Below are 144,179 nucleotides of genomic sequence, written 5' to 3'. Positions count from 1 at the left end.
ACTCCCTGAGTTTAATCACCCACTGCACATTTTAAACACGCTGTAAAAAAAACAGGATCTTTAAGAACAAAATTGAACTTCAGCAATTCATTTCCTCTCTGCCTAACTTGCTCTTCTATCAGAGAGTCCTTACACGTTGACTCTCCTATGTTAATTACAAGATAGCTGACTCCTCTCTCACAATGTCTATACCAGAACTGATGTAGCCTTTATTTTATATTCCTATGGTAAAATGCATTACACAAATTAAATTAAAGTGAATTACCATTTACTGACATTAATATGTCAGAACTTTTTAACCATTTTGACTAGGTTATCATTCATATAACTTTTGCTGTAATCTTTCATGCATTGACTAGTACATCAACTTGCCCTTGCCCATTCATTATTCAAAGATGGCACATCCTTTACAAGCCAGGTGAACACACCTATGAAGCACTTCCTACTAAATTAATGGTGCCCATACACCTTGCGTGAACTTTCCTCGCGGATCTTAGCAAAACGGATGCACCAGAACAGACTTCAAATTAGTAAGTCCACCAGGTTTTCCTAACTCCTGCCTCACTTGCCCACACCGACCCGAGGTCCTTGAGATTTAAACGTGAAGCTAGGACTAGGTCCTATGATACATGCTGTATCAAAACTTAAACCTATTGACGTTCTCATTGTTGTATTTACAACCAGTGCTCAATAGACTAAGCCTTAAAAGACACAGGGTTTAATGTTTTAGTAATCCCATCATACTTGACCTCAATCTTCGTATTAAAACAAACATCTGTATTGATTCTCGATAATGAGCTACCGGAGGGCACCTACTTGTTAACAAAACCCCCATTTGAGTTGCTGTCTGTCTTTGCATGCTTTGATTGATGTAAATACATGGATATGCTTTTGCTTATGTTTTAGATTTGTGGTATTCATAGTACGGCCCTCGGGCTGCAAGCCGCTCCTCAGACTTTCCTTGGTGGCCTGCAAACCTTGCAGGTAATGTACCCATGGCCCCCCAGAGAGAGAGGGAAAGTGGAGAGAGATAGAGAGAGAGAGTGAGAGTGAGAGAGAGAGAGGAGAGAGTAAAGAGAGAGAAAGACTGACTGACTGACTGACTGAAAGACAGAGTGACTGAGAGAGAGATTGACTGACTGAGAGATTGACTGACAGAGAGAGAGAGACTAACAGAGAGAGACTGACTAACAGAGAGAGAGACAGACTGACTGACAGAGAGAGAGACTGTCTGACTGACAGAGAAACTGACTGACAGAGAGAGACTGACTGACAGGGAGAGAAAGGCTGACAGACAGGGAGAGAGACTGACTGACAGAGAGAGAGACTGACTGAGAGAGACTGGCTGACTGAAAGAGACTGACTGACAGAGACAGAGAGAAAGTGTCTGAGGGAGAGAGACTGACTGACTGACTGAGGGAGAGAGAGATTGACTGACTGATAAAGAGAGTGAGAGACGTACTGAGAGAGAGAGAGAGAGAGAGAGAGATGGACGGAGAGAGAGACTGACAGAGACTGACTGACTGAGAGAGAGAGTGACTGACTGGCTAAGAGAGAGAGACTGGCTAAGAGAGAGAGAGACTGACAGATATAGAGAGACTGGCAGAGAGAGAGCGATACTAACAGAGAGACTGACTGACTGAGACTGACTGGCTGAGACTGACTGACTGAGAGAGAGACTGACTGAAAGAGACTGATTGAGAAAGAGACAGATTGACTGACTAACAGAGAGAGAGAGAGACTGACTGACTGACTGACAGAGAGACTGGCTGACAGAGAAACTGACTGACAGAGAGAGAGAGAGACTGACAGAGAGATACTGAATAAGAGAGAGACTGAGTGACAGACAGAGAGCGAGAGAGAGACTGCATGACTGAGGGAGAGAGAGAGAGAGAGAGACTGAGTGACTGAGAGAGAGAGAGAGACTGTGATGGAATTGGGGTCAAAGTGTGAATGAAGCTATGCAATGCCTCTTAAGATTGCTATTTTCTGCTAATTAAAATGTTTTATCAAAATGTGCTCTTTGTAGTTACATCTGCTTTTGAAATACAGCATGGTTGCATTGTCTAATGTTTTGAAACAGGTTTGATTTTTTTTTATTCTAGGCCTGCTCCCACTGCCCCCGCCCCTACTGACCCAACCACTACCAGTGCAGCCCTCAGCCACAAACCACACTGTAATTTTGGCCCCCAACAGAAAGTTTCTAAGTACCCATGTTCTAGGTTGTCATTGTTAAACAATTTTTGTGCTACAAGAAATGTCTACCCTTTTGCTGGAATGGTAAGAATTGGAGGTATTCCTATGAAAGATAAATACTGCTAATGAAAACACTTCAGTTCACATATTTGGCTAATAGCACCAACTGGCTTTTCTTAACACCTTCACCGTGGGGGTAATTCCACCACGGTGCAGGGAGGAAGTGGCCGCGTGTGGTGCCGTGGCGCTTATGACAAGCCCAGCTCACCACACAGTCAGTAGCTGCCTCGTTGCTCCTGCTGCCGCTGTCTCCCTGCTGCTGCCGCCGTCTTCCGCTCCTTCATTCCCACCGATGCGTCCCTGCGGCCCCGCCCCCCTTATGGAGGCTGCGCAGCGGCTGCGCACAACGCGCCGCAAGCATGCCATTGGCGCGCCAAAGGCAAGCCTGTCTGCGCCAGTCCACGCCTGGACGGCGCCCGGAGCCAGAACCCCTGGACCCCTCGAACTCCACAACACCAAAATTCGCTACGACGCCAGCACCCTCTACGCACTCAATGCTGACCGAAACCACACCTGCTTCCAAGCCACACCAAAACAGACTCATGGACCTTTCACCTCCCACACCTGCAGCTTCACCTGCGACAGAACCACCAAACCTCCAAGGACCGGACACAACCACCTCCGCTGCATACTCCCCAACATCCACTCCACACGCAAACACGCCTTCGAGCTCTGGGATCTGCCAACACCTCTGCCCCAGATGTGCCCTTCCTGACCGAGACCTGGTGGAATGCTTCCTTGGCGCCCGACATCGCCATAGCCATCCCGGACGGCTACAAGATCACCAGCAGGGATCGCACCAACGGAATCGGAGGAGGAATAGCCATCATCCACAAGTCCAGCCTCAAGGTTGCCACCCACGCAGACAACACCCTCAACACCGCCAAACACCTGCACTTCTGGATCCACACCGACCCCACCACCACCCTCGGAGAAACACTAATCTACAGACCATCCGCACCCTGAGCACAATTCAGAGACTCCATCGCCGACCTCGCCAGCACCCACGCACTCGCCTCCATGGACTACATCCTCCTCGGGGACGTGAATTTCCACCTCGAGAACAACAACAACACCAACTCCGCCACCCTGATCGACAACCTCGCCAACCTCAGCTTCAGACAACTCGTCACTGCACCCACCCACGCCGCTGGCCTAAGACTGGACCCCATTTTCTCCACAGGTACCCACGTCCCCTTCGACCATACCACCGAACTCCACTGGACTGAAAACCACTGCATCCATTTCACCTACAACAAGCCAACCACGCACCACCGCACCCAACAGCTGCCTTGCCGCTGCTGGAGCAAAGTCACGGAAGACCAGCTGATCACCACCCTCGCCCAGAACCCACCCACCGACCCCCATCAACCCAGACGCCGCAGTCCGCAACCTCAGACAGAGGATCGGCGACTGCGCCAACACCCTCGCCCCACTCAAGAAACCCTCTAAAAACCACCTCAGCAAGAGAGCCACCTGGTTCACCGACGAGCTGCAGACCTCCTAACGCGCCTGCCGGAAACTGGAGAAGATATGGCTCCACGAACACACTCCGGACAACCACGCAGCCCACAAGGACGCCACTCGCAGACATCACCACCTCATCAGAATAGCCAATACCGACTAGATAACAACGCACGCGACAGCAAAGAGCTCTTCAGCATCTTAAAGGAACTCTCCAACCCCAGCGCCAAAGCCAACGACATACCGCACTCACAAGAACTGTGCAACTCACTAGCCATCTTCTTATTTATTTATTTATTTATTTTCTTATATACCGCAGGATTCAATCCCCAAGGGGATATCTCTGCACTTGCGCCTGGGTGCAGATGCTAGACTGATAGTAGAGATGTAGAGCTACCAGTGAACTATGAGGTCAAATAAAGATAGGTTTTAAGGCCTTTCCTAAAGGATTGAAAATTTTAATTAGTTTTTAAGGCAAGTGGAAGTGAATTCCAGAGAATGGGGCCTTTGTAGGAAAGGGCACGTCCTCCCTGTCTCACTCTCTTAATCCTGGGGACCTGAAGCAGTTGCTGATTGCTAGAACGGAGAGAGCGTCCAGGACTATATGGGATGAACTTATCTGTTAAGTATTTGGGGCCTATACCAAAAAGGCATTTGTGGATCTTTCACCGTAAGATCGCTGACATCCATGACAGCTTCAACACCATGACCACCCTGACTACGCCAGACACCACCCCCCTGTGAACACCACCAGCCCCAACCGCCTGACCTCCTGGACCAACGTCAATGACGACGGGACACTCAAGGTCATAAACTCCATCCACTCAGGATCTCCGTCAGACCCGTGCCCACACCCCATATTCAACGAAGCTGACGCTGCCATCGCACCCCAACTACAGAAGGTCATCAACATCTCCTCCGAAACAGAGACATTACCGGAAATCTGGAAACACGCAGAAATCAACACCCTCCTCAAGAAGCCCAAGGCGGACACCAAGGACCTCAAAAACCTCCGGCCTATCTCCCTGCTCTCGTTCCCAGCAAAGGTCATTGAGAAAATCGTCAACATGCAACTGGCCCGCCACCTGAAGACAACAACATTTTGTACATGTCCCAGTCCGGGTTTAGACGAAACCACAGCACAGAGACAGCCCTCATCACCGCCACAGACGACATCAGGTACCAACTTGACAATGGCGAAACATCAGCCCTCATCCTCCTGTACCCGTCAGCCGCCTCAACACGATCTGCCATCGCACTCTAAAGACACTCCTCCTAGAAGCCGGAATCCAAGAGAAGGCCCTTGACAGGACCACGCCCTTCTTCTCCGGCAGAACCCAGAGCGTCCGCCTCCCGCCCTTCCAATTCAAAGCCACCGACATCATCTGCGGCATCCCCCAGGGCTCATCCCTCAGCCCTACGCTGTTCACCATCTACATGGCCCCCCTCGCACAAGTGGCCCGCCAACACGACCTCTACATCATCTCCTACGCCAACACCCAGCTCATCCTCTCCCTCACCAAGGACCCGCACACCGCCAAAACCAACCTCTACGAGGGAATGAAGGCCGTCGCCGACTGGATGAGGAACAGCCGTCTGAAGCTAAACTCGGACAAGACGGAGGTACTCATCCTCGGACCCACCCCCTCAGCCGGGGACAACTCCTTGTGGCCAACCACATTGGAAACAGCACCGACCATGCAAGCAACCTAGGATTCATCCTTGACTCCTCCCTCTCCATGTCTAACCAGGTCAATGCCGTCTCCTCCTCCTGCTACAACACCCTCTGCATGCTCCACCGGCTCTACAAGTGGATGCCGACCGAAACAAGAAGGACTGTGACACAGGCCCTCTTCAGCAGCAGACTGGACTACAGCAACGCACTCTATGCAGGAATCCCAGCCAAACACCTACGACGACTACAACGCATCCAAAACGCCTCCACCCGACTGATTGTCAATGCCCCCACCACAGCCACATCACCCCCCACTTGAGAGACCTACACTGGCTCCCCATCGACAAGAGGATCACCTTCAAGCTCCTCACCCATGCACACAAAGCACTCCACAACGCCGGACAAGTCTACCTGAACAGCAGACTCAACTTCTACACCCCGACCCGCCAGCTCCGCTCCGCCAGCCTCATCCTCGCCGATGTCCCCTGCATCCAACAAACAACCTCCGGCATCAGATCTTTCTCCTACCTTGCCGCCAAGACCTGGAACACCATCCCTACCCACCTACAGCAGACCCAAGACCTACTTGCCTTCAGAAGACTCCTCAAGACCTGGCTCTTCAAGCAGTAGCGGCACCACCTCCCCTCAGAGCCTTGAGTCCCACACAGATAAGTACCGTGCTTTACAAGTACTCTGATCGATTGATTGATTGAACCTTTTCACTCAGTCACTCGTGCACACCCAGTGAGATACGCAAGAAATTCACAAAGAGGTGTTTCAATATTTAGTGAACCAATGTGATTCTTATCTAAAATATATGCACTACAATGATTAATAGACAGATACAAATAAAAATGATTAGCAAAATAAGAACAGTGAAAAGGATAAACAATTCCACCACTGTGCTAAAACAGTGTATATATGCTGGAAGCACTGAGTATAGTGTACTCATACTTTGACTTCCTAACCTAGTTGCCAAGCTGGGTTGAGACTTCGACAAACAGCAACCTCGCAGTGACAGCACAGTGCTCATCTTCTTAACCCAAAAGTGCTCTTGCTTATATAGTAAAACAGATCCATGCTACCATGTTGAGACCTCAGCCAGGCAATCATTGTTTATTCTCTTATGATCGCTACATCACATCCTGGACAATAAACAAACAACAACATTTACGCAATGAACTCTATCTCTTTTTCTGAATGTTCAAGGTGTCTTGACAGTGTTTCGATGAAGTGGAAATGTAAGCAGATGTGGTTTCTAAGAACCATATTCTGCACAGTCACACAAGAAAATGTGTGTCAAAAGTCAACATGTGGTAAAGAAGTCACCCTAAGAAATTTGTGTATGTAAAATGGCAATGTTTCTCCCCAGGCCTAACTTTGCCACATGGCATGGTTTTGTGAGTATGTGGGTGGGTGTGTGAGTGGCTGTATGGGTGTTTGACTAGGTGTGTGACTGGGTATGTGGGTCAGCGAATGGGTATGTGAGTGGTTTAGTGGGTGTCTAAGTAAGTGTGTGAGTTGCTGTATGGGTATGTGAGTGGGTGTGTTCTTGGATGCAAGGTCCATGAATGGTTGTGTGGGTCTGTGAGTAGGTGTGTGAGTGGTTTTGTGTTTATGTGAGTGGTTGTATGGGTGTGTGAGAGGGTTTGTGAGTAGCTGTATGGGTGTGTATGTTGGTATGTGAATGGCTGTGAGTGTGTATGAGATGGTTTATGAGTGGATGTATGGATGTGTAAGTTTGCATAAGAGTTGTTGAGTGGGAGTATGAGTGAGTATAGGAGTGATTCTGTGAGTGGGTTTATCTGTTTTTATAAGGACCTTTTATAAGGACCTCTTGATACATAGAACCATTGCAAATTTACATGGGGGCATGCCGAGCTCCACAGAAGTCTGTCCTGAACCCTATATTCAGTTTCATGTCAAGTTTTGGCCCTCAGGACTGAGTCTTAATTACAGAAAATGGCAGATGCAACGTTACTGTCAGGTTGTGGCTAGCCAATGACAGTACTGAATAAATGTAAATGTGGGATTCTCGTCAAGCGCACTGTTACTCTACCCGAGTGTCCTGGCGCTGTAGACCGCTGGGGAACCCGTCCTGGTTTTCCCTGTGAGATGGTCCCTTTCTGGGTATCTCCAGGGTGAAACCAGGCATCCCCGGCGTCTGTGGGGGGCCGTTGTAGAGATGAGGCAAGCTTAATGCCCAGAGTTACCGAGTGTGTTCCCTGGTTAGAGTAGGCACTGAGGCGAGAATTATCGAGTCCGTTGACCCCTGGTTCACGACCCTGCCACGTCGGGATTTGAACCCTGGTCCCGGGCTCTTCTCCGCTTACAGGTCTGCTGCCTCTAACCAGTGAGCCACAAACCACCATAGATCTGCGTCCTTAGATATACATAAATCTTTTTTCTTAAATATCTTCAAAATTACTTAACCAATTTACACCAAATTGAAAAAAAAATCTTTCACAACCATGACTTAGCTTTCTTCCAAATTTGGTGTCATTCTATCCCTCGGTTTGGGCTGTAGTCATGTCTAAAATACCTAGAGGAAATTGCATGGAGAAAGCACATTTTGGGACTCTCCCTTTTTCTTGGCCCCGCTTAATGAATCACCCTGAAGCATTCAAAACAGCAGATGAAGTGAGTGGAAAGCTAGTCTAAATATTTTGTGACAATTTGTCAAAGGCTCCAAAGGTATTGGTAAAAAAAAACACTATGGAAACTAGGTCCTAACTACAGAGTGGTGGTGGCTATTCTGTATTTATGGTTAGGGTGACCAGAAATAAGGAGTTTTGTCCCCATTTTGATGAATGAGCATGACCTCTTCCCCTTTTTACATTTAGAGAGCACTAAACGTTTCAATGTGTTTCGTGCAAGGAAAAATGAGGATCCCAAAACAGGCTTTTTTTAATGCATTTTCCATAGACTTTGTATTTTGCATAGCACAAAAAGAGTCCGCAGGATTTTTATCAACTTTGGCAGTACATATTAGGGGTTAGTGTTTATTCTTTTGGGTAGTGCCAGCAAACAAATGAAATGAAAGTCAAAGTACTCGGGGGCATATTTACATGTTCTGGCGCATCTCTGCAAATCAGCTGGGATGCGCCAGAACAGATGCGTCATGCAATCCCCTCCTTCGCCACCACAGATGCGCCGCATTTACAATGCAGCGCACCATGGTGCAAGGAAGGAAAGATGCGTGACACATCTTGTGGCGTATGGGTGGCGCATTGCTGGAGTCGCGTCGCAAGTGCGACACAACCGCTGGAATGCACAGGGGCCACCCATACTCAACGTGGTGTGTCACTCCTTACACCTGCTTCAAGCAGGCGTAAGGATTTGACGCAGCAGCGTCGTAAAACTGACTCAGTGAAATCTTATAGATTTCAATGCGTCAGTTTTATGGGGCTTTTCTGCGAGGGAACGACCACCCTGCGACAGAACGCCCACATGAAACCTGACGCAGGTTTCATGTGGCGCAGGGCTTTACAATGTGACGCATCTGCCTAGATGCGTGACGTTGTAAATAGGTCGCAACGCGGCGCATTGTTTATGCTGCCGCTGCGTCACAAAAGTGAAGCAACAGCAGCGTAAAAGTATCGCAAGGGGTTTGTAAATCTGCCCCAAGGTATACTTTTAGCTGTATCTGTGGCCGAGGTGGTACATTCTAGCTACGCAGCAATCACAAGGGATAATATTATTAGCTATAGAGGACTTCTGAAAACCCTTATGACAGCCATGTTTTTATATGACAGCCTTTTTACTGTGTTTTGGAATACATATTAAATGTTGGTGTTAATAAATTGTTTAGACTCCTATTTGTAATTGTACTGAAGGTGCTGTCAAAACATTTGTAAATGTATTACAGTGTATTGAAAAATGTACAGACTACCACAGTAAGGCTGCATGGGTCTCTAAAGAGTAAATCATACTTATCGATATGTGTCCATGCTCCAGCTAGGTTGGCTCTTAATACAGCCTTTTATTATAACTCATTATTTAGAATTAGGATATGTAGTAGTAGGAGATGGTGCATGATAATAATGAGGATGTCATTGAAAGTTGTAGTGTAATGGACACTATCAGCACTATAAAAGTAACTGGTTCAAAAAAACATAGGGCCTCATATATGAGGTTTTGCTATAGGGAAGCACAGCTGGCCTTCCTGCTGCGCTTCCCTACGGCAAAAGAAAAGGGAAGGAATGGGCCGAATCTATAAGATTTGGCGCATTCCTGTCCTTTTCCCCTGCGCCGGCACACAAAGGGCTGCCTGCGCCAACGCAGGCACCTTTGCACAATGGTGCAAGGGTGCCTGCGTTGTGGGGATATTATTATTATTTATTATTATTATTTATTTATTATTATTTATTATTATTATTATTATTATTATTTATTAATATTTATTTAATTTGTATAGCGCTACAGCTACCCACCAAGGGGTTTCCCGGCGCTAGTAGTTCAGAAATGCGTATTTTGCCAGTCAATATCAGATGTTAAAAAGCCACGTTTTTAATGCTTTCCTAAACTTCACATGGCTGACTTCCGAACGTAAGGAATGAGGCATCTTGTTCCAGAGGGATGGGCCTAAGAAGGCAAAGGATCTTCCCCCCATCCGTGATAATTTGATTTTGGGAATAATGAAATTGTTAGCGGTTGCTGATCTAAGGACTCTCGAAGGTAAGTAAGGATGCACAAGGTTCCGCAGATATTTAGGAGCAGTTCCAGTTGAAATTTTGTGCATAAAGCATAAGGATTTGAACCTAATCCTATTTTCAAATTTCAACCAATGGAGGTCACGGATGTATTTAGTAGTGGGGCAGGATATAGGGATTTTGAAAAGAAGTCTCGCCGCTGCATTTTGTACTAATTGCAGCCTTCTGATTGTAGCTTTCTTTGCCCCTATGTACAGCACATTACTATAATCTAGCCTTGAAGTAATCAAGGCATTGATGACAGTTTTTTTGGTGCCATCAGGGAGCATCCAGCAGATCTTCTTTAGCCATTTTAAGACTGCAAAACATGTAGCAGAAGTCTTAACCGCTTGCTGGTGCATATCTAAAGATTCGTCAATGATGACTCCCAAGTTACGTGCCTGTGAAACAGGTATAGGAAGAGGGCCCATTTCAGATGGCCAGTGTTGTGGTCCCCAGGCCTCTCTATTTTTTCCAAGAATAATTAGCTCCGTTTTCTCGCCGTTAAGCTTAAGAAAATTATCCTGCATCCATCCAGCGATCTTACCTAACCCTAATTTTAGCATGGAAGGATGGTTACTTTCGGCTGAAGAAAGAGAGAAAAGGAGCTGTGAGTCGTCAGCATATGAAAACATATTCAAACCTGTCTCCTCAACTAATCTCGCAAGAGGACTCATATACAAATTAAAAAGCAGTGGACTTAAAATTGAGCCCTGTGGTACTCCATGTTTAAGTAGTAAAGTCTCAGAGCAGGCAGACTGAGAAAAAACTTGAAACGTGATGATTATTTTTGTACAGGAAGGGAAACCTTTCTGTACAAAAAAAATCACAAGTGGCTTTTCCTCTTTCTATGTGTGTTGCGGAATGCAGCACACAGAGAAAAAGGAAAAACAAGGAGAAATAAAGATATTTCTCCCTGTTTCGCATCCCTTACGCCTCCCCTGCCTCAGATTTACGATTTCTCGTAAATCTGGGGCAATGTTAAAAGGCCATGGATGTTGCTGAGAACGCCGCCAGCAACACTTATTGCACACCCTTTTAACGTGGAACACTGCGTTAAAAGGTCCGATATTTATCAGGCAGCATTAAGCCAAAAAATTGGCTTTGTGCTGCCTGATAAATATCACTCAGGCTTCTGCACCACAGAACGTCACAAAAAGTGATGTTCCGATGGCGCAAGGGGCCTCATAAATGAGGCCCATAACGTTCTGGTGATACATGGAGGACATGTGATCTTTTAGGTATTCAGACACTGTTTTGATGAAGTGTCTGCATGTTGTTTAATACTTTTGCAGCAGTGTTTTACAGAGTACTTGCACTGTATCCTTTGGCAAGTATTAAACTACATAAAAATGGGTGTGAATAAACTCATTAAAGATGGAAAAAATGCTTTCTTCTCAATTTCTATTTTCACACCTGTCTGGAGACCGATAATGGGCATTACCGAATCGGTATTTACGGATTCGATAAATACCGATTCTTGCAAGGGTGCAGGGGGTGTCACTTTGACAACCTCTAGCACCCCAAATACTGACATGTGTGCCATGTGGCACACAGACATGCCTTAAGGGCATGTCTGTCTGTCACATGGCATAGGTGTGCATGCACACGTGCATGCACACCTGGATTCGGTATTTTACCACCCAATTGGATTGGGTGGTAAAATACCGAATCTGAAAGGCCTTTGGGACTCAGAAGAGTCCCACCTACATCTAGAAGTTACCGAATCGGTATTTTACCGATTCGGTATTTTACCGAATCGGTAAATTTACTGATTCAGTAAATTTACCAATTCGGTAAAATTGGCCCCCTACATCCCAAAAACCCATTTACCAGTCGGTAACGGCCGAAATCGGCCGTTACCAGCCGGTAAATGGCCACCTACATCTGGCCCTAAGTGATTAGATGTAGGATATTATTCCACCTTAAACCTCTATTCCCCATCCATGTGATTTCAACATTCAGTAGACAATAATTATAACCTATTCCTCCTCTTTTAGCATATTCACTTGCCCAACAATTATAATTGTGTCCAATAATGCACACACAAAGCGTTTTCTTTTACCACAACCAAATACCAGAAGCAGTAAGTCAATGTAGTACAGTGAATGTTTTTACGTATTAGCCTACATCAATGCCAAATGATCTTATGTGTGACATACTATACTTGTAAAAGAAGCATGCTGATTGTTTTAATGTAACATTGGACTACTAACATAGCCCAAACAGTACAACAGAAGCTCAATCATTCCTAATAATACTAGGCTGTTAACTTTTAATATACATACAGATATTTCACTAGAAATACATGTCATATGAACATATTAACCAATAGAGTATAGTATTACAAATGTACAATACAAATTATCTGAGAGATAGTTTGTGGTTTGTTCAAAATTACCCTACAAGTCAAACTAACTTAGTCACATGAGAACAATATCCAAATATGTGGTTTGTTAAAACATCATTTGGATGTAACACTAATACTCATTGCTTGATATTCAGTTGGCTATCGGCATGCACCAATAGTACTAGGCTGCTCTTTCAGCTGTATGTGAACAGAAGATTACAGATACAGTTATTTGTTTCTAAGTGTTCTATTGTTAGGGGACTAACACCACAATGTATTTGCATCTTAGGGGGAAATAGAAGAAGCTAGTATTATATGTATTATTGAAGAAAGGTTACATCTACATTTTGGGCCTGATTAGGATGTCGGTTGGTAAGCGTCCGACCACTCATCGGAGGCTTACCGACCAACATCCTTGGTTTGAAGTCCGGCCGTCATATTACGATAATGGCGGTCAGAATCTAAACCACATGGTCAATCTGACTGGCTTCCGAAGAACTCAAGGAGCCCCTTAGCAAATCGGAACTGCCATATATTCCCTTATGGATGGCGTTTCAGCCATCAGGATTATGATTATGATGTTGGTTTCATACAGGTTTCCATGTCAGGCTTTCTGACATGGAAAGCCTGTTAAAAAGTGACTTTGGGGGCCCTTACCCTGGACATCTTCTCTCCACGGCCCATGGTTGTGGGTGCCCCCCCTGTAAATCCCTGCACTGTATCGCAGGCACCATGATGTGGCTGCCACACAGTGCAGGATTTTACAGTAACTCCCATGTCTATATGTGTGCTTGTGCTGCAGACGTTTTTTGTGCACTGCACAAGCTCCAATTGGTAATGGGAGTGTGCAACCATACCATGTGCAGTTGCATCGTAATTGTGGTTTTGTCCTGCCAACCCGAGGTCGGTCGGTCGGTTCCAAAACCACAGTGATGTCCGACCAACATCATATCTGGCCCTAAATGTTTACATGGTACTTAATTTTAATTGTTAGTAATAGTATTGTTTCTTTTGTCCCTTATTGTTGTTTCAGGTACACTCAAACTAACAACAAATCCTTCCAAGCATTACCATAACAAATTAAAATGAAACATGTTCCAAAGGTATAAGAGAAATGTCAACCCCACCTTCAAAAGGACAAACTGGACAATATAAATAAGAAGAACAGTAAGAATAATATTAAATGTTGCAAAGTAAAATATAAATTTCCTCTTGGAACATTATTGTGGATGTAGAAATGATCCCAAACAATGCTAAAGAACTTACATTAAAAAACAATTAGGTTAAATCCAATGAGGGAGACTAGTAGGAATATATTCTCTAACCAGTATAAAAACATAGTACTGGGAAATTTACTATGATTCCTTCGTTTAAACGCCATAATGCTAAACTGAAACATAAACTATATGTTCAGTTAATTGTGGAGACAGCCTTTGATGTAAAAAACAAATGATCTATTTCAGCAATGAATTGCATGAAAACACTAAGCCACTTGATTTAACGTTCACAATATGTACGTTAGTAAAACGAAATTGAATCTCTTTAAATTCTCAAAAATATTTGGAGGTTGGTGGTGACATACATCCAGTAGTGACTATACTTTCATAAAGAAAATTACCATACATATACAAATTGACTTCTAGCTGTTAACAGTAAACAATAATGCTTTGAAGTTATTCATGGGTCAGTTGACCTATAGAAAAAGTGACCAACGTCTTGAAGCACTCACAAAGGGATGTTCTTGAAAAAATTGAATTTGTACCTCCATATGCACATTTGCAACACATTCTGTAAAATAATGCAGAACTTTATTACCACTTTTAAGAAAAGACATTTACAAGCTAAAATTAAAACTTTGCAAACATATGGTAACTGCCCATTTCACATCTTTACAGATATGCCAGAGTATAGTTTAGGATGCCTCGAAAATTATGTGTATAATTCCACTTTCATTACATTAAAATGTTATCTATACATCATTTGATTATCCAAAAACATGTAAAAACTCAATGTTTTGGGGAAGACCATTCAACTTAATTTGAGGTAATTAACAATGCTTGTTTACACGAAGAAGGTCATATTGCTTTCAAGCTATATTGAATCAAAATACATTGGCAGTGAGGATCACGTCTGCATGGATATATTAGACACAGTAACTACAGTGCATGATACTATTATGGACTTAAAACCATTTAATTAGTATATTTTGCTATTTCATTTAACCATTGCAGAAATTCCAAATAAAGTCTGCGTTTGCTGCAGTAGCACACATGTGGAAAACAAATAACAGAGTAGCTTGCAGAAAACATGTTATGTATCCTATTGTGGAAAACAGATTTGATGTCTGTTCTGATCAAATGGTATGTTAGTATAGCCATGGAAATCGTGACCATAACTGTATGCCTTCAAGATCAATCTGGAATAATTTGTAAATGTACCCCTTGCCTCTTGAATTTAAAAATTTGAATTTATATGAAAGTATCTTAATGCAAAACTTACATCCTTTTGAAACTATTGGAATGCCACCAAAATTAGGAAATGTTCAAGCATAAGAGTTAGGGGTCCATTAGGATGACGGGCGGACATCTTACCGGTGAAAGGGACCTCCCGCCATAAGGGCAAGGGACCCGTGACTAGCATTAGGATGCGCCCGCCACAGTGGCAGGCGCATCCAGCATTCCTACCATTGTGGCGGGCGGTACACTCAGCACCGCCCGCCACAATGGCAGGAAGGCATACTGTGCATGAAACTGCTGGGGGGTACCATAGGTACCCCCCATGTGCACCCCCACCCCCCCAGAGTCCATGGGGTCCCGCATCGGGCCCCCAAAGCAGACTACGCATGCCTTTCCGTGGCGGCAATGCCGCCATGGAAAGGCATCTGAAAAAGCCCATTGTAATTTGGCTGGCAGTATCTGATAGACACCGCCACCATATGATCCCATTTCCGCCCCGGTCGCAAGTTGAAAAGCGGTGGACGGTCTTTCCGTCCGTCACAGACCCCCCAGCCATACTAATATGGCAGGGGGTCATTCTGGCTTGGATGGCCAGTGGATCGCCCCTGCCAGGCAGGCGGTAGCCACCGCTGGCCTGGTGGGGGCGATCCACCCGCCATCCTAATGGGGGACTTAGTGTTTGCACTAAAATAAAAGGCTTTTTTTGCACCATTACATTTTAAGAAAAATGATGTCACTATGGAAGCCCATTAGAAGAACCTTTAGTTGTGTTAGTTAAATGAGTTCCTACCAAAGAATACAAAAATTGGAAATAATTGATAAGCATTTTAACAAAACTTGAAGATGCTATTTCATACTTATTACAAAATAACATACTCTATGAAAACTTTGCAGTGAAGGATTTCCTTGGCAGCAATAATCTACTACTTTTAGAGAACACAAAATTAGGGTGGTATTTACAGATAAATAAACAGCAGTCTGAAGAAAGATATGAGCACAACAGTATACACCCATTGCATTTTAAAGAATTAATGGGTCTGCTCAAAATCTTTTGCCATCCATTTATACAGTATAAAACACTTTTCTACATACCAAAAAGCATCACAGTTGTAAATCAACAAACGTTGGCTTGTGACCTCGTGAGAGCTAGTTTAGGCCAGAGTGTATGTGTCCAGATATTCAGCATGAGGAGTGCGTTATCAATCCGGGTGGCGTGCCTGCTGCGTCCTGATTGGTTGAGTGTGCCTACCTACATATGGTATCTAGCTTGTGGTATTTCTGCGGAATGTGAGCCAATGATCTCAGACTTGTTTGTGGTACAGTTATTTGTGGAATAGATAAGGCTTTTCCCTAGGTACATGTATGTCTTTGGTTTATGTAGGGCCCCACCTGTGACCTGTTACTCAATAGGCATGGGTCGTAAGACATACATAACCACTTATCTCTGACTCAGGGTTGTTGGAGAGGTCACGTTGGGTAAATCCGACAGCAATGAGGTGTGTTTATCGGAACACCTAAAAATAATATGGTTGCTACTGGTATTGTTTTTATAAACATTATTATCATTGCACATATAGTTGTAATTTTGTACATTGATATAATTTGTACTTATATATAAAGAAAACACTGGTGCACCTTTTACCCATATCTCTATTAGTACATTATATATCCACAAACCGTGAAGGGGTTTTTAGAAATGCTCTCTTTATTGTTGCTTCATACGTGTGTACCAACACATTTCAACCACTCAGAGGTGGACTTCTTCAGGGTAAAATTGTTTGAAATATGTTTGTCAACCAAAGGTGAAGGTTCTAGGTACAGCTGGGGTTTGCATAACTAGTTAGCATGGAGGTGTCTAATTTGTTATCAGAATTAACCAGACAAATTGCTCCGCCAACTAAGAAAGGTTATGCACCACCACCCACAGAATCGAGACAGAGCTATCAATCTGTGAATACTTTCCATTGTCAGGCCGGGTGAGTTTCCAGAGAAGATTTCTAATAACCCCTTCACAGTCTGTGGATATATCTTGTACTAATAGATACATTGTTAAGTGGTGCACCACAGTTTTCTTTATATACCTGTTTTTCCCAATCTGGATTCGCACTCCTGGGGCAGAGGGTGCCTATAAGGAGTGCACAAATTTCAGATTAGATACTCAAACTGATGGACTTTCTTTGAGGAGATAAAAGTGAGGATGCAGCAAATCGTTTTGGTCCACTGCCCGTATTTCTTTATATATTTATACTCGTATTAAAGAGATTATATGTGCTCTGGTATGAATGCATGCTGACATTGTTCTTATTTGTGAGAATATTATTATCGTATAAACATGGATCACGGAATACATTGGAATCATCATTGCTAATATTGGTGCTGACACATTGACATTGCATTGACGGACATCATGTGGTGGTATTAATTCGCATTACATTTACTGATAGTGCCATTGTCAGGCCTGCACATATCATGACATTAATTGACATCATATTCACTGATTCCGACATTCTTTACTCTAGTTGCTTCATCAACTATTCGAACCTCTTCGTATGTTATGACAGTTATGTTATTTGAGAGTATGAGCGTGTGTGTAGTGTCAGTTGCTTTCTCCCTCACTCAGTGCATACTACCCCATTTGGGTACTGCCATTTTTTATAGCAAAAAACTCCTACTTGCAGAGAACCACATACCCAAGGTTGGACTGGCTATAGCGGGCACTGGGTCTTTCCCCGGTGGGCCGCTAGGGTGGGGGCTGGTTTTGGGCCCCATTGGGGGCCATTTTCGTTGCTGGGGGTCCGCAATATCGGCCCTCTGTAACAAAATTGTCCGAAACCAGCCGTCGCAAACTGCTCAGCGGCACTCCCCCTCACCCCAGCGGGGACCTGCTGAGCAGTTTGCCAGGGCAGGTTTCTGTTCTCAGTCTGGCCCTTTACATAACAGAAGTACAGCAATGAAAATCGGTGCGAACAACATAAATAGTTTGGATACCGATAAGGGCATTCATGAAAAAATATTATGTTTCCAGTCCTGCTCTGGGGTACCTCCCTCTTTCTTCATATTGCTTTGTTGACAATGCAGTTCTTGGATAGCATGGGATAATGACCCATTGTCCAGGTCATTCCCATGGATAAAAGTACAACAGGAAGCACCGATCTTTGCACACACCCAACAATCAAGAGAGGTCATGAAGTCCAACACATACCAATATTGCATCACCATTTGGAGGCTGGATCTTGATTCCTCTTTGATAGCCTTAAGGCTAAGCTCAGAACTGTTTATGAATTTCATCATCTCCCATCTGGTTATTTGTAACCAGCAGGCATCTGCTTTTGTTTTCATGGTGAAAAAGGGTATTGGTCTCATGCAGTTACTGTGAATTCATCTGGAATGTTATTGCACTGAACCCACCCAAAATACTCAACACTTCTTTTCCTTTGAGCTTGATGCAACAGAGTTGTTTTCTTCTGTTACAGATGTTAGAACAACTGAGCCAGACTTTCTCCGAGGTTAGCCAGGGTTGGACTGCATGAACATCTGACAAAATATTGACAGACAAAAAATCGAAATATTGAAATCAAAAATATCGAAGTCCAATCTACATACAGGTAAGTACAAAAATATTGGAAAAAATATACTGTTGTTAAAAATATCTTTTTTTAAATGTTTTGATAATAATGTAAAATTAAGTAAACCATACTTATAATTTATCTAAATATAGTTAGAAATATTAAAACATATTTAAAAATAATAACATACATATAAAGTTAAAATTAATTAAACATATACATGTGAATTAATATATATACTTACTCCACATATTGCAACATTAGGGAAAGCATTGGATAGCGTCAGGGTATAAATTACAATTCCCACTCCGGAGAATGCAACAGTAGGGAAAGTGCAGGATAGCTTAGGGGTAAAAATTACTATTCCCAATCCAGTGAGTGCAACAGTAGGGAAAGCGTTGGATAGAGGAGGGGTAAAAATCACTATTATCACTCCAGAGAAAGCAACAGGAGAAAAAAGCATTGGATAGTGGAGTGGTGAAAATTACTATTCCCACTCCAGTGAGTGCAACAGTAGGAAAAGCTTTGGATAGCAGAGGGGTAAAAATTACTATTCCCACTCCAGTGAGTGCAACAGTAGGGAAAGCGTTGGATAGCGTAGGGGTAAAAATTACTATTCCCACTCCAGTGAGTGCAACAGTTGGGAAAGAGTTGGATAGTGGAGGGGTAACAATTACTATTCCCACTCCAATAAGTTCAAAAGTAGGGAAAGTCTTGGATAACGTAGAGGTAAAAATTACTATTCCCACTCCAGTGAGAGCAACAGTAGGGAAAGCGTTGCATAGCGGAGGCGTAAAAATTACTATTCCAAACCCATTGAGTACAACAGTAGGGAAAATGTAGGATAGCATAGGGGTTACATTAACATACTTCTAAATTAAACATTTTTTAAAAATAAATAACATAATAATAATTATTTAACAAAAAAGTATTAATAAATGCCTATTAAATTAAATCAATATTTATTTAAATAACATTAAATTAATTCCCACCCTATTCCACTATCCACACAACACGCTACACATAAAAAAGAACACAATTAATTTAATTATTAATAATTAATTAACAAAAATCTGTTACCAATTAAAAATTAACTAACAGTAAATTAATTAACAATAACAATAAATATAAATTTATTATAATTAATAGAATTACGAATTAAAAATTAATAATTAATTACCAATAAATACAAACAAAATAAAATCATATTATTTAATTAATTATAATTACATTACTTTCCACCCTATTCCCCTATAAACCCACAGCCTGCTCTGATACTAAAACGCAATATTTACTTTAAAAAAATTACTATTTTCTAAACATTTAATACATATATTTAAAAATAATGAAAAGACAAAAAAATTTTAAACATACATATAAAATACATACTAACATACATAACACACAAAAAAATCGATATTGTTTACAACTATATTTTTGCTGTTGATATTATTTACTTCTAGATTACCTTCTTTTATATACAAAAATGGATATTACTTACCTTGAAGTTGATATTATGGTCAACGATATTCTTGACTTTAATATTCTGTCCCTACAATATTAAAAACTCAATATTAGTGTAGGTGAATATTTAACCCCTTCGCTGCGGCCACGATTTTACCGCTGTGCGGTAAACAAAAGAACAGGGCGGGGCCGTGACGAACCCCAGCCGTCATCAGCACACGCCCACTGCGGGGCGTGACGGCTGGGGTTCGTCACCAGCATGGGAGGGGGTAAAATTCGATATTTTGACTGCGCATCGGAGTGCATATGGTTACGAGGCAGCATAGGCCACACCAGCCAGAGACGAGCTAAATGTAGGCAAGTTCCCCAGATTGCAAATACAAATCCATCAACGTAGATATGCCCCTTTGCAGATCAGGTATTTGCATTATTGTACCACACTTATCGTTGCTGCCCAATGTTGTGATTCAAAGAGTACAATGTAAGTTTTCATACAATCAGGGGTTGTCCCTTTCTCTCCAACCATGTGTACCTATCAATCTTGCTATCTTAGATTCATTGCCACTGGGTGTCTATGCTGGCATTGGACCCCCTCCCATGGGACTCATTTTCCCCGCGTGATTGAGATGAGCGGCCCTGCACTTGAATTTCCTGCCCAAGGTCCATTAAGCATTAATGAAGGATTCCCCAATGATGTTAAGTGCCAGCACTGGGACCATATACGGAAGTGGGAGCAGACGTGTTTGTGCACTGGTGTGATGATCTTGCTACTATTTTCTATGAAGTTTGTGGGCAATGTGTGTCCTCCACTATAGTGACCTTCCTGCACATTCCGTGTACCTCAGATTGAATATCAATCGGTTCTGTGAAAAGATAGTGAAGTAGGGTTGGTCTTATGCCTGGTGATGTTGAGTTCTACTCAGTTGGGTTCGATTTTTGCCTTGATGCCTATTTTGTTTTATTTTGTTGTATCTGTTGAGTTTTATATAGCACAAACTTGACCCAAGGGCATAAGAGCGCTTCACAGCCTTCTTGGTGAGCCTGGAGGCACAAGATCCACATACTCCTGCTGTTTGAACTTTTGGATGGCAGCGGCCCACAACGCGGTATCACTGTGGTACTCTGCAGCTGTGAAATGCCCTGTCTTTCTCCGGACATGGACGATGCCTGAAGCCCCAGCCCTTGCCTGGCTGGTGTACCCCGCCCTTCACCCTCCCTGACAGAATGCAAGAGATATGCCACCCCTTACAGAAAGTTAGAAAATGAGGATAGGTGGTAGACCCACAGAAGCCATAGTAGGAGACCTGGCCTCGCTCCTCCCTCAATACGGTGAGGGTGATCTCTAGGGCCCCTCCCCGGCGGGACATGATTCTCATAACTGCAGAACTTTCCACCAGGCCTGGACGACCACAAAGACTGCGGGCTGTGTCATGCTTCCGCCAACCATACCTGCTGATTGGGGGTGCAGCTCCTGATGCAGCAGACGCCCCCTCCACTGTTTGCTTTTCTGGCCCCAAAGAGGGCTGCCAACATTCTCTGTGCACCACTGAGTGTCGGGCATAGCACAAACAGGGTGCAACAGGGCTGGCCAAAGCCTGAGGACCCCACAGGCAGGTACAGAAGGAGAGGTGAGCCCCAGGGGACGAGCCCCCCACCCAGCATCCACAGTGCGCCCCATGGCCCCGGAAAGTCCAGAGAGAGCCTTGGAACTATAGGCACTCCCCTACCATCCAGATGGCCAATGAGGCCTTCCACATCACCCTGCAGGCACAGCAGCCCTTTCCAGGACAGACATGGGGTTGCCCTCCTACTGGCATCCCTCACTGCCATCCAACAGCAAGTACAGGACAGTTTGCCTGAGGAGGGGTAGGGGAGAACCCGGCACTGCGGGGGCTGCACAAAGTATGTTCAGCCCTGATCCAGGACAGGCACCCCCGCTCACTACAGATGCCTGAAAGCAGCATAGGCAGGAGCATTTTGCCACAAAAGGGTCTGACAACATGGATCTCAGCTAGCTGTGTCACTGACACATCGAGGAGACCTTGTGCAGATGTTTTGCGTCCCCCCCAAATTGAACAAAATTTAACTGAACTGTGAACCGGGTGCCTAGGACAAGAGGAATAGCTATCACCCCAAACTTCTTGTCAGCCGACACCCCAGTGCTGGGCTAGGCTACAAGGGGCCTCAGTGCACCCACCACCTTTGGATGATGATCCTGAATCTCTGCCCCCCTGCTCTCCTTCCCAATGGACCAAGCCTTACTGATGTCATGGCCCGAGGACCGACTACACAGGCCTCACCATTACCAAGTAGGAACACAGTGGGTTATATATGCTGCATCCTCTAGCACCGGCATTACCAAGTAGGAACACAGTGGGTTATATATGCTGCATCCTCTAACACCGGCCACTACAGGGCACCGCAGTGGTGATCACCCTGACCACAGTCACCACTGACCTGCCATCAGAGCATTTTATCCCTGGATTTGCGGGTGCCTGCTGTGCCACAGTGCTATCGTAGTGCCTCATATTGGGATTGAAGCCAGATGTCCTTCATCGAACATGGAAGCAAGTCCTCCAGGCAACCCTGTTTTGCGGAAGCATCCAAACATCTGCAAAAGATGTCCACAAAAGGAACCAACCCTACCACTAGCGGCCCCTCCCAGACTACGCCACCCTCCACGCAAGGTGATACCATGGACTGCATACTGTTGGAAATCTCAGCTGTTATCAGGTGGCTAGAAGGGATGAACACTAACATCTCATCATTGGCCGCAGAAGTGAAATTGATCAGAGCAGACATCGCTGTATTCCATGCGAGGACGAAGGGACTGGACCAAAGGCTGAAAGCAGTGGAGGGCCGTCTTGCGTCCATGTCAGACAAAGATCAAAAACTTCTCTTCCGCTGCAGCAAATTGATTGACCTGTAAGATCGCATCAGAAAAGATAATGTCCAATTCTTCAGCTTTCCTGAAAAGATTATGACCCAAATGCCAGAGAGTTCCTCAAAGCCTGCTTCCCGGAACTGGCTGGTATCTCCTTTGAACCAAAACTGGAGATACAACATGCTCCTCGCATCGGACCTCCATGCAAGTACCCTACTGCACCCTCCATCGCCTCATCACCTGCTTACTGGGACATCAGGTGGCAAAGCAGCTGCTGGCAGCACCGTGTATCAAAGTCCCATTTATGTATGAATGCCATGACATGCGCATAGCAGAAGACCTCTCCAGGGAGACCAACCATCGTCACAAGGCATTCCTCTCTCTAAGACCTCAACTCCGGCAAATGAACATTAAGTACGGTCTCTTTGAGCCTGTTCACTTCCTAATTACTAGAGATGGCGATTCCAAGGACATTTACAACCCGGAGGACTTGTGCTCATTCTTATCCACATAGGATTACAGGACATGGACACCCTGCTTCTGGCTGAGCCCAACCTGATCCCCCTCCAATGACATTTGGCGACAGGAGGCGATCCACCAGTGGATCACGGAATCCCGGCAGAGGCATTGAGAGATCCATCTACAATCATGAAGAAAATGCCTCGGCTCTACAAACAGTCACCATCTTCATACAGGAACACAACAGGGACAACTCACACTCCCCCTTAAAGCCCGTCTGAAACGCAGACTGAGAGCAGAGGGGTTCTGACCAGGCTACCCATACTAAAGACAGTGCAGGATGTGGAAGCCCCTCCTGAATGCAGGAAAGCCTCCAAACATTGGACAGCTGAGTATTATTTGCTGGGCTCACCTGTTTGTTTGAATTGATATGTAGACTGTATATGTTTAATACAGCTGCAGTTTTGTTGTTTGTATGATGCTTGCTTCATGTAGCTGCTGTTTTGTTGTTTTTATGATTCTTGCTTCATGTTATATACCTGGTGCCTTCATTTCATCTTATTTTTATATCTGTTTATTCTGATTTTATTAGATAAATACACACAACCCCTTCCACCTAGAGCCAAGGATTCCAGTTGGTACGTCTCTGCACCACACTGAGTCACTCTCATGGGCTCCCCCACCCCATGCTGCTACCCCCTGCCCACCTGACACTACTACTTTCATATTACATCATAGGAACTGCCCAGCCCCACCAAGTTACCCCATCTCGGTGCGACACTCCAGCCAGGCTGGATGTGCGGAAAAAGCTTGGAAAACCCATGCTGCATAACAGCTAACCTACACTCCCACTTGACCACTTCCCTCTTCCCTCTTTCCAGGTTATTACCCCTCACACAGTAGCACTGCATCCCTTGATCCCCTACTTTTCAGCCTCCGACTCCACCACCATTGTTGCAGGTGACTCTCTTGTACCGCACCACTCCTGCTACGGGCCAGGTGCTCTCCTGGACCCTACTCCCTCCCCCCTCCTCCCATTCCCCCTCCCCTTCCCCACTGCACCCTCCCCACCTGTCCCCCTGTTCACTGCCTGTTCCCCACCTCTCATCCCAATCTTCTATTGTCCTCCACACTTCCCCCTCCTCTCCCATACCCACCTTGCTGACTTCAAACATAAAGCAGGCAGACCTCCCCCTCCCCTCCGACACTTGCTATCTCCACTAAGTAGGACCCTCTATTCATCCCAGTGAGAAACCCTTCTCACTCCCCGCACCACCTTCTCTCCTAGCAGGGTTGCCACTGAACCTCTCCAGGCTATAACCTGGAATGTACATGGACTATCACACTATATTAAGTGACAAAAATACTTTCTTACCTACATTATAGGCAAGTGGATGTGGAACTGTTGCAAGAAATGCACCTTGACGCATTAAATTCTGATAAGCAATGCAGTGACTGGCTCGGAAAGGTGATTCATAGTAGCGTAAAAGATAGGAACACCTCAGGCACGGGGCCCACCCGCTAATGTGGCGTAGCAAACTAGCAATCCTCCTCTGCAAATCTCTACCGGCTACAGTGACAAATACTTGGATGGACCCGGATGGGGTAAGGCATTTGCCAAACTGTGACTGGGAGACAACTACATCTGCAAAGGCTACATCCATTCACCGACTGCAGAGAAAAAATGGTTCCTCCTCCAGCTTAACCACCTATGTGTGGAGATAGGCACCTCACAATACCTTATCAGCGGGGAATGGAACCTAGTGAGGGATCCAGCTCTGGACAGAACAGGACCAATTGACAGGGGAAATGCAGCAGACAGGGCTCTGATGGACAACATCCTGGAGGACACAAGCCTGATATACCACAGGTGCCTTTGTAATCCGACAGACACTGAGTACACATCCACTTCTCCGACATACGGCTCACTCTCCAGGTTGGATTACTTCCTTATTTCCCATCAAGTGATACAGCTGGTCCGACATTCTCGGGCCTCCTATCACTGGGCATGGTGCTGGCCAGGCCGCAAATTCTGGCACATGAATACCCAGCACCACCGGATCCCTGAGGGCAAATCTTAATTGCCGGCACACCCCCAAGACTATCTCACCACGAATTGAGGGTCTGTGGACTGGGGCGGAACCCTCTGGGTTGCGGCCAAAGCCACCACCATAGGCCAACTTATGAAAGATGCAGCTCAGAACAACAGGCAACATGCCAATCGACAAGCAACCGTAGAACGGGACATAAAGTCCTATACCCACCTGTACGCTACACAGCCCACCCTACAACACCACAGATCCGTGGAGCAGGCCCGTATGGTGCTCAATAGCCTTTATACCTCCAAGGCGGAAAACGCCCTATAGCAAATGAAAGAGAGACACTTTGAGCAAGGAAAAAAGTCAGGGAGGTTGCTAGTGGTGCAGCTTCACGTTGGCGAAGCTGTGCCACTAGCAACCTCCCTGACTTCCATGGCCATACCAGCTATACAGGTGACTACAAGAACAACACTTATACGGCCCCAGGACATTGTGAATGAATTTACCCTGTTTTACAAGTCTCGGTACACTTCAGGGGTACCAGCTGATGCAGACAAGTTGAATGCTTACCCGCTGAGGTAACCCTTCCCCACCTTTTGGGCAAGGGCAGGGAACTTTCTAACTGCTGAATTACATTCTATGTTACACCCAGGGTTTGTGCATAGTACTGCCTACTGCCCAGTGATACAAGATGAGAGAAAAAAGGGAATACCTCTCACTTTTTCCAGGTGCTATCAGTGTAGGAAACAATGGCCGTAAGTGCTTTTCTAACTAAAAAATCAAGATGGAGCAGGAAGGAGATGGCGCAAGCGATCGCTAACCTGCCCTATTTTAAGGCCCTGGGAAAGACGGCTTGCCGGCAGAATTTCACCATTAGGCAGAAAAAGGAATAGCTGATACGCTGAAAGATTCCTTTCAAGAGGATGAGTGTATGCTCTTCCATAGGCCATGTCTCTAAAAGGGGAGTGATTTCAGTCCTACCTAAACCGGGTAAGACCCCCTGCTCTGTGGCAGTTATCATCCCTTATCCCTGCTGAATTGCTATATCAAAATCTTGGCTAGTGTCCTGGCATCATGCCTCTGAAACGTTCTTCCCTCGCTGGTGCTTACACTCAACTGGGATTCGTACCCAGGCGGGCCTCCCGAAACCACCATCGCATCTAAGCCCACACGTTATGGTCTGCCAAAAATATTCAGACAGATTCACTTGCACTTGCACTCTCACTTGACACAGAAAAAGCGCTTGATCGCATTGAGTGCGCCTATCTTTTCAAAGTTATGGAGCGCTTTGGCCTGGGTGACCAGTTCATAGCCAAGGTGCGACTGCTATAAGACAACCCGACCATACAGGGGAACTGTTGGGGCTTCATATTGGATCTGTTCCCAATCATATGCTGACGACACACAAATAATGGTGTCCATTTCCCACAGCATTAGGGACTCCGCCATTAACTTAAAAAATTGTATGCAGGTAGTCTCATCGTTGATGGTGGAAAAGTTTATAAAACTGAATGGGGAGAAGACCAAAGTCTTGATATCTAGTAACCAATTGGATATCTGGTCCAACAATTGGTGGCCGGATATGCTGGGATGCTGCCCTTGCCTGTTTCCCATGGGAAAAATCTAGGGGTCTAAGTGGATACTTCTCTTTCTTTGAGCCTGCAGATTAGCAGGACAGTGTACACTTGTTTTGGGATAATTTGAATCTTTAGGAAAATTTCCCAGTTCCTCTCGTTTGCCTCACGTAAACAGGCTGTCATCGCCCTAATAATGTCCAGATTGGATTACTGTAATGCCCTCTATTTGGGCATTAACAAAGAACTGGTGCGACGTTTGCAGCTTCTTCAGAATGCTGCTGTCAGGCTGGTAATGGATCTGCCGAAATACCACTCAGTCTCAGCTTCTGCTTTCACACTGCATTGGCTTCCTCTGAAACGTAGAATACTTTTTAAAACCCTCTGCCTACCCCATAATGCCTACTATGGCTTAGGCCCTGATGGTATTAAATCAATATTTCAGTGTTATGTTCCTACTAGGCTGCTTAAGTCTGCAAACAAAAATCTGCTAACAGTGCCGAAGCTCAAAAAGGCAAAATGGGGAGGTAGAGCTTTTTCTACTGCTGCTGCTAAGCTGTGGAACTCCCTCCCGGAGGATCTCTCTGGGCAGATGAGGTATTCCCTTTTCCGTAAGGCCTTGAAGACTTGGCTTTTTACATATACCCCTGTCTGAGTATGTCCATTCCTGTCTGTACGTTGTTGCACTACAGCGCATTGATGCCCTTGGGCTAAGTTAGCACTTTATACATTTTATATTCATTCATACACAGAGGCAAGTGTCAGGGATGCCCCCTCCACCTCCTGGCCATGGAACCCCTAGCGGCTGACATACACTAATCGGCCAACGATTCAGGCATCTGCCTCCCAGTAGGAAAATCCAAACTATATCTCCCTGCGAATGATGTCCTGCTTACCCTTACAGACCTACACTGCTCATTGCCATCCCTGCTTCAAATTATAAATGACTTCTCCTCCTTCTTTGGCTACAAAATCAACTGGGACAAGAGCAAGGCTCTGCCCATCTCAGCAGGAACCATGAAAGCTGCCATACATAGATAGCCCTTTCAATTGTAACCCTCACGTTTTAAATATTTAGGAGTATAGGTCAATAAAGGGACAGAGGGGATGCTCCTGGACAATCTCAACCCCTTACTCACTCGATGCTATGAAATTTTAACAAGCGGTTTGTATGGTGACGCTACCACTCTTTATCTACACATGTGAAATGCTCCCTCTCAAGGCACCGCTCGCCATGTTATGCTTGGTTGACTCCCCCAAAAAACCCTTCATGTAGGGCTCATTTAGATCCCGTTTGGCCATGTCAAAACTGAAGGCCATCTGCTCCTGTGGAGGACTAAGCCTCACAACTGTGGAGCACTATGCACTCACTATGCAGCTTTCCTTTCTGGCATAAATGCAGCCAGGTATTCCGGACGTGCCACAATGGGTACATATTGAATGACACCTACTGTCCGCAGAGGCAGGCTTCTTGCCTCTGAATGGGACCGGGATGTGCTAACAAGACGCCTTCAATCCGTTGCTATTAGCCATGCACAAGGCCTGGCAACAGGTGCACCTACTTCTGAACACCAACCTACGTTTCCATTAAACAGCACCCATATGGGGGGAGCTCCGGCATACGCATCAATGTTCATAAGCTGTCTTGGCTTCTGTGTAAAGCAGTGGGTATTAAAACCCTAGATCAGCTCATCCAGGTCGGTGACTTTAAAATGCAGTTCAGAGAGGAATTTAGCCTCCCTGCATCACAATCTTGGCAATTTATCCAAATACAACCCTGCTGGTGGAGATGCCTAGGGCCACGTCCCTGGCCCCTGTCAACATCACCAGTAGTATCATTTTACCACTCATGGGGAAAACATAAGGAGGGGACATCTGGACTCAATGGGGTGATCATGTCCCACCTCTCCACACAACCCTCGTTACATGCTCTATATGTCAAGTGGCAAAAATGACTATTGTTTCCTAATGAGGAAGATGAATGGGTGGAACTCTTGGAAGCCCTTGCCAAAGGCACCAGGGTGGCAAGAATGAGATGTTGTCTCTTGAAGACCTTGCACAATTGGCACTGGGCACCACTAAAGCCAAACAGGGCAGGCCTGCTTCCCCATGTCAAGTGCTGGAGGTGCACATCCGCAAGCTGCAACATGACCCACATTATGGGGCAGATTAGTATTGCGGTTTTTCCGCATCCTCGGGCCGGCGGAAGCCACCGCCGGCCCAGAGGATGCGGAAAAACCGCAGCGGACTGACCAAAGACCCACCGCCACGTTAGAATGGCTGGTGGGTCCTGGTTTCCGTCCGCAGCTTTTCCGCCGCAGTTGGCTTACAACTGCGGTGGAAAAGCTCTAATATGGTGACGGTGTCTCTCAGCCGCCGTCAGCCATATTAGGATGGGCTGTCAAATATGCTTTTCCGCGGCGGGTTTTCCGCCGTGGAAAAGCATACGGATCTTCACTGCGGGGGCCCGTTGCAGGCCCCCTAGGTGAAGGGGGGGTTGGGGGTGCACATGGGGGGTACCTATGGTACCCCCCTGCATTTGTATGCAGAAAGCGGCAGGCACCGCGCGGTGCCTGCCTCTTTCTGCATGCAAATGCAGTGACTGCATTTTTAACATTGCCACAGGTGCAGCTTGAAGCCGCACCCGCCGCAATGTTAAAAATAGAGGATGTGACCGCCAGGGTGGCGGTCACATCCTAATCGCACAGGAGGGGACTCCGCAGCCCATGCGGACGTCCCCGCCTCCTCAGTGATCACGGAGAGACGCAAGTCCGTCCGCGATCATAATTGGCCCCTTAATGTGAATTCCCATTGGTGCAGCCTTCTGGTCCAATGTGGATAGAACCCTAAGTACCACCATTACCCTTCACCTACCGCTCATCCCCAGTACCATTCTTCACCATGACCTGCATCACTCTCCAGAGCTCTTCCGACCCCCATGCTGCCTCTTTCATACAGCGTTGATGACAGCCAAAAACTGCATCCTACGACAATGGAGGTCACCGACCCCCTTCACAGGAGGCCTGGCTAGTGGCTATGATGCACACCGCCTCCTATGAGCAGGTCATCTATAATTTCCAGGACCAATCAAACCTGTTTATACAGACCTAGGCACACTTTTTGCACACAGAGGAAAGTGGAGAGGGGACTGCCTCAATGGATGCTTTGGCCCCGTTGACAGCTGCGCCGAAACCTGGAGATGGAGTCGTGTGATTTATGATGTGTGTGGCCATTCCCGTGCATCGGGCCACTTCCACAGTGCTTTCCTCCCGCTGTGCACCATCTCAATGTCGCCTCCACCACCCTCACCACTAAAGGCTCCCCCAGTACAGATATGCGCTCAGAGCCCACTGTCCCATTCGTTCATCACCATCCCTACACTCTGCCTCTCCCTTTTTATTGCAGTGTGCTATCAGTGCTGGGGCCCTGCCCCCCCCCCCCCCTCCGTCCCCTTCTTCCTCTCCATTTTACTCCCACCCTGCACCTTCCACTCCCACTCACAGCAGTGTCTTTCTAGTCTCCATGCCTGGTTGGGAAATTTCTCTTGCATGTGGTCTAATAGACTTTCCATAAAGGATTGGTAAATAAGCCTGTTTAAAACGTTTGCTAACTTTTGGTAAATCTAAAGATTTGCTTTCAAATTAATGACCAATTCTACTCTTGTTTGAGGGAACTTTGTACACAGGGGTGAAATTAAAACGTAATCTACTGGTTATGAGCTCAAAAAAGTACCTGAATCAACAAAAAATGATTAACATAGAAACAAAGACAATATTGCAATGAAGCAATAACAACCTGTAAGAAAGTTCCATTGTTACTACAGGGCAATGCAGATCGTTTTGCAGCAAAAAACTTGCAATCGTGGACTATAAAATTGAGAAAACAGCTATCATCCTTTAAAAGCATAGGCTTATTAACGAGACATAACATTTAAACATGCAGCATGAATTGCAAAATTCAACAGGGCCACACAACTTCAATAAATGTATAATCAAATGGAAAATAATGTAACAGAGACAAGAAAAGTTGACATAAAAAGTTATTTTGTTCAAAAACAGAGCCCTTGCCTAAAACCTATAGTCCATAGAGAGAGAATCACCTGTGCAGTAAAGGGAGTTGGGTGAGCCTGACAGTAAGTCACTGACTTGGCGGACAAAAATTTGCAACAATATAAAGGGGAGATGGAAATAGAATGACTATAGGCCCTCCGCGGCCAGAAACAAGTTATACCTCATTCACCCAGGTCTGAAATGTTTCCCTAACTGCTGAATTACATTCTATGTTACACACAGGGTTTCTGTGTGTCACTGCCTACTGCCCAGTGATACAAGATGAGAGAAAAAAGGAAATATATCTCACTTTTTCCAGGTGCTGTCAGTGTAAGAATCAATGGCCCTACGTGCTTTTATGACTAAAAAATCAAGTTGGAGATATTGGCTCTATATCACACCAACAGCCTATGAGAACCAACTTTTCACGACGCCCAGCAGTCCAAGCTATCCCCTACTGACACCTGGAGACTAAGCGTATCTTCTGAACCACACCCAGATGTACAAGCGCTCCCTTACAGACACCCAGGATGAGATGTACCCTGCACCCAGGTTAAAATACCAAAATTGTAGTTGCCTTTGCCTTCTTCTAGCATGCTAACTAGGAGAAAAAAACAAAATTGATCTATGCGTTTGTGTTACTTTGCCACACACCACTACTGGGACTAAAGATCAGATGTAGTTCTCTTACCCTCTGGCGGCTGCCTCAGGACGAGCCTCCGCCGCCCCGTGGATTCATTAGAACATCTAATCAATTATGGCTTCTGCTCACGAATCTTTTTTGCACAGATGAATCTGTTTTGGCCAGGGGGCTTCCTCCGACATCAGTCGGTTCTGGTGGTGAACTAATCTCTCATGGCTGGATCACAATGTTGTTCAGGTATGAAGTTACCTTAAATACATATAAAGAGAAGAGGCTTTTGGCAAAACAGAAATAAGTTAGTTTTATTAATTGCTGCAGCCGGAAGAGCCTAAACAGAATGTATCAGTTCAAAATCTCTCGATGTGCAAATTGTTTGCCATTCATTTATACAGTTAATGAGGTACAATAAACACGTTTCTACATTTCATAAAATAATCTCAGCTGTTAATCACAAATGCAGGAAATCATTGGTTAACATATTTTGAGGGAAATAGGTTGGCCTCATGGTGATAGAGTACTAGTGTGCAGATGTGCACACGTTATCTCCTTTCACATGACTAATCTTCCTGTGCTGACCCAGCTCTAATGTACACATATCCATTCCTTGCATGTCTGATGATAAAGCCTTGACATGTCTCCATCTGAACGGTGAATCGACAGCTACTGTGCTCTTGGGTTTATAGAAGCATGTGCAACTTTGGCTGTGGCCATGGACCTAAGGCAGACAGGTACCCACGTAGAGGTCTGAGTGATATCATGTTTTTATATGTAGGTCTTCGTACTGTATAGGAGATGGGCATTTCTAGTTGGCCAAACTGTGAGTGCTGGGAATGGTAGGTACAGTGCAAATTACATTCTACATACTGTACAAATGTTGCAATATGTGTGACCTACACATATTTTGACATTGATCCCAGGGCCTAGTGTGGCATTAGTCATCCCACCAGCAGCACTCATCAGTAACACAATCAGAGTAACAAATCACAGTATTACACGTTTTTTCATACTTATAATATTGCTGCCCTAATTCTCACTCCTCTGGGCTCCACATGTGTGAATTTGATTGTGGACTTTTGGGTACATACTTTGATTCTGATGACCACAGCAGATGTGTCCCATGTTAATTTCTATTCACGCAGTTACTTACATCTTCACTGTGGTCCTGCACACGGCAGGGCTGCTGGGGTCATCAGAAGGAAGGTTTGTATACAGCAGTTTGTGAACTTCTTTTCCCATCAACTGGATGTACACCCTCTGTGAACATGTTGTTACATACTTATAGTAAGGGCTATATTTGGGCCGGGTCCTGCAAGTACTCAGCCCAGGAAGTACTACATTTGCAGGTGCTGTGACAGGTCAATCAATCAATCAGGGGTTTTATAAAAATGTGCTACTCACCTTTGAGGGTCTCAAAGCTCTGGGGGCAGATGCAGCTCTGAGCCAGACAAAAATCCAGGTCTTGAGGCTCTTCCTGAAAGTGTGCAGGGTGGTGTAGTGTCTGATGGTGAATGGGAGCTTGTTCCAGGCCTTGTCTGTGACATAGAAGAAGGCTTTCCACCTACTCTGGTTCTGCGGATGCACAGGGTTTCGGCTAGGGTGAGGTCGATGGAGCAGATTTTTTTGGGGGGTACGTGGAAAGAGACTCTTTTGTTTAGGTATTTGAGTCCGATGTTGTGGAGTGATTTGTGGGCGTGTGTGAGTAGCTTGAAGGCTACTGTCACTTCGACGGGGAGCCAGTGGATGTCTCACAGGTGTTGGGTCATGTGCTCCTGTCTTGGGGTGCCCTTGATGAGTCTGGCTGCGGTGTTATGGATGGTCTGGAGTTTGTGTAGCAGGGATTTGTTGCTTTCAGCATAGATGGCGTTTCCATAGTCCAGTCTGCTAATTATGTGTGCTTGGGTGACGGTCTTTGTAGCGTCAGGGGGATCCACTTGGAGGTCTTTAAGAGGATGCGCAGGGTGTTGAAGCAGGTGGATGCAACGGCGTTGGTCTGGCGGGTCATGGTAAGGGAGAAGTCTAGAATGATGCTGAGGTTCCGAGCGTGGTCAGTCCGGGTGGGTGAGTTTCTGAGGTTGGTGGGCTAACAAGTGTTGTCCCAGGCGGTGGGGGAGGGTACAAGGGCGAGGACTTCTGTCTTCTCCCAATTGAGCTTTAGGCAGCAGATGCCCATCTAGGCTGTGCCGTCTTTCATTCCTTCCTGGAAGCTGAGTCTGGTTCTTCGGGCTTTGTCGTGAGGAAGAGGATGAGCTGGGTGTCGTCAGCGTAGGATACTATCCTGAGCCCATGCTGTCCGATGACAGCGGTGAGGGGGGCCATGCAGATGTTGAAGAGTGTGGGGAGAGTGATGACCCTTGGGGTACTTCGCAGTTAATCTCTGTGGGTTTGGAGTGGAAGTGTGGGAGTCTGATCCTTTGGGTTCTGCTGGTGAGAAATGAGCTCATACAGTCAAGGGCCAGCATTGTCGGGTCGGGCTGTAAGAGTAAGGTGGGAGATGGTACTGAAGGTCCCTACAGGCCTCTCCATTTATGGTATCCAACTCAGGCTGGACAAACCTGTTTTAACTCTGCAGCAGTGCCATCCTTCATAGCCTCTGATGTAACTTCAGAGAGATTCGTTTGAGTCCTTTCATTGTCTCATCATTTGATGAATGAAGCTTTTTTCAAAGTGAATAACAACAAAGCCATAGATTTTGCTTATGTCACATAGACGCACTAAGAGGCATCTACTAAAAGAGTTGTTCTGAATTGTTGTGGGTGTAATGTTATTTGTATCATATATAATGATGCAATAACATACACAGCAAAAAATCAGTCGTCCAGCATACTATGCTAAGCACTCATGTGTTGATAATGGTTCATTTTTTAAACAACAACCTTACTTATATCAGCAACGCCCTTTTAGGAGAACTCCCAGTTTCGACATCCGACTTGTAACCCTGCTTGTAGTGATTGTAACCCTTTAGATTAACATTAATTTTTAAAAGTCAACAGGAGCCAAAATGGCGATTGCCTGGCGTCGCTTTCCAGATATTGAAAATTCAAAAGTTGCTTCTGGAAGTTGACCGCAAGGCAGGCGGTCTTGCACGTGGAAGTTGAAACCTTTATGTTACATTGGTGAATTTGAATCTCGCTGTCCAATGGTGGTGTCCGTGCATAGCTAAGACTGACTATGTGCAGTACAAGTACTTTGAGGCGGGCTTAATTCTTCACTGGCCAACAGACAATACTTAATCTTCAGCTGCTGTTTTCCGTATCTGTGAGCCATCCTGTCCCAGTCTAAAGGGGTGATGGCACCAGTCTCCTATCCAGAGGAGCTGGAAATCCTTGTGAAAGAGGTCCTCCCCCATTATGGGCAACTCCATGGCACTGTGGTGAAGCACCACCCCCAGGGTGGCGTCCCCTCAGTGCACAGCAGTGCGTCCAATAATAGGAGTATAACAATTCAAATCATTCAATCAAATGAGTTGGGTAAATTGAATTTATTCTTCTTCATAAATTCTTACTGAAACATAGAATGTAATATGATTCCAAAGGAAATGTACATTTCCAATTTATGGTAGATGTTGCATATCTGCTTATTGGTCCTAATGCATTTCGGGCTCGAGAGGGCCCATCATCAAGGGCACAATTCAACATCTAAATACATTAAGCAGGAAAGGATCTGGGTTACAACATGAGTGTGGATATGGTCTACATTTCATGTAAATGGCAATTCTACTGTCATTATAACTGCTATGGAATCCTTTACACAGAGTGACCCTTTCAAACAAGCACTGGCGTTGCCAATAGATCTCGCATTAGGAAAGTGTGAGCTATTGGTATTGTAAATGACAATTATTTTTTTAATATGTGTTGGCATTGAAAATATATAAATTAATAGCATTGGTATTTACAAAGCCAATAGCTTACACATTCCTAATGCGAGTCCTATTGGCTATGGGAATGCTTGTTGTTAGCCAGCAAGGACAGTGTTGTTGTGGTGCTGAGTGATACTGTTATGGTGCTCATTGATGTGGTGGTGTATTAAAGTGATGTGGTGGTGTCCCAGAGTGATGTGGTGGTGTCCCAGAGTGATGTGGTGGTGTCCCAGAGTGATGTGGTGGTGTCCGTGAGTGATGTGGTGGTGTCCCCGAGTGATGTGGTGGTGTCCCCGAGTGGTGTGGTGGTGTCCCTGAGTGGTGTGGTGGTGTCCCTGATTGGTTCTGTGGTGTACATCAGTGATGTGGTGGTGTCCCTGAGTGCTGTGTTGGTGTCCCTAAGGGCTGTGGTGGTGTTCCTGAGTGCCGTGTTGGTGTCCCTGAGGGCTGTGGTGGTGTCCCTGAGGGCTGTGGTGGTGTCCCTCAGTGCTGTGGTGGTGTCCCTGAGTGGTGTGGTGGTGTCCCTGAGTGGTGTGGTGGTGTCCCTGAGTGGTGTGGTGGTGTCCCTGAGTAGTGTGGTGGTGTCCCTGAGTGATGATGTGGTGGTGTCCCTGAGTGATGTAGTGGTGTCCCTGAGTGATATGGTGGTGTCCCTGAGTGGTGTGGTGATGTCCCTGTGTGGTGTGGTGGTGTTGCTGAGTGGTGTGATGGTGTCCCTGAGTGATGTGGTGGTGTCCCTTAATATTTAACACAGAAACTGTAGTAATGGCCCGGACTAGTGCTTTAATTACGATTTATTACTTGCTGTTTGACAGCTGAGTTTACTGGACTTAATATGTATTGCTAGTGTTGCTGGGGCTGTTATTAAATTGTTCCTTGTAATATTAGCAGAGATCCTATTAACAGCATGGGCATAGTTCACACTGACGATTTACATGTATGCATTAGTGGTGCTGCAGGCGCAGTGACACTAAGAGGCATAGGGGCAAGGGGCCTGGCCAACAGTATTTTAAGTAAAGCTAATGTTTTAATTTACATCTTTTCTTGGTGATGTATTTTACGACTTTTGACAGAGTTTCCTGGGTCCGTTCTCTTTGTAAAATATAGGCAAAGATGACATTTTTATTTATCTTGACGACTACAAAGTAATAGCATTTTCCGTGCATTTAAACGTATGCGAAGGGGGAGTTGTGTTTTTACCCCTTACTTCAGCAGTGACTTCTATTTTTTTTCCGAAGCTTAGCTTCCTGCTGTTAATTGATTTGCATCTCACAGATGCTGCCAGGCAACAGATTACAATCTTTATGATGCAGCTTAAAGCACTAAAGTATCCTGTTCTTGTTTCGTTTCCAACTGGTGAAAACATGTGATGTTTCACACTCTTGCAGACTTTCGGTCTGTGTTTTTTGTCTGAACCAAATGGAAATGCATTACAATAGCTTAACCCAGTTACAAAATGAAGGTACGCAAATTTGTTTATTTAAATTGTTTAAAGCTTATATTGTAAAACATATTGTTTTTTCTGAACACAAAACTGCTTATTTTCTTTCTTTACACGTTTAATGGCGATGGCACCCCATCATTTAGACGTGGCTCATCTAAAGAAAGGGGTGTTGCCTCTATTAACGTGCAAGCATGGCATGGGGCACTTGGAAACAACAAAAAACAAGCAAAACAGCAGATGTGGGGTCCTGAGAGCAGTGTCAGAGGAAAGAAAGCTGCATTATGCCTCGCTTACCTCCTCATTTATGAACCGCTTATTTTCTTTCTTTACACTTTTAATGGCGATGGCACCCCATCATTTAGACGTGGCTCATCTAAAGAAAGGGGTGTTGCCTCTATTAACGTGCAAGCATGGCATGGAGCACTTGGAAACAACAAAAAACAAGCAAAACAGCAGAGGTGGGGTCCTGAGAGCAGTGTCAGAGGAAAGAAAGCTGCATTATGCCTCGCTTACCTCCTCATTTATGAAGGGACCAACGCTGTCTCTGCTCCTAGTCCGGGGATCTTAAAAAAAGATGAGCCGGTCAAATACAAAGGCATCTGCCACCTTTGTGAAAGTGAAAGCGTGCTGAAAATAAACAAAAAAACACCCGCCATTGTTCAAGCCGCAGCGCCACTGCTGAAGTGTGAGTGCGGAGCTGGTGGAAAAAAACACGATTATTAAAATACAATGGAGCCTACTGTGATGGAAAAAAAGCTGCGGTCGGCATTGTTTGAATGCGCCCATGTTAGGAGTGGCGTGCGGCCAGCGGCTGCTGTGAAAAGAAATATGCGGCGGACAAAAAAACATGATTAATTAAAATACAATGGAGCCTACTGTGATGGAAAAAAAGCTGCGGTCGCCATTGTTTTTATGCGCCCATGTTAGGAGTGGTGTGCGGCCAGCGGCTGCTGTGAAAAAAAATATGCGGCGGACACCATTGTTTGTATTGCAATGTGCTTTGCTAAAACATTACGGTATGGGGAGCAGACAGCAGAGATTGCTAAAACATTACGGTATGGGGAGCAGACAGCAGAGATTACAAAGCGGTCCCCCAGCGATGAGAAGCTTGAAAAGCGGTCGCCATTGTTTGTATGCGCCCATGTTAGGAGTGGCGTGCAGCCAGCGGCTGCTGTGAAAAAAATATGCGGCGGACACCATTGTTTGTATTGCAATGTGCTTTGCTAAAACATTACGGTATGGGGAGCAAGGGCAGCAGAGAGGCAGCCGAAGCCGAGAGTAACAAGGCCAGCCATGATTAATTAGGGGAAGAGAAGCCGCAGAGCTCACGCTGGGCGAAGCCCTTTGATGTGCTTGCGGCCGTTAACAAATGCAATTAGGAGGGAGGGAGGGAGGCTGATGCGCGTGCTTGTTTGGCCACGTGATTCACGGGAACTCAAAGAAAACCGCACCAAAAAGCCCTTGTTTGACGAGGATTTTGAGCACTTGAATTCTCGCTCCGCTCAATGCGCATGCGCATTGATAGGTCGCGAGACCTAAAAACTGGTGCGGATGTAAGAAAGATAACCACAACACCATCTTAAGTAAAGTAGTGCATGCTCAGCAGTACTTGTGAAGATGTTCATGAAAACCGACCAAATAATGGTGCCTATAAACAGATGTCAATTGGTCTTTGCAAAGTCATGCATTAAGGTAAATGTTAGCTGCAAACGCGGTATGGTGGTGCTCATAAGTTAGCGAGATACACGACGTGATGATGGTTAAAAGAAAAAGTACCATGGGGAAAGTGAAAATGCGGTGAGTTGGTGTGGTGTCGCAGTCTAGTGTTGCAGTCCAGCAGTTGGGCACCCACATGGCCGCTGTGATGCTTGACGGGAATGCGCGATGCGACGCGCGAGTGCAGACCTGAACACTGCGGAGAATGGATGCACTTACCCCTCTGGAATAAATAGGCTGTTAATCATCAACCACAGAGTCCGTGCATGTATTACCAGCAGCGACACTATAAACTGATGACGAGCGGACTCAAACCCGCCATTCCTGCCGCCACCAGATCCGAGTTTTCCGGCTCCAATCCCGGATCAAACCGCACTGCCGGCACGACCCATTATAGAGGGGAAGTGATCTCCCACAGCAGCCTGCACAGTGTCTGCAAACACACCTTTGATCTCTGCAGGCGGCTCAGCTGCGATCATTCGCACAGTAAGAAACCGGCGCTCTTCACGTGAACATTGTTGATGCAAGCAAGGCAGCCATGTGTGTGCACATAGAGCTGTAAATCCATCGAGTAACATGATCCCAGCAATCCCTGAGCCCATGCAGGACAGATGCCACGAGCAGGGCCACTATACGTAGGACCCCAGCCAGCAGAATGGGTCCAATCAGTACACAGCCCCACCACGCTCCCATCTTGCCTCTGAACCAGCCATCCTGTCGGACAGGTAGCCGGTGTTCATGTTCAGGGAGTTTCAATCCTTCGCCCTCACAAATCCTGTGCCTTTCCTTCTGAAAGCAGGTGAACCGGCAATGAAGTGGGCCGACTGGAAGGGGTACTTTCTGAATTACTTATTGGCATTGTAGGATGAAGGGGAAGAAGAGATCTCCAGAAAACGCAGGAAGAAAATTCTGCTGCACATCCTAGGACCCGAAAGGGTTACGGTTTTACAACAACATGGTAAAGAAACCAAGAGCTGCCACTGAAGAAGATGTGTTTCAACACACGTTGGAGGACTTAGACAGCCACTACCAGCAGGTCATCGGTACGGCTAATGATAGGTACACTTTCTTTCAGCGGAAACAAAATGAGGCTCTAACGATTGATGATTACATGGCTGCACTCAAGAAATTAGCCATAAACTTCAAATTTGCTACCTGCACGGCAACTTAATTCGAGACCAAATAATTATGCATACGACAAGTACTAACGTTCAAGAAAAGTTATGGGTGAGTGGTGAAGCACCCCTCCATGAGATCATAGCCATTGTCAAAAGAGCCGAACTTTCCAAATGGTGTGCGGCCACGGCGAAGAAGAAAGCAGAGACGAAACCTGATGTCTGAAAATTCAGTGAAGCCACTGGATCAAGGGACAAGCCCCCGCTCCCACACCATACTGCCAGAACTGGCGACCCATTCGGACTCCAGGTGGCGCAAGCCCTACCCACACTGAACAAGAAGGGCTCCTGTACCAAAGGGGATGATGGATGAAGCGCTTAAGCAAATCAAACATTCACTCCCAGTCAACTGATCTGCATCTAATCCATCATCATTCTTTAGCTCACTCCACCACCCCAGTTCAGGCATGACCATATGCAAATCAGTCTGATCCTGTGCCTCATGGGAACAGTCCAGCCTGAACTGCCAAGCCATGTCTTCCCTGGACCAGAAACAAGCATCCTGGGACCAGTTTCGGGTTCATAACCCTCATCAGCCAGGCTATCTTAAATCCAGTGGCAAAGTGAGCAAGGGACCCACGTCTCGGCATATCCTGCCAACTTAGGGCGAACAAAAGGAAAACCAAAGGGGATGATGGACGGAGCGCTTAAGCAAATCAAACACTAACCCCCAGTCAACTGATTCAGGTTTAATCCATCATCATTCTTTAGCTTACTCCACTACCCCAGTTCAGACATGGACATATGCAAATCAGTCTGACCCTGTGCCTCATGGGAACAGTCCAACCTGAACTGCCAAGCCATGTCTTCCCTGGACAGGAAACAAAAATCCTGGAACCAGATGGGGAATCCTTTTACAGATGCGGCAGCTCCGCCCACATGACCAACGACAAACAATGCCCTGCTTATCGCATCAAGTGCTCCTTCTGTGGCATAGAGGACATTTTGGCAAAGCCTGCTTACAGAGACCCAGCAAAACATCCGTCGAGTGTTTCATGTATGACTCGGAACCCGAAGTGGGGGATGGGGATAGGGATGAAGACTGAATCCTATGTGCGGAAGACCAGGTTTGGGGTTTTGATTGCAACTCTAAGAAGAAACCCTTGTGCATAGTGACCCTTGGGGGTGTCCAGGTTTCAATGTTAGCAGACTCAGGTTCCCCATTTACCATTATTCAAAGGGCGGTTTGGGACTCCGACTTTGCCAACACCAAAGAGCACCAGCTACACCCCACAGACATCCACCCAGTCACATACATGGGTGAGAAGATCCCCATGGTAGGGTTCAGGCCTCTCACATTTGAGTTCAAAGGCAGGGTGTACACAGGCAAGCTATACCTCGCAGATAAAGGCCCCTCACTCTTGGGTTGGGCTGACAATGGGCGCACTGGGCATGCAACTCAATCCCAGTGGCGACATTCAGGTACTCATGACAGATGACAAGCACATCCCGGATGTGGACACCTTGAGGAAAGACTTCCACAGCATCTTTGGTGGCACCATAGGCCAACTGTCCAAATGTATTTATTTATTAACTTTATTTCGGCCGTTTTGGCCATAAAAGTCATATACATACATAAAAAAAACATCATAAATATGACAATATTTTCTTTTAAAAAAGGGGAAAAAGTGTTATACGGACATGGAATAGTTTTCACAGTTCATTCATTTTTACAAGGACAATCATACATTTCATTTCAAGGATTAAAAGAAAATTAGTTAAGAAAATATCACAAATGCAGTGGTTGGATAGACATATACACTTTCCCAACTCAGAGACAATATCCTTGTTTTTTTCGGATTATGAAAACAGAATGTAGAAATTTACTTATGCTAAATACAATGAACTGGGTTGTGTTACTTTTCATGATCCTAAAAGCTATTGAACAGGACCTAGTCCCCAGGAGGTTACACATTGGTTTCAACCATTTCTTTCTCGGTTTCGCGTATGCGCTACAAACAAAGAGCATGTGAACCTCATTCTCGGAACAGTCAGTTTGGCACATAGGGCAGCTATTAGTTTTAACAGACAAAGCCCCCAGTTTCTTTTGTGCCCATCTTTCTGTATTGTAATTCAACATAAGTGTCCCATATCTAAACTTTAGAAAAAGAGTTTTTGCAATAGGTGGCTCTATCTCGTCCAGGAATGGTTCGAAGTAAAGTTCATCTTTAAATAATAAAAAAGCCTGGACTGCGGAACCAACACTAGCTCCATCCACTAGCTTCCCACTTATATGATTCCAGAATGCTCGCTTAACTACCATTTTGGAGAAGGCAGGCATTTTATCTGGAGTCTCCCACATGGAATGTAGGTCCAAAAGTATAAGCCATTTTTTGATGTGCACTAGCCAGTGCAGGGAGTTGAAGGAATCAAGCATCATCAGTTCTTGCAGGCCATATCTATAATCTATCAATTCGGGTGTAGTCCAAAGCCTAACCCAGAATAGTAATGGCCTTAACATAGTTAGATGATCTGTTCTCCTAAAGTTTAAGTCAAGTTGGAGTGGTAAAAGTGGTGTACTACTAGGTACCCTAACGGAGGCACGCATGAATTTGTTGTCCAAAACGTGGAAACTATTCTTTGCCCAAGGGCCCCATATTTCTGCTCCATATAGTACAGCAGATTGTATTTTAAATTTAAAAAGCTCTAAAACCGGGGTAACACTCTTGCTTGTACTAGAATTCATTTTGCTTAGGATTGGTTTGACATTTTGGGCATAAGTTATTTTACTTTTCTCAATTTGGGGTTTCCAGCTTTGTTTGGAATCGAGTATAACACCCAAATAAGAAAAGTTATCCACAGTATCTAGTTTTTGGCTGTTTAGGGTCAAAAACCCTCTATTTGGCATACTGGGATTTAGTAACATGCATTTCATTTTATTTGCATTGATTTCCAAGCCCTTTGTCTGGCAATAGCAGCTGAATGAGTTAAGGAGTGCCTGGAGACCCTTTTTTGTTTGGGATATAAGTATAGTATCATCTGCAAAGAGCAGCGCAGGCACCCTTACACCATTGAGCTGCGGTGAATCATTGACACAAGCATTTAAGTAGTCAGGGACATCGTTTATAAACAAGGAAAATAAAGTAGGGGCCAGGACACACCCCTGGCGAACCCCACGTTCAATGGGAATATTGCGAGTCAGCTCACCATTTGGGCCCCACCTGATGTTTGCAAAATTATCTGCATGTAGCTCAACTATTTGAGCGAGGAGGCATCCCGGCAACCCAAGGTCTTGCAGTGTTTTCCAAAGTAGGCTGCGTGGGACTAAATCAAATGCAGCCCTCAAGTCAACGAAGGCTACATACAGATGACCTCTTTTCAGCTGGACATATTTCCAAATTAAGCAACAAAAACGAAAGATTTGATCTGTTGTGCTTGTCTTACTCCGAAAACCAGCCTGGAATTTAGAAATTATGTTCGTAGCTTCAAGCCAATCATTGATTCTGAATAGGAGATGTTTGGCATATAGTTTTTGAAGTATGTCCATCAAGCTGATTGGCCTGTAGTTGGAGGGTGTCATTCTATCCCCCTTTTTAAATATTAGCACAACCTCTGCTGCCCGCCAGCTCTCAGGAAAGTTGCAATTTGAAGATAGGGCGTTAAACAAACGATTCAGATAGGGGGCCCAAACTTCAGGTTCATGTTTATAGAGATCCCCCGGTATTCTATCCGGACCAGGGGCTTTAGAGTTTTTAAGATCATTAATCGCCCTTACTGTCTCCTCCAGAGTAAAGTTAAGCGGTTCAATAAGCGGCGGGGACCTTAGGCTCCATTGGCTATCGCTGTCGTATTGTTTGTAAAGATTTGTAAAATGAGATACCCAGGTCATCTCATCCAGGAATACATCCTTCACGACTCTCCCAGCATGACCGCCATTGGCCACTAGCCTCCAGAAGCCAACATTGTCGTTAGTTTTTGCGGCAGATAACATGTCGGCCCAAATTGATTCCTCCCAAAGTTTTTTAGATGTTTCCAACGTGCGTTTATATTCCAACCTTGCAGCTTTTACTTCTTCTTTGGACTTGTTTTTAACAGCAAACAGTAGATTTGATTTGGCAGTTCTACACGCGTGGCCATACCATAACTTTCCGTGGTTTGCCACTCTTTGATTTTGCTGCTTCTTTTTCGGCATTTTTGATAAGAGCATTTTTAATTCCGAAAAGAAGATTTTGTGTAGATCAATAAAATGTTCAAAGTGTTCCGGTAGGAAGGCATAGTCAGCTACATGTGCAAATGTTTGATCAAAAAGAGAGTAAACCAGTGCTAAGGCTTTGCCATCTGCCAGAACACGTGGCCATCTCACTGCACGCCTGTTATTGCTTATGTGGACATCCTCACATAAGGTGACTTCGGTGGTTTCAATTGTGGATAAAGTGATATCACTAACCATGCTCTTGTTGATGTAAAGTTCCAAAGGGTAGTGATCACTTTCCCCCCTACTTGCTACTTTCAGATCTATCATAAAATGCCATATGCTGAGAGAAACAAGTACAAAGTCTAAGTTGCTGTTAGCTTTAGAGAAGGTTGGATGTTTTTGCAGGTCAGATGGGAGTCGGCCATTGCCTGCTCTGAGGCCGTGATCTGCAGAAAGTCTTAAAAGTTGGCTGGCCAATGTCGTGTATTTAACAAATTTGGTGGTCTCGAGCTGGGGGATGTTATAAGCTGCGTCCTCATCTTCGAACACTTCAGAAATGCCCAACACAGGTTCAAAATTGCAATTTAGGTCTCCTCCTAGGATGACCGGGGTGTCTCCAATTACATTTTTAAGCAGGAGCTCCAGGGCCTCAATTGTTGATGATACCTTCGAGTGACTGGTTGGTCTATTATAAACGTTAACAATATACCATTCATTGCCACACGATGGGGTTGCCCTTAGGGCTAGAATATCCGGGGAACCTGTATCCACAGTTTCAACCTGCATGGCTAAGGTGATTTTTAGCCAAATTAATAGACCCCCTGATGGTCTTCCTCGATTAGACTGAACTGCCTTAGTGCCAAAGGTTTTGTAGCCTACCCGGTGAGGAACTTCTAAGGCCCAAGTTTCTTGTAGTAGGCAAATATCACAGGTGTCAATGTAATTTGCCCACTCTGGGTCTTTTAAGTTCTTATAAACACCTGCAATGTTCCATGATAAGATAAGTAAGCAAGGGTCAGTATTCTGAGTGGCCGGGGGGGGGATCACTGCGCACTGATTGCGCCTAGTGCCTACTTGCAGTGATGTTATGTCTTTCTCTGCAACCTTTATCTTTACTCCAGCTACAGGGGTTGTACTCTCATCCCGACCACCCTCAGCTGTGCCACAGCATATATTTCCAGCTCCATAGAGTGATCCCTTTTTCTGTGGAGCTGGATTAAACTTTTGCATCATAATCCTTTTTGGCTGTTTATCATCATGGAAGTGTGCGGCATATTTAGGTTTGGGGAAGCCTTTGCCCAAGTTACAAAAGCCATCATATAATTCGTGAATGCAGTCAGGCATAATGGCAAGTCAATCCACAGCATCTAAACAGCTGAATCTGTTGAAGGTAGTAATGCCAGACCACATGTTGTAATCACCATGTCCAACCAAGTTTGGAGCACCAGACCACGTGTTATAATCTCCATACCTAACCAAGTTTGGGGCACTATCTGAATACTGCTTAACAGGATTCCAGTTGGGGCCGTGATGGATATGTCTTGGTGGAGGATAGAAGAATGATAGGGGTCTGGCTTCAATAGGGGGATTCATACCGTACAATTTCCAATTGCAGATTTGTTCAGCGCTCTGGGGTTCCTCAAAGGATATGACAATACAATCGCCCGTGATTGATTTTGCAGTTGGCCCTACCCATGGTACCCTCCTAACCATGAGGATCTTACTTTTCAGGTGGTTAGGAATGGGTTTGTATTTGTTTAGCCAAAAAATCACTTTGTTTTTTAGCGATTGGAAATTTTCTTCGTATTGACTGTCCAATTCTGGCACCCCTGTGAGAACAGCTACAAATGTACTAGCGTCTGGTGGCAAATCTATGTATCCTCCTCTAAAATTGTTGCGAGTATGGTTGGACTGGTAGTTTGGTTTATGGGAGGCATTAGGAAGAATTTTGTCCTGCATGGATTGAATGCCTGCAGCACTAATGTAGGGATAGGTAGGAATATTAGGTTGAGGTTTATGTAAAATGGATGTGCTCTGATTGAGAGAGTGAGAGGAAGAGGGAATTTGTGGTAAGGGAGAGTTGGTATGTACTTGGTTTTTCTGAATCGATTTATTAGTAGTATTTACAGCTGTAGCCGTGGAAGTTGAAGGGGTTGGATTTGGTTGGTTTTTAGTACTACTTGAATGAGTAATATTTGTGTTATTAGCTATCCCTACCTTTTTTTGCTGCGCATCTAATGGCTTAGTATGTGATTCTTTCGATGTGGTCGGGACAAGGACCGGAACTTGCTGTGCGACTCTAGGCACTTCAGTACAATTAAGACTTATACTGGAAAGAGTGATAACACTTTTCTCAACTTCAAGAAGCTGGTTCTCAATTCCAGTTAACCTGGTTTCTAGTGGTTTAAGTAATCTCTTTAGCGTCTCCCATACTATTTTTAAAAATTCCTCTCTTCCACCATCTGGTTCTACCATGACACAAGGGACTCTCTGTCCTTCACTACCTGAATGGTCAGACTTATCTAGGGAAATGTGCTCATCTATGCTGATGTTAGTATTGTCAGTATTAGCTAGTGCTAGATCATGTGCAGAGCTCTCAGATATTACAGCAGGCGTATTAGGAGTCCCACCCTTAATGTTGTGACTAAGAGTAATTTTTGCTTTTTTCCTAGCAAAAGCGGTGAGGTGCTTACGCTTTCTTTTGTGCTTTGATGGAGCTTTAGCTGGCGAATTGTTTTTAGAGGACTCAGTTTCGACTGGCAACTGGCTAGTAGGTATTGGACTTGTGGTTGGTATCGTCTCTACTAATGAATTACAGGATACCCCATCTGGGAGGACTTCGACAATCTCCTTTGAGGGTGTCAACTGAGATGAGCTTCCTGACTCAGCCCTAGCTAGAGGCCCATGGGGCTCCTGGTTAGTAGGAGGAATTAATTCCTCTACTACCAAGTGCACCTCGGCTACGGCTATGAGTGGTTTTGGGCCAGAAATGCGCTCAGGAGTTTTAGATGTAGCAATGCTGCCTAGGGAAGATTTTTTCCTAAGCGCAAGTTCAGTTGAAAGCCTCCTGGCGCATTCAAGTTCAGTTGATACTCTATGCTGAAGTTTGGTGATTTCATTGTCAATGGAGAGGCTGCTCCTGGTGATGAAGTCATCTAGGGTGCCTGTGGCTTTTTTGGGAATCTTTGTGGCCTTACTCCTAGTTTCACGTGAGGACATTATGGGGAAGGAAGGGAGAAAAGATACAATAGGTACGTAAAATAGTCCAAGTGTGCTACTGAGACACAAGAGGATAAAACCAAGGGGAGTGGCCCGGTCCGGTCTCAATCGGTCTCTAACGGCCTAAAACGGCCCTGTCTTTGCCCAGTCTTAGCCCGGGCTGCGTCCCGCGCTGCGGGAGTGGGCTGGTGTTATGAGGCGTCAGGAGGGCGGGGGGCGGGCCAGCAGGGAGAGCGGACCGGAAGCTCTCCGTCGGTCTAGCAGGGACTTCTGGGAATTGAAGTCCCTGCACGCTCGCAGCCCCGCTGCAGCCACACGCCCAAGCCGCTTACCTCCTTACTGCCTCTACGCTCCTTGCTCGCAGCTGCTGGTGTGTCTCCCTCCTCAGGCAGGCGAAGGGGCACCCACGAAGCGGGTGCGCCGAGAAGTGATGGAATGCCGGGTGGAGACAAATGAGGCGAGGTGAGCCGCTCTAACTCGTTGCAGGCGCTAGTTTCCTCCGTTTAGGGCTTGACGTGGCAATAATGTCCAAAACAGTGTCCCACTCGCTTTTGCTGCTGACCGGCGTTATGAGGCCTCAGGAGGGTGGGGGGCGGGCCAGCAGGGAGAGCGGACCGGAAGCTCTCCGTCGGTCTAGCAGGGACTTCTGGGAATTGAAGTCCCTGCACGCTCGCAGCCCCGCTGCAGCCACACGCCCAAGCCGCTTACCTCCTTACTGCCTCTACGCTCCTTGCTCGCAGCTGCTGGTGTGTCTCCCTCCTCAGGCAGGCGAAGGGGCACCCGCGAAACGGGTGCGCCGAGAAGTGATGGAATGGCGGGTGGAGACAAATGAGGCGAGGTGAGCCGCTCTAACTCGTTGCAGGCGCTAGTTTCCTCCGTTTAGGGCTTGACGTGGCAATAATGTCCAAAACAGTGTCCCACTCGCTTTTGCTGCTGACCGGCGTTATGAGGCCTCAGGAGGGCGGGGGGCGGGCCAGCAGGGAGAGCGGACCGGAAGCTCTCCGTCGGTCTAGCAGGGACTTCTGGGAATTGAAGTCCCTGCACGCTCGCAGCCCCGCTGCAGCCACACGCCCAAGCCGCTTACCTCCTTACTGCCTCTACGCTCCTTGCTCGCAGCTGCTGGTGTGTCTCCCTCCTCAGGCAGGCGAAGGGGCACCCGCGAAGCGGGTGCGCCGAGAAGTGATGGAATGCCGGGTGGAGACAAATGAGGCGAGGTGAGCCGCTCTAACTCGTTGCAGGCGCTAGTTTCTTCCGTTTAGGGCTTGACGTGGCAATAATGTCCAAAACAGTGTCCAAATTTATGCACAAGATAGTACTGAAGGAAGGAGCAGTACCCTTCAGCCACAAAGTGCGCAACATCCCTTTCAACTGCTGAGACGCTGTACAACAAGAATTGCAACACCTTGAAGAGAGCGGTGTAATAGAGCCCTTGGAAAGCGCGGAGTGGTTGGCGCCACTTGTCGTAGCGTGGAAACCCAACCGGAAAGTGTGCTTATGCATTGACCTTTGAGAATTAAACAAAAACATCCTCGTAGACAAGTTCCCGTTACCACGCATTAGAGACCTCCTGGCTCAGATCAAGGGCATGAAGTGTTTTTTGGCCATTGATCTCATGGTGGCGTACGACCAGATCCTCCCCCACCCATCCAGTAGGATACTGACCTTCTTCATTACACCATTCGGCTGCTACAGATTCCGTCACCGGCCTGGTATCAGCCTCATCAGTGTTCCAAAAACTCATACATAAGCTCTTCAGGGCCAGCCCAAATGTCCTATACTTCCAAGACGACATCCTGGTCATGGGGAAAACCAGAGAAGAACATAATGCCACTCCCCGGGACGAGTTGCACACCCTGTCAGCCAACAGACTTACCGCTGAACTCGACAAGTGTACGTTCAGACTTTGCTCAGTGACGAACCAAGGACACGAGATAGGGGACAAGGGGATATTTTCCAAACATGCTAATGTATAGGCGATCAAAGCTGCACCCCAGCCCTGGACCAAAGAAGACGCCAGATCCTTCCTCGTTCTGGCAGAGTTTTACAGTAAATTTGACTGCAACTTTGCCACGAAAACCCATTCCATGTGTCAACTATTGAAAGACAAAGCCAGCTTCTGCTGGATGCCTGACTCCAGTCGTGAGTTTGAGGTCATCAAACAGGACATTTGTGAGGCTATACCCCTCAAGCTTCGACTGTCGAGCCCCCAGCATACTGACTACGGACGCAAGTGACAAGCGGTTGGGAGCAGTCTTGACGCACCGATCGGCCGACGGCACAGAAACCACAATAGGCTTTGCGTCCTGAGCTCTTGCGCCCAATGAATAAAAATTCAGTGTGATTGAAAAGGAGATGCTGGCGGTTATCTGGGCCATGAGCAAATTTTGACAATACCTATGGGGCTCCCGCTTTAGCCTCCGTACGGACCAAAAACCGAGGATAAAGGTCCTAACATCCAGCGATCACACCACAGCCACCCCGCGCATAGCAAAAATGTCCCTCAAAGTCCTTGACTTCGTGTATGACGTGGAATAATTACCTGGCCAAAAGAACAAGGTGGCAGATTTTCTCAGCTGCCTGGCCGCCATGGAAGCAGCACGGTACCCAGTGAATGGGATGACTACCAAATCGCCTTCACAGAAGAACACGAGATCAGCATCAGTGCACAAGAGTGGACATCTGCTTACGACACCGATCCGACATTGTCAAAAGTCAAAACCTTCGTCACGACAGGCTGGCCAGAGAAGAAGCGTGTATCGGAAGATACCAAGAAGTATTGCAAAGAACGGGACAAATTATCCCTCAGTGATGACACCGTCTTCCTACTCCAAGGAGACAAGGTAGTACCTCCTGAGACGCTACGGGACTGCGTCCGCTACATAGTACATGAAGGCCACTGGGGATCGTAAAGTCCAAATTACGGATAAAGCAGTCGCATTGGTGGCCAGGCATTGATTCCTCCGTGGAAAAATAAGTGAGGGCGTGCCAGCACTGCTCCTCTGCAGACAAATCCCTTACCCTACTACGACCCCGATGGGGGAATTCACCACTCTCTGCTAAGAGCTGTCTGTGGACATCTTGGGCCCCCTCCTAGATGCCTAAGGTGAGCCTAAATATGTTATTGTCCTCATCCACAGGTACTCTAAATGGCCAGAAGTGGCGATCTGTAAGAAGGCGGACACAGACAGGATCATCGCGTTTCCCACCAATGCATTTTTACAGGAAGGCATCCCATGGGTCATCATCTGTGACAATGCACCCCTGTTCCTCTCAGAGAAATGGAAGGCCTTCACACAGAGAAACAGGATCAAAGCACTGCACAACCCAATGTATCACCCAGCGGGCAACGGCCTTGCCGAATGCTTCAACCGTGTCATCATGGGCTCAGTCTAAGCTGCAATCAACGCTTGCATGACTTGGGAGACAGAACTCAAAAGCTCTATATGGCCATACCGCATAATGCCCACATTCACGGGGTACAGCCCATTCAAGATCCTACGGGGAAGGGAACCCTTCACCAAGTACAATCTCGCTTACATGAACATGACGCTCCAAAGCAATGGTCTCCAGTGGTGGTAAGAGGCAACATAGCCAAATCTAAAAAGATCACTATCAGCCTGATTCTTGAAGCCGAAATCGGCTCGCAAAGGGCCAGATTCTGAGAATCTGGCCTTTTGGCAGCGCTATTCTTGCATTTGGGATTCATCATCCCAAATGCAAAAATCGGTAATAGCGATTTCGCTATTTTGCGAGGAATTACATTTAAGGAATCTCTATTTGAGATTCCTTAAATGCAATTCCTCATCCATTTAAAATTTGCGAATTCGCAATTTCGGGCCACTATTTACCGCAAGGTCAAACCTCGTGGTAAATAGCAAAAACTCAGAAAAATGCTTTTAAAAGCATTTTTCTGAGTTGCATATTGCACACACACATGTCCTTTGGACATGTGTGTGCGCAACACCTGTTTAAATTATTATTAAGGGGTGCTTCAGGGTGTCCTCTGGACACCCCTGGCACCCTATAAATCGCTATCTTATTTGCGATTAGCAAATTGCTAATCGCAAATAAGGAATACTCCCCATTCATTCCTATGGGCCTTTTGGCCCATAGGAATGAATGGGGAGTTATTCCTTATTTGCGATTAGCAATTTGCTAATCGCAAATAAGGAATCAGTAGGAATCGCAAAATATTTTGCTATTCCTACATGAATCCCGTTTTGCAAGTCTGGAATAGCGATTCCTTATGATTCGCTATTTCAGACTCGCAAAACCTCCCAATGATGAATCAGGCTGTTTAACTGGAGACACGGAGTACAAGAAGTCTCCTTGTCAGTCGGAGACTGGGTCAGGTTGAAGTTGGGCCACCTCTGCAAGAAAGGGGATAGCAAGTACAGCAAGGCACTACAAATAAGGGAACTCTACTCACGTTTTGCCCTCTTGAGTGATGGAAAGGTGTGGTTACATAGCCGCATGGCGAAGTGTAATAAGGTTCTCAAGTAGGCTACGGACAGCAATGCTGCAGGAGCTAGTTACAACGGGGAAGAGGATGAAGCTGTTGATGTCCGGCCGCCAGAGAACTCCAACCATCCCGGCACAAGGGGAGGGACAGTGGGTCCTCCCAAACCAAGTACCAGCAGAGATCCCATGCAGCACATACCACCCCAGCAGGCCAATGGTGCAAGCAATGCAGGCACAGAACAAAGAGCACCGAGCACACACACCAAGAATCAAGCAGAAAGCACCACACTGACCACATCTCAAAGGGTCAAAACACATGGGAGAAGACATCTAGAAAATGCACCCGCACTGGAAAGTTAGTGGTATGCCTCACTAAGAACAGAACATTTGAAATGTAACCCCATTGCGGTGAGCATCCATCCTACCTTATACAGCCCCTCTCCTTCACCTTTTTTCCCACCCCTTAGGTAAACTCCTCGTTTTCAGTCACTCAGTGCCATGTGGCATGACTTATAAAAACATGATATATGGTTATGTTGTTCTCATGTTGTTGTGATGAAAGGGGAAATATGTGGTGTTGCAGTCTAGTGTTGCAGTCCAGCCGTCGAGCACCCACATGACCGCCGTGGTGTCTGACAGGAATGCGCACTGCGACGCGCGAGTACAAACTGAACTGTGGTGAACGGATGCACTTACCCCTCAGAAATAAACAAGCTGTTAATCACCTTCCACAGAGTCTGTGCATGTATTACCAGCAGTGAGACTATAGGTGGCCCTCCTATAATAGCGAGATATGCAACGTGATAATACAAAGGGAAAGTGCCATGAATCGAATAGCACTTGTGGTTTTAATGACTAAAACATGCAACAAAACACCTTTTACCAGTAGCTAATGTGAGTTTAAGGTTCCCCAAGGTAGATCACAATGGATGGTTCAACCGAACTGGATGACAAATCATTTTGAGTAACCCGTGTTAGTAGGAAAATATCACGGCGCAACAGCGATACCAGACTATATGGAAACAACGTGTTTAAAACAACATAGTTGTGGATGCCATTTTAGAGTGGTACTAGGATGTTAGTAACCTGATACAAGGTTGGAGCTGAGGTTAAAACATATGAAAGATAAAAAATGAAGAGGAATGGGACATAAAGAAAATAGCAAGAGTTGCACCAGAGTGTAATAAATCACAGTAAACAACAGTCAGTCAGAAATCTTTATTCAACTATATTCCAAGCCATAAAAGAATATATTATAAAAAAACAAAGAATTTCTGATTTAGAAAAATAGTACATATAGTCGATATTTCTTAAAAAGGAAAAGAAAAGGCAATTTACAAATGTCCAGGTGTCTCAGCACCTCTCACAGGTACACAGGTGCATCTCCACAAGCTCGTCATCTCAATGGCTCAAGGGAGCATTTTCAAAGGGAAAGGGTTGGAAGCACACTGCTTCACCTCCCAGAACAGTTCACCCCTCAGCCTCAGCTATGCGTGTTCCCACATCGCAAGCCCTACCACACTTGCATTAACCACGCATATGCCTGAAAAAAGCATATGCATGGTTAAGTTGTATGGGCGGTCTAGTTGCTGGCTGGCAGGAGAGCAGGAAGCAAGAACAGAAAGGAATGTGACATAAGGCGGTGAGGTAAGGGGGTTTTGGGAGTGTGTTGTGTAGCTTGTTGGGGATCTGGGTAGTTTTGGGGGCTGGGGGGTCGGGGTAGTTTTCAGGGCTGGGGGGGTCAGGAGTTTTAGGACTCAGGGCAGGGGAGAAAAAAGGGACAGTTTTCAGGCTGTGTCAGGGTTCACCACAAAGTTATTACAATGAAGGAACTGTCCCATGCTAAAGAACTCTACGGACTACAGATGCCACTCTGTGAAACTAATTGCGCCATGCTGTTGTGGTATAGTCAATAGGTCTTCATGATATGTTCTGCCACAGTGTGAAGTCAAACAGGCGTTGGTATTGGAAAGACACCTTCAGGTTATATTAGAGGAACTTTGCATGCCCAATGTGTTAACAGTAATGCACAGACTCAATGCACTGAACAAATCGCAATGTTCAGAATGAAGTCCCTTTTGTTTTAGATCATGTCCTTTTGTAGTTTCAGGTCATTTTGCGAGAGAAGACATTGGCCACTGTGCTGATAGAAAAATGGCCAATCCTTTCTCTCGATCGCAGAGTATTCCCGGCATATGTTTAGAGTGGATTTTCTTGTTTCTTGTGGAGCACACATGAGTGGTGCATCTTTCTAGTGCAGACGGCTCTAATAATGAACTCCGGGGCCAGAGCGGAAAGAGTTTCCTGCAGCTTCGAAGCGGGCTTGAGCTGGAAGTATTCATTTGTTCGTTCTTGCATTCTTGAGTCTTGAGATCAGCGAGAACAGGTAAGATAATTATTTCCTAAAGAACATTGTATATGGACATAATCTTGGCTGAAAAAGGCTTAAAGGCATTGTCAGAACATGGCAAAAGCTAAGAAAAGACGGAAGTAATGGCACAGGTATTTTGGCATCTGGATAAGTATATTAAACACTACCAGTTTCTTGTCATAGTGTGGAGCATTATAAAAGTTGGATTAGTCAGAACTATCCTGTGCAGAAGATTAACAAATATAATTTTCTTTTATTTTCCTATTGATTTTCTGACCATCAGAAACTGAAGTAATTTCAATTAGAATTCTCCTGAACAATATTGAGGATTCATGGGAATTGTGTTCTAAAAAGTCACGGATCAAAGAAACAGAGACTAATTATTTTGGATCATGCATTTCTTTTATAGGTAATTCACAGAAAATAATCCTATCATGTTTTAAATGTTTTATTAATAACAATTGGTATTTTAAATCTGAAGTTGTCCCTTTTACTTTTAGGTCTCCCTCCCGCAGTACCCTCCCTAATTTCCCTACCACTCATCTGGCCATTCTGATACTCTGTGAATATTCTACCAGAGTCAGAGCTACCAAAAGGTGGGCCTCTTGAGGGTACTGCTCCTGAGGCACATTGTGGATCATGACAGAGAATAATCCGCCCACAAATTGCTTTCCACCCGGGCAGTACCACCAAGATGGCTACAATGGATAATCTGAGAAGGATGCTCAGCTATATGCAAAAAGCGGTAGCTTATACTCGTTTACAAACAGCAGCATTAGCAAACAAGGTAGCAAAATTGCAGAATGCCGGAACTATCACAACACCTTCCTCAACTGTGGTCTCTCAAACAGAAACTGTTTCAGTTGCCGTACCTCAAGTTGTACCACTCACTTTTCCAGAAAGATTTGCAGATAATCTGAGTAAATTCCAAACCTTCCTAATGCAAATTCAACTTAATTTCAAATTTCTTATTTGAGCGGCGATGCAGCAATGTGTGCGGTGAACTTGGTAAATGCCGATGATCCTTTCTTATATAATTGGGGAAATTTCAAAACTGAATTTGAACAAGTTTTTGACAGATGTACTATAACCGGATCAGCAGATAGAGAGTTACTCGATCTGCGTCAAGGAAACAAAGAGCTAGTTCAATATTTGACACAATTTAATAGGCTTATAGCTGAGACAAATTGGTCTGAGGATAAGAGGGCATTGTTATTTTACCAAGGCTTAAAAGACTATTTAGCCTTAATAGATCCTCAACCAGAGGGATGTGAAGAACTTATAGCCCTCACATTACGTTTGGATCAGCGTTTCGCTGAGCGGCTGGTTGATAAAATAAAAACAGAGTTTAGTATTTTAACTTGAGACCGGAATTCCTTTATAACTCAAGACCAAATAGAACCTATGAAAATAGGTGGATTACGGAAAGCGCTAACTTCCGAGGAAAAACAAGCAAGACGAAAGAATGGATTATGCCTATACTGTGGCAAAAAGGGCCATTTTGTGAAAGACTCTTTGACAAAACCAAAGACATTTGGGAATACAAATACAGCTGAGTTAAGCAAAAAACAGGGAAACTGAATAACTCGAGGAACAAGAAGGAGACTTACTTGAGTATGACCTATTTAACTCCTGAACAATCAATAGCTAATACTTTTCAAACAGCTGTTCCCCATTTTTAGTTACATGTTCTCGTTCAAATCTCCAATGTAGCAAAACAAGGAGCCATTATGGTAGATGTAGGTGTTTCTGGTAATTTTATTGATACCTCTTTTTGTGCTCATTTAAAGATGCCAATTAAGGTAAAAGACAGATCAGAGACAGTCAGAGCTGTAGATGGTACCTTATTAACCTCAGGACCAATAACTCATATGACAAATACCATTAAAATGACTTATCAAGATCATAAAGAAACACATTTAGAATTAATATATTTTGACATAATTGATGCGCCCCAATTCTGAATTATTTTGTGTATGCCATGGTTAACTGCTCAAAACCCGGCTATAGATTGGGTAAACAGGATCATTTCTTTTAACTCGGACAAATGTAAACATGAGTGTATAGCACAGCATCACGTAAATAAAGAAACATCATCTCATTTTATTGCTAAAGCAAAAGCAGCTCAAGAAACTAGCAATGAGCACTATGCTATTTCTCACACAATCGCTACGGCAGCAGAACCAGATACCATTTTGCCTCAACAATATGAATGTGTAGAATTGATGCCTTGACAGTACAAGAAAATGCCCACCTTTGTGACTATTTAGATAAATAAAAAAATGGTTTCATAAGATCCTCCAAGTACCCAGCCGTGTCATCGCTCTTTTTTTTTATCCCTAGGGCTAATAGTGAATTGCGTATCTGTATTGATTATAGATCCTTAAATGCCATCACAGTGAAGAATCGGTACCCATTGCCATTGATACTAATACTCCTCAATCAGGTCCGTTCAGCTACCATATACACCAAACTGACTTAAGAGGTGCTTATCATCTAGAGAGGATCCGTTCAGGGGATGAATGGAAGACTGCTTTTATGACTCGAAATTGCCTAATTGAATAGTGTGTAATGCTGTTTGACCTTTGTAATTCCCCGGGTGCGTTCCACTTTTTGGTTAACAATTGTTTTACACAAATTCCTAGATAGATTCGTCATTGTCAACATTGTCAATATCCTAATAAATTCTTCTGCTGACATGAAACATGAACAACATAAAAAAGCAGTTTTAAACACTTTATGACATCACAGATTATTTTGTAAATGATCAAAGTGAAAATTCCATGTTTCAACAGTTCAATTTTGAAGCTTTATTTTTTCACCCCAAGGAATAATCATGGCAGCTCACAAAGTGCAAGCCATTCAAGACTGGCCAATACTAACTTCAGTTAAGGACATTCAGCAATTCCTAGGATTCGCTTATTTTTATAGATGTTTTATTAATCATATTTCCCTAGAAGCAGCCCCTCTCACATGTCTGTTACAAAAATGAGTGCAATGTCTTTGCGGTAAAAACACTGAGGAAGCCTTCCAAATAATAAAAAAAGCATTCATGTCAACACCAGTGATAAAACATCCAAATGTTACTCAACGCTTTATTGTGGAAGCTGATGCCTCGGAGTCAGCCATCAGTGCAGTTCTATCGCAAAAATATCCAGATACAAGATTATTACATCCTGTAGCATATCTATCCAAAAAGCAATTGCCTGCAGACATAAATTACACTAAAGCTGAGAAGGAACTTTTAGCCATTCATTTAAAGAATGGAGTTATTATCTATTAAATGCAAAACTTCCAGTCACAGTCTATACAGACCTTATAAATCTGCTGTCTTTACGATGTGCCAGAGCCATAACACCTCGCCAACTAAGGTGGACACTATTTTTTGCTAAATTTGATTTCACTATAACATATCAACCAGGTAGTGATAACATCAAACCTGACACCTTATCACAATATAAGGAAGACACTTCTTCTTTAGTCAAAACGTCACTGTCTCCTCCACCTATAATACCAACAACTCAAATTTCAGGAGTTACCATCTCTACTCAATTTATAGATGGCATTAGACAACAAATGCCTATGAAACAATTAGTGGTATGGCAACAACGAGAGAAAAAACGATCTATACTGGAAGCATTACCTTTTCAAGGCAACTTATGGTATGTTCCTACAAAGAAATTACAAAGACAAGTACTGATATGGTGTCATCATGAACATCCTTTGGCAGGACATCCGGGTTGATTGAAAACTCTGGATTTAGTCAGTATAAACTTTTGGTGGCCCAAATGGAAACACAATGTAATTAAACTTTTTTAGGAACGTGAAATTTGTGCTAGAACAAAGTCTGATCATTCAAAATGGAAAGGACAACTAGTTCCTTTACCAACACCACAGAAGATTTGGGAAGATATTTCGATCGATTTTATTACTGATCTACCAAAAGATCAAGGGAAGAATACGATTTTAGTGGTTGCAGTTTGGCTCTCTAAAATGGCACATTTTATTGTGTGCCCTTCTTTGCCAACTAGTCTGGAATTAGTAAATCTGCTTTGTCAACATATAATATGACTTCATGGGATACTGAGATCCATCACATCTGACAGAGGCTCACAATTAACTCACGAGTATGGATAGCATGGTGTGGTGTATTGAGAATACTAAGAAACTTATCTAACAGTTTCCATCCAGAATCAGATGGACAAACTGAAAGAGTGAATCAACAATTGAAACAATATTTGGATTGCTATTTGGCTCTTAACCATGGATCTGTAATGGGAGGTTGAATTTGCGTACAACAACCGGGTTAATTTGTCAACTAAAATGTCTCTATTTTATGCAAACCATGGTTTTCATCCTCAATGCATACCATTATTAACAATACGAATAGACTCTGCACTTCCACAAGTACAAATTCAAGTGCAAAAAATGTTCATGTTTTTACATCAATTGCGTACAAATATAATAAAAGCAGATACCACTTATAAACGATTTGCAAATAAAAAGAGAATACCCGGTTCTATCTACCAACCAGGAGACAAAGTATGGTTGTCTACTTGACAACCACAAACATATTTAGGAACATGGTTCTTAATGGCCATGAATGAATCCTACCTGCGATGAGGATGGGAGTTATACCGGCAAAACAACACCTCCCACCCTGGAAACGTTTAAAAACAACTCTGAACTGTAGGATTTGTGGCAACCCTAAAGAGGACATCTTGCATTTACTGTGCAGTTTCAAAGGGTTAGAGCATGAGCGAGGACAACTGCTTAAACCTTTTTGGAACCAAAGATGGATTTGAACACACAGACAAGCACTAAAAGCCTGTTTTGAAGGAGGAGACATTCAATTAGCCTGTAGACTGGTACGCTTTATGCAGAAATCATGCTAAATTCTTCTGTTATATAAATATAGAATCAGCTGTATAACGTTTATCGATTAGTACTGTTCCAACTTTAAATCTTTCCATGTATTAAAATGTTTAAATTAGATTTTACTGATAGATTTGCCATGAACTTCAGGGCACAGTAAGACGAAAGATAGTATTAGTAAAAAAAGTGCCAGTCCAAAGCCACAGGCCTCTTGTATTTTTATCCTTGTATTGCATATGAGATTTTATATTCTTCTACTTTTTTATGGTATATAGATATATTAGCAATTCATTTTCATTTGCTAAAATAATTTCAATGCAATGAAATCAGACATTGTACGCGTTTTGTACATGTGCTTTGAATGTAATGTTCTCATTGCCAAAATGTGTATTAATTATGCAATAAAGAACTTACATATTTACTTACTACTTGACATATCCACGATATAAATAAGAAATATTTTTTCAAAAAAAGATTATTCTGTGTTGTTTTTCATCTTTATTGTGACTATATCATTTGACTAGACTTGTGGTATTGATTGTCAGAAAAATACAATTTGACTTAAGCTGTAGCAGTTATTGATTTAATTGATTAGATTTTGTAAGTATTAATAACATAAATCTTAATCTGAAAATCATTTGGATAAATAAATTCCCTTGCTGGCACCGCAAACAATATACTGTGAAGACAAAGAGGCGTTGGTATTGGAAGGACAACTTCAGGTTGTATTAGAGGGACTTTGCATGCCGAATGTGTTAAAAGTGATGCACTGACTCAATACACTGAACAAATCGCAATGTTCAGAAAGGAGTCACTTTTGTTTCAGATCATGTCCTTTTGTAGTTTCAGGTCATTCTGCAAGAGAAGACATTGGGCGCTCTGCTGATATGAAAAAATGGCCAACTTCTTCTCACTATCGCAGAGTATTCCCGGCATATGTTTGAAAGCGGATTTTTTTGTTTCCAGTAGAGCGCACATGAGTGGCGGGCGTTTCCAGGGCAGACAGCTCTATTAATAAGCAACGGGCCAGAGCAGAAAGAGATCTTGCAGCTTTGAAGCCGGCTTGAGCAGGAAGTATTCTTTTATTCGTTCTTCCATTCCTGAGTCTTGAGATCTGCAAGACCAGGTAGGATAAATATCTCCTGAAGAACATTGTATTTGGACATAATTTCGCTGAAAAGGGATTAAAGGCATTGTCAGAACATAGCAAAGGCGATGAAAATATGAAAAGTAGAGGCACAGTTATTTTGCCCTCTTGATAAATATATTAAACAATACCAGTTTCTCATTATCGTTTGGAGCATTATCAAAGTTGGATTAAACAGAACTATCCTGAACAGAAGATTAACACATATCATTTTCTTTCATTTTCCTTTTGAATTTCTGACCATCAGAAACTGAAGTCATTTCAATTAGAATTCTCCTGAATAATATTGAGGATTCGTGGAAGTTGAGTTCTAATAAGTCACAGATGAAACAAGAAGAGACTCCCCGCAGTACCCTCCCTAATTTCCCTTCCCCTCAAACCTGCCTTTCTGATACTCTGTAAATTATCTGCCAGAGTCAGAGCTGCCAGAAGGTGGGCCTCTTGAAGGTACTGCCCTTGAGGAACATTGTGGATCGTGAAACGCTGAGGTTTTAGATGATGGGGGCTTGCTTTAGGGCTCAGGCAGGGAGGCTGGGGTTGGAGTAGTTTTTAGAGGGCTGAGTTTTAGGGCTCATTGCAAGAGACAGGAAAGGGGCAGTTTACAGGTTGAGGGGGCAGTAGGGCTGGAGTTGGGGTTGGAGGGGGTAGTACTTAGGGGGTGGCATTTTTTAGGGCTCAGGGAGGTGGACTGGTGTCTGAGTAGTATTTTGTGGCATTGGGGTTGTACTTAAAGTCTTAGGATAAGGGGTTGGGTAATTTATAGGGTAGGGGTGGATTGATTAGACTGTAGGAGGTCAATTTTTATGGTTTAGGGCAGAAGGGCAGGAGTGTGATCTTTACCACATATGTCCCTTCACGAATCATGTCTTCACCATGAAATTGCGTGGTAAAGGCATGTATGGTAAAAGCATGCATGGTAAAGATGCGGTTGTGGTTAAGACTGCGTGGTAAAGACATAAGTTCTTGAAGCATGCTTTGTGCCTTCACACAACCATGTGCTTTTACTTTCAAGCAGCATGAAAGTCATTGCCAGCTTTTTGGGAGGGTTCATTTTAGGTTGCTTTATCTCACATCTTTGTTCATCACTTGCTTAGGCGGGTTAATCCTGAAAGAGTTTTTCTGTACACATTCCTGGTCTTGTGATGTGACTCCTCTAGTTTTAAGTGGCTCTTTTGTCCCTTAGGGTAAGCAGTGGGTGTCACGTATCTCCATTAGGCCCATTCATTGCAGTTACAATTGTCTCTTACTTAGCCTCATGTTTACAATATGGTTTGACCTTTTGGGACCTTGCAGCAGACATGCAATTGTTGATTGACTTTCTCTGATACAGCTTTTCATCCATAAGTTGCAGAGCAAACATTCTAAAGGTTCTTTGGACACTGCCTACTAGGCCTCTTAATCTGTATACAAATGTCAGTCCAGTTGACATCCAGGAGATGATATGTCTGTATGTCACAACAAATGATGCTTTGTGTGTATCCAAGTGTTGGACACACATTGGACACCTCTCATGTAGGAGCTTGGTACTTCATAGGCACAGTGTCAGCATGCAATTACGTCACAATGTCAACATAAGTCTCTCTGCTACATAACTACCGGAAATGCTTGCAAATGTATGAATGAAGATTCCTTATCAATGATGTCGGTGAGTTTAGGTCTAAGGATGATACGTATTGTTGCATGTGTAGGTAGTGACAATCTTTAGAATTATACAGACACGAGTGAGTGATGTGACGTCTCCTACACATGTTTGATGTTGTGTGTGATAGATGTCCCACACAACCATGTGTCTTCTTTCTGTTAGGAGTGCTTCTTCTAAATAATGTGTATATTTTCAAGGACATTTCTTACATGTGATATGTTGTAAAGTGCACAGAGGATGCAGTGAAAGAGCTATACTTGACCTTGGTAAGTTGGGTATGTCAAGCATTGTGAGATGTAGAATCAACACAGGTAGCATATTCTTTCTACATACATGAAGCCATGTGTAGATTGTGAGCTTAATCAACATATTCTTTGGATTCTCCCACCAGTGGCAGCTCTGTGGTGGTGGAGGACACTCCAATACCTGAGACAACACCAACCTTGTTCGCAACCACACCTTCCCTATCCACTCGCCCTGCTGGCCCTCACATATTTGTCCTGCCCCGCATTCGTAAGGTGCAGAACATCTCTTGCCTCTGTAGCCCCACCTGCCCTGAGTGAGGAGGCTTTTGACCTCTTGAGATATCTATGGTGGGCAGAATGCACTGATGAGTGCTTCCTCACTGATGGCAACCTTCCCCACTGCCAAGTCTTCCAGCCCATCTCCTGCCATTTCCAATCCCAAATCCCTGCTCCTATACCTTTCCTAAGGAGAAGCAAACATAAGCAGACACACAGCCCAACATCCACATGCACAATACCACCCCAAACAAAGCAATAAAAGCAAGTGTGCATCCACCAGACCAAGCCTCACCAGACCCAGCACACACATACTGACTGAGCATGCACCAACAGACACAGTTCAGACACAAGCAACATGAAACCCCAGACACCAGCAGCAACAACATGCATACACGTGAAAGAGACATACACTCCATCTACCTCTCAAAGCCAACCTCTTGTTATCCCACCTGCCCAGGCTCCTATGGAAGTCCCTCAGGTATCCCTTGGCATTCCCTCTTTCCCAACCACTGCCCCCCTTCCATTGTCAACTAAAACACTCCCACTACTGACCCCAGCTCTCCCTAGTTTCTTTTTTCAGGAGCCTGGTCTGCTCACCAGATGCCCCTTCCATGAGGAGGTTTCCCTGGCAGTGTCATGTTTGGTGTTGTGGTACAGCAATGTGCTCAGCCACATTTTGTAATTGGACTTATTTATTTACATTATAAATAAATTAAGTTATAAATTGATGGACCATTATTCCATTCATTAATTTTCATTCAATTTGGTGTAATGAGTTAATTGAATGTGTTTGTTTGATATAGATTGGCGAGCATTTCAAAGTGGTTGGCATGAGTTGACCTTTGCACCTGTTATGGAGTTCCTGTGAATGAGGGAACATGTTCATTGATTAGGTATTTGGATTGTGGACCAAATTTATGTGACCTAATATTGTGAGGTTTTGCATGAGGTAAGTATTTGAGGTTGGGAACTAGTGTCTACAACATTTGGCTTGCCCTTCTCCAATCATGTATGTTGGGAATGTGCTAGGTGAGATGAAGTCTAATATTTCTGCATCCACAAATGGAGGGCATCAGCATTTGGTATATTTGTAAAGTTCTGCATGTGCATGTATCTATTGAGCAGTGTGTTCTTTTGGCTACTTCCAGTTGATGTCTGGCAGATGCAGATGCTGTGGTTGCTGTTTTGGTTGTTAAGTTTCCCTTACCATTGCTTGCACGTGTGTACCACTATGCTGTTCTGTTGTTTATCCCAGACAACCATCAGTTCCCAGGTCTAAATCCGGTATTTTTAAATCCGGAATTTTGTAAAAGGCAAACAAATCACCCCTAAGAGTCTCAAGGCCCTTGGGCCTTCGGACATTTTAAGTGAGCTATTGTCCAGTTTCATATGACCCGCCCCTGGGGATCGAACTGTGAGCTCCGGAGTCAGTCACTCTGGCCACTGCACCACACCTCTCCCAGAGCGAGTGCTCATGTGATTAGCAATGCATGTGGTAGATGTAGTATGACCCAACTGGCACAGGCTATATTTGTTTCCCTGATAGTGGCATTGTAACCTTCAGTTAATTTATGGATTGTGCCATTTCCCAATGCTTCAATGTTATGGTATTGGTGACATGCCTTTTGATGTAGGATATATGTGTGAGTCAACTACAGCTTTGTACCAGGGGAGATGTGTTTGACTTTGAGGACACTTCCATGCTGATGTATGCTTAAGCTAACGAGGGGAGCAGGGATGTTTGCATGGTGATGGTGTCATATTGACTGAGGCATCTTTGTCTGAGTTAGATTGGCACGGTCTCATGGTAGTTTCTCGAAAGTTGCAAAATTTTGAGCTTCTCGACTTGTGATGATTAGTAGTGTACTGGCTGAGAAGAGAGTTCATTTCAAATTAGTTTGTATATGACGTTGATTGGTGTGTTGTGAAGAAAGTGGTGTTGTAAATGACAGAAAACTGCCAATGATGGAGCAAGTTTGCACACGTAAAGTGACTTGCTTGTATTCAACCCTCTTGAAAATAATATTAATGTACTAACTAACATGTTTTTTTCATATTATTATTGCATTACACAACATATGAGGCATCTAGGGGAAGCTTGACAATGTGCTATACTAACTATAATCCGCTTGCATTAAAATTGCTGCTGCTACGTGGGATTTTCTACTGAGCATGTGGTATGTAACTGTTACCACGCATCTTTTAGCACGAAATACTGTTACAACGAAACTATTATCATGCAGGACCCTTTACAACGAATACTTTTACAATGCATTACACTACAACGCAGATACTATTACAACGCATACCATTACAACGTAAGTATAGGTAAGTACAGGGGTATTTTTAGGTTTCAGGGCTGGGTTTGGGATTTGGGGTACAGGGGTATTTTTAGGTTTCAGGGTTGGGTTTGGGTTTTGGGGTACAGGGGTATTTTTAGGTTTCAGGGCTGGGTTTGGGTTTTGGGGTACAGGGGTATATTTAGGTTTCAGGGTTGGGTTTGGGTTTTGGGGTACAGGGGTATTTTTAGGTTCCAGGGCTGGGTTTGGGTTTTGGGGTACAGGGGTATTTTTAGGTTTCAGGGTTAGGTTTGGGTTTTGGGGTACAGGGGTATTTTTAGGTTTCAGGGCTGGGTTTGGGTTTTGGGGTACCGGGGTATTTTTAGGTTTCAGGGTTGGGTTTGGGTTTTGGGGTACAGGGGTATTTTTAGGTTTCAGGGTTGGGTTTGGGTTTTGGGGTACAGGGGTATTTTTAGGTTTCAGGGCTGGGTTTGGGTTTTGGGGTACAGGGGTATTTTTAGGTTTCAGGGTTGGGTTTGGGTTTTGGGGTACAGGGGTATTTTTAGGTTTCAGGGCTGGGTTTGGGTTTTGGGGTACAGGGGTATTTTTAGGTTTCAGGGTTGGGTTTGGGTTTTGGGGTACAGGGGTATTTTTAGGTTTCAGGGCTGGGTTTGGGTTTTGGGGTACAGCGGTATTTTTAACATATACATTTACAAATTATTAAATAAAAATCAGTATAATTAATTAAAATATTTAATAATAAAATATTTAATAATTAATTAAAATATTTATATAATTATTAATTACATTATTTAAAAATATTATATACTTACCTATACTTACGTTGTAATGGTATGCGTTGTAATAGTATCTGCGTTGTAGTGTAATGCGTTGTAATGGTATTCGTTGTAAAAGGTCCTGTGTTGTAAAAAATGCGTGGTAAGGGTATGCGTGCTAAAAGTATGCATGTGAAAGGATTGGTGTCGTTACAACGCAGGCTATTACAACGCCTGCTGTTACAACGCGGTTTTTACATCGCATACCACTACAACGCATAGTGCTTTTAAGCGCAGGATAGTGATTTATTTAATTTACTATTCCAACTCCAGTCCCCGTGGATAGTAGGGAAGGTGTTGGATAGTAAATTAAATATATTCCCTATCCTAGAGCGCCCCCCAGCGCAATGTGTTGTAATGGTTTGCGTTGTAATGGTTGCGTTGTAATGGTAGTGCGTTGTAATAAATGCGTTGTAAGTGATGTTTCCCATGCTAACATCATATATCTGCGCATGTGTCTGTCACGTTCACGTGACATGCTTTGAGGGAAACCTTTGCTTTTGCGCACTAGAACTAAGATGGCTGTTCTGTGTTCTAAAGTGCAAGAAGCTTGCATTGCTGCTTTGCTAAGCTGTTTGTTTTGCTTAACAATGTAATGCAATAGTTAGAATAAAATAATGGGAATAGAGTAGAAAGAAGTGGTATACAGTGCATTCATTTTATTATGTGTCTCTAAAACTGTTTCTTTTCTATTTTTTTTATGTATCATAATCTGGGCCGAAATACACTGCTGAACTCGATCTTTGTAGAGACTGCACCTGTGCGAGAGAAGCCCCGGGCCACTGAAGCTATGGCTTTGAACCCATGCCAATCTGACATGGATGGCAAGAACTATGAGAAGAGTGAACTCCTCACCCTGCCAGAGGAAGCTGGATTGAATAAAATGTTAATTTGTCTTATTGCTACATTTCACTACCAGGAGGAATAAAAGTACATGATAAGATAAGGTTATGGGAGGGAACATTTGAATGCACAATTGAAAAGTTACCTCACCTGTAGTGCACTCCACAAAGCATTCTTCGAGCAATTGTCTATGTTCTTTTACATCCCCTTTTCGAAGACCTAGGGGCATATTATCAAGGGGGTTTATCTCCGCTTTTTTGGCTTTAAAAGCCAAGAAAGCGGAGATAAAATTATCTCCCTATTACCTAGCTGTCTCTAACACCAGTTAGCGACAGCTAGTAGGAGATAGCGACCATCTTGGGACCCACTTTGCATGTCAGTGATATTTATCACTAATGACATTCAAAGTGGGCGTGCCAAGATGTTAGCGACTGAAAACAGTCGCTAACATCGCTATCTCCTATTACCAACTTTTGGAGATATTCGCGCTAAGCGCGAATATCTCCAAAAGCTAACACCTGCCCGGAGCAGTTCTTAGCCATCTTATCCAATGGGAAGTGGATAACATGGCTAAGAGCATTAGCTCGGTAATGCATGAATATCGCTGACTTTTCAGCGATATTCATGCAATGCGGCGATTTTTATCGCATTTGCGATAAACCTTGGTAATACCAAGGTTTATTTGCGGTAAAAATCGCCACAGCTCACCGGTAAATTTTTGTCTCTAACCAAGCAATAGCGATAATTATTGCTATTGCTTGGTAATATGCCCCCAGATCCTTTTGGGGTAGCCGCCTTGGAGCTAATCCGGGGTATAATAAAGACTGTAGGCTCGCTAGAGCAAGATTATCCGTAGTTATTCAAAATAGGGACCTAGTAAGCATCCGTGACTGCAGAAGGGCCTATAAACAGGTACAGGGCATATCCAAAAAGCTATGGGATGAATGGAGATGGGAAGAGCTAGAGGAGGCCATTGGTCATCCTGACCCTCGACAATTTTGGGTGTTAGTTGCCAAGACAAATTTTTACATCATTAGAATGGTACAATCACTTTAACGAGCTATATTCTTTAGGTAATACTACCAATAGTTTTCGGATGTCCCCTAGTTTGGACGTCCAACTAAGTATAATTGTATTTATCAGGATAGAGATTATGAGCTCCTTTATACCTGCTAAAGCCCCAGGCCTAGACGGCATCCCAGGCGATCTCTTCCGCGCTGACAGGGCAGACTGGGCAACTTACTTTATGAACTTGGCCAATGACATTGCCGGAGGAGGAAAGATTCCGAACTCGTGGAAGGGGGCAGAAGTGATTACAATCTTCAAAAACAGGGACAGGTCTATGCCCTCCAACTACCACCCAATTAGCTTGATTGATTTTGCTCAAAAGGTCTTCTGTCGCTCGCTTTTAACTAAAATCCAAACCTGGATGGATGAGAAGAACATCCTCTCTCCCTTACAAGCAGGCTTTCGATGGAAGACCAGCACTATTGACCAGGCTTTTTGCCTTCTCTTTCTATATTGGAAGGTGGTTGTATTGGGCAAAGGCAGTTTATATCTTGCCTTTATAGGGATCTATGACAGAATTTCGACAGACAGAATTTCGACCTACACAAATATCGGCGTAATTATATCGATAGCAAAAATATCGACGCCCTATGTACAACATGGTAAGTACCAAAATATCGAAAAATTAATATCGATGTTAAAAATATCGTTGTTAAATATATCGATTTTTTTTAAATTTAAAATAACATTAAAAAACTGTAAATAATACTTATTAATTACTTAAACATATTTAAATATATGTAATAATTGTTAAAAAAATAATAATACATATTTAATAAAAAAATAAAATGATAAATCATATATAATATATAATTACTTAACAATAATTACTATTCCCACTCCAGTGGGTGCAACAGTAGGGAAAACTGACCCTGAACACTAAAAATACCCCTTTACCCAAAAACCTAAAACTGACCCTGAACCCTAAAAATACCCCTTTACCCATAAACTGAAAACTGACCCTGAACCCTAAAAATACCCCTTTACCAAAGAACTGAAAACTGACCCTGAACCCTAAAAATACCCCTTTACCAAAGAACTGAAAACTGACCCTGAACCCAAAAAATACCCCTTTACCCAAAAACTGAAAACTGACCCTGAACCCTAAAAATACCCCTTTACCCAAAAACTGAAAACTGACCCTGAACCTTAAAAATACCCCTTTACCCAAAAACTGAAAACTGACCCTGAACCCTAAAAATACCCCTTTACCAAAGAACTGAAAACTGACCCTGAACCCTAAAAATACCCCTTTACCCAAAAACTGAAAACTGACCCTGAACCCTAAAAATACCCCTTTACCCAAAAACTGAAAACTGACCCTGAACCCTAAAAATACCCCTTTACCCAAAAACTGAAAACTGACCCTGAACCCTAAAAATACCCCTTTACCCAAAAACTGAAAACTGACCTTGAACCCTAAAAATACCCCTTTACCCAAAAACTGAAAACTGACCCTGAACCCTAAAAATACCCCTTTACACAAAAACTGAAAACTGACCCTGAACCCTAAAAATACCCCTTTACCCAAAAACTGAAAACTGACCCTGAACCCTAAAAATACCCCTTTACCCAAAATTAATTAATATTACAAATAAATTACTTCCCACCCTATTCCCCTATAAACCCACAACCCGCTCCAGTAGTAAAACATATAATTTAGTTAAAAATATACATAAATTATCAATTAATTAATCAATTAATCAATTAAAATAAATCATTGCCAATTAATATTTAATTGCAAAATAAATTAATCATTGACAAATAATTATTTAAGTACAAATAAATTACTTCCCACCCTATTCCCCTATAAACCCACAACCCGCTGTGGTAGTAAAACATATAATTTAGTTAAAAATATACATAAATTATCAATTAATTAATCAATTAATCAATTAAAATAAATCATTGCCAATTAATATTTAATTGCAAAATAAATTAATCATTGAAAAATAATTATTTAATTACAAATAAATTACTTCCCACCCTATTCCCCTATAAACCCACAACCCGCTGTGGTAGTAAAACATATTATTTACTTTTATATATTTTTAAATTATAAAAACATATTAAACACATATTATAACAATTAATTTAAATACTTAACTAATATTTCTAACACATATTAGTAAATCGAAATTACTTACATCGATATATATGCTATCGATATTAGTAATTTCGATATTACTTACCTTAGGGTCGATATTCTGGCCATCGATATTCTGGACATCGATATTCTGTCCCATCGATATTAGCAACTCGATATAAGTGTAGGTCGAAATTAAGAACTCGATATTTTGACTGTTTACCCCTTTATAGACCTCAAAACCGCTTTTGACCTTTCCCCAGAGACCAACTCTGGCAAACCCTCATGAACATGGGAATGCCCCTCGAAATTCTAGAACCTTTAGTCGGGTTGCATGAAGATAACTTTGCACGTGTGAGGTGGGGCAATCAAGGGCAACTTACCGACCCAATCAAGATCTGGCGTGGGGTACCCCAAGGGTGCATCTTGGCCCCTACCCTTTTTTCTCTTTATGTCAACCAGATTGTCGACCTTTTATGTTCAACTCCAGCTGATGCCCCTTCATTGGCGAATCAGAAGATAGCTACTTTGCTTTTCGCTGATGATACCCTTTTGGTATCTGAAATTCCTATGGGTCTCCAGAAGCTCCTGGACAAATTTGAGGCATTCTGTGATGCGAGGGGCTTGGTTATTACTACCCTAAAAAAACAAGTTGATGATAATGAACCCTCGTAAATCCTTTAAACGGAACCTGGTCCTAGATAATGTCCCTTTGGAGAGGGTTAGCTCCTTTGAAAATTTGGGCATAGTGGTCTCTGATAGCATGACCTGGAATAATCAGTTAAAGAAGGCGTTCCTAAAATTCTCTCAGCTAACAGGGGCATTACGACGGGAGATTTGCTTATCATATACGAAGCCTGTAGTCCCAGCTCTTAAACTCTACAGCTCGAAGGTTGTGAGTAGTGTACTCTATGGGGCAGAATTGTGGGGTCTGGTGGACGTAAGGAAGTTAACAACAGTTGAAAACAAGTTTTTTAGAAGTCTTGTAGCCTTGCCCCACGCACCCCCCTCCTTCCTTTGAAACTGGACCTGGGAGTTAGGTCTATACATGACCAAGCGAGTCTGCGCACCTTGCTTTTTTGGTATAGGTTGGTCACCACCCCCGACCAGGCCCCTTATGTTGATGCTTTTAACGAAGTGTCCGCCCTAGACAGGAACAAAAAAGTTGGGTGGATAAAATATGTTCACACTGTTCAGGCAGCAATTGGCCTCCCTAATGAGCCTGCTAGTTCTCCACCACAGTACTCAAAGGACCAGCTAAAGCGTCAATATTGGCTATGGGTAGAACAGACCACCTATTCGAGGATTCGTCATGGTTGTCTAACCAATGTTTTTTTGGACATAAAATCCTCAAAATACCTTGAGAAATATCTCGATATCATCAAAGTGCCTGGGGACAGGAAATTGTATACCCAGTTTAGGTTTGGCTGCTTACCCATCAATGCCTTTACCAACCTTTGGCTAAATAACATCAGCCAGCGCAAGGGATGCCCATCTTCTCCCGACCCAAACAAAACCGTGGGCCATGTTTTCTTTGCATGCCCAGCCTACGACAGACCAAGAAGGAATTGGTTGGTCCCACTATACAGACTGTTGGGGACCCACAGCCATCTTGACGCACTACGGATTCTAAGATCAGATACGAGACCTTCCTTTGTATGTGCCATTGCAAAATTTCTTGCCCGGTTTTGGGCCATTAGGCGAAGGCTCCTGTCCACTCTTCCTTGTACCAGGGACTAGCTGTAGTAAAAATCTAAATACTCGAGAGTGCTTTAATCCTTAAGATCCTGTTTTTAACTTTCTTTTTTGAGGCTTTTATCAATTTTTTATTTTTTATTTTTATTTACATTGTGGATCTTGTTAGTCATTATTGTACTTGCACTATATCCCTGTTTTATCTTTTTACTTGGTTTTAATGGAGTATACACATAGAAATTTTGCATCTTAGTGATTTCCTCGGTCTTTACAATTGTTATGATGTGATACTTGACCATTTGAACCTGGTGCACTAAATATTTACTTTTACTTGTGTTACTGTATCACTGTTAAGGAAGAATATGTTTGTATCTTTTATGGTTTTATAACCAAAATAAAGATTATGATGATGATGATGAAGTTACCTCATATTCATATGGTGTGATGACTACTCCTCGTCTTTTGTCCAATAAAATTGTGGGATTCATACATTTGCAACATTTTGGGGTGGTACACTGACCTGGAAAATAGTATAACTAGGGTAGGTTTAGCTAGTTAGTTTGTCCGACTTCTCGGAGTAGCTGACCTGTCACTGACCCAACGCACTCAATAGGTGATCCAGAGCAGAGTTGCTGGCGGAGCACTCTGTCATAAGATTTGATAACCAAATCGGGGTTTTGGAGAGGAGTTTGATGACCCAATTGGGGTTCGGCTGTTAGCTGCGGAGAGGGGTGTGATGCTGGCGCTGCACTTTAGCTGTGGGTGCCGGTCTAAGCCTGAGGTGGCTCTGTCCTTATTCAATTTGGCCCGTGACCTGTCCTGATTCTGATCTGCACCTGTTCTTTCCTGCTGGCACCTGTACTTTGGGATTCGTATTCTTTGACTCAGTCCGTGGCCAGGGTTGCTCACCACACCATTCTAGGTAACTATAAAATGTGGGTTTGTCATTGAACTGTTTTTGCTTTTCTCTACCCACCCTTTGTCTAAATGCTTAATGATATTTTCTCTCCAAATCATTTGCATATGTTTATATTTTAATCTTCATTATTCTAAATAGAATAAGAAATTATTGAATTTATGGTTTCAAAACTTTCAAAATATTTTTTCTTAGATAAAGAACTTAAACTGTTACTGAGTTTGTGGTTATTCATGAAATGCTAAATGTTATTATTGCTACCTATTTTCTTGCTAACTCTCTTGATCCTTTAGGACTATAGGTATCGGTGGCTTGAATTGGTAAGACAAATGGTATAGATCCCAAATGGTAAAATCTAAATTGATTGAGTGTAGGTTTACCTGTTTTAATGTATACATAGATATGTGGGCCCAGGTGAGTGTGTTGAGCAGGTGAGCTTGCACTCTATCAGTTATTTTGGTAGCAGAGGATGTTTAGGGATTAGTTTAGATAGGTAGTTAGTTATGTATTGATTAATGATCGATTATTAATTATTGATTTTATTGATTTTATGCATTAACCAAAACTGTTCGTACCTATTTTTATGTTTTATCTGGAAACCCCAGGGGCAGAATAAACAGGTGGTAAATGGAAGCCACTCTTTAGTGAGGTCACTTGTCCGAGGGAATAAGTGCATGGTTAGGTAAAATCGGAAGCACTGTTTTAGGGACTTTTCTGTATAAATGTGTGAATAATTAATAGCAAAGAGTTCGCTACCAAAAGTTTGGTGTGATATCACCTAGAAAGGGTCACACTGGAGGAGTAACAGGTTCTTCTGAGCTTGGTTGACAGCAAAGAGGTTCGTTGGTGAAACTTTGGCCTTACATAACCTAGAAAAGGTAAGCCCGAGGGAGTAAGAGGTTCTCCGATGCTTGCGTGAAAGGTAGATGGAAATGTTCTACTTGTAGTGTATGAAGAGTAAACGGAAGGGAGTTACTCGCAGTGAATAAAAGTCATAACTTTCTTTGAATTAGTTACTCAAGCACAGTGGAGAATGTTTTTATGTTCTTAATTATTGAAAATAAACATTTAAAGTGAATAGAAGTAAACTCTCGTATTGCTTTGCAAGGAGGGAGTCACTAGCGGAGCTGCGCTGACGTCACTCAGAGCCGCGCTTGTATTGGTTGGTACAGCGGGTGTGTAGCTGAGGTAATATTGTGGTGGGTTGGCGAGTACAGGAGCGTGAGAATATCGTCTCACGAGAAAGGCTGCGCTGTTATTGACTGGAATAATTTGCATTTTAATCATTGATTGGTCATTGAAAAAAAGGGAAATGCATTGGTATTGGTTTTCTTTTCGTAAACATACTGAGAGTCATCACGAAATAAAGCGGCATAAAATATATTTGGCATTTAGATCCAGGGTGCATAGGAAATAGACCAGATAGAAAATATCTAGGTTTTGCTAAAGAACAGATGATTAGAGGGAGACCTTATATCATGTACGGAGATAAAAGAAAAATGCCATTTGTCAAGAAAGTTAAACATTTCTTTAAAAAAGATAAACCGATTAAAACCAGAGAAGGGATTATTATTCCACCACCGAATACGCCTGCATCGTTCATGATGGTTGAAAGGGGCTATCACACTTGCATTTGGTTAGGAAACTGGATAGAATATACAACAGATGATGGAATTTTGGAGTTTCCCGAAAATGGTACCTTTAACGGTAGAGTTTTGTACAATTTAAGAGCACGCATGAATGAATTAGATCCAAGACCTAGATTAACTCAATGCAAGGCATTAGAGGAATGGGAAAACAGAGGTTTTTGAGCGAGATAGATCTAGAAGTGATAAAAGTATAAATACATTTTATCCTAAGTTTCCAAAAGAAACGAGAGATAAGCAGATGAAACAATGGAGACAGTCTATATTAGTGGAAGGATTATGTCCTGTCCGAGCTTTAGAAGAACAAACAGGGAGTAAAAGTATTGAGAAAACTAAAAATCTAATGACAAGTGCTGATCCGGAAGATGATTACCTTATAATGAGGGGCCAAATCACACAAATCCTAGTTCCCCGTTCTTAAAACCACCTTTAGTTCCGCAAGAGATACATGAGGCATCATTAGAAAAAGTATTACAGGAAATGGAACGAGAAGCAATAATTAAAAAAAGAAATGAATTAATTCAGAAAATTACACAGTTAAATATAAGTCCTGAAGCTTTAACGATACTAGTAACTATAGGTCCAGTTGTTCCTTTATATGGAGATAAACAAACTAGTCCTAGACCTCCTGTTCTCGCTACACCTGGAGTGCTGCCAAGGAAAGAAACATCAATAGTGGATGATCAAGCAAGTGAATGTGAGTCAGAAATTTCTTTGATGGATTTACCTATAAGAGAACCAGTAAGTAGCTCAGCTAGGAAAACTACACCTGTAAATTCCAGAGAGGTACAAATAGAGACTTCTTCAGGTACGAGAAGTGGTACTGTAGTTACCCCAGAAGAAATTGAAAGATGGTCTAGAGAAATAGAAAAACCAAAATCACAGTCAAATACATTGGATATTTTTTAATTAAGGGTTGAGTTGGGAGAAATGATTGCTGGAAATGTGGAATTAGATTGATTGAATGCATTAAATGAAGATGTATTCCTGTGATTTTAACTTGCTTTTTGCACATTGTATTAACCCTGGCACCCACCCCAGCCTCGCCGAGCAGCTGATATATTAGCTGTGTGGGGCAAAAACGCTCATTTCTCTGGCGCCATTACCACGCCGAGGGAGCCAAGAGACACGCCCATCTCTGCTGGCCACACCCCCTCTCCGACGCCTGAGCTACCACTACAAGTAATGAGTCCATACCGGAAGCGCAGCGGACGAGCGCAGCGGGCACGCCGAAGGCGCGCTTAAGGCAAGCTCGTCTGCGATCGTCCGCGACGAGGACGCGACCAGCGCCGTCAACTCTGCTCAAATTTGCCCGCAGACCCCACGGTATACCCGGGAAACACTGATTAACCTGCGAGGGTTCGCTCATGAAGGTAAGCTCACCTTTGGCGACACAGCCTTTCCGCTGCTTGACTTCACACATAAGGGTCTGCTCCTGGGAGGCCTTCCGAACGTCAGATCACTACCAAAGCATGCTAACGAAATCCATCTCCTTATAGAATCCCACCATTTAGATGTCCTCTTCCTAACCGAAACGTGGACTCACGCCGACTGCGACATTGAATTAGCATGGGCTTGCCCTCAAGATTTTAATATTTTGCACCTTCCCAGACCCAAAGGCCGTGGTGGCGGAGTAGGCATAATCTACAGAGCCTCCTGGCAAATAAACACTTTAGACATGGACTCAGTGGCCGGGATTGAGCTCTTCGGCCTTTCCATAAACTGCCACTTAGGAGATATCTTCACGGCGATTATTTGCTACCGACCTCCAGGGTCTTTTACCTCCCAACAACAGCAAGCACTACTCACCACCTTTACAAACATGGCAACCTCCCACAATAAACTAATCATTTTAGGGGATTTTAACCTCTGCCAAACGGTAGCCTAGACACTGGTCTGGAACACCTCCTGCTGTCCTGCGGCAGCGTGGGACTTCACCAATTGGTTAAGCAACCTACCCACTCAGCAGGCAATTGACTCGACCTCATCTTTTCCAGTCCTGGTTTAACACATATGAATGACATTCTGCCCATGAGCTGGACGGATCATGCTCTTATCAAATTTTATATTACCTGTACAAAAACTAGAAAGCTGAACAAAAGCGTTCTACCAGAATTTATGTACAGAGACTGGAAAGCTCTGGAAAAACTGAGTTCCACCACCACTGTCTTTAATGTGGAAGATATCTTCTCCCCAACCAACTCGGTTGAAAACAACTACAGAGCCTTTAGCCTGAGGATAGTATCCACCACGGACGCTATTGCTCCACTAAAACGTTGCAAACCTAAAGGCAGAGCACCTGCTCCATGGTATAATGACTCCCTGAAAACTCTCAAATTAGCCTGCAAACAGGCTGAGAGGAAGTGGAGACAAGGTTATTGCGACACTAATAAAACCATCTGGAAAAATAAGCTCCTAGAATACAAATCTGCCATCACAGAGAGCAAATCGACCTACTACTGCTCCACTATAGTTAACACAGCTAATAGCTCTAAAAGCATATTCCAGATCCTTGATAACCTCATCCACCCAGACTTCGCTAAGAAAACCATCCCCCCCTCACAGACCCTTTGCAATAATCTCGCACAGTTCTTTACGGACAAAATTGAGACCATCATTAACAATCTGGCAACTCCCCCATCGCAAAATAATCTAAATTCCCCCGGAGTCGACACTACCAACCGTGATCCACCGAGCCCAGTTTGCCTACCTAGGGTAGGTCTACAGGCTTTCCCCCCTGTCCCCGAAGATGATTTCGAGAGACTGGCACACGGAATCTCCTCTGGGTCCCCCCTGGACCCATTGCCCCCTAAAACCTGGAAAGCGTGTGGAACTGAACTATTCCACACCCTCTGGAGGATCTGTAACCAATCTCTGTGCTGTGGACTCGTTCCCACCCCCTGGAAGCAAGCACTTATCACCCCGTTGCTGAAAAAACCATCCTTGAACCCAGAGTGTCTTTCCAACTTTCCACCTATATCGCTTCTACCCTTTCCAGCGAAAGTGGTGGAACGCTGGGTGAGCTCCTGTCTATCGACACATCTTGAGCAGAATCACGTTCTGGATGACTTCCAATTCGGATTTCGACCAGCCCATGGCACAGAAACAGCAGTGCTTACAGCCATGGAAGAACTTTGTATGCGTGCATACAGGGGCCACGCAGTGGCCTTGATCCTATTGGACCTGTCTGCCACATTCGACACGGTTAACCACGTGATTCTGCTAAAGAGGCTGAGCGAGGCAGGGGTCGACGGCACTGCCCTGCTCTGGTTCCATTCATACCTCAGAGATAGGAAACAAGCTGTATCCCTCCCCCCTTTTCAATCTGCCTTCTCCCCAGTCCCTCACGGTGTACCCCAGGGTTCGTCCATCAGTCCGATCCTTTTTAACTTTTACTTAAAACCATTGGTCACTTTAATCAAAACCCATAGAATGAAAACAGTAAACTATGCGGACGACACCCAGCTCATCCTTTCATGGGAGGGGGATGACTCAATCCCCATAGAAGCATTCCATGACTGCCTAAGAGACACAGCCGGCTGGCTGCACTTGAATTCCCTGCAATTCAATTCCTCTAAAACCGAGGTCTTGTTCTGTCCCGGGAGCCGAATCTCTCGCCCATTTCCTGTGGAATTCTGGCCCCCGTAAAACCCTGATAAACCACAGCCGGTTACCAGTGTCCGCAATCTGGGTGTTATGCTAAATAACAACCTCAGCATGGAAACGCAGGTAACTAAAACAGTCTCCACCTGCTCGGCCCTTCTGCGCTCTTTACGCAAAATCATGCCACTACTCCCAGCCCAGGCCCGAGCACTGATAGTCAGGTGTACTATTCTTAGTCGCCTTGACTACTGCAATGCTCTCCTGCTCGAGTCCCCAGCTGTACTATTGGACAGACTCCAACGAGTCCAGTCGGCGGCAGCCAAATTGGCCCTCGGTTGGACCAGGAGATCCTCGGCCACAGCAGCCTTAGCTGAGCTACACTGGCTTCCTCTGAAGCAACGAATAGCTTTTAAGGCTCTCTGCTTGGTCTTCAAGGCATTACATGGATTGGGCCCCAGATCCCTACAACAAATGTTTTCCTGGTATATTCCCACCAGAACTCTATGATCCACTACAGCCTGCCTTGTGACGGTACCCAGATTTAACAAGGTAAGGACCGGGGGAAGATCTTTCAGATTAGCTGCTGCCAAGCTTTGGAATAGTCTGCCCGCCGACATTCGTCAAATTCCACAGCTCCTGCCTTTCAGAAAGCGAATCAAAACGTGGCTCTTCCCCTAGTTCCTCGCCACGTCCATCCCCCTAAACAGTCTCCCTCTGCTTCCAAGTCAGGAGTAAGCTCTTAGCGCCAGGATACCTGCCAGGTGACAGCTGCGCTCTACAAGTGTTTTAAATAAATAAATAATAAATAAATAAATAGTTGTTTATATGTCGAAGTATCACTCAAAATACAAAAACATTTCATGAAAAATTAACGAGTTTGGCAAATGAAATGGAAATTGATATTGGTAAACCGAAAGTGTTACAGACACCATATCGAGCTGAATTTTCTGACAAAGAATTAGAAAATATGAATGCGTCAGGTCGAAAATTACAGATTAAGGAATTGTTATCATAGTTGCAGAAATGGGGTGATTTAGGCAGATGGAAAGCTAGATGGTTAAAGAAAAAGGAAGACGCTCAAGTGAAAAGCACTGCATCAGAATATATGTTAAAAGAAACAGAAAAAGGAGAAAGGTTGTGTCCAATGAGAGAAGTACCAGGTGGAGGTTATGTACATGTCCCATGGTCCCGACAGGACATTTTGTCATTTACAAATGAATTCTCAAAACTCAGGGAGTTACCTGTGGAATGGCACAGGCAAGTTGAAAGATTTGTAAAAGTCTCAAAAGTGTTGTTAAAAGATCTAGATGGGTTAGTCGACATTGTTGTTCATGCTGATTTATAGACAGAATGCAAAATTGCAGTAAACTGGCCAAGTGATGAGTATCCTAGAGACCTAAAAACAGGAGCACCATCAGATGAGGTGATGAGGTGATGAGGAAATATAATCAGGTAATACTGTACTTAAAAGGAAAAGTACCTCCAAAAGAGACAAAATGGACTGGAATAGACAGAACTACCCATAATAAAGCTGAAACTGTGCATCCATATTATGAACGCCTTTTACAAGTTTTTAAACAGTATAGTTGTTTAGAAAATATTGACACCAATGATATGACGCATTTTATCTATCGGTTTGTGTCTGGACTAAAACAAGACATTTTGCAATTGATTAAAGATCATAAAATCTGTTGGCAGGCAAAACCTGTAGATGAAATACTGAAATATTCAAAATATTGTGAAGATGAATTGGACAGTAAACAAAAGAATTTAGAAGAAAAAGTAATGTGGGCACAGGTAAAATTAGCAGAGCAACAAGAACTTCAAATGAGAAATATTCAGACCCAAGGTGATGGAAATGGTAATAAACCTAGAGGAAAGTTTTACCGAGATGAAGATAAAAAGAAATTTCCTTGTCATGGGTGCAGCAAGTTGGGGCAGTGTAAGGTTGTATTAAATATTAATGTGCTAAATAATAATTTGAATTCACAGACACAGAATGAGCTATCGAAAAAGCAGCTACAACAGGTAATACAAAACCAGTTACCATTGGCGCCTATGCCAAACCCTGGGAGTCAGCCTACATACAGTGTAGATACCACAAGTTGGAAAGAAAGTGGTAAAAGGGATACAGTGACACCCCAATTTCTTTTGAGTGACTCATACTTTGATGAAGATAGTTTCTGACGGTGCCTGAGAGGAAGGACGAGGAGTGCGTACTTGACACATCCTTGCAGGTAGACCAGTCAGGTCCATACAATGAAGGAAAGGTTGAAGGAAATGATGTTACCTTTTTGTTGGATACAGGCGTTACCTGTTCTACTCTGAGAAAAGTGGACGTTAAAACCTACCCCTCTCGGGATAAGCGATCCTAGTAGTGGGCAGTTCTAATAAACAAATTAGTACCCCAGTTACAGAACCCATGGAAGTCAAAATTGGGAATTTTAAAGAAATGCATAAATTTGTGTTATGTGACTCCAGCCCAGTAAACCTGTTAGGTAGAGATTTGCTCTGCAAAATGAACTGTACTTACTTTTGTACACCAAATGGTGTTGAAATTCAAACCCCAGATGAAGATGGAATTTATAAAATTATGTTGGCAAAACAAGAAACTGAAAAACAAAAGTTTACCATTGAAGACTTGCCAAAAGAATTACAACATACGGTAGAGCCTAGAGTATGGGATGTCACGGAAAAAGATATAGGACTAATGGCAAATGTTGACCAAGTAAAAGTGACAGTAAAAGAAGGTGCAGTTTACCCAAATATTCAACAGTACAAAATGAGCACATAAATAAAATCAGGAGTTGCACTAGTAATAAAACATCAAGTTGAGGCAGGAATTTTACAGGAGGTAATGAGCAGTCCATGTAATTCACCCATAAACCAAGTGGAAAGTACAGGGTCATACAAGACCTTCGCAAAATTAATGAAATTATTGTCCCATGTTGTCCAGTTGTGCCAAACTCTGCTGTCATTCTGTATCAAATACCGTGAGAAGCAGTCTGGTTCACTGTTTCATAGACCTATGCCATGCATTTTTCCTAAACCATTACATCCAGATAGCAAGTATCTTTTCTCATTTAAATTTGACGACCATATCTATGTTTGGAATCGCGTCCCTCAGGGGTACAAGGAAAGTCCATCGATTTTTAATCAGATACTGAATAAATGCCTTGAATCTCTGATATTGCCCAGACAATCAGTCCTGGTGCAATATATAGATGACCTGCTGGTGGCATCTAAGAATCAAAAAGACTGTGTTACTGATACAATTGCTTTAGTGAACCATTTAGGTAAAGGAGGACAAAAGATGTCACCTGAGAAATTGAGTATTGTACCACATCAGTAAAATATCTGGGGTACCAGATAGAGAGAGGTGTCAGAAGGGTTACCTCTGAGAGAATCAGAATAATTCAAAACATGAATCTACCTCCAACACAGAAAGAAATCTGAATGTTTCTCGGAGTTGTAGGTTACTGTAGGCAATGGATTGTGGGATTTGCAGTCTTTTCAAAACCATTGATAAAAATGACAAAGAAAACAGCAAAAGACCCAGTAGAATGAGATGATGAAAGCATGTTATCTTTCCTAAAGTTATGATATTGTCTGTGTGCAGCTCCAGCATTAGGAATGCCTGATTATTCAAAGGATTTTGCATTGTTTTGCGATACAAAAGACAATTGTGCACTCTCACTTTTGACTCAGACCCATGTTCTGATGAGACGTCTTGTGGCATACTTTTCTTCTACACTGGATCAAGTGGCAGCAGCATTGCCAGGATGTCTGAAAGCAGTAGCAGTAGCAGCAACTTGCATGAGCCTTGAGCAAAGTGAGTCCATTATTATGGGACATCCAGTAACCGTATATGTCCCACATGCAGCTGTGATTTTGTTGACCAGGACTAAAACTCAGTAACTAACACCTAGTCGGCTGAATAAGTATGAACAAATTCTTGTAGGTGCAGAGAACATGACTTTTGCTAGGTGTAATATTTTGAACCCAGCAACATTGTTACCTGAATCACACTTTGCAGAATTTAAAATTAGGCCATACATAATTGCATTGATCTTACAGAATACTGTACTAAACCACACCCTACATAAGAGAGGAGCCACTAATAAATTCAGAACATGAGCTATTTGTAGATGGCTCATGTATGCGCCATGAGGAAGGAGGTTTGAGTGCTGCTTATGCTGTTTGTACTCTATGGGGTCCAGTAGAAGCATCATATTTACCTGAAGTCAAATCTGTATAGGTAGCTGAACTAATTGCATTGACAAATGCTTGCAAATTTGGGAAAAATATGAAAGTAACTATTTACACTGAAATCCAATATGGCTATGGAGTTTTGCATGATTTTGGCCAACTCTGGATGCAGAGGGAGTTTCTGAATTCATCATGCACTCCTAATAAAAATTGAAATTTTGTGAAAGATTTGCTAAAAGCGGATCACTGAAATTATATCGACCTCAAAAATATCGAGTTACCATAATATCGTTGATAAAATATCGATGGACAAAATATTGACTGGCTATCTTTAAACAGGTAAGCACTAAAATATCGAATCTAAAATATCGAGTTACTAAAATATAGACTGTAAAAATATCGTTTTTTTTAACTGTCTTTAAAGTAAGTTAAAACGAATGTAATAATAAATATATTTATTATAAACGTACTTAAAATTATTAAATTAATGTTATATTAATAAATATTTATTGTAAATTAAAAAAATATAAAAAAATAATACATATATATTTATATACAAAAATTATTAAATAAACATATATAATAATTTTACCGTAGCATAGCAAAATGGTTAAAATTTATTGTAACAACTGTAGTGAATTCTACAATAGCTAAAGCGTTGGATAGCGTAGGGGTAAAATGTACTATTCCCACTCCAGTGGGTGCAACAGTAGGGAAAGCGTTGGATAGCGTAGGGGTAAAAATTACTATTCCCACTCCAGTGGGTGCTACAGTAGGGAAAGCGTTGGATAGCGTAGGGGTTAAAATTACTATTCCCACTCCAGTGGGTGCTACTGTAGGGAAAGCGTTGGATAGCGTAGGGGTTACAATTACTATTCCCACTCCAGTGGGTGCTACAGTAGGGAAAGCGTTGGATAGCGTAGGGGTTAAAATTACTATTCCCACTCCAGTGGGTGCAACAGTAGGGAAAGCGCTGGATAGCGTAGGGGTAAAGATTACTATTTCCACTCCAGTGGGTGCAACAGTAGCGAAAGCGTTGGATAGCGTATGGGTTAAAATTACTATTCCCACTCCAGTGGGTGCTACAGTAGGGAAAGCGTTGGATAGCGTAGGGGTTAAAATTACTATTTCCACTCAGTGGGTGCAACTGTAGGGATAGCGTTGGATAGCGTAGGGGTTAAAATTACTATTCCCACTCCAGTGGGTGCTACAGTAGGGAAAGCGTTGGATAGCGTAGGGGTAAAAATTACTATTCCCACTCCAGTGAGTGCAACAGTAAAAAAAGGCAAAACTTCATAATTAATTATTATTTATAGAAATATCAGTACCAAGTAAATTTAATTTCCTATACCAATAACTTGTATTTACCAATTAATTTTAATTTCATGGACAATTATTAATTAATTAAACAATCTAATTAATTTACTTAATTAATTAATTCATTATTGATTTACTTCCCACCCTATTCCCCTATAAACCCACAACCGGCTACTGAAACTAATTTACTATAAATTAATTATTTATCAATTAATCAATTATTATTAATTACCAATTATTTTTAATTTAATTACCTATTATTATTTATTTTACAATTAATATTAATTTACATAATTAATTAATTATATTTAAATTACTTCCCACCCTATTCCCCTATAAACCCCCAACCCGCTACTGAAACTAATTTACTATAAATTAATTATTTACAAATTAATCAATTATTATTAATTACCAATTATTTTTTATTTAATTACCTATTATTAAATATTTTACAATTAATATTAATTTACATAATTAATTAATTATATTTAAATTTCTTCCCACCCTATTCCCCTATAAACCCACTGCCCACTACTGAAACTAATTTACTAAAAATTTATTGTTTATCAACTAATCAAATATTATTAATTACCAATTACTTTTTATTTAATTACCAATTATTAATTATGTTACAATTATTATGAATAATTAATTAATTAATTAATTATATTTAAATTACTTCCCACCCTATTCCCCTATAAACCCACTACCGGCTACAGATTTATATTACACAATTATTAAAAATTTGTAAAAACTTACCTTATTTTCCATTTTCTTTTGTCTATATTGTATCTAGTCGATATTATGTCTAGTCTATATTTTTGATTCGATATTTTGGCTATTAATATCGATATAACTCGATATTTTTGTAGTCTATATTAAGTCTGGTCGATATTTTGTATAGTCTATATTTTTTCCTCGATATTATGTCCAGTCTATATTTTGGATTCGATATTATGTCTGTTTACCGCTAAAAGCAATCCAATTACCAGAAACAGTAGCTGTGGTCAAGTGTGCAGCTCACCAATCTGGCAACGACTGAGTGACAGCAGGTAACCGAGAAGCAGACCAATTAGCTCACTATTGTGCCAAAAATAAGATGGCAATAAACAGGAAAATCGAACCAAAGGGAAACAGCTACCAACTTATGTTGCTTGAAAAAGTGAAAACATGGGAAGAAGTGAAAGATTTCCAAAATGATGAAGAACAGGAAGAAAAAGAAGGAAGGACGAAAAAAGGTTGTCCGAGAAGGGCTGGAGATGGTGTCCTTGTTTACCTTGGCGGAAGGCCTGTGTTGCCAAACTGTATGCTTGCTTCTATGGCTAGGATGTATCATGGTGATTCTTATCTAGGACGAGACGCCATGATAAGATTATTCAGACAAACTTGATTCAATGCAAAGTTCAGGAATGTTGCAGAGAGTCTTTGCCATAGGTGTTTGGTCTGTCAACAAATGTATCCTGGGAAAAGAACTGCAGTGTTGCCAGGAAAGATTGGAAAAGCAGAAGGTCCTTTTATTCGACTACAGATTGATTTTATTCAGTTACCCCCTTGCAGAGAAATGAAGTATGTTCTTGTCATTGTCTGCCTTTTTTCAAAATGGGTGGAAACGTACCCTACACGTAGGAATGATAGCATCACAGTAGCAAAATTACAACTTAGAGAGCTCATACCACGTTTCAGTTTTCCAGTAACAATTGAATCAGACCGAGGAAGACATTTTAATAATTAAATAATTGGTCTAATCTGTGAAGCATTTAAAATTGAGCAAACGATGCACCGTGCATAGCCCCGAGAGGCTTCTGGAGTGGTAGAACAACTGAATGCCATAATCAAGTTAAGATTGGGAAAAATATATGAATCAACTCAATTAGAATGGCCAGATGCTTTACCTCTTGTTCAGATGGGACTCAGAAGCATTCCAGACAGAAATACAGGCAAGAGTCCTCATGAAATACTCATGGAAAGAGCAATGAGGCAAGTATGGGTACCAGGACATAAGCTGATAAATATATCTGATGACTTAGTACTAGAATACTGCAAAGAACTGGCTGACCAAGTGCGTTCTATCTCTCACCAGGTTGTAGAAGACGCTGTCACCAGGCAAAAAACTCCAGCACACAATCTGATTCCAGGTGACTGGGTTGTAATAAAAAAACATACACGAGAATCTTGCCTAGCTCCGAGGTGAGGAAGGTCAAAACAAGTGATTTTGGTCACCACTACAGCAGTAAATGTAAAACAATTCCGAACTGGATCCATGCGAGTCATACTAAAAGAGAGGCTGGACCTGATGAAACTAAAGCTGAAGGTTGTGCAGCTGAGGAGTCTCAAGAAAGTGATTCCGAAGTAGTTGATGATGAACAACCGAGCACCAGTTAGGAGGAATGGGTTCCAGTGATTGACATTCCTGCAGAAGTTGTGAGACCCAGAAGCCAGACGTATTTAGATAGACACAGTGATAGTGAGGATGAGTCAGGAATAGAAGAATGTACTCCTATTACAGAAATCAAAGCCAATAGTAATTCTGAGAAGCAATAGATAAGGAGAGATCAATTTTCTCAGACATTCCATATACCTGTCACAGTTCCAGAGTCTGAGAAGGGACAGATAGGTAAAAGGGCAAAGGCTCAGGAAGAAGAAAAACAAGAGTTCAAAATACCTGAGCAGCATCAGATAGATGTAGAAAATTGTGTTTAGGAAGAAGAAAACAAACTAAATCAAAGTCAATTGCAGAACACTCCTGAACATGGCCAGGTTAATATCCAACGATTCTGAAAAGGGGGTGGTGATGAACAGAGTGTCTGAATTAAGCAGACCACTCTTACCCAGTCCAAAGATCAGGGCTTGATCCATCACCGTTTTTTATCTCACTGCACCATCCCAGCTCAGAACCTGGCTATATGCAAATCAGTCTGTCCCTGGCCCAGTGCATCATGGGAACAGGGCAGACTAAACTACCAAGCCAATTCTTCACCAGAAAGGAGACAAGCTACCGGGGACCGGTTTCTGGCATTTCAGCCGTCTTCAGCCCGGCTTGCTTGAATCCTGATGGTGCAGTGAGAAAGGGACTCATGTCTGAGTATACCCTGCCACACCTATAGTGGCCAAAAACGATTCAGAAAAGGGGTGGTGATGAACAGTGTCTGAATTAAGCAGACCACTCTTACCCAGTCCAAAGTCCATGTTTGAAATGACTGAATAATACATTTAGAAGCCCTGAATGGACCTATGTCATCCGTGAAGATTTTGAAAATCTAGAACTGAGTGATGAAAGTTATGACAAACTTAATAACGACCCAACAGATGAAAAAAGTGAGACCAACTTGAAAATTCTCACAAGTTAAGATTCTGTGAAAGGTCTCAAAGAGGGGCTAAGTCTCCTTAGTCATCAGTTAATGGTAAACCAAAAAGAAACTGCTTAAATACATGCTGTAGAATATGTACATGTAGTGTAGTAATAGTACTCATAGTATGGTTAGGACTGACAGCAGCTATTCCATATCTGATGAGTAAAGGTGAAAAGAATGACACTAACTTTCATGAGAAAGTAGATTTACCTGAAAAGTTAGATATACATTGAAGAATAGATAATTTTAAGCAGCAAAGAGTAGAATAAGAAGCATCAGATGAGGAAGGATTGCATTACGATAAAGTTAGAAATAGAACACCTTTGAATGTATTTGCAAATCTGTTAGTACATTATGGTGAGGCAATGGAAACAAGCGATTGCCACGTTTGTATGAAGCTATCATTGTCTGTAGTGGAAGTCACTTATCACCATTTGCCCCTGACTTATGGTATTTCATGTATTATTTTTGCTAGTTTATTTTACAAGGAAGGACCCTTACAATATTATTATTCCAATTTAGACGTGATTTTCTCTGAACTTTCTATTCATCGTAACCTGTATCCTGTACATTCTAAAGGTAGCAGTGCTCGTTATATGGGTTAATATTTTCTAACAATAGGTACAATAGATATAGCTGAAGCACACACAAATAATTTAACATGCATTTTACATGAAGAAGAAAAGATATTTTTGAATTTAGTTGAGAAAAGGAGAGAGGATTTCCAGAGAAAAGCTACAGAACAGAAACAAAAGATTCCTAAATGGGCAAAAAATAAAGAATACACCTTGAATGGCAAAACTCATGCTGCTCTGTTGCTAGACTTTAAAAAGAAAGGGAAACTCTGTCTTCACAGGGAGACAACAAGTTATTATAACAATATATTCATTGGTTCTAGTGAATGTGAACATAATTATAAAGTAATTGGGGATTGGGGTTTCAAAGATGGAAGTGAGCCAGTATTTCCTGGAGTTTATTATATCTGTGGGAACAAGACATATTACAAATTGCCTGATCATTGGTATGGGAGTTGCTATTTTGGAATAGTATTCCCAAAGGTATATCATGTAGACAAAATCGCTGGAAGCAATAAAGAAACTAATGGACTAATACTTAGTAAAAGAGCTAGTTTTTCAGAAATTGTAGGTGATATATTTAGTGCATTGACATCTTCAGTGGGAGTGGTTTTGAATACTCAAAGAATTTGCAAATTATTAACAGTGGTGGATCGTTTATCGACTGACACTGCTGGAGGATTTTTAGTGATCAATACTGAACTAGTTGAGGTAAGATCAATGGTTTCACAAAATTGACTTGCTCTTGATACATTGTTGGCAAAAGAAGGCAGAGTATGCAGAATGTTGAAAGCGCAACATTGCTGACAAAAGTGTAGAACTGAAGGGGTATGTAAGGAATATTACACATTTAGAAAAGGAACTAAAACCACTGGAGGTTGATAGTGCATGGAAGAGACTAACAGATGGTCTCTCCTGTATAGGTAGTTGGTTTTCTAATGCAGGGAAAAGTTTTGTAGGTAAAATACTGATGCCAATGGTGGGAATAGCCCTAATGATTTTAGGGATAATAATTTGTTGCAAATGTATAAAAAGTATAAAAAGACATATACAGTGAATAAGAAAGGAAAGAAAAGAAATATTAACAAAATTGTATTAGAAGAGCATAATGGATATTTGTATAAGAAAGTGAAACATCTTCAAAAGAAAAATGGAAAGAATTTTAACAGAAAGTTTAAAGAAATTGAATTGGGTGAAATATAAAAGTTGGCATCTGTTTCATTAATTAGTGATGATATAAAATATCATCAAAGAGGGGATTGATGGAGCAAGGTTGCACACGTAAAGTGACTTGCTTGTCTTCAACCCTCTTGAAAATAATATTAATGTACTAACTAACATGCTTTGTCATATTGATATTGCATTACACAACATATTAGGCATCTAGGGGAAGCTTGACAATGTGCTTTACTAACTATAATCTGCTTGCATTAAAATGGCTGCTGCTACGCGGGATTTTCTACTGCGCATGTGTCTGTCACGCTCACGTGACATGCTTGGAGGTAAACCTTTGCTTCTGCGCACTAGAACTAAGATGGTGATCTGTGTCCTAACGTGCATGAAGCTTGCATCGCTGTTTTGCTAAGCTGTTGTTTTGCTTAACAATCTAATGCAATATTTAAAATAAAATAATGGGAATAGAGAAGAAAGAAGTGGTATACAGTGCATTAATTTTATTCTGTGTCTCTAAAACTGTTTCTTTCTATTTTTTTATGTATCATAATTTGGGTCTAAATGTACTGCTGAACTCCATCTTTGGAGAGACTGCACCTGTGCGAGAGAAGCCCCGAGCCACTGAAGCTGTGGCATTGAACCCATGCCAATCTGACATGGATGGCAAGAACTATGAGAAGAGTTAACTCCTCACCCTGCCAGAGGAAGCTGGATTGAATAAAATGTTAATTTGTCTTATTGTTACATTTCACTACTGGGCGGAATAAAAGTACATGGGAAGATAACGTTATGGGAGGTAACATTTGAATACATGATGGACAAGTTACCTCATATTAATATGGTGTGATGACTACTCCTCATCTTTTGTCCAATAAAATTGGGAGATTCATACATTTGCAACATTTGGGGGTTGTACACTGACCTGGAATATAGTATAACTAGGGTTGGTTTAGCTTGTTGGTTTGTCCGACTTGTCCGAATAGCTGACCTGTCACTGACCCAACGCACTCATTAGGTGATCGAGAGCAGAGTTGCAGGCGGAGCACTCTGTCAGAAGTTTTGATAACCCAATCAGGGTTTTGGAGAGGAGTCTGATGTCCCAATCGGGGTTCGGCTGTTAGCTGCAGAGAGGGATGTTACGCTGGCGTTGCACTTTAGCTGTGGGTGCGGGTCTTAGCCTGAGGTGGTTCTGTCCTGATTCAAATTGGCCCGTGACCTGTCCTGATTCTGATCTGCACCTGTTCTTTCCTGCTTGCACCTGTACTTTGGGATTCGCATTCTTTGACTCAGTCCATGGCCAGGGTTGGTCACCCCACCATTCTAGGTAACTATAAAATGTGGGTTTGTCATTGAACTGTTTTCCCTTTTCTCTACCCACCCTTTGTCTAAGTGCTTAATGATATTTTCTCTCCAAATCATTTGCATATGTTTATATTTTAATATTCATTATTCTAAATAGAATAAGAAATTATTGAATTTATGGTTTCAAATCTTTCCAAAGATTTTTTTTTCTTAGATAAAGAACTTAAACTTTTCCTGAGTTTGTGGTTATTTATGAAATACTAAATGTTATTATTGCTACCTATTTTACCTGTTTTAATATATACATAGATATATGGGCCCAGCTGAGTATGATGAGCAGGTGATCCCGCGCTCTATCACCAATATCACTATCACTTTAAATAAAATACTGACAGGTCCCCATTTGTATCCGATGTAGCTGAGTTGTAGCAATATTTCTGGCTGAAAGTGCCCCTTACTGCTTTAAATAGAAATATTGTTTATGTTTAGTAACAAGCAGTGCCACTGTATACATGTGGCATAATGGTGGAGCCCCCCTCCTTTGGTTAATCAACGGTGACGCATTGTTTTGCAGAGGAAAGAATGGGTCCATGAAGATGCATCACTTACTTAAGGTGGTCAGCGGCATGACAGGTAGGATGGCTTCCATGGCAGCACAGGATGTCTGGAGGTGAGTAGAGGTGAGTTTATTTTTAAATCCCTTTCAACTGCATCTTTCCTAGAGGTTGGACTGCCACCCTTCTGCCGGCTGTGATGCAACTAGTAATAAGGCGGGAGCCTAGACTGGCTGTCCAAGCCTCATTGGCCCTCTTTAACCACCTTGGTGCTCTGAGATACTTGGCGAAGTCAGCTTAGCGGTGACAGTCATCGTACAGCCATTTATACCAACTCGAACAGGCCGGTTAGGACCTACAGGCTCACCACGGTGGCTCGCAGGCAGGTCGCTCCCCATGCCACCACTCGGCTGCCAGTTGCTTCGTGCCTGATACTGCTGCCCGCCTTTTCCCACCATTCCCACTCCTCCCGCCGATGCAACCCTGCGGCCCTGCCCCCCTGCTTCCCTATTGGCCACCTCGCTCCCGCCTCCCAGCTGCTCCTCCCTCCCTCTCCCCCTCTTATGGAGGCCGCACAGTGGTGAAGGAGCGACCTCTGACCCTGCTCCCAGGCAGGTCACTCCCCACACCACCACACAGCTGCTAGCTGCTTCGTGCCTGATACTGCTGCCTGCCTTTTTCCACCATTACCACTACTCCTGCCGCTGCGTCCCTGCAGCCCCACCCACCTGCTTCCCCATTGGCCACCCCGCTCCCGCCTCCCAGCTTCTCCTCCCTCCCTCTGCCCCTCGTATGGAGGCCGCGCAGTAGGCGAGCCGCTGGCACGCCAAAGGTGCACCAAAGGCAAGCCCGTCTACCCCCGTCCACGCCTGGACCATCCCCAGCGCCAGAACCCCTGGACCCCGCGAACATCACAACACCAGACTCCACTACGATGCCAGCACCCTCTAAGCACTCAACGCCGGACAAAACCACACCTGCTTCCAGGCCACCTCAAAACAGACTTACGGACCTTTCTCCTGCCACACCTGCAGCTTCACCTGCAACAGAGCCACCAAACCTTCAAGGACTGAACACAACCACCTTCACTGCATACTCCTCAACACCGGCTCCGCACCCAAACACGCCGTCGAGTTCTCGGATCTGCTCGACACCTCCGCCCCAGACGTGGCCTTTCTGACCGAGACCTGGTGGAACAACTCTTCAGCACCGCCATAGCCATCCCGGGCGGCTACAAAATCACCCGCAGGGATCGCACCAACGGAATCAGAGGAGGAATAGCCATCATCCACAAGTCTACCCTCAAGGTCACTACCCAAGCAGACGACACCCTCAATACCGCCGAACACCTGCACTTCCGGATCCACATGGACCCCAATGCCACCCTCAGAGGTACACTCATCTACAGACTCCCCGGACTCCGAGCTCAGTTCACCGACTCCATTGCCGACCTCGCCAGCACCCACGCACTGGCCTCCACGGACTACATTCTCCTCGGGGACCTGAACTTCCGCCTCGAGAACATCAACGACACCAACTCCCATGCCACGAGCCACACGCTGGACCCCGTCTTCTCCACAGGCACCCACGTCGCCTTCAACCACACCACTGAACTTCACTGGACAGACCACCGCTGCATACATTTCACCTTCAAGAAACCAACCACAAACCACCACACCCAACAGCTACCTCGCCGCTGCTGGAGCAAAGTCACGGAAGACCAGCTGATCACCACCCTCACCCAGAACCCACCCACCGACCCCACCGAAGCAGAAACCGCAGCCCGCAACCTCAGACAGTGGATCAACGACTGCGCTAACACCCTTGCCCCGCTGAAGAAACCCTCCAACAACCACGCAAGCAAGAGAGCCACCTGGTTCAACGCAATCTTCAGATCTCCAAACGTGCATGCCGGAAACTGAAGAACATATAGCTTCATAAACGCACACCGGACAACCACGCAGCCCACAAGGACGCCACCCGCAGACATCACCACCTCATAAGATTAGACAAGATATCCTCCTTCAATTTATTTATTGCACCGTCCAGGGCTGGAAGTGAAGTGTGGTCTGCCAGCACAAGCCCCTGTGAAATGCCATATGCTAGCTAAAGCTCAGTGACAAGGAATCAGCAACGGATCTGCAGTCCAAAATAGCAGCACTGGAAGAGGAGAAATATGCATAATAACAAAAGAGACTAGCCTTGGACATGAAGGCCAGCTTAAGACTCTTGAGGCTTAAAGAAAATCGTGGTGGCAATGGTGGGGGGGTCTTTATGGAGGTCCTATATTGATAAATGGTTTGTTACACCAGAGAACATTGAGAATACTCAGGGTGGGTCAACAACAACACTGGGTAGCCTTACTGTAGGAGTTAGTATCAGCACAATGGAGGTATGCATTCCTGAGTCTAGTAGAGGGGATCGCTAACTCCTTTACGTTTGGCCTGAAGAAGTTTCATAACACAGACAAAGATACTAATGATGTGCTATATAATATGATCATGTAGGAGCACATCTTGAGTAATTGTAATTCAGATTTACACTAGCACTTAGTGGATTTTAGGCAGTGTGGTAAAGCAGCTGACATGAGGGTGCACACTAAGGTGTCTAAAAATTCCCATGAGGGGTGATCCAAAGAGAGGGGTTTCAGACCACTTCAGTGGTAAGAAAAGAGCAGCAGGGATAAAAAATACATTCTCACAAGGGCTCCAAAAGACTACTCAAGAGGGGGAGCTCTGCACCTTTTTTCAAATGTAAGTGTGGAGGATACAAGGAGAAGAAAATATTTGGTGACATGAAGGCTGGGATGTGCCTGGACTGTCACAATTCAGGACATAAAATGGAGACTCAATCTGTTCCAAGAAGCTTCCCACAGATGGACAGTCCCAAAGTATCACAAGTATAGGATTGGGGTAGATGTAAGCCCAGGGAAAAACCAGGGATTGGACTGAAGTCACCATAGTCTCAGTCAAGACATAAATGTTGAAGCACTGTCAGCCTTAGCTGCAAAGCATGTGGAAGTACAGGTGATAGCAAATCATGAACGGAACAAAGGTAGAAACTCGTAGTGACACAGGGGCCAGTATGATCACAATGATAGTCTCTATGTTTTTTCCCGAGCAGAAATACACTCCATAAGATAATCAACGCTGACAATGAGGTGAAGGTTCATACTATGCATGGTAATTGTCATCTTTAAGTGGGGAGGGGTACTGGCCTAAAACAGGTAGCTGTCAGCCCTGCCATTCTAGCAGAGTATCTGTTAGGGAATGACTTTGAAACTTCTGCTTGAGCAAAGGTAGAAAGAAAGACTTGGGCAGAAATGATTGGTCTCCCTGAAAGTGTTTGTCTGGTATCAAGAATCTAAATAGCACATCAGGGAAGTTAAGGGAGCCTGGAGTCTGAAACAATAGTCTAGGTTCCCAAAATAAATAGGTGTTGGAAACCAGCCTCAATATATCCCACTGCCAATACTGCCAATAAGAAATCTAACTTCCAAGGGTAGGCTCTTGAGCCTAGCCTCTTAAGTGCGGGCATCAGCCCCCGTCAAACATATGCACTCCCTTCCTAATGTGGTCATTGTCAATTGGCTAATACTGGCGAGGGGTTTAAAGGGTTTCTTTTTTAAACGTTTCAGGTCGGCTGCTTGTGAAAATATTACCCTGTGGCCTGAGGCTGTTTTTTTTCTATTGAAATTTTGACGTGCACTGAAAAGCTCATTCCACTTTCACCGTATCGATGGCTGGGGGCATATCTCTGTCCATGGGGGGGTACTTTTGGAAAGGAGAGAAGTTACCATGTCCAGTGATATCTTTCCCTATAGGATCCCTGCTTGGGGATAACTGCAGGAGGGTAATCCACAAGCAGGGATACACTTACTAGACACAAGGGAGTACGTTTTGTATGTGGTGACTAGCCGTACTACCAATGTCAATGTTCTCCTGCCAAAAATATCATCCCCCACCCGCAGGGGGGCAGACAGGAGGTACCCAGAAATTCTCACTAGACACCAGGGACAACTCTTTTGGGGAAATAGGCTAGTGCTCCCTCCCCTCAGAGCAAGAAATAAAAGTCTTTCTGCCTGCCTAGGTGGCAGCACAAGGTTTTTCACTCTAATCTTCCCCCCACCCAGGGGGAGAGTCATAAATTTCACTAGACACCAGGTCATTTTTTTATTTTAAAAAGGGGTGGGGTTGCCTTTAGACATCAGATCAAGCCCCCACCCCATCATATACCCAGTTTACATGTATTCATGTTGTGCTCTGGGTAAGTTACTGTTGCGGGCACTATGCTCACCCTCACAAGTGATGTACATTCAGGAGACTGGCAGGAACGCTGGGTGGCAAGACATTTGTGGCTCCTCGAAGATAATAGACACTTTCCTGACAGAAATGTGAGAAATATTTGTGAGTTTGTAGACAAAGTGTGGGGTTTGCAAAGGTTTCTGGGTAAATAAACCTGTTGAGAGACACATAAGTCATGCCACCCTGGACTCCCCTGTTTGTTTTCAAATATGTGGTAGTTTAGTATTGGTAGATTTGGGGGTCTCTAGTTGGCACGGGTAGGTACTTGTGACAAATAGGGACCCTTGCCACTAGTCAGGATAAGGGGATTACACTCCTAAAATAACCCCTGATAACCCCCTTGGTACCTTGGCACGAGCAGACAGGCTTATCTCAGAGGCAGTGTGTAAAGCATTTGTGACCACATACAGTAACCCAGTGACAACACTACAGATGGAAACCACACAAGGTTTTATATCTAAAATAAGTATACTTTATATAGATTCACCACAAGACCATAAACAACAAAAATACACAATTCTCTTACTTTAAGATGGTAGATTTAGCTTAGTTTACTTCGGTTCTTAAGATGCGACACTTTGCGTCAATGTACCTTACGATGCGTTGTGCTTCCATGACAAGCAATATCACAGTGAGAGAAATGCGGCAAAGTTCAGGTGCAAAGAAATAAAGACGTGAAGATCTTCCAGATGCGGCCCGCTTCTCCGGGGATTCGAGAAGTTCTCGGTTCGATGCGTGGACTGCAGCAGAAGTGCAACGGCAACAGCTTCAGTTGTGACACTCTTCTCCCATGATGCGTGAAGCTTCCGCACAATGTGACAACTACAGCAGTGACATCCTTGTTCAGAAATGCAATGACAGCAGCTCTGACGGTGGCGTGCTTCTCGGAGATGCGAGGCGCTTTCCTCGATGCGGTGCAATGCGACAGTTCCAGTGGCTACACCCTTGTTCAGAAGTGCGACCGCAGCCACAGTGACAGCGACATGCTTCTACCTCGTTGCGAGATTCTTCTCTCGATGCGCTGCAGTGCGACAACTCCAGTGGCAACTCCCTTGTTCAGAAGTGTGACAGCAGGCAGCAGTGACGGCAACACGCTTCCTCTTCATTACTGCAGGCTTCTCTTGATGGGGTACAGTGCGACAACTCCAGAGGTGACACCATTGTTCAGAAGTGTGATGGCAGCAGCATCGACACGCTTCTTTTTCGTCGAGTCACTTTCAGCTCCTTGCGACACGCAGTCCCTCAGAAGGCCCAAAACAGCAGCAGGCACTTCCAAAAGAACTCGGGGAAGCTGGGGGTTGAAGTCTGTTGTCCCTGAGACTTCAGCAGGAGGCAAGCTCTTTTCCAAGCCCAAGGAGATCCCTCACAAGTTGAATGCAAAGTACACAAAGTTCCTTCCTTTGGGAGTAAGGCAACCACTGCAGGACAATCCCCCATGCAGCACCTCATCTTCGGAATAGTCCCTCCTCAGTTTCTTCAGGTTCCTCTCCTCAGTAAAGGTTTCTTCTTGTAGTCCAAAAGTGATCTAATTTCATGGGATCAGGGTCCAAATATTTATACCCCAAAATTCTTTGTTCTCTGAGGGGAGAGCGGCCTTTTCCCAGTCCAAACTAGTTCTGAATCACTCTGTTTACCAGACTTCTCCGTTCCTTTCACAGTGCAGGGCAGAAACATCAGACGCCCCTCAGGAGGTGGAGCCAGCATTGTGGAAGGCAAGTACAGTCCTGGAGCACTTTGTTGACAGGACTCCTTCTCTTCTTTCAGTGTGCAGGACAGAGACATCAGCCACTCCCCAGTAGGTGGAGCCAGCATTGTGGAAGGCAGGCACAGCCCTATTCAAGGTTCAGGTGCAACTCCTCCCTCCCATCTTGCAGATCTCTCTATTCACCATTGGGCTGACTCATCCTGTCTCTTGGAATTCCCCGTGTTGTCACTCAAAACCGGCCAAAGGAATACACAACCTAGCAGAGGCAGGCTTGAAAGGTTAGACAAGCAAATACCTACTTTCTAAAAGTGGTATTTGCAAACACAGAATGTTAAAACCAACTTCCCTAAAAGATGCATTTTATCATTTTGAGTCCAGGCATACTAAACTCGAATTTCTACCATGTTCTCTGAGTCAGTTAGGATTATAAAATGTAATATTTCTAACAGCCCATTCTGGCCAATGTAGAACAGGTAGCCGTGCAATAGTGAAAAACGAAAATGGCTGTAATTCTCTATTAGGACATGCCACACACATCAGGACTTGTCCTACCTTAAGCTTACAATGCACCCTGCCCTTGGCCCTACCATAGGGGTATCCAATATGAAGAAAATGGAAGGTTTAGGGACTGGCAAGTGGGTGCACTGGCCCAGTCAGCATGACAGTACCAGACTCCACACATGCTCTGCAATAGCAGACCCTGGACACATTTTACAAGGCTGCTTCTGTGGATGGCACAACCAATGCTGCAAGCCCACCAGTAGCATATGGATTTACACACCCGAAGCACACTCAGTGCACTAGACTAGTGTCTGACAAGTAAACCAAATAGCTAAACATTGAACCACTGATTAATTCATCAATTTATAATAGGGAGCACTTGCACTATGGCACTGGACAGAAAGGGCACAGTGCCCAAAGCATCTAACACCAGCAAAATTACATGAAGCAACAGCAAAAATATGGAAGGGAGACCCACGCCAATGGTGCCAGGTCTAACATGTATGTTCCGTAGAAGCTGGCTGAGCTAAGGCTTAAAATACACAGCTAAGCAAACTGTGAAAAAGGGGGCTGTTTTTAGTACAAAATGCTGATGTGTCAATGCTTTATTTGGGCCCTTCCTGTCATGGGCACTAGGCCCACTTACACAAGTGAGGTGCCACTTTTATTAGGAGAGTTAGAGAAATTCTGGGTTGAACAAAATTTGAGGCTCCCCACAGATTCCAGATCTTGTCCTCACAGACATTGTAAGAATATGTGTGCTTATAAGCACAGTTTGTGGTTTGCATGGGCTTTTGGCTGAAAAGTCACTTTAGAACCACACAAATTCTACCACTCTGGACACCCATGGGTGTTTGGTTTATAGAAATATCTCGATACAGTAGGTTTTCATTGGTGGCGGTTGAGTAAGGGCCCAAAATCAACAGCTACTTGCATTGTGTAAAAAGTACAGATTTTTCTGAGTAAATCATGAGGGGCCTGATTCACAAAGGCAATGTGAGACACAAGTCTAACTTTATGACTTTCGGTATTCACAAAGGGCATTTACTACTCGTAAATGCCCTTTGTGGATACCAAAAGTCAAACTTTATGATTTTCTGTGGAAAAAGCCTCAGTAGTTAAGGTGCATAAGGGGAAGAATCTATGCTGAGACACCTGCCAGACCTCTTTTAGTTGAATGGGACAAGATGACCATCAAGATGGGAATTCTGTAAAGCACAGAGAATATGCCCAACTGTTGAAGCTCTTTGGCACCAGGCTGAAGTACATGAGCTGGGGATACATGTGGAGCTCATATACAGTGAGGCTAGGGACCCAAATCATTCGACAACCACAACATTGGTGGTCCCCCAACAGTACTTAATTAAAATTAGCCCATTCTTTCCCCTTGTCTGGCTATTTCAGGCAGACCAAGTACTGGGAGAGGTTGGCCAACCACTTTTACTGGTCTCCAATGTCTGAGAAGGTGTAGAATTACGACCTGTCTAGCCAGTGGCAAGATAGGAGGGCAACACAAGGCTCCCTTAATTCAACTACTTTTGGTCAGAACCTTCTTTGAGAGGGTGGGGATTGACATTATCACATCCTGTAGACCCTAACAGGGTAGAGGGAACAGGTTAATCATGCTGGTTCCCTGAAGCCATACCTCTGAGCAGGGTTCCTGTGCCCATGCTAGTCAGTGACATGCTTGGTATCTTTTCCAGAGTAGGGTAACCCGAGAGGTAATTTCAGATATGGGGACAAACGTCAGTTCTGCATCCTTAATGTCTATGTGGCAGAAGTGTGAACAGACTTAACATTTCACCATTTTTATCAGCCCAAACCAATGGGATTGTGGACAGATTCAACAAGACACTAAAATGTATGATTATGGGGTTATCTATGAAGTACTGTAGAAAGTGAGATTTCCTACTACCATGCCTTTTATTTCCCTACTTGGAGATATCACAAAAGGGAGTGAGCTTTAGCACAGTTCAGCTTTTGTAAGGGCACTGTGTTCCAGTTCCCTTAAGTCTTGTCTGAGAAGAGTTTGGAAAACGTATCAGAGAGCCACAATGAGTAATTCTTGAATATGACAGGAGCCTGCAGTTCAGTATGGATGAGTACATAAAGAAGACTAACAGGACATTGAAGGCCAGCAATGAGCATCTAAAGCATTGGTATAACCAAAAAGGGAACTTTTTAGAATACTAGCCAGGTTAAAAGGTGTGGATTGTCAAGCTTGTGGCAACCAGGGCCTTCAAGGACAAATGGGCTTGGTCCCGCAAAGTATTGAAAAAGTTGGATGAGGTTCATGACCTGGTAAATATTGGTACCCTTGACACCCCTACAGTGTGTTTTCCATTTAACCATCTCAAGTGACAGAGTGGACATGACTATGCTCATGGTCAATGAAGGAGGGGAGGAAGTAGAGAGTGAGCTTCTCCTTAACCTCCTATCCCACAGTGCCAAGGATGGTTCATTGGATGGAGCTCTCCCCTACACTGATGGAGCAGCAGCAGAGTGATTGCATTCATTTGTTTTGGCAGTTTACAAGACTGTTCTCACTTACACTTGGACTGACTTGAACTGACCCAGTGGTGTATTCATGACTGTGACACTAGTGACAGTTTACCTGTCAAAGTAAAATATACAAGTTTTCAAAAACAGTACAGGGCAGGATCAAGGAAAGGTTTCCAAAAACATTTTCCTTGCGGGTGAATGAGCCTTCTAGTAGTCCCTGAGCCAGCCCAGTGGTGCTGATGCCCCAGGCCAAACTGAAAAGTGGGATGCCATAACTCAGTTTATGTGTGGACTACTGAGAAGTGAATGTTGTCACTCAAACTGACAAACACCCCAATCCCAGAGCTTATGAACGTATTGTCTGGTTGGGGGCTTCCAAATATCTCAGTACTTTTGATATGGCTTCTGGGTACTTTCCTATTTTCTGGACTAAGGCAGCAAAGGGGAAATCAGCATTTCCTACTTCTTAGGGCCACTTCAAATTTAAAGTAATCCTGTTTGGGTTAAAGAATGTCCCCCCACCTTTTAGAGATGGTCCTGTGTGTGCTGGAGACCATTAGTGCAGCATATCTAGATGATATTGTTGTTGTTTAGTTCCACTTAGCAGAATCACCTGCCCAACTTCAGAGAAGTGCTTCAGGCACTGCAGCAGGCAAGGACTGTGGCTATCAAGGCTAGCAAGTTCCAGATAGCCACCAGTCTGTTGTGTACCTTGGCCACCAAACTGGCAGGGGACATGTGCAACCTCTCAAGTCTAAGGTTCCAGACAATTATGGCTTGGGAGCAACCCAAGCTCTAAACTAATGTCAGAGCTTTCCTGGGTTTGACAAGTAACTATGGAAGGCTTGTGAAGGGGTAGGGCACCACTGTAGCCAGTGACAAAACTAACTTCCAGGAAACAGCCAAATAAACCTTTGGACTGAACAGAAGAGTGTTAGAAAGGCCGTTGACACCCTGAAAGAGGCACAGTGCACAGCACCTGTACGTACTCAAGGCACCTGATTTCAGCAAAGTGTTTGTGGTCCAAATATATGCTTCAGAACATGGGATTGTGGCAGTGTTATCATAACTAAATGACGGTAGTCACGATCAGACAGTTGCCTTCATCAGCAGGTAACTCCTCCCCAATGAGAAGTGTTGGAGTCCCGTGTAGAGGGAAATCTTTATGTTGGGTTGGTCACAGAAGAAGCTGCAACCCTACCTATTTGGAACTCACTTCAGGGTTCAGACCGACCACACACCTCTCAGATGGCTCATGGAGAGGAGATAAGCCTAAACTGTTGAAGTAGTCAATATCCCTACAGGGAATGGCCTTTACTGTGGAACACAGACCTGGGAATGGCCATGCTGCCCTTGCAGATGGCCTTTCCAGGTTGTTCTGCTCAGATGATCAAGAGTTCCAAGGGAAAGGCTTAGTTGCTCCTCACCTTTCACCTGTAGGGAAGCCATGTAGGAAAATGCATGTTTGCGCAAGATCGCTCCCATTTTATGAATTGATGTTGCTGTTTTTTTCACTACATGTGCTTGGACTCTGCTAACCAGATCCTAGTGCATGTGCTCTGACCACACATTGCTGCCCGCAATTCCTCCCACACCTATGATTCCATCCATCTACCATGGATCCTGACCCAAGCCCATTTCCATCCATTCACACCGAAGTAATCATCGGTAATTCACAATTCGGAATTTATTAAACAATACAGTTTATCCACTCAAACTTGCACCCACATCCATTCCTTTAATAATGCACCCACCATTGTAAGCACCCACATCTATACAGCTACTGTGTGTGTGTCTGTGCATCTGTGCGCTGGTAGATGTGTTTTCTGTTGGTGCATCATAAACATATTACACAATAACCAATAGCAATTACACCAAAGACTATAAACCCTCATGGGTTTGTAAACGCTTGTAGTAAAAGAACCCACTCTTCTTTCGATGTGCATATCCTCAATAATTTAAAAACGTCAGCAGTTCCTACATTCTGCTTAAATGATGTATGTTTACTGGAAGTCTAATCTTTCTGTATTACAAAATTGGTGTATATACTCTTCTTTTACAAATGTTGTGTTAGTTCCCAAGGGCAGCTACTTACTTTAATTTGTTCCTTTGGGGTTTTGAGGTGAATGATTTATATTCAGGGAACATCTATTAAGTTGATACATTTCCTATCATCTTCTGCTGATTGGCTGTGAGCTTTTCTTACACAGGCTCTTCTTCTTTTCAGTAAGTTTGAGCGCGTATTTCGCCGAGCTTTGATGAAAATTGCGTCGCTACACACTTTTTGCTAGACCCCTTAGCTTGCATTTAGTTTTTGTGCATCTCCTGTACCCCGTTTGAAAAATAGACAATATAATACAAGTGATTCTAACTCGTGTACATTCTTTTGATTTGGGATTTTTATTTAATTGACCTACGTTTGCTTCAAATGCCTGGTTAAGTCTAGTCCAATGTAAAAAGGCAATCGCATAACTAGATACCAGAGGAAACCAATTGCATTTGTCAATTAAAATTGTCAATAAAAAGAGAGCTGTGAACATGTGTGTGGTAAAACGTGCAGGTGTGCCTGTAACAGAAAATCCATGTGCCATAGTCATTGCGAAGGGAGGACTTTCCAAATGGCTTGAAAGTATGGAATTGCAGATCCGAGCCTCCCTCCGTTTGTGAAGGGGCGCAGACAGTGGATTTTATGATGGATGTGTTGAGAATTTAAAGGGACAGGAGAGCGAGCAGTAAAGGGCTCGTTTATGTTTCCTCATTCGCCACACATGGCCATTGCCTGCTATTCGCGTGCGAGGCAGCTAGCGGACTATTTCGTTAGGTGTCTTAATAGCGACATACAGTGGTCAATTCTGAATCTTACTTGTGATAAAAGATGAGAGAAGTGGAATAAGAATGAGTAAGGGATATTGCACGTGGTCATATCTAGGAACATGAAAATCATGCGAAAAGGAAAAGAGCTCAACAGAATAGTTTTAGAGGGGAATTCAGAGTTGTGGAGGGATGAGCTAAGGACACCAGAAAAAAGTAACACAAGAAAAGAAAGCTGTACGGTGATTAGTGAGGAAGTGAGCAGGCCTGTGTCGGAGGTACTGGCATTTCAAGGATCCTGCCATGTTTACATCATATCAGGTCTAGAAATATTAGAAGCGCTTTCAACCGTACGACCTTTTGCACAAGAAGTGTGTGACAAATAGTAGTCCAGTTAGAGTACTGTAGTACAGTTGCAGAGTCCTGACTAGAACTCTTTTAAGAGGGTCTAATTCTTACCTTTATCACCATTTCCCTGTGTCTGTCAACACTGATGTCTTCATATTGTATTTCTGCAGCGCCCAAATACCCATATTGAGCAACTTTTTCCTGCCCTTCTTACTTTTGACCCATAATCTCTAAATATCAGAATGCTTCTTGGCTTCTCCTTTTCTCTCTTAGGGTCTACTACCACCATCCTACTCCCTTGCAGCCTTTGCCGCACTTTGTGCAGGTGGTTTGGCTCCAGATTAGGAGGATTAATACTAATATTCGTGCTAAAATAAAAGTATTAAACTAATAAAGTGTGTATAAGAGCCTATTTATAAAAATTAGCAGAAACGTTGCAAAGAAAAAGAACAACAAAAATGTGTAAACCTATCACAATAAATGTAACTGTCAACAAAGATTTAACATCTAATATATCCCCTTAAATTACAAACTCTAATCAGTGTGGGGCGTGTGTACTTTGCATGCTTGTGGTGCATTCAAAGTCGGGAAGCACCGGGGATAACTAGTATCAAATCAAATACACATAATGAACATGAAATGAAGTATGTGAACAAAGCTGTCCTAAAAAGTCACATTTACAACAGCCTTTTAACACCCTATTCTCACCATCCATCCACTATGGGAATAGTCTATTGCCTTCTATCTCTTTTTCTCTTTTCCTCTGTCTGCGTCTTTTATCTCCTTCAGCCTGCCTTCCAGTATATCCTGACCTATCAATTTTCTTCAATACTCTTTCAGAATAATGCTTACCCACCCCATATCTCTAGTTTAATTTCTAGGTAACAGCCACTCTTTCTTTCCCAGGAATATATCTGTTTTTATTTATCCTTTTATGCTTTTTTCACAGGACACAGTCTTGGTACAGCAGATGTATAGATAGCCTACACATATTGTCATGAATACTGAGTATTATTGCAAAAACCCTTTCATGTTGGCATAAAAATGTGTAATATTGAACAACCAATAAGTGAATTACTCAATCCCATCTAATCCATACATCTAGCATATTTTTCTGCTTAACATAGCATAGCATGCCATTGTGCAATAGAAGGTTCCTTGTCTTTTTTCCAGGTGGCTGCTAGGGCCATCCTGGCAGCCCCCAAGCAAAGCCATAGAATGGCGCGATCACCTGCGGTTTGGTGTTTTAAGGAGTTGTTTCATAATCCCAGAAGCACAAATCCGGAGGAGGATGGAAAGGAATAATTGCAGTATAGTTTTAGTTCGTGCTGAAATATCGGCTCAGAAAGGCTGTGTAATTGGTAGCTCCACCATATGTGCTGGAAGTCACCAAGTAGGTCACAACCTTTCCAGCAGAGATCTGTTGTGTTCGGGAATATCGTTTTTAGTTCAAAGGGATAGAGATGCCAATTAAACAAGACCTTGTAGTGGGCCTCTCAAAGTCCCAGGGAGTGTTTGTAACAGGGAATATCATTCCACACCTTCTGCCATTGTATTTCAGATATAGGGTTGCAAGACTTTTCGTGCAGAAGTGGACATGTCATGGTGTAGCTGAGGTAAAAGTGTTAATTAGGTGGGAGTAAAAGGACGAAATTAGATCTCTATTTCCCCGTTTTCAGTACATATTTCTCAATAAATGAGAGCTCTTTCGTGGCTTCCTGACGGACAACTGGTTGTAGAGCCCAGTGTTTAAATTGAGTGTAAAGGTATCTTTTGGAGGATGATATTCCAAAATCTCGTTGACAGTGTTTGAAAGTGAGAATGTTCCACTCATGAACAGGTCCAAGATGGTGAGACACCCTCCCTCCCTTGAAGCATCAAAGGGTCCAGCATAGCTGTATGTGACATTGTAGGTCCCCGTTGAGTCTGCTGAAATTCGAGGGGCCTTCAGTATCTTGTGCTGACAAGTGAGCTTCCTCATGACTTTGGTGTAGTGCTGATCGTAATCTGAAGATGAGAAGCCACCTGCAGCCATAAGGAAATAGTTAACCCCTTACCTAGAGGGTTATCCTGCTCCAACATAACTGTCGCTAAGGCATAAGGAAATCATTAACCCCCTACCTACAGAGTTATTCTGCTGCAACATAACTGTCCCTATTGGCATGGAAGAGGTGGAGATGAGGAGTGAGAACTGCCGCTGTGGGCACCACAGCGACGTGGACGCCAGTTTTAACTTTTTTTCCCCCAGCTGAAATCTTCCTAATAATCCTAGCAGGACTGTGCCTGGCCTCAAGATGGCGTCTGGAATTCATTCGGTCCATGGCTTCTCCCCCCACCCCCCAAATCTGACACTCTCTAAGTACTTCTGATCTCCATCCTGACAGCAGAGTCCGAACACTATGTCCAAGAACGATGGAGCTGCTCTGCTCAGCTATTGAGGAGATCGGCCTTGGTTCTTCCCCTGACCGTCACCTACCTAGCCGGACTTTGGGCACAGTTTTTCTCCCCATCTCCCTGTCTCGCCCCCCCCCATCGTATTTATGTAACTCTGCTTTTTTCCTTGTCTCTTATCTATCTATCTGTTCCCATTTAGCACTCTTTCTTTGTCCTACTTCCTATACTCCTATCCCCCCTAACCTGAATCTTTCCCCTTCACCGCTACACCGCCTGGCCCCCTGTCCATTTGTGCCCTTTGACTAAGCACTCCTTCTCCCTTTGTTGGGGAAAGATCCAATATTTATACTCTGGAGTCTCAGCGAACCCGCTGAGAGAGTCCACAGTGTCTAGGAAGCCACACACAGTTGAGGTATGGTATGGCACCCCTTGCCATAGCACTCACTCTCCCCTTTTTGGGGAAGGATACAGTATGTAGGCCTTGGAGTCTCAGAGACCCCTCCGAGAGAGTCCACTGCATATAGGGAGCCTCTCGCAACAGAGATGAGGAAATGATACCACTTCCACTGGGATCACAGCTTACTGGACTTTGGACGCAGCTCTGACTCGTCTACCGGATTGTTTCACCCCTCCCTCCTCTTTCCATGCTGTGTCTCTCACCCTCCCCTCCTCTTCCCTCCTTCATTCTCTGTCTACCTCCCCTGCTCTTACCCCCTCCTCCCCTGAATCTCTCCTCTTGACTGCTTTTTCCCTTACGTATATGTCCTTTTTGTTTGTCTCGACCTTACTTGTCACTATGTTGCCAGGCTCTAATAACTGTGTAACCTTTGTAACAATGTAACCTGCAATTATGGTCTGATACTCATGTAAAGCGCTCTGATACCTCCGGGTCTAGCCAGCGCTATATAAAACCTTTAAAATAAAATAAAATAAATTAAAATAAAATATGACTGGGGTGAAGGCCGGATTGAAATTAATAGGGGTGCATGGAGAAGGAAAGGAAAGCAGGTCCAGCCAGGGAATCGGGCAACAGTGTCCCACACCTTAAGTGTCATTTGAGTAGGCATGCTCAGATAAGCGGTAGGTTGACAATCGAGTTCTGGTTTCTAAGGACATACCAGATATAACGAACCACCACTGCCCTATTCATATGGAGCGTAGGACCAGAGAATGGAGCACCGAAAAGAACTGTTGAGGCAAAAATCCTAATGTCTCCTGGAGTGACATTGTGGAATCCGGAGTACATTACCAAGATCAGCAGGGGGTCTCATGGATGAGTTTTCTATTCAATCTGTAGATTCTTCACTCCAAGCAGGGCTGCCATCTCTTGTAAATCTGTGAAGTGATGAGACGTATTGTGGTTTGAAAATCCCAAGCTGTATGGTTAGGTCCATCTGTATTTAAGGTGATCATGGAAAAATGTTTCAGTGATAGGCCTGAACTTTTTTCTCCTTGCTGTCGATGCTGGAGCAACGTCCTTGAGTATAGTGCAGGAAGCACTGTGTAAGGTCACTTGATTTACCTTTCTTGCTGCTTGAAGGATGGTGTCTTTTGTTTTGAAGGAGAGTAGTGTTGCTTAGCCATCTCTGGGATGTTCCCCCTCTCCTGGGATCAACTAACCTACCCTGTGGACTCATTCTAGCTTGACTTTAGGGGCCCGTGGATAGTAGTCTGGAAAACAGGCCTGTCACAAATGGATCTAGGTCTGGGCCTTCTGCTCCATCCTCCACGCATTTAACCTAATGTTATTGCATCTAGAATGATTTTGAAGGTCCTCACCCTTTGAGAGCGTGGCGTGGAGATGCGTTTTAAGACGGTAGGTAGAGTTCATCAGCTGTTCAACCTTCTGCAAGAGGGTTTGGCAATTAGTTTCTAGGTCAAGCGCACTGATAGAAACTACATCTTGCTGGAGAGCTAAAAACTTAAAGATCATTTTGGTTAGTGATGGGATCTGTAGAGGTGGTCAGGTCAGCTTTTAAGTCCTCACATAATTCATGTTTGAAATCCCTGAGGGAAGACAGGAGATCTTCCTTAGTGAGGGTAATATCACCTTCTTTGTTGGGGTGGGGGGTTGATTGAAATATTCATGAATCAGAACGTTGAAAATAGCTTGAGACCCTGTTTGTCTGAGATTTTTTGAGAGGAATGAAGATTGCGGTCTCCAATTGTTTTATTCTAATGATACCACATAACAGTCCAGATCGTAACCCTATTGTAGAACACAGAGGTAAAGGGTTGATTGGTCGTTCAACGTCCACAGGGGTCTTGAGCCAAATCATTGATGGCACATAATCCGTGGTGTGTATAGTGTTATCTGAGATGCACCCAGAAGTGGCAAATGGCATAAAACAGGGGTAAGAGGTATCCTGGGGGGGGGTACCACTATCAGTTCAGGTCCATCCATGTGCCGATTAAGTTTCTCAGGAAGTTTGTTTACAAGGCCATGGTTGCTAGTCCCTGGGCATTATGTTGCTGGGAGAAGCAGGTAGCTCCAGAACAGCAGTGATGTCAGGAAGTGGCCACCGTTTCAGGAAACCACAGTGGGCCCACCTTTGCAAAACACCAAACAGACTCTCAGCCATATCTCTGAGTTCTCCAGGCAGTCCTCAGCATCGACAAAAGCAGGAGCAAGCTAATAAAGAGCTGGCGAAGCAAGGTCAATTCCTATGCAAGGTCCAAATTGGGTGCTTCGCATCATCAGTACAGATATGTTTTATTATTCCTGTGATCTTTAGTCAGTGGTTCCACATGAATAACTTGTCAAATTTAGACCACAGACCCTACTGCTAGACCCTCATGGCAACAGCGCTGCCCCGGCCACAGCAACCCCCATCAGAGCTCCTCTAGTAACGGAGCCGCCGGAGGAACAATGGGGCACCTCCATATTTACCGCCACTACAGCCAATCAGGCGCCTCCCACCACCCAGTCCTACCACCAATAGGTGCCCCAATAGGTTCTCAAGGACGGTGAGTCACCGTCCTTGAGAACTCCTGAGCTGGGAGGGAGACCTTCCCCAGATCTCCTCACACCCTCTAGCAGGCTCGTAAAGAGATCAGAGCCGCCCAGGCACCGGTACCACAACAGCACCTCACATTCAGAAGGTGTCAGCTCTCTCAAAGGGCAAAAGGGCCACTCCCATAATTTGCGACTGCGGCAATATGCCATAGGTTCCTCTGTAAAAGAGAGTGCTGGATCTGCGCCTTCGCGACATGCTCACCTCGGCCGTTGCTGCACCTTCAGACCGGCCTACAATAGTGTGCTGTGGGGCTCTCAGGAGGGGTCTCCTAGCCCTACCCCATCACAGTACCATCTATCTCAATAGACAAAGGTGTCAGGGGGTGATAGAACCCCCTCAGAAGCCTGTTACCGTGTTTTTTTTTTTAAATTGAAAGATGTGGAGCTCGAACGGATCATGTCCTTGCAGCTATGATGGTTGGCCACACCCCATCTATGATGTTTTGTCTGATTACAGTTTAGGGCCCTTATTTATGAGGCCTTGCGTCAGTTTTGCGCCGCCGCTGCGTCACTTTTTGTGACGCACCAGCGGCGTACAAAATGCGCCTTGTTTAAAAAGTGACGCATCTAGGTAAATGCGTCACTTTTTAAACCCCTGCGCCACATTATACCTGCGTCAGGTATAATGTATGCAAAGGGGGCGTTCCCCCACAAAAAGCCTCGTAATAGTGACGCAGTGAAATCTATGAGATTTAACTGCGTCACTTTTAGGATGCTGTTGCGTCAAAATCTTGCGCCGGCCTCACAGCAGGCGTAAGACTGACGCAAGCCCTTTCACATGGGAGGACGCATTGCTGGAGTTGCGTCACTTTTGTGACACACTCCAGCAATGCGTCACTTTTGCGTTTACAGATGCGTCAGAAATACTGACGTATCTGTAAGTCCTTGCAACATGATGCGTAATACATTAAATATGACACATCATTGGTGTCGCAAGGAGTGCGCAGTGACACTTTTCATAAATGAGGCACAAGGTTTCTACTACTCCTGTAATTTGTTTAAAGAAATAAGGTAACATCGATAAACAGATATTATAAACCCAAAGGCATCAAACCATAGGTGGGAGAGAATCTTCACGTGGCTGAAGAACAAGGTGGGCACTACATCATCATCTACCTTAACCGAAAAAAGCTCCAGCAAGATTACTTCAAGACTCCAGTGAAGCACTTAGGGGCAGATTTACAAGCCCCTTGCGCCACTTTTGCGTCATTTTTAACATGGAAAAAGTGACGCAAAAGTGGCGCATGGGGCTTGTAAATCTGTCCCTTAGCCTTCAAAATCTGGCGGCTGGAATGTTTTTCTTTAACAGACACAACAGCTGGGTTTTTAATTTATATCGGCACATTGAATCAGCCCTTGCACCAGAGGGTTAGAAATCCAATTCCTGTGACTTCGAGAAACACACCAATGGACTATCAAATGTTCAATCCGGTTTCTTTCTTTTTGTTTTGCTTTTCATATGTTGTGTTTCATTCCTTGCCTTTGCTACTTTCACCAACATGTATTTTATACTACGAGGGCCAGTAAACCTAGAACTTTATCCAGGCAGTAAGAATTAAGTGTAAGTGTCTAGTTTAAGGGAAGTGAAGCCGTGATCCCATCATCAATACAGATATGTTTTATTATTCTTGTGGTCTTTAGTCAGTGGTTCCACATGAATAACTTGTTAAATTCAGACCACAGACCCTACTGCTAGACCTTTTTTAGACAGGGAGTATTAAGCTGTGGAATGAATCAAAAAAGTGTTTCTTTTTTGCAGAAGTATCTGCATTTAACAGTGCTTGAATAAACAAGAAATACAAATACATTTACAGCATCTAATGTGTTTTTATATCCTCCACATTCTTGTTCCACAGATAATCGGGATGAACTATTCAAAATGTCAAGATAACATAAGTAATGTGAAAGAATTTTACATCATGGGATTCCAAAATCCTCCAGCTCTGACGTCATTTGTCTTTTTACTATTTTGTGTCATTTACTTTGTGACTGTGACTGGAAACATTCTTATAATTTTTACTGTGTCAATCAACAATAGCCTTCACTCGCCAATGTATTTTTTCCTTTGCAATTTATCCTTCCTGGAAATTTGGTATGTGACAACCACCATCCCTGCAATGCTGAGTGGCCTGGTATCTGGGGGCAATACCTTTTCATTTACTAGCTGCATCTCTCAGTGGTATTTATTTGCTTCGTTGGCAGTTATTGAGTGCTTCTTGCTAACAGTCATGGCCTATGACAGATACATAGCCATATGTTATCCCTTACATTACAGCATCCTGATGGGGACAATGCTGTGTCTGCAGTTAATAGCCAGCAGCTGGATCCTTGGGTTAATTCCTTCTACTATAACCTTAATATTTCTTTGCCACATAAACTTCTATGATCATAATGAAATTGACCATTTTTTCTGTGATATCATGTTGATTCTGAAATCTGTCTGCTCTGATGCATCTTCAGCTGAAAGTGAAGTTTTTGTGTTGTCCTTTTTTGTAACCACAATCCCTTTCTTTCTGATCGTTGTATCTTATGCTCACATCATCAGAGCCATCATAAAGATCCCCTCAGCCATTGGCAGACGCAAGGCGTTCTCCACCTGCAGTTCTCATCTCGCTGTGGTGATAATGTATTTTGGGACAATGATCACCCTGTATGTGGCACCAACCGCAGATCAATCTCTGGGTTTAAAGAAAGCCTTGTCTCTGCTCTATACAGTGGCTACTCCGATGCTTAATCCCATCATTTATACTCTGAGGAATAAAGACATCCTGGAAACTATGGGAAAATCTATCCGTAAGTGGATATGACACCCAGTGACAGTAATTATGTTACAATTCTATTAAAAGAGCGTCACATCTGCAGGGCCTGAGTATGATTGTAGCTGTAATACTTGATCAAGGAGCTGAGATTAGCTCTGATTACAAACATGTATTTCCTCCAAATTCGACAAAAAATCTAATCACACAGGAATCTGGGTAAATGTACCATCTCAGAACTGCTGTAACACAGAAAGGTCTTGTGGGTTTAGACTGTTCTCTGCATCTCTTTAACTCTAAAACTGGACAAGCACCAGTAGAAATAATCTTTGTCCTTTTAGTCAAATGTATTTTTGGCAATCTATTCGACTTCTATTTGCAATACCAAGTGAGCAAAATTTTTAAGCATCAATGTGCAACTTTTTACTCCATATGTGGAGTTTGCATGGTTTGACGAGCAGTTATAAATTCAGTAAAAAACAACATGTCAACATGATGCTCCCGTATTCATTTCCTAATTAGAGAGCCCAGTCAGAAGGATTCTTCCTTGGAAAATGAAGTCCATTCACAATCCATGAGTTCAAAACTTTTGTTATGGCAACTATTAAAAATGTGGGGGTAGATTTATGAGGCCCTTGCGCCACGTTTACGCCGCTGTTGCGTCACGCAAGGCGGCGTAAACGTGGCGCATCCCTACGAACGATTTACAACGTGACACATCTAGGCAGATGCGTCACGTTGTAAAGCCCTGCGCCGCTTGTGGGCGTTCCGGCGCAGGGTGGGCGTTCCGGGGCAGGTGCACCTCGCAAAAGTGGCTGAGTGAAATCTATGAGATTTCACTCAGTCACTTTTAAGCCAATGCTGTGTCAAAAGCCTGCGCCTGCTTGAAGCAGGCGTAGGTCTTGACGCAGCATTGTCAAAATGGGGCACCCCCGAGCCTTGCTGGAGTTGCGTCGCACTTGCGACGCAACTCCAGCAATGCGCCACATTCCTGGCACAGATGCGTCACGCATCTGTGCCGTTTTAGCACCATGGTGCGCCGCATTATAAATGCGGCGCACCATGGCTGGCGGAGCTGTGGCGCACTGTGGCGCATGTTAACTGGCGCATCCCTGGGGATGCGCCAGTTAACATAAATCTACCCCGTGATGTTTTTCCAATTTCGAAGCACCTCTACCATTATTTTCCGTACCCAATATGCACAGATATAGGCCCCTTTGATTGACTTGTATAATAGTAACAGAATGCTAAGAATAATTTGAAATTCTGCCCTTCCAGGTAGAGGGGAAAGGGAATTTATGTTTTTGGTTTGAGGCTCATAGGATTTTACCCACCATATTGAAATTCTTAGATTTCTTCAGGCAACGATTACTGATTCATGTTTGTATGATCCTCCAAATGAAACCATTTTGGCGGCAGCAACATTGGAATAGGAAAATATTGTTCTTCCCACTTTCTCAAAACTAAAGGACCAGCACTAATTCCCTCACAACTGTCACTGCTCACCTATAGACCATAGTTGCAGGCAACTCCAAAATTCCTTGAAAAGACTGATGATTTCAAGGCACTCAGGCCATCCTGATATCATCAAACTGCCTGATGAAGACTCGCAGTGGTAGCAGAAGCCACACCTATTCCCAGCTAGAGTGTGGCCAAATAACTGGAAATAGCTAAGCCTTTGTTTACGTAAACCATCAGTACAAAGAAAACAGTGTTGAGCATTTAACCCCAGCATCCTTAGCAGTAAAGTATTTAGAAGGTCAGCTGATGGTCAATTTGGATGATACATTTAAACCAATCAGTAGCTGCTTTTGATGTGCCCCTTTCACTATAATGTGATTTTATCAAAACATGAGACAAATTATGTCATCTCTGACCAATGAACTGTCAATGGATATATTTTTTTAGGCCCTTACCCCCACATGCATCAATGTAAGGTTTTGCGATTCCTTAGTTGCGAAAATTAGGGAATCGCAAATAAGGAATCGCAAAACGGGATGCATGATTAAAATCGCATAAAATTTGCGATTCAGTAAAAATTGCAATTTTTACCGAATCGCAAATATTATGCGAATTCCAATTTGCGATTTCGCAAATGGGATGCTTTATTTAAAAGCAGTCCCAGGCATGGTGGTCTGCTAACCTCAGAAGGCCACCATCCCTGGGAGTGCTGGCCATTCCTAATGGGGTCACAAATTGTGACAGCCTCATTAATATTCATGAGGCAATCAATTTGTGACCCAATCAGGACTTGCTAAAAGTGTCTGAAACACTGTTATACATCCCAATTTGCGAGTTACAAATTGGAAGTCGCAAATGTGATGCAATTTGCGAGTCACAAATTGGTGGGTCATACATCTGTCCCTAAGTGTTGGTCCATTTTAATTCAAACATAAAGGATTTGGGACCTGTTCAGTTAACATTCAGGTGGGAAGATAGAGGAAGATGGAAAAGTTGGCTACCATCAAGATGAGGGAGGATAATATGTTTGAGGGTATGGTATATGAGGACTGTATAACTTTATTCAGAGTGACATTATTAAAGCAGATTAGTGTGATATTAAAGGGAATGTGATGTTAGTGGGATAGGCAATCAAGGGTGAAAATGAAGTTCTAAAAACAAAATTGAGTAGGATTAAAGAACAATTAGAGGTTGCATGAGGAATACCTGCCTATTTGTGGAGTTAAGACACTATGAGGAGCAAGATATGTACACTTGGAGATGTACAAGAGGAAATCTAAACCTTCTCTGTGTATCAAAGATGACAGGGATCAAAGAACTATGGCGAAAGTGTTTAAAATGTAGCTAACAAACTTTTTGAAGGATGAGTTGCTTACAGATGGAATGCTAGACAGATATCATAAATGATATAATATGTAGGTCTTTTTGAGTCTTTGGCAGCCACACTGCTCTACTCCATCATTCAGACCTTCGCCAGTGTGGACATGAATAAATAAGTAATTGAATTTTCAAATGAATGAAAAATGATCACCCACACATTCCCACAGAAAACTTTATGTTGGATGTCCTATATAATCCAATCATTGATCACTTTGCGAAAAAGGTTAGGCAAATGGCAAAAGACCATTTCTAAAGGATTTCAGCTGCCACAATCCACAAAACGATTCAGAAAAGGGGGTGGTGATGGACAGAGTATCTGAATTAAGCAGAACACTCCTACCCAGTCAACAGATCAGGGCTTGATCCATCACCGTTTTTTAGCTCACTGCACCATCCCAGCTCAGAACCTGGCTACATGCAAATTAGTCTATCCCTAGCCCAGTGCATCATGGGAACAGGGCAGACCAAACTACCAAGCCAATTCTTTTACTGGAAAGGAAACAAGCTTCCGGGGACCGGTTTCTGGCATTACAGCCGTCTTCGGCCCGTCTTGCTTGAATCCTGATGGTGCAGTGAGCAAGGGACTCATGTCTGAGCATACCCTTCCACGCTTATGGTGGACAAAACGATTCTGAAAAGGGGGTGGTGATGGACAGAGTATCTGAATTAAGCAGAACACTCCTACCCAGTCAACAGATCAGGGCTTGATCCATCACCGTTTTTTAGCTCACTGCAACATCCCAGCTCAAAACCTGGCTACATGCAAATTAGTCTGTCCCTGGCCCAGTGCATCATGGGAACAGGGCAGACCAAACTACCAAGCCAATTCTTTTACTGGAAAGGAAACAAGCTTCCGGGGACTGATTTCTGGCACAAAAGTTAGAAGCATAAGTATGTGCCAGCGATTGAATAAATTAATCTGATGAGGAGAGTCAGGTTGAGTCTAACAGTGGAGAACGGAGAGTATGGTCTACCAGGACACCTAACATATGCTATGTTTTGAGTTTAAAAACTACAAATCATGAAAGTATTCCCAGTTATTGTTAGCTATGCGCCAATGTCACTCATGGCTGATCACAAAATTCATCATTGCAAATTAAGTGACACTAATAGTGGCTTTTGCTTTTCTATTATTATTATTATTATTATTATTATTATTAATAAAACTTTTATAGCGCGCTCTATTACCACGGGGTATCCTGTCACGGTGAGTTATTTAACAGCAAGAGTGATAGATCAAGAACAAATCTGTTAGAGTGGAGCGTTAAACAGATAAGTCTTAAGTTCTTTCTTAAAAACAGTAATGGTCGTAGAGGCTCTGAGGAACAGGGGGAGGGCATTCCAAGCAGAAGCTGCCTTAACTGAAATTGATTGGCCACCCAGTCGGGCGTATTTGTATTTGGGAATGGCCAATTGGCATTGGTTGTCCGATCGTAGGGCACGGTTGGGAGTATAGAATGAGAACCGTTTCTGCAAATACGTCGGTCCCTGGCCATGAGCTGCTCTAAATGCCAACACAAGAATTTTAAACAAGATTCGGTGTGGCACTGGGAGCCAATGCAGGCTTCGTAAATGGCTCCGCACGCTCGACCTCCTGGGAAGAGAGAAGAGCAGACGTACTGCAGTGTTTTGTATCACCTGAAGACGATGAACCATGTACCCAGGCAAGCCACTAAATAAGGCATTAGCGTAATTGAGCCGAGACAAGATCAGGGCTCGAAGGACAGTCTCCTTAGCTGCCCTGGGAAGGAGAGGGAAAAATCTTTTCAAGGCTCACAGGGTACCGAAGCAGATGCCAGTCAATTTTTTAATATGGTCCGAGAACTTCAGGTCCTGACCGAACCATACCCCCAGGTTCTTCGCTGGGCCTCCCATCGCACTAGGGCAGGGCAGGTCCGGGGGCCAGATCTGGTCCTTGAAGTTGTCAGGGAAAGAGCCAAAAAACAGAACCTCAGACTTGTCTTCGTTGCACTTAAGTTGGACTTGTGCAAGCCACCAAAATACTTCCGACAAACAATGCTGGACTGCTGATGGATCAGACACACCCTTAGGCCAGGTGAAAAGCAGCTGTGTGTCGTCAGCGTAGGCCATTATCTTGGCTCCCAGCTGTTCCGCCAGATAGAGTAAGGGGGTCATATAGACGTTAAACAATAAAGGGCTTAACGTAGACCCCTGCGGAACTCCAGTTGTCAGTCTCTTCGGGGCCGAAGAGTAGGGGGGCATCCAGACCTGCTGAGTTCTATCGCTCAAAAACGATGACAACCAGTCAAGGGCCAGCCCTGAAATACCAACGGCTCCCAGTCTTGCAATAAGCAAGGCATGGGGCACCGTATCTAAGGCGGCAGAGAGGTCCAGTAGAACCAGGACCGCTCTGCCACCCCCGTCCAAGCACTCCCGAACTGTCTCCGAGACCTCGACTAGTGCCGTCTCGGTACTGTAGGCTGCTCTAAACCCTGACTGAGCAGGATGTAGGGCGTGAGAGGACTCAATGAAACTATCCAGCTGTTTGAAAGCCACCTTCTCACACACCTTCGCCAGAGCTGGCAACAGTGAGATGGGCCGATAGCTCGATGGCGTTGATGGATCTAGACCAGCCTTTTTTAACAGAGGGAGCAGTTTTGCCTCCTTCCAGCTTCTCGGAATCGAGGCAGTAGAAAGGGAGATGTTGATGATCTGAGTCACCTCTTGATTAATGATATCCACTATCACTCCCAAAACCCTGGCCGGGCAGGGGTCCGAGGGAGATCCGAACTTTAAAGCCGCCAGGATTTGCGGTATGCCAGATTCCGAGGCCGGCAGGAAAGCAACAAACTGAGCCTCTAGACATCGTCTATCCGATAATGAAAGGGCAGATGAAGTCGCAAAGGTCTTTTAAGCCGTTGCTAGGTCCAGTTGGATTTTTACAATTTTGTCCGTAAAGTAACAAGACAATTCTTCACACCATTGAGCGGAAGAAGGGAGCAGGGGTTGGGCAGCACATGGAGATAAAAAATTTTGGACAATCGAGAAGATCTCTTTACTGTTGTTATCCGCCTTCTCTATTCTATCCGAATAGTATCTGCTTTTAGCTGTCTTAATCGCAGCGTAGTATTCCTTTTGAGCTGCACGTAAAGTCTTCTTTTCGGCTGGCGAGTAGGCTTGTCTCCAGACTCGCTCTAATTTCTTCTATAGGCATAGAAACACATTTGTATTTGAACTGTTTAGAAATGTATATCATCAATACCAATCCTTTGCTATTTTAATTGATGTAATTTATGATTTCATTTGCAAAGTAATATTGAATGTCATTAGTGATGATATCAATGTCAATTTTGATGTTAGCTTCTCTATATTAGACTAGAGCCATTATGATTGGATAGCTGGTCTTAATTGTATGAATGTTATTCATGTAGTGGATTAGATCACAATGATAGTCCACTGAGGATTTTAAAGAATTAGGTTAACATATCAGTGAGAATGAAAATCGTATACTGGCTGAACTCTCCAGACTTTAGGTAAAAAAAAGAAAATCTGCCACTCTCATTTCCCCCTCTCTCCTCGGAGGGGTTTGACAAACTTGCTTTACAAGTTAAATCTGGTTCCCCATCTGATCCAGTAAGACCTGCTCTTTTCAGAGATCAGGCCTTTATGGGACGCTCTGTCGTGTGTTCCCTTGTCAACCTCTCCCTGGAGTCGGGTGTAGTTCCAACTAAGTGGAAGCAGGCGGTGGTGTCCCCGATCATCAAAAAACCCTCCCTGGACCCATCTAAGCCTGAAATTTACCGTCCCATCTCGCTGCTACCCTGGCTGGCAAAGATAACAGAGGCTCATGTCAACCTGGCCCTGTCAGAACATCTTGCCCGGACCAACGCCCTTGACCCCACACAAAATGGCTTCCGTGCTGGGCACAGCACGGAGACCGCTCTTCTTGTGATGGTGGAACATCTCCGTGCGAGGTTGGATGCTGGTCAAACGGCGGTGCTGATATTGTTAGACCTCAGCGCCGCCTTTGACACGGTCTCCCACAGCATCCTCCTGCATTGGCTCGAGGAGATTGGTGTTGGAGGTCAGGCGTTGCAGTGGTTCCGCTCCTTCCTCGACAATCGTTCCTTCTGTGTTGCCATCCCTCCCTTCAAGTCCAACTTCCAGCCTCTGGCCATGGGGGTTCCGCAGGGGTCCTCGCTGAGCCCCACGTTGTTTAATCTGTACGTGAGACGGCTGGCTGATGTCGCCAAGCAGTGGGGCCTAACTTTGGTCTCATATGCCGACGACACACAGCTGGCGGTTACTCTCAGCGGGGACGCGGAACAAGATGCCCCCAGGTTTCAGGATGGACTGAAGGCGGTGGCCAGCTGGTTGACGGGAAACTGTCTCCAGCTCAATGCCACTAAAACAGAGGTAATGATTGTCGGAAGGGGAGTGGAGCTGTGGGGTGACCAATGGTGGCCCCCATAGTTGGGACCAACCCCGACCCCGGTGTCGGAGCTGAAAAATCTGGGGGTCTGGCTGGACGCTGACCTTACCTTTGTAGGACATACTAAAAAAACAGCAGCCTGTTGTTTTGGTCTGTTGAGAGGCTTAAGACCAGTCCTCAAATTTTTCGATGCCCCAACCAGACAGCTGGTAATCCAGGCCACTATTATCTCTCGCCTGGATTACGCTAGCTCTCTTCTGGTCGGGGCCAATCAGGCTGAGCTTACCCGCCTGCAACGGGTCCAAAATGCTGCGGCCAGAGCGATTGTTGGCCTGCCCAGATTTTGCCCAGTGACGAGTGTTCTTCGCTCCCTACACTGGCTTCCAGTGAGGAAGCGTATTCTCTTTAAGGTCCTTTGTTTGACCTTTAAGATTCTGAGAGGTATAGGCCCTGAAATCATGTCCAGCTTTCTTTCTTTTTATGTCCCCACACGCACCCTCCGTTCTCAAGGCCAGGCCTTTGCTGTAGTCCCTAGATTTAGGCTTAGCCGTTTGGGAGGACGCTCCTTCAGCGTAAAAGCTGCATCAACCTGGAATTCTCTTCCGGTTGAAATTCGTTTGCTGGAGGATCTCATGACCTTTCGGAAAGCAATAAAAACCTTTTTGTTTTAGCTGCCCCTTTTAGTCTTTTGTCTTCTCCTGTTGTGTTATGTTTCTCCTTGTCTATGCGCCAGGACGCTCCTTGGCTGGAGTAGCTGTGCGCACAACAAATAACATTAACATAACATAACATAACATAACATTCTTTGCCTGAGATTGTACTGGCAGCTAAATGTACGAAAGATTTTGCAGTCACAATCCCTGATATGTGTAAAATGATAGAATTTGTGAATGCAAAATATTACTTTAAACAACTTCTGCGGTACAAAAAAGTCTTTCCAAATCAAACAAGCATTTGCAATGCAATAGGTCTCACATTCACTCAAATTTGAGCTATTGGCATTGTAAATGGCAATGCCTTTTCTTTATGTTTTGAGTTTTAAAACGTAAATAAAAGGCATTGTCATTTACAATACTAATAGCTTAAATTCTCCCAAATGCGAATCCTATTGCATTGCAATAAAGGGCCTTCTCGACCCTTGTTAGATTGGAAATATCTGAGGAAGATACTGGCCTGCGACATCTTCAAAGTAGTGATAAATAGTGCAGTGAAGAAGATGTGTAACTATTGTAAATTACACAGACGCAAAGGGTCTGAAGTGAGAATGACATATGATCCGAGCACTAAACACTAAAAAAACTCTCCAACACCTTTTGCTCTGTGATTACACTGTCACATTATACCTGTTTTGAGATTCAGGAGGAACAACATTCGGATGTTGGTGCTTTCTGCACTAAATCCAAATTACAGTTAATATCACACTCTCTTCTATTTTTTAATTGCAAGACGTTTGAGCTTACATATGTAGCAAATGGCGACAACTCTGAATTTCGACCTTTGTATGCTGGGGGTCCAAAAGTTCAGACCACCCATGAATCATTCCATAAGTGCTACCTATGGTAACTAGGGGACTGCAAACTTTTTATTTTTTATACATTTTTTGAAAATACAGGAAAATTTAACACATGGTGTGTGCAGCTGGTGTTTGCCAGTAAGGCTTGTACAAGAGCACAATACCTCACTGATACATGTTCTGCTCATCATTGTCATGTGCGAGCAAAAAAGGTACTCAAATTCACTTTATTTCAAGAATTATATGAATGCAAAATTTGGTAAGCGAAACTTAATCAAACGCCCCATTTTTGATTCAATATTCCCTGATAGGTTACCTGTCATACATTTAGATCATGAAGAAATATAGGCTAGGGTCAATGACCAATATATACAATTCTAATATACAGTACACAGGGAAAATATCTGGTGTAAACAACTATATAAAGGCATTAGCCACACAGGTTGTAATTTCTTTTCTCTCTTCCAATCGGCTCACAACAGGTACTCTCTTTTCCAATTCCCCATATATGGTGCATATTAATTCTGTTAGGCCTGTACCAGACTTGGTTTACATTTCCACAGAATGGGAAAGGCCTTGGTTTTGTCATAAAGGCAGGATGATCTTTATATTATCAGCTTACTTCACCTACTTAAATTCTTTCTTATATCAGAGTGTAAGGATGCCTTTCCTTGCACAGGGACAGAAATGAGTTTCTTTTCATGGTTCTTAATATCATTTATCCTATCAGGCTAAATGTTTGAAAACTGTCCAACATATCATCTCGGCCACATTTGTCCGCTCTAATTTGACTCCCAGGTTTTGCACCTGTCGCTTAGGTTACATGTGGCCCCTGCTGATGTGGACAGTCCAAGATCACTTATCCTCCTGCCCTCACCTTCATTCCTCAATTATGAGAAATGAAACTCTAGGGTCTTCAGAAGCCCATCCAAAGATTCCTTACTAATGACCTCCTTGGAGACATTACCCTTCAGACAGACTTCTCCTACCTTCACCCTGATCTCTCTCACATACATTATCAATAGACTCAATTCAAGTGGAGACTCCTGCTTTTTGAAGCAAAAATGGCTTTACTTTATCTGTCTCCTCTTCTTCAATAGCAGTTAAGGGGGAAATTACTGTCCCCTAATTTTTTGTCGAACTCTCCCACTTTCCTGTTGGCATGTATGATCTCATGATATTTACTATGCTGGTCAGATCGCCCCATATTACCTCTCAACCACGATCCCACACACAGATGCTTTTGTACCCATGATACTTAAGCTAACAAGCAAGTTTCCCTGAACCTCTCCTCTTCAACAATGCTTACAGTGATCACCACTTATGCCCAGGCCAAACTGTCTCTAGATCAATTGTGGTTCACCTTATCAGAAGTTCTTCTAAACTCTTCCTATCCCATTTGTGACATCACCACCTTAGGATGCATCTCCCGCTATACCGGTCTCCTCCTGCTTCCCTCACAATTTTAGCCTAGTTTCCTCAGCATGTATTAATGGGTCTTTGAACTGTTCATCTATGGGCAGTAATTGATCACACAGGCATTGAAGGCTCTGTGTTGTATGGTCTGTGCCCTACTCACACCAGACAGCCTCCAAATCATTGGGGAGTCGTCATAGCAATACCACAGCAAACACAATGTTAGCTGATTAGTTATTGATCGAACCCTGGCCATTCAGGAATCCTATATTGCCTATGTAACTTTGTAGTGCATTTCAGGAGTTAAGCCTTGCCACCAAGCTGCCAGCATCCCTTATCAGCTATGCTCCTTGCTTGTTTCTAAAAAATATAAAGTTTACTTATTCTGTTTATAAAAAGTCATAAAAAAGTCACTGATTATCTCCATCCTAAAATGCATGCTCATATGGGGAAATCTACAAAAAGTCACAAGGGCAACAGAAGTTACCTACAGCCCACCATATTCATCCAGACTGTCAGGGACTGTCCGGGCCTATTTGTGGAACATAGTCAGGGACTTGGGCAAGGACTGGGAACTGAGTAGAAAACGTACCCAGAAAGAGGAGTACATCGCTGCCCAGGATCATACAGGGAGTCAGAGGAGAAAAGGGATCCAAAGGGGAAGCCTGTACACGTAAACATAATGGGTAAGACACAGAAAGGAAGGGCACTCACAAGGCAATTTAGCATTCAGAATAACTACAACCAGGATAAATGTGCAAGCTATATATATGAAACAACATTAACAATAAAGGGGAGTGTGGGGTAAAGCACTCAGGACAGTAACAGCAAGGGGGTACAACTAAAAACAAGCACAATAGACAAGAAACTCGTAAGGAGGTGCACTTAACAGGAAAGGAAGGGAATCACAGTGCAAACTTGGCAGAAAGCGGGTAACAAACATACAAGGCAACATTAGCAAGGCAGCATAATAAAAGGACAGCAAACTAGGAACTGGAACCAAGGAAATGAGAAGAAAGGCGGGGACTGGAGAAGGATATACAGAAGGGGAGGCTACAAGGGTATACTAGAATAATGATGGTTAAGGAATCAAGAAACCAAAGTAGCAAGGAAGACAGTGTTGGGGCAAGAACAAGAATTGAGCCAAGGCTCAGGAGGCAAGGTAGCACTGCAGGCAGTGCTGGTTCAGGAAATTACTAAAGCTTCAGGAGTCAAGGTAGCACTGTGGGCAGTGCTATTTCAGAACAGGGAAATTACTATAGCTCAGGAGTCAATATAGCACTGCAGGCAGTGCTAGTTCAGGAAACAGGACAATTACTATAGCTTAGGAGTCAAGGTAGCACTGCAGGCAATACTGGTTCAAGGAAGCAGGACATAGCTACAGCTCAGGAAACAAGGAGTCAAGAGAGCACTGCAAACAGTGCAAATCATGAACAAGAAAATAGCTAAAGTCCAGGAACAGGAACAAAGAATACCTATAGCTCAGGAACTCAGGAAACAAGGTAGCTCTACAGGCAGTGCTAATTCAGGTGCAACGAATATCTATAGCTCAGGAACTCAGGAATCACTAGAACCAAGGATATCAAAAGCTCAGGAAACACTGGAAACAAGGATCGGTCTTACCGGAAAACAGCTACAATGACCAACCTTGGCCTGAAGGGAGCTTGGGCTTAAACGAGCTCATAGTAATCATATGCAGCAGGTTTGAGCAGGCTAGAAGCAGCCAGCCACAGGTGAGCTGAATTCCTTCACCCATACTTGGCCTACAGGGGTGGAGACAAAGCAAAGAGCAGGGAATTCTAGGTAATAGAGTTTCCAGCATGAGCAGACTGGCTTTCACAAAACCCAGCATGGATTGGGAATGGATGTCAATTCCTAAATGATGTCCAAATGCCTGGAAGTCAGGATACGCATGCAGGGGAATGTCTGGAGGCATATTAGAACCCTGGAAAGCCTCATATTTTGCCCCCCTGGTGGTGGGTACGAGAGCACAGGGAGTGAATCGTGACACAGACTCCCGTTCACCAACCAAGCCAAGTCAAATCACTCCTGCCTTTCTGGTGCCCCATGAAGCAGCATGCATAGTGTATTAGCCCTTAATAAAAGCACTTGTAACCTAAATATATCTGAATGTTAAGGCCTGGGAAGCATATATGTGTTTTATGACTGCTGTGAGAAACAAGAAAACAGCATGAAAAAAACTGTCAGATTTGTGACAAGCTCACTGTAGACACAAGTCACATATGTAAATTTGGATAACTAATAAAGTTGTGATCCGAAATAAAGATATATTATAAAGTTTTGGTAGCCATACCTACAAAGATGCAATGCACGCAACAATACTAACAAAATTGGTGACTGGGATTCTTTCTTAGGTTAACAAAAGGAAGTAGGCAGTTGATACGGAAGACTGCCTTTCAGTACCACGAGGGTCCCCCCTTTTTCAATGGTTATTAGAGTTCAGCTTGAGGTTGTGTCTCATGATATACTGCTGAGTCCTCTCGTGGAGGTTGGAATTACGGGTTTGGCTCTGGAGTGGCCTCCTTCATTTCTCCATGAGAGGTCAATTACGGTAACTGACCCCCGTTTGCTTCTGGCAAATATTACGGTAAACAAGGGGTGCCACACAGCTCCTCCCTTAGTCCCCTGTTATTTAATATCTATGTTTACTCTTTAGCGGCAGTATCCAGCAGCAGGTCTGACCACGGTCTCCTACGATGACGATACTCGGTGGCGGCACTCTCTAATAACACCAAGCGGGACGCCCTTAAGTTTCAGAGAGACAATGCAACAGTGGCCAAGTGGATGAACAGCAACTACCTCCAACTGAATTCCAATAAGTCAGAGGTACCGTACAGTTAGTAGGTAGGGACCATGGTCGGTGGAGTGATATCTGGTGGTCAGCCAGCCTAGGTAAAGCCCCTTCCCCAAAAAAGGCAGTAAAAAACTTAGGGATTTGGTTGGACTTTTCCTTAAACTATCAAGTCCAAACAAAAAAATGACAGGGACCTGTTTTGGTCTCCAATGGGGGCTTTGACCCTTGTTGGGCTTTTTTGACGTATCCACGCGTCAGGTCAACATTCATGCGACGGTTCTGTCGAGACTTGATTATGCCTGTTCCCTCTATTTAGGGTCCAATAAGGCGGAGGTCTCGAGGCTGCAAAGGGCACAGAATACAGCAGCAAGAACACTCTTAGGCCTGTGCAAATCGTGTTCTGTGTCAAACACCATCCGCTGTCTTCACTGTTTACCTGTGACCAGGCGCATTGAATCCACACCTTATGTATCTCTTTCAAGATTTTGAAACTGGCCACTCCTCCCATCCTGGGCAATGTCTTGTTGCCATATGACCCTACACGGCTTCTCCGTTCACAGGGTCAGCACTTGGTGGTGGTTTCCCTGACACATAGAGTTCAGGCCAGTGGCTGCTCTTTTCGTTACAGATCCGCCACTATTTGGAAAACACTCCCTGGGCAAATTTGTGGCCTTGATACATATTTAGCATTCAGAAAGGCCACTAAGACCTATCTTTTCCCTGCATCTTAGTTCTCGCCTGCTTCTTTTGCTTTGTCAGTCTTTCCTGTACTAGCGCCGGGACGCCCCTTTGCTGAAGCAACTGTTGCGCTTTATAAGACACAATAACATAACATGTCATTCTGATACCTATGTTCACATATCTTTATTGCTTATATAAAAAGATATACATTTGTAGTACAGTAGCAATACAGCAAATAAGAATGAAATATTTATTAAATAGTAACAAAGAGTTTTTAAGAAAGAATTTTCTTGCCACGAACTACTGAGCTAGGATAAGAGGAATGACAAAATTATAATTTTAAAATGATCAGATAAAAATTACGACGAAGAATAACTATTATAAATTCATCAAATATTAATTTTAAATCCCAGAAGTATTGAAGAAATGAGGCAACAACATATATCACAACAAAGACATATGTTAGCTGTATTGCTTAAAAGATAAGAAAAGTCAGCAAGAGAAGAAGGGGAAAAGGAAGGAAAAAGAAATAGAATAAAGAGTACTAGAGAAAACAATTAGTATAGGTAATCAAAGGGATATTGAGCTACCAACCCCTGAGAGGGCAAGTTCACATAGTTATCCAGAGATCGCCAAACATTACTAGAAGTTTAAGGTGAATAATGCTTCTTTTCAACAAACGTATGCGCTCCACGAAGATATAAAACCCATGCCAATCTGGTATGATAAAACTGGAGATGAAAAGATTTCCATTCTGTGAGTATAACTTTAACAGCAATGGATAAAAGTAAATCTAAGAGCTCCAAGTTCATATTATCAAGCGATAAAGGAAGAACTGTAGCCCAAGTACCTAGCAAAATCATAGGTAAAGAGAGAACTGTAGATGTATTAAAGACTTATTGATAAATGTTTCTGTGTCAAGCCCCAAAAAGAATTGATTAGCGTACATTAAAAAAACATATGCATGGTCCTAAATAACATTTCCAACAAAGATCACTGGCTCGTAACTTCAACTTATGTAAATGAGCAGGCATCTAATGTAGAATATTTAATCTGAATAATTTAGATTAGATTAATGAAGGAGCAATTTTATTACATAGGTATAATTTCGTAATCAATTGCCAGGTATCTTGTGAAATATTTTTAAAAATGCTGTCTTCAAAAGGGTGAGACCATTTAACATAAGTAATTGTAGAATGCGAAGGCAGTGGATCGGATTAGAATTTATAAATTTTAGAAGCAGTATGAGCTGAATATGTCCACATGGACAAAGTGAGACAATAACAGGATCTTTAGAAAGGGGTCTTTTAGAAAGTTTAACATTTAGTTTCAAAATAGAATAAAAATCCATATTGCTGAGATTATATTTCCTGGCTAGGAAAGAAAAATAAAGAGGATAATGATTAGCGTTGTAAAGGTCTTTTACCAGACTGATACCTTTGGTGGCCCACGAAGAAGCTGTGTTGGGATTAAACCATAAGGGTGGCCATCTTGATTTATGGATAGGTTTGGATACTTTCCAATCAATATATTTTAATGCATTAAGCCTGTCTGATATAAACCGTTGATAGTAAGCTAACACAACATTGGAGGTTGTGAGAAAAGAAGGATTGGAAAAAAGGAGTGCATAACTCTTGTTCAATATGAATCAAAGGAGGTATATGTTGAGAATCCAATAAGAACCAGAGTGCACCTTGAGACGCTAGAAAGGAGATTTAGTATAGATTCTTATCCAGAAGATTAAAACCACCCATGACGGAAAGCTTCCAAAGGTATTTATAAGAAATTCTAGCTCTCATATCATTTCATAAGAATCTCAAAGAGATTGAATCAATCTCATGAAAGAAAGAAAAGGAAAGATGTATAGGTAGCATGGATGATGAAAAATTGGTGATCTGGGTTATAACTATTTTAAGAGGTCGCAATCCACCCCACCAGAAATATATTTTGGAGACCAGGACGACAACTGATCCTTAACCTTACATGTGATGTGGAATTCATTATAAGTGATGGTATCTGAGAGATCTTTACTGTACCAGATCCCTAGATATTTAATACAAGTCAATTGACATTTAAAACTTGAATCACCCATGTGGGAAGGACACAGAGAGTTTAGGGGGAATAGTTCTGTTTTATATTTATGAAGAGTATACCCAGAGACGGCCGTAAAAGTCACTAATAATATTAGCAATAGAGGGAATCACTGATACAATATACTCTGAAAAAATTTACATCATCAGCGAAAGTGGCTGTTTTAAGTGCAGATGGTGCAAACTGAAAACCTTTAATATCCAGGTTCAGATTAATTAAACAATGAATTGGGTCAATGTACAGTAGAAAAAGAAGTGGTGAGAGAGGGCATCCTTGTCTAGTTCCTTGGCAAAGATTAAAAAAATAGGATGTAATGCCATTAATCCTGTCATTAGCTTTTGGTTGCACATAGAAAGCCATATCCATATTAATAAAGGAATAACCAAGGTTATGGGCTTCTAATACTCCTTGTAAAAAAGGCCAAGAAACTTTGTCAAAAGCCTTTTCGGCGTCAAGGGCAATCGCCAACGATAGGAATGAATAGAGTTTTGATTTTTCTAAAATGTGACAGAAAGTCTGAATATTATTTCTGGCAAGCCTACCCTAACAAAGCCTTTTTCATGGATAAGATTGGAATATGACTTTCTAGGTGTCTAGCTAAGATTTTGGCAAAGATTTTAGCTACCATGTTTAATAGCTAAACCTTATTTTGGGATGACTATAATAGTAGCCTCCAGAGTCTCCGGTCTGGGAGCTTTGCCTGAATGTGTAGTCTTAATAGCCTGAATAATCTAATCATGATCAATTGGTTCCCCCAGTTCAGTCATGTCAGCAGGCGAATAAGAATTAACCCCTTAAGTGCTGCTGACGGCCAATGGTCGTCAGCAGCGCTACCTCCCCAGTGCTGCGCACGACCATTGAACGTCCATTCAGCACTAGTTCTAATGGACAGCGCAGCACTGGGGAGGAATGTGTAATAGCAGCTATGAGGTTAATAGGGATCAAATTAAGAAACTGTTAAGAAACTGTTAGCAGGTACTCTTGGTACCCTCGTCCTGAGGTGTATAGAGAGTTTCATAGAATTTTCAAAAGAACCCCACGGATTTCTTGGGTATGGAACTTCTTTGATCCAGTTTTATCAGTAATGTGAGTGGCACCAACAACCTACCAGCTCTTTTCCGCAACAATCAGTGACAGGATTTTTGAGCGTGCACTCCAATATAAGCTCTTTTAGTGACAATGGAGTTTAAAGAATTTAAAAGAATACTTCAGATGTTTTATATCCTGCAGGAGTAATTTGTTATTAGAATGTCTATATAACTCCTCTTTGAATTCAATGTCATCCCTCAAAGATTGAAGAGACTTTCTAATGTCACTATTCCTTTGTCAATCTTTTTAATAATGTGTGTAACCCCGTGTAGTACATTTAAATGTATCCTTCAATACTATTGGAGAGTTCACTGAGGATTCATTATCTCTGATGAAATTATCAATCTCATCATAAAGCTCTTTAACTTCATCATTATCTTCCAAGATTTCTCTATTTAGATGCCAACTAAGAGGACCTTTAGTATTCGCAAGATTAAGGATACTTAAGGAGATTTCAGCATATGTTATGTTATGTTAAAAGCATTTTTTACTGCGCACGTTCACCAAACGGTTTCATGGCGCTCCTGACAAAAACGGAAACTTGGGCGGAGGATTTACTCAAATGCTGAGTGAAACAGAAGGGTTTTTAACAGTCTGCGAAAACAATCGTAGCTGGGACAGAGACGAAGTGCCGTTGGAAGGGAATTCCAAGTGGTGGGGGCCATAACAGAAAAACTCAGACCTCCATGCTTTTTCCGTCTGGTTTTGGGAACGACAAGTAAATTAAGAGATGCTGAGCGGAGATCTCTGTGGGGAACATAACGTGTCAGTCAAGAGGAGATAAAGGCAGGGGCTAGATCTGATAAGGCTTTGAAGATAGTACATCCAAGCTTGAAAGTGCAGCGTTTGGTACCAGGGAGCCAATGGAGGCTACGCAGAAGGGGGGTGACGTGCTGATGTTTCGGCTGGTGGAAGATCAGGCGGGCTGCCTGATTCTGCACCAGTTGTAGCCTGTAAAGATGGAATGCTGGAATACCGACATACAGAGTGTTAGCATAGTCGAGTCTGGAGGTAATAAGATCTAGGATGACAAGAATCAGGGCATCTCTGGTGAGGAACCTGCTGATTTTACGGATCCTCCTTAGATGGAAAAAACAGGATGAGGTGACTGCGTTGATTTGTGGCCTCATAGAGAGGTCGCCAGAGATGACTACCCCCAGACTCTTCACAGTGCTAACAGGACTAGGTGGCGCCCCCAGTGATGAAGGCCAAAAAGTGGAATTCCACAGATTAGTGGGACCCCCCACCAGTACAAGCTCTGTTTTTGTGGGGTTCAGTTTCAATTGGCTATGAGACATCCACTCTGCAATGCCAAGCATGGTAGACTGAAAGTTGGAACGGGAGGAGGGAAGAGGATCAATGGGAAAAATTAACTGAAGATCGTCCTCATAGTTAAAAATAGTGACCGGGGTATTACGGAGAGAGGCTAAAAGGGGCTGAAGATACAAATTAAACAGTAAGGGTGATAGCGCGGAGCCCTGAGGGACCCCGCAGGTTAAAGACGAGAGGGTGCAGAGAAAGTAGACAGGTGCACCGCCTGAGTCCGGTGGTCCAGGAAGGATCTGAGCCAATCAAGGGCCACCCCCTGGATGGCGGCATTGTTGACACGGTCGATCAAAATTGTATGATCGACCATGTCAAAGGCCGCCGACAGGTCCAGAAGGACAAGGGCCTGTGAGATGTTATTATCGGCACCTTTCCTAAGGGCATCCATGACGGCCACTATGACCGCCTCGGTGGAGTGGAGGGGTCTAAAGCCCGCTTGTGGGCATCCAGGAAGGAGGAGTCCTCAATAAAGGTGCTCAGACAGCGGGTGACATATGTCTCCAAGATTTTTCCCAGATAGGGAAGGAGGGAAATAGGTCGGTAATTGCTTAAGGTAGTGGGATCAGCATTAGTTTTTTTCAGGATAGGTATTACAGCTGCCTGTTTGAAGGAGCACGGGACCTCCCCAGTGGCTAGAGAGTTATTGAGTAGGGCTAATGGGGGGCCAGGGCATGCCAGAAAGGCCTCCCTCAGAATCTGAGGGGGGCAGCAATCATTAGGGGAACCTGATCTAACTTTATGAAGTAGCACAGAGAATTCTTTTGCAGAGATTGGAGGGAACTCTACCAATCGGCTAGGGTTCATAGAAGGAAGAGGTGGAGGAAAAGAGGATGAAGGGGAAGGGATGTTATTTTTGATGGTAGTGATTTTGTCTACAAAGTAAGAATTAAGGGAATCGCACAAGATTTGGGTCGGTTGGGGTTGAGGTGTGACCCTATCAGGAAGGGAAAGCTCGTTGTCGATGGAGAAAATATCTTTTGCTTTAGTGTTGGAGTCCAGTATTTTTTGGGAGAAGTAGGCTGTTTTAGCTGATAAGATGGATTTTTTGTAGGTGTTCAATGATTCTACATAAACAAGTCTAAGTTGGGGGTCATAATTGCACCTCCAACGGCGCTCTGCCTGCCGGAGAGCAAGTTTATCCACCTTAAGCTGGTCGGAAAACCACCGCTGAGCGTCATGAGGACGCTTGGCTTTAATAGTTTTGTGAGGGGCAACTTTGTCACAGGCAGATATCAGCCATTCTTCGAGATGGACAGCCTGGTCAGCCACTGAGATCGAGGGTGTGAGGACGGTGGAGGCCAATAAGGCATGAAAATCAGTCATGTTGGCTTTCTTCCAGTTACGAGCGGATAGGTTGTTAATAGGAGGAGGGAGGCGGGATATAGAAAGATAAAGAGAGAAAGATATAAAGCAATGGTCGGACCAAGGACAGGGAAGTACGGAGGGAGGGGAGATATCAAGATTGGCCGTCCAGACTTGGTCTAGAATGTGACCCTTACAATGAGTTGGAATATTGATGTGCTGGTGAAAATTCATACCTGCTAAAAGGTCAGTGAACTCCGCAGAGAGATGGCTTTTGCGGGCGTCAGATGGCCAGTAATTGAAATCTCCAATGATCATGATATTAGCATGATTGATCGTGAGTTGGGAAATGAATTCACCGAAAAGTTGAGAGAAGAGGGGCATGTAGTCGGGGGGCCTGTAAACAAGGACACAAACAAAGGCGGACTTGGGTGAAGAGAATTTAAGAGTAAGACAGTGGATTTTGGGAATAGGGATCATAGTCAACTTTATAAATTTATATTCGGACCGAATGATGGCCGCCACCCCGCCACCGATCTTCCCGGCAGGTCGGTTGGCTTGCATGATATAATAACCAACAGGGATTGCTGCAAGAATGTCAGGGGCTGAGTCCTCAGTTAGCCACGTTTCGGCTAAGAGGAGAATATCAGTGGCACTCTCATGCAATAATTGGAATATTTCTAACTGATGGCTCACTAGGGAGCGGGTATTAAGATATGACACCATCAAAGGAGCAGGTTTCAGAGATGTGGAGGGGTGAGGGGATGGCGAGGGTTCATCATGGTAGGAAGGGGTTTCCAGGACAGGAATATCAGAAGGAACAAAGATACCACAATCCTGGGCTGCCCTGGCAGCATGAACAGAAAGAGGCCCTGGGCATTTGAGTCTTTGGAGGTCGGCGGACGAATATGTATAAAATTGGGCATTACAACTGAGCCCTGGGCCCGGTCGGCCGCGGACGGGCGCAGACGGGCTTGACTTATGCGCGACTTCGGCGCGAAGTCGGCGCTCCCACTGCGCTTCCGCCAGACCGCCATATTATACTAGAGGTGAGGGAACACTAGACCGCTAACCTGTGATGAGTAGGTGCAGGGCGGAAGTAGTGTCACGAGCGGGAAGTGACGCTCCTCTAGATGACCCTCCGCACAAACGGCACAAAGCCGGGGCGGAACGGGGCCACGAGCGAGTCAAAATGCAGGTAAGTATAAGCGCTACAGTATGCACAACATAAATGCAAAAATGAGGATTTTTAAAGTAAAGTTTCAAAAGTGCTATTAAAATCAGCAATTTTAAAATATAAGCAGCATCAGGAGCATACACACAACCGCAGCCTAGCTCGCCGCATTTGTCACTGGGCGGGTGCTGGATTCGAGGGATGAATGGAGACAGGCTCGGCAACACTAGACCGCTAACCTGCGATGAGTAGGTGCAGGGCGGAAGTTGTGTCACGAGCGGGAAGTGACGCTCCTCTAGATGACCCTCCACACAAACGGCACAAAGCCGGGGCGGAACGGGGCCACGAGCGAGTCAAAATGCAGGTAAGTATAAGCGCTACAGTATGCACAACATAAATGCAAAAATGAGGATTTTTAAAGTAAAGTTTCAAAAGTGCAATTAAAATCAGCAATTTTAAAATATAAGCAGCATCAGGAGCATACACACAACCGCAGCCTAGCTCGCCGCGTTTGTCACTGGGCAGGTGCTGGATTCGAGGGATAAATAGAGACAGGCTCGGCAACACTAGACCGCTAACCTGCGATGAGTAGGTGCAGGGCGGAAGTAGTGTCACGAGCGGGAAGTGACGCTCCTCTAGATGACCCTCCGCACAAACGGCACAAAGCCGGGGCGGAACGGGGCCACGAGCGAGTCAAAATGCAGGTAAGTATAAGCGCTACAGTATGCACAACATAAATGCAAAAATGAGGATTTTTAAAGTAAAGTTTCAAAAGTGCTAATAAAATCAGCAATTTTAAAATATAAGCAGCATCAGGAGCATACACACAACCGCAGCCTAGCTCGCCGCGTTTGTCACTGGGCGGGTGCTGGATTCGAGGGATAAATAGAGACAGGCTAGGCAACACTAAACCGCTAACCTGCGATGAGTAGGTGCAGGGCGGAAGTAGTGTCACGAGCGGGAAGTGACGCTCCTCTAGATGACCCTCCGCACAAACGGCACAAAGCCGGGGCGGAACAGGGCCACGAGCGAGTCAAAATGCAGGTAAGTATAAGCGCTTCAGTATGCACAACATAAATGCAAAAATGAGGATTTTTAAAGTAAAGTTTCAAAAGTGCTATTAAAATCAGCAATTTTAAAATATAAGCAGCATCAGGAGCATACACACAACTGCAGCCTAGCTCGCCGCATAGTCAGAAACAACTGTTGGATGAATCATATTATTTACAGTATGTTTTAGAAGAGAGGCGTTGACCCAAAGATAATAAATACGAGACAAACTAGAATGTGGGGAGGAGACAAACGTCTCTACCCGTAGGAATATGTAATCTACACGCATTAACAAGATGGTGAGAGGAGCACATATTCAGCATATGTTTGTGCTCGACTAGGAGGTCGAAACTTACAGGCAGAATGTCTACCCAAAATAGGATCAAGGGGAAGATTAAAATCACCTCCAATAATTTTTCTTTAGTTTTGTGGAATATCAGTGACTTTTTTACTTATTGCTTGCCAAAAAAAGTAGATCTTCTGTGTTTGGAGTATATAAATTCATAATGTATAGCTCATCCGTACCATTAGTAAGGCAAGTAAGTAACCATCGGCCACTGATATCATGTTCAACTGTAACTATAGACAAACACTAACTTTTAGAAATGAAGGTAATAACCCCATTCTTCTTCCCAGAAGCGTCAGAAGAAGTAATATTGAACACCCAATCTTTCCTCACAAGAAGAGCCTCTTTGAAACCTGTCTTAGTCTCTTGACGTAGGACCGCATCACCAGATAAACTCTTACAATATTCTAAATCTTGGCTCTTTTAACAGGATGATTCACACCCCTAACATTAAGGGAAAACACATTTAAGCAAGTCAAAGATATGCATGGATCTTTAAGAGTGAATGCTCCTGATAAAAGATAATCTACCCCTTGAAAGGACAAAAACCTACCCATACCTAGGCATCACCATGGATGATGATCTTAATTGGAAAGAAGCTGTTAACTCACGGAAACTGTCTCTTATAAGAACCACTGGTGCACTAAAAGCCTTCTCCCTTCATCTTGGAAAAAGACCTCCCACCGAAATGATTAAGATCTAGGGAGACGGTGGCAGTCTCTCCCGGACCCGCTGCTGCACCTGCGAGTGAATATAGTGTGTTCCAACCTTCTACGTTTGGGCTGCGAGAAGCAGCATAATTGCGGACAGATTTTAATAGTCGATAGCAAATTTAGTTTCTACAGTTTTTCGTGTCTTTTAATACCTGCATTCTCTCCCAACTAATAGTTTGCCTGGGCTCGATATTGCAGCCTGCCCGCCCCGGTCCGACTCGGCAAGCAGTGCCGTTGTGCGGAGGGCGGACAGGCAAGAGCCAGGCAGCACTTCCGGTTTTGCCGGAGCGGAGGTTAGCGCTCTAGTTCTCTGATGTCCTTCCCTCCCATTGATAATACAGAGCTCCTTACCCTCTGCAATCATATAAAAACAGGATCCCCTAATGACCTTATTCCTGCGAAAATGGTCGGCCCTATGATCTCTTTGCTGGGTCCCCACGTACTTGAAGTGGTTAACATCTCCCTTAGGACAGGCCAGGTCCCAGCAGACTGGAAAAAGGCAGTGGTGAACCCGATAAGAAAAAAGGCATCATCTCCCTGGACAGACCTCTCCAACCTACGTCCTATCTCTCTTCTACCATACTTGGGCAAGATCACGGAGAAGCACGTGAACACCTATCTTTCTCAACATCTGGAAGCGACGGAAGGCCTGGACCACTCTCAATCTGGGTTCAGGCCGAACCACAGCACAGAATCAGCACTTCAAACAGTGACCAATAACATCAAAATGGCACTGGATGATGGTTGCTCTATGATTCTGGTGCTGTTGGATCTCTCCGCCGCTTTCGATACGGTGTCTCACAGGGTGCTTCTCCATCGCCTAAAGGAGGTAGGAATAGAGGGAGAGGCTTTGGCGTGGTTGGAGAGCTTTCTGTCTGGGCGTTCCCAAGAAGTTAGGCTGGGCTCCCATAAATCCACTCACAGGGAGCTCAACAAGGGAGTGCCACAGGGCTCTTGTCTGAGCCCCACACTTTTCAACATATACGTGGCCCCCCTTGCCAACTTAGCAAGATCTTTCGGGTTCACCCCTGTGTTGTACGCTGACGACACCCAACTCCTTTTTCCCTTCAAAAATCTTACACCTGCAATAAAAAGATCCTTTGCAGATGGCATGAGAGCCATTGCAGAATGGATGTCATCTAATTGTCTGCAGTGTAATATCGGGAAAACCGAAGTGATGCTGTTCGGCCAAGCGACGGCACATTGGTCATCGGACTGGTGGCCCCTAGAACTAGGACCTGTCCCCACCCCCAAAAGCAAGGTTAGAAACTTGGGAGTGTTATTTGACCAACAACTCACTTTCAAGGACCATGTCAATCAAGTAGCAGGTACCTGCTTCCGGGCTATAGGGATGTTAAGACGAGTCTTCCCCTATTTACCGGATCACCACAGAAAAACATTGGTGCAGGCTCTTGTTATCAGTAGGGTAGATTACTGCAATGGATTGCTCCTTGGAGCTAACGAGGAACAATTCAAGAAATTGCAGGTTATACAAAACACAGCAGCGAGGATTGTCCTGAATGCTCCACCAAGGACACCCTCCTGCCCCCTACTGACCAAACTTCACTGGCTTCCAGTAAAGAAGCGAGTCCAGTTTAAAACTCTTTGTACCATCCACAAGAGCTTAACAGGGAAGGGCCCTAAATATCTGACTGACATCTTCCAGCCCTATACCCCTGGGCGCTCCCTGCGCTCCAGTAACCAGCAACTACTGAAGGTACCTAGAGTTAAGAAGACCAGGCAAGGTGGTCGTGCACTGGCTCTTACCGGACCTACACTTTGGAACTCACTGCCGCCGGAACTGAGGTCTCTCACCAACCACATGATGTTTCGAAAAAACCTAAAAACTTACCTGTTTCCCAGCAACTAACTGTCCTTTTTACCATCGGACACACTATTATATTTCACCTCATCTGCAGTTATAGCGCGGAGATACCCCTTCGGGGGTCTAGTCCGGCGCTTTATAAGCACATAAAATAAAATAAAAATAAATAAAAATAAATCTATAATGCCAAATGTATAAGCGCTGCCACTTTTGGAGCTGGGGTTTGGGGAACAACTAATTCTGACCAATTGCAAACCGTAGAAAATTCTTTCCTAAGATTTTTGTTGGCCGTCCCGAGAAGTACAACAACTTATGGATGTCACCTTGAACTCGGGGTTGAATACATTTCTGATATTATAAAAATTCAGCCCATCATGTTATGGCGCAGAATATGGGCCACGGACGAGTGTCATCTTACGAAAACAATAATCCAGGATTGTCTGAAATTGGACAAAGCAAGAAGGATCAAATGGCTGGCTTACTTGGAATCCTTTTTTATAGACATTGGTCGACCGGGGTTTTTTGAAGATCCACCATCGGTCATAGACATATCAAAAAAGGAACTAAAAACAATTTGTATGTCGCACTTATCCCAACTTCGGCTGATGACAGAAATAGGGAAACCATCAGTTCAGCATTGTTTAATGATCCAGCTGGTCCCTACCATCCAACCTTATTTGCAATATGATTTGACACAATTTGAAAAATTTCTTCTTACCCGTTTCAGGTTTAATTTATTCCATTATTTGGTTCTGTTTCCCAAACAAAATGACTGGACACACAATATTTCAGTATGTCCTTGCGATTCAACATCATTACAGTCCACAATTCATGTTTTATTCTTTTGTAAATTTTATATTCCACTTCGTAGACGATGGATAATACCAGTACTAAAAGTACTAAAAATCAGCAGATGCCGCCCTGCCTATTTGGCACTACAATTCCTGGAAAATAATTTGATGACTAAATCGGTTGTACAGTATCTTAAACTCTGTATCAAGCATCGACTGAACTTATGACCTTGCTTAAGATGGAGGTCCAACATTAAGTTTTATGAATGGCTAGAGTAAAATTGAATGTAATTTTAAAAAATATATTTATTGTGTTTTTATGTACTTTTATGGTCTTCAAAAAACATGAAAACCGAATAAAGTTGGTTTGATTGAGTACAAGGGGAGTCAAATATAATTAAAACCAAAATAAATAAAGCTTATCCACAAAATAAAATGTAGCTGATGTCCCAAATTAAAGGTGGAGAAAAAGGAAAGGAAAGAAGAATAGTAGGAAGCAGATAAAGAACAGATGTACTTCAAGAAACAAACGGAGCATCAACAAAGTTCAACCCCACCAGGGGATGTCTTTGAGACAGATTGAGTATGGGGACAACATTGAGGAGCAACAGCAGAAGCTATCAACGACTGTGTAGATAGCTATAAGATGAACAAGCCACAGAGCAGCAGAACTCGTATTGCATTTTCAGTTGTATTACCATATTACCTATGACTCTTATTAGTAACAATAAATGATGTAATACTGAATACATATAATATACTTACATATATTTGAACTTTTTTAGATTTTAAACTTTTTCAATAAGATGATATTTCATAAGCAAATAGAACAGGACTGTAATAGCAGGTAATTATCAGCGGAAGATTTCCCAAGCCCATCTATAAAGTTCATATGAATAAACTCTAAAGAGATTACACACAATATATAGAATAAATGTCCAACTATACATTGTGGAATAATACAAATATAATTGAAAATATCATACAATTAGAGCAAGTATTAGATAAGAATTAAATGTTAATTGAAAGTCTATCATAACATATCATTTTATAAGCAAACCATCATGACTATAACAGCATATAACTTCAGGTTGAACATACTTAAAAAAGCTAATTCGAAAAATGAGCATACAAATTTCAACTCGGTACACATATAATATAAAACAAAAATATAATGTCTCATTCCAGTGGTGATCATTGATATCATTATATCTTATATAGATAAATTACAATCAAAAGAGAGCACCGAAAAAAGAAAGAAGTAGAATTAAACGTTAAACAGTAAATAGAATAAAGGAAGAGTGGAGGAAAAAAATAGAGGATAAAGGATAAAATACTTTCCTATCACAAAGGGATTAGAGGGAGAAAAAATAATGATAAGTCAAAAATAGATACGGACATACAATCATACAGACTCAATACGGATATATGTAATCCAACAGAGACTTGCATAGCCCTAAATCCATAAGTAAATCGAACAAGACAGCAATAGGACATAAATATCAAGCTGCACTTTTTACAAATCATCTAAAGAGTTCATTCAAATAAAATAAAAAAGAAATGCATAATATATAACATATGTGACCAACTTTAAAGTTTTGAAATAAAAATATCATTAACAATACCATTCTGCTAGAACAAATATTAGATAAGACTTGAATAGAATAACTATCATAAGAGGTAATTTCATAAGGGAAACATGATAACTATACTATAAAGAATTGTACAACTGTTCTATCAGTGGTGATCAGAGAAACCATGAAATAATATATCCCATGTATTTAATTACCACCTAAAAAAAGAGCACTGACCAAAGGAAGAGGTAGAGTAAGAAGTAGAATTTTAAGTCGAGTAAGAGAAAAGAAACAAGGATCGAATACCTACCTATAGTAGAGCAATTAGAAACAAGCATTTGTAATGCAATAGGTCTCGCATTAGGAAAGTGTGAGCTATTGGAATTGTTATTTGATTTTTTTTATTTATGTGTTGCTTTAGAAAATAGATACATTAATAGCATAGGCATTTATAATGCCAATAGCTTAAACTTTTGCAAATGTGACGGGTATGTGGAGTGTATATATGTTTAATAGAGTACAGTAAATCTGTGAAATTATGTGGTACAGAGGGGCCTTATGTTGAGTGCATGTATGTTGCATTGAGTCGAGTGTAAATATGTGTAGTGTAATTTTGTGGTATTATTGTGTTAGTATTTATGTTTTATTGAGTACAGTGTAATAATTTGGCTTGTGAGTGTGTGGCACTGAGTAGTATTAGGGATTTATTTAAGTTTTATTCAGTAGAGTGTAAATATGTGGTATGAAATTATGTGGCACTGAGTGTTAATATGTAGAGTGCATTTCTGTTGCATTGATTGAAGTGTAATTATGTAGCATATAATTATGTGGTGCTGAGTGGTATTGTGTGGAGTGTGTGTTGGATTCATTAGAGTGGAAAGGGGCGACCACTCGGTCCCCCCGAACGTATGGCAGAGTACCACGATCCCCCCGGAAAAGCCATCTTGGGCGGGAGGCGAGTCTCGGCTGGTATGCCCGAAGCGGCGTAGCCGGGGCGCGCCTTTTCCCGCCCTAGAGTGGGTTGGCCTAGACACTGACGCGGCTGGCCACGCCCTTGGGGCAGGCAGGGGCGGGTTTACGCCCGCCCTGAAGACGGATAAAAGGAGAAGCAAGATCAGAAGGAATCCTCTTGTTCCTGTGCTCTGAAGCTGCACCTCCTCGATGCACGTGAGCTCGAGACGGAACGAAGAGCCAATTTTGAGCGTTGTAATCGTTCTTGTTTGTTTTTCAGATACTCTGTTGGAGAATGCCGAAGAAGGCGGGAAAGCGCATGACTACTGACCAGATGCTGCGCGTTCTCATGAAAGAGATGACCGAACTAAAGAGGCGAATGGATGAAAACGAGGAAGGGGGACCGAAACGTCCTTTGGCGGGAGCAGCCCCGGGAGGGAAAAACAAGAGGCCCAGGAGAGGAACAGCTGGGAAAGACGTCCCGGGTCCCAGTACCCCGCTCGAGGCACCCACTCCCGTGCCGGAGGAAGGGAATCCGATTCCCGTTGTGGTCACCCCCGTGTCTGGGGAAGATATGCCGCCCGAGCTGGCAGCACAATTAGCAGCGTGGTTGGGTAAAGGTAGCGAGGGCGCCACGGCTGTCGACGCACAGGTGCTGATGAAGCAAATGCGTGAGTCACGGGAAGCAGCGAAGGTGTCCACGCCGGCTGCAGCTGTAGAGAAGCCACAGGGGACGGGTTCAATAGCAGAGGCAGCGTCCGGTTCAGGTAAGCGGCCATTGCCGATTGCGAGGGATGAGTCTGCACCCTCTCGTAGGGAAAAATTGGGTCAGCATGTTCCTTTGGCTATTAAAGAGAAGATATGGGCGGGGGAGTACGTAAACATCTTCTCGTTGCTTACTGATCACTATGAGATGGAGCATGTTAAGGGCCAGAAGGATCTCATGCATCCGAGTGTTTGGCGCGCAAAAATGGCCGCCTTTAAGGTGAATGAAAACATTGGCAATTGGGGCAAAGCGTGGGGGGTTTTTACATCGATCTTGGGGGAACGAAGGCCCGATCTGTTACCCGAATCGCCGATTTATCAATCACGAATCATGGGGTACTCGGTATCACACGAGGGGAATCATTGGTTCTGCTATGATAACCTGTTTAGGAAGGCTAAAGAACATGATAAAAACTTAACGTGGGATTGTTATGATTCTGTGTCATGGTCTAAAATGGAGGATACTGGTATGTTAAAATTGCCATTAGTAGGGAGTAACGTTGGCGAATCCTCCCGCCAGTATGCGGGGACGCCCTTTCGATCAGGTGCGGGTACCGACAATTACTCGAGGCCTGCCGGCAATACAGGAAAAAGGGGGGTTTGTTGGAACTTCAACAGGGGTAAATGTACTAGGCCCCAGGGATCGTGCAAATTTAGACACGAATGTAGTGGGTGTGGGCAATCATCCCATCCTGAGTCCACGTGCAGAGCCAAAACGGGTGATAACGGGGGTAGAGGAGGCGCCAAACAGGTCTAACATAGTCCGAGGGGCGCCTTTACCTACCCCGATTGATACCTTGGCAATGATTCCTTGGCTCAGTGAATACCCGGATCGTACTTCTGCTGGGGTGTTGCGGAACGGGTTTTCTTATGGTTTCCGCATCCCAGTGGGGGACTTTCAAGGTGTAGAGAAATGTAAAAATCAGCTATCGGTCTTCCAGCATACGACCGTGGTACAGGATAAGATCAGGAAGGAGGTTACTCGAGGTCGAGTCGCCGGTCCGTTTAGTGTACCACCGGTTCTTAACTTTGTTTGTTCCCCTTTAGGTGTGGTCCCAAAGAAGGACCCGGGTGAGTTTCGGCTGATACATAATTTATCAGCCCCACGTGGTCTTTCCGTAAACGGAGCGATAGACCCGGAAGTGTGTTCGGTGCGGTACGCATCCTTCGATGAGGCCGTAGCCATTTTGAATCGCCTGGGGCCCGGGGCGCTGATGGCAAAATCTGATATCGAGTCAGCGTTCCGGTTGCTCCCGGTACATCCAGACGATCAGCGTCTCCTAGGTTTCATGTTTCAGGGTCATTATTACATGGATAGGTGTATGCCGATGGGGTGCTCTATATCTTGTGCCTTTTTTCGAAAAATTCAGTAGTTTTCTACAATGGGTTTTCACAAGGAAGACGGGTTTTCAACATGTGATGCATTACCTTGATGATTTTTTGTTCTTGGGGGCAGCCGGGGATCCGGAATGTGGGCAGGCTTTGGCGCAGTTTTGTGTCTTGATGAATCAGTTTGGCGTGCCATTGGCACCAGGTAAGACTGTGGGGCCTTCCACTTGCCTCGAGTTTCTGGGGATCGAGTTAGACTCCGGAGAAGGTTGTTTTCGTTTACCAGCTGATAAAGTGTCAAAGTTCAGGACATCCCTGCAAATGTGTATAAATGGACCTAAGGTTAAGCTGCATCAATTACAGCAGTTAGTTGGCCAGTTGAATTTTGCCCTGAGGGTTATACCAATGGCCCGCCCCTTTTCCCGTTCAATTGCTCAAGCCATGGTCGGCCTGAAGGAGGGCCATCATCGCACAAGGCTCTCGGCAGAGGTCCGCCAGGACATGCGCATTTGGTTGGCATTTCTGGCGGATTTCAATGGTCGAGTCGTCTGGAATAAACCGGCCGTATCCTCTGAGGAGCTAGGGCTGTGGACAGATTCGGCAGGGAGCATGGGTTTCGGTGCCATCTTCGGCACAAGATGGTCTGCACAAAAGTGGCCGACATGGTGGCATGACAGTGGACTGACAAGTAACATTGCTTTCCTGGAACTTTTCCCCATTTTAGTGGCCCTGAAAACTTGGCCCGAGGGGTTCAAAGATCACTCTGTGGTATTTTGGTCTGACAATATGACCGTGGTCGAGTGTATCAATAGTCAGGCAGCACGATGCAAATGGATTTTGAGACTGCTCAAGGAAATTGTTTTACTGTGTATGCAATTGAATGTGCTATTCAGAGCAAGACATGTCCCAGGGGTAATGAACCAGGCGGCTGATGCACTGTCTCGTTTTCGTATGCAGGCTTTCTGGGGTTTTCTTCCCACAGCGGACCCGGAGCCGGCACCCTTTTCCGAAGCTCTCTGGTCTCTCGGTGCCCCGAACTTCGTAACCTCGTGGGAGAGAGCTTAGCACCCAGGACGAGGAAGGCATATGAAGGGGCGTTCCGGTCCTATTTAGCCTTTTTGGGGACTGATAGAGAGGGGCTTTGGGCCCAGGAGGAGTGGGTGGTAAATTTTCTGATGTCCTTACATTTGGTCGGGAAATCGGTGGCCACGGCTCAGAGGCATCGGGCTGCCATTTCCTTTGTTGCTAGGGCTCATGGTATCCATGACCCGACAGCGTCTTTCGTTGTACAGAAAGCGCTACGGGGGTGGCAACGCCTTGAGGGTCGCAGAGTAGACGAGAGGCGCCCGATAGGTTTGGATAGGCTGGCCCAGTTATTATCCAGACTCCCTGCTACGTGTTCATCTCAGTTTGAGACAGTGTTATTCCGAGCCGCTTTTACGCTGGCATTCCATGGGGCTATGCGGGTAAGCGAACTAGTGGCGAGGAACAAGCAGGATGTGACAGGAGGACTGTGCCAGGAGCACGTCCAGATCAGAGGGGAGACAGTAACGGTCTCATTTGTCAGGTCCAAGACCGATCAAAGTGGGATGGGTGACTGCGTAATCATACGCAGGATTCCCGGGTCCTCCATGTGCCCGGTAAAGTGTTTAGAAGATTATTTAGCACGAAGGGTGGCATCATGGGGGGAGACCTTGTTGAGACACGCTGACGCCACCCCACTGACAAAGTTTCAGTTCCAGCGGGTGCTTGCGATGTCGATTGCCGCTGCGGGCTTGAACCCGGGCGAGTTTGGGACCCATTCCTTTCGGATAGGGGCTGCTACAGAAGCTACAGCCAGGGGTCTGAATGTGGAACAAGTTAAACGGGTGGGGCGTTGGTCCTCCAATTGTTATAAAAGGTATGTGCGGTTGCACATGTTGTGAAGCTGTAACAATGTACTCACGCTTCTTGTTTTTGTTTGGTTTTCAGTTGCGCAAGCCTACGAGGCGGGGCGGACTTTGCAGTCGACCCAACACCGGGCCAGCGGTCAGACATCACCGGCTGTGAAGAAGGAGGTGTGGGTCGTGGGCCACTCATACGTGAGACGTGCCGCAGACGTATTCAAGGCAGGTGACATGATTCACGTGGCTGGGGAATACGGGTACAGTGTGTCCTTCTACGGAAGAGGCGGTCTCTGTATTGACCAGTTTCAATCATATTTTGAGGGTTTGCTAGGGCGGACGAGGTCACCGCCGTCTGTAGTCATAGTACATCTTGGGGGTAATGATTTGGTCACCACTGGTAGACGACTTCTTCTTGAGGCGATGCTTTCCACTGTAAGTTGGTTAGCGAGGAGAGTTCCAGGGTGCACAATTGCGTGGTCCCATATGATCCCACGAAAAGTGTGGCGGGGGGCTATTTCGGTTCCTGCTTTAAATCATTCTGTTAGAAAGCTTAATAACAAAGTGAGTAGGTTGTTCCGTTCCAGGACACTGCATTCTATTTCGCATGGGTGTATTCATGATGACAGTATGTATTTGGGGGATGGAGTGCATTTGTCTCGGGTGGGGAATGAGTTACTCATAGGAGACTTCTTAGCATGGCTAAAAACGTTATACCATGACCTTTAGGTAGGAGTGTTGTGGGGGGTCCGGATAGCCGGTCAACTATCCGGCCTGTGGCGGTAAGGTCATGATCGGTGAGCACTAATTGGAAGATCCCTATGAGTGGGCGTCACCCAGCACGGGTGGGAGCGCTCGGGGGAGGTGGCCATTGGCCCCTCAACGGGGAGGCGGTCCCTTCTAAGGATGGGTCGCCGAAAGAAAAGGAAAGGCGGTCAAGGCCCCTTCCTGGGTAGGAGGGGTTACAGCCCCCTCCTGGGGAATTTCCCGGGGCCAGGACGTCTGTGACGGCAGATGTGGTAAGTTGTGTGGGGTTTGGGGGGGGGGTCTACGCTACCTTCTAGATACCTCACACGAGTCCTCGTACGACCTCTAAGTGGCGTCGAGTTTTATTGGGGCCCCCGTCAAGTCAAGGGAAATTGGTAATTGCACTGGAGGTACGCCTCTGGGCCGCCCCTCACAAGTGAGGGCGATATTTCTGGGTTAGGGATCTTGACACCGGTTACGACCTTGCCGTTGGCCCTTAAACGTTAGGATGTACAATTTCAAAATTTCAAGTAAATGTTTTGTAGGATGTTAGTTCGGCTAGGAGAACCTTTGTATTAGAGAATCTGTTAAGGTTAGCCAAACATCGCAATGTGGTAATGAAATTGTACATAATATGAAACTGTTTATTTAATGTTTTAATTTTGTTTCATATTTTAATAAATACGGCCGGGAGGGTTACTCCCTCCCGTCTTCCAAAAACTTCAGAACTGTTTCCGGTTTCCCATCCTTGGGGATTGTGTTGAGAGGGGGTGGCGGGTATCTCAGCCATATGGAAAGGGGCGACCACTCGGTCCCCCCGAACGTATGGCAGAGTACCACGATCCCCCCGGGAAGCCATCTTGGGCGGGAGGCGAGTCTCGGCTGGTATGCCCGAAGCGGCGTAGCCGGGGCGCGCCTTTTCCCGCCCTAGAGTGGGTTGGCCTAGACACTGACGCGGCTGGCCACGCCCTTGGGGCAGGCAGGGGCGGGTTTACGCCCGCCCTGAAGACGGATAAAAGGAGAAGCAAGATCAGAAGGCATCCTCTTGTTCCTGTGCTCTGAAGCTGCACCTCCTCGCTGCACGTGAGCTCGAGACGGAACGAAGAGCCAATTTTGACCCACCCACCAGCCCCTGAGGACAGCAAGTGGTTTTTGAATAAAGTTGATGGATAACTCTGATTTTCGTTTACAGGTTCTGGTATTATCGTGATGATTTTGAGTATGTAATAAAGAATGGTCGATTTGTGTTACGTTTCGCAAATAAAGAAATTCTGCTTTAGGGTTCATTGGTAAGCATGCTTTTAATAAAATTGTAGTTGCTAATGTCTTTTAGTTTAGTCATTTAGTTAGCATTGTCGTATTTATTTTGGTCGGGCGGTAAGGTCATGATCGGTGAGCACTAATTGGAAGATCCCTATGAGTGGGCGTCACCCAGCACGGATGGAAGCGCTCGGGGGAGGTGGCCATTGGCCCCTCAACGGGGAGGCGGTCCCTTCTAAGGATGGGTCGCCGAAAGAAAAGGAAAGGCGGTCAAGGCCCCTTCCTGGGTAGGAGGGGTTACAGCCCCCTCCTGGGGAATTTCCCGGGGCCAGGACGTCTGCGACGGCAGATGTGGTAAGTTGTGTGGGGTTTGGGGGGGG

The 144,179-nt window shown here is 43.9% G+C and overlaps 1 protein-coding gene across 1 annotated transcript; it reads left to right on the top strand.

Annotated features, from left to right (window-relative positions):
* The first annotated feature begins 75,517 nt into the window (after positions 1-75,517).
* On the top strand, positions 75,518-109,975 carry LOC147712959 (olfactory receptor 6B9-like). Its single transcript, XM_086919745.1, has 2 exons — positions 75,518-76,219; positions 109,025-109,975. The coding sequence occupies exons 1-2, from the start codon at positions 75,518-75,520 to the stop codon at positions 109,973-109,975; spliced, it is 1,653 nt and encodes a 550-aa protein (XP_086775871.1).
* Positions 109,976-144,179: the final 34,204 nt, after the last annotated feature.

The sequence above is a fragment of the Lissotriton vulgaris genome, chromosome 5 (genome assembly GCF_964263255.1).
Source record: "Lissotriton vulgaris chromosome 5, aLisVul1.2, whole genome shotgun sequence".
Classification (NCBI taxonomy): domain Eukaryota; kingdom Metazoa; phylum Chordata; class Amphibia; order Caudata; family Salamandridae; genus Lissotriton; species Lissotriton vulgaris.
The sequence above is the reverse complement of the archived record's forward strand: the minus strand, read 5'-3'. Positions and strand labels throughout refer to the sequence as shown.

Bases quoted from the DNA above. Each gene is read 5' to 3' on its own strand.
- LOC147712959 (XM_086919745.1), top strand. From the start codon at position 75,518: ATGAATGACATTCTGCCCATGAGCTGGACGGATCATGCTCTTATCAAA. The intron at 76,220-109,024 runs GTAGGTCTACAG...CTTGTTCCACAG, and splicing joins GCCCAGTTTGCCTACCTAGG to ATAATCGGGATGAACTATTC.